The sequence below is a fragment of the Heterodontus francisci genome, chromosome 37 (assembly GCF_036365525.1).
Source record: "Heterodontus francisci isolate sHetFra1 chromosome 37, sHetFra1.hap1, whole genome shotgun sequence".
Lineage (NCBI taxonomy): Eukaryota > Metazoa > Chordata > Chondrichthyes > Heterodontiformes > Heterodontidae > Heterodontus > Heterodontus francisci.
In genome coordinates, this window is record NC_090407.1 from 24,201,632 (window position 1) to 24,345,810 (window position 144,179).

The 144,179-nt window shown below is 43.1% G+C and overlaps 3 protein-coding genes and 1 long non-coding RNA gene across 8 annotated transcripts; 2 read left to right on the plus strand and 2 right to left on the minus strand.

Moving 5' to 3' along the window:
• Positions 1 to 17,636: 17,636 nt before the first annotated feature.
• Positions 17,637 to 18,413, minus strand: fndc10 (fibronectin type III domain containing 10). The gene has a single exon (XM_068016787.1). It carries the CDS (start codon positions 18,411 to 18,413, stop codon positions 17,637 to 17,639), a length of 777 nt encoding a protein of 258 aa, XP_067872888.1.
• A 15,849-nt stretch (positions 18,414 to 34,262) lies between these two features.
• LOC137352160 (Golgi integral membrane protein 4-like) lies at positions 34,263 to 88,770 on the minus strand. Of its 5 annotated transcripts, none has more exons than XM_068017320.1 (14): positions 88,380 to 88,770; positions 71,626 to 71,700; positions 66,981 to 67,030; positions 62,760 to 62,813; positions 58,096 to 58,246; positions 57,202 to 57,284; positions 54,513 to 54,674; positions 52,622 to 52,858; positions 48,511 to 48,677; positions 47,019 to 47,242; positions 44,020 to 44,114; positions 41,354 to 41,509; positions 40,399 to 40,470; positions 34,263 to 35,945 (listed from the first exon to the last, which is right to left on the minus strand). In XM_068017320.1, the coding sequence occupies exons 1-14, from the start codon at positions 88,564 to 88,566 to the stop codon at positions 35,826 to 35,828; spliced, it is 1,833 nt and encodes a 610-aa protein (XP_067873421.1). In that variant the 5' UTR covers positions 88,567 to 88,770; the 3' UTR covers positions 34,263 to 35,825. The 5 variants fall into 5 exon arrangements, with proteins under 5 accessions (XP_067873421.1, XP_067873420.1, XP_067873419.1 ...); XM_068017319.1 differs by having other exon boundaries at positions 52,622 to 52,861; XM_068017318.1 differs by having other exon boundaries at positions 52,622 to 52,867.
• A 29,332-nt stretch (positions 88,771 to 118,102) lies between these two features.
• On the plus strand, positions 118,103 to 119,050 carry LOC137352018 (olfactory receptor class A-like protein 4). Its single transcript, XM_068016994.1, has one exon. The coding sequence runs from the start codon at positions 118,103 to 118,105 to the stop codon at positions 119,048 to 119,050; it is 948 nt and encodes a 315-aa protein (XP_067873095.1).
• Positions 119,051 to 135,130: 16,080 nt separating this feature from the next.
• On the plus strand, positions 135,131 to 138,182 carry LOC137351935 (uncharacterized). The gene is made up of 3 exons (XR_010969601.1): positions 135,131 to 135,206; positions 136,008 to 136,063; positions 138,108 to 138,182. It is a non-coding gene; the product is annotated as an uncharacterized lncRNA (long non-coding RNA).
• Positions 138,183 to 144,179: the final 5,997 nt, after the last annotated feature.

Genomic DNA, 144,179 nt, shown 5'->3' on the forward strand with positions numbered 1-144,179 from the left:
TATCTGATCCCTGCTGGGCAGTGGTTAACTTCAGAGTGCTCCTGGGTTAGCGAAGATAAAAATGAGCCAAGATTCCCTCTTTGCTCAAAAGTGACAACAGGATTGGGATACCTGTGATACCTTCCATAGTTGAATTGCCTGCAAGAACTCAGTGCCTAGGCTCATGCATGAAGAAAGGCTACTTGGGGAAGTTCCTGGAAATTCGTCTGAACACCAGCAAGAATCAGAGACTTCAAGAAAGTCATGAGTGTTGGGGGAGGAGCTGAAGAAAATCTCCTGGGCGACATTAAGCATCCAATTGACAAATCTCAGAAAGTGTTGAGTTCACAAATGCACAAAAAAAATCTGTTTAAATTAAATCACTGTGTTAAGTTCTTGCTATTTCGGTGCCATCCAGTGTCATTTCAGGCCTTGTGTTAAGTAATACCAGTTTTATCTATACTGAATGGAGCATTTTTCTGACCTATGACATAGTAAAATATGTTTGGCTCTGGATTGGGTTAAACTTTGGATAAAAGCTGAAAATTTGATAATTCTTTGCAGCCTGAACCTTTCAGCGATCTTGTCAGCAATTCAATCAGAGCAATGGCAATAGTGAGATATTTTCCAAGATAATATTTCACCCAGAAGTGTTTGCAGTCCTGGCACTGTTGTTTTGAGGTGAATTTAGCAAAAACAACAACATTGCAGTAGCAGGATTTATATTTGCATTCGGAGTTCCTGATAAATTGGAATAGTTCAGGTCCGCATCTCTGAATTTCTTTGAGTGTTATCAGACGTGGAAAAAATAAATTGACTTTCTAAAGAGCATCCATAGCTGTTAAAGCAGCTTTTTACTCTTTCACAAGAACCAATAACAGCCACAAACAAACTGAATGAATGATGTCAACACATCCTATTGCCCAGGAGCCTTGGCACAAAAGCATTTTCAAGAGACGCTTTAGTGTTGTGTGTCTCACCGTGAAAATAATCCACAGCTTTACCACCGAATATTCTGTAATCCTTCTCTCAGACACAGTTATGACTCCCAGCAAATCTTCTCCTTACACTGGAGCTCAGCATTGTTCCTGGGCTGAATACAGTAGATTTTTATAATCTTAGGATGTGAGTTATATTTAGACACATATACAAATATATGCGCATCATCCTAAGAATTAGGAACCTCTTATTTAGTCTTATCTATTACAAAGAATTTCACCCTGAAAACTCACCCTGACTGATGCTTATCTGGACTACCACAATCCAGTAATATAATTAAATGGAACTATGTGTAGCTAAATGTTTCCCCAACTGAAACGAACATCCCATAAGTGGTCTCGTTGCTATGGAAACAGGGAAGCGCAAAAGCCAGGTTGCAGTTGGCAAACGTATCTGTGTGGATTTCAGCATATGTACAGCATAGTATTGAAATAGAAATGCATAATTCAGTGCTTTGAGATTCAACGCGATACATACATTCTTCCCAGGTCACCTGATATCATGTTGCAATGCCCATTAGGCAGAGTGTTTGTGGTTTAATTTAGGCCAGGTCTGCCAGTGTAGGGGTTTCTCATGAACAGGTCCACTTTATTCCGTTAATGAAAATCAGGTCACCCTTTAAAACTCCTGATCGGCTGGGAAGACAAAACCCTCAAAAACAGCAGTCCCATGACTGAACTATTATTAAGTTTTACAATGAGATGCAACAGGCTATATGGTATCTGACCTCAGTTTCTTCTACCAATTACAGCAGCTGCTGCACTAAAGCTAGCCAGAAGACTCAGGAAAGAGGGTAGAAGTTTTATGAAACATTTTTTTGAAAGCATATTTTGCTGTTTTTCTGCCCTCATCTTCTGCAGTTGCTAACTTGGGCTTGGATCAGATTCATGCTGGAGTACAATTCTCCTGGGCCTAACTCAGCTGGGGTATGGCTCTCCAGGTGCCACCATGTGCTTGGGTACAACTCCCTGGGCACTGACCCATGCTGGAGTACCGCTCCCTTGGCACTGACATCCTAGGGTATGACTCAATGGGAGCTGAGTGGCTAAGGTACAGTTCGCCTGGCACTGACACATGCTGGAGTATGATTCCATGGAGGCTGGCTGGCTGGGGTAAATCTCACCTGGCTCTGACTTGTTCTGGAGTACAGATCACTGTGCTTAGGTAGCTCCCTTGATGCTGTTGTGCCAGAGTGTATCTCTCTCTGCTTGCTGACGCATGCTGGGGTTCAGATCACCTGACCCTGACTCTTTACGGGGTTCAGCTCCCCTACAACTGACTGATGCTGTGGTACTGCTCTGCTGGTGTTGACTTACACTACACTACAGCTCCACACATAATACCAACAATCCATTGCCATGTGCACTTTCCAACAGGAACCCTGGGTAACTCGTTTGCCTTACTATCCCAGGAGATCTGAAGCCAAATGTAGCACTGGCCCAGGATTTTCTCTATCCATAAGGCTCAGTTCCATATGAGCAAAGCACTAACCAGTGACCATCAGGATAGTCAAATATATTATAAAAATATTTGTTTGATGTGTTACTATTGGCCAATGAACATTAAGAGAGAGTTGACTGACACTGTAGAGGGTTATGTACCACCGGAGTGAGACTACGTGTAGATGCCCTGCTTCCAGCCTCCATAATTTGCCATGAACCAGCCACTATCAGGTTGACAAGAGCAGCCTGATAATAGTTCTTCTGCATCCTGGGATATATCTGGACCTCGATTAACCCCTCCCTGTATCAGCACAGCTGAGATTGGAAACTCTATGGAGTCAGGAATTGAAGCTGATCCTTGTGATCTACAGTGCTGAACACTTACCACACTGCCTTGTAGCAATGTGTGAGTCCTTAGACAATGTACTTTCATATGAAGGATTCTGACTCCATTCTCCAACAGCTCCCAAAATGCAAATCTTCTGTGAAAACTTATTGTTAGAATTAAACATGAAGGAAATATTAACTCCAACATTATCCTCCCAAATATGTGACTTTCAACACATCGCTATGGTCAGTCCAACCGTCTAATATCCACGAAGACATGAATCAATCCCCAGAGGCTGCCCCTATTAACTCTCCTCACTGTTGGCAGAAAATTCTGCAAAAGCATTTAATTGTGATATTAATAAAACCTCATGTATATTTCATTAAACACAGGATCAAACCTGATCTAACACTGTCAGCGATTTTTTTGCAACCTTGTCAGAATAATTCAAATATGAAGCACATTGTAACATCCTAACTTTATGACAGGCAATTCTAGGCAAAATCCTTATCTGTACTAAGAATGGAAAGCTGGAATTCTCTCCCTGAAAACAGCTATTGAGTCCAGGTCAATTGAAAATGAAAATACTGAGATTCGTAGGTTTTTGTTATGCAAGGATATTAAGGGTTATGAAACTAAGGCAAGTAGATGGAGTTAACATACAGCTCAACCATGATCTAATTAAATGATGGAACAGGCTCAAAGAGCTGAATGGCTTTCTCCTGTTCCTATATTCCTATTGTATCCAAAACAATTCCCATTAATTCTATTGTAAAAAATCCCAATGTGCTTGTTGTCAGGCAAACCCCCCACCTGCCAAGACTGAGGCACATATGATTTTACCACATGAACATTAAAACTTAAAATTGCATGCCCCTGGCTGGAAGGATATTTGCATAGTACCAGACGGTGGTGAAACAAAGGAACCAGTCCCCGCTCCAACACACAGAAGAGACCTGGTCAAACCAGACGGTCATGTGACCACCTGCTGGCCAACTAGGGGAGTGTTAAACTGTAAAAACAGAATTTGAACTCAGAATGCTGTGTGCTCCTGGAACTGAAGCAAGAATTACCTCCTCTCCTGTCTGCTCTCATCTCGCTCTCACCAGCTTCGGACTCCATTGAAGACACATAAACTCAAAGAGAGAAAAGTCTCCTACGTAAACAAGCTTTAAGAAGAATACTGGGCCTCAACGAAACGCAAGACCATATCTTCAATCAAGGACTACAATGAGCTCGAAGCACAGTAACAAGATATTGCCTCAAACTGTTCCACTTTATCTTCTCTTCTCCTTTCTGTTCCTATCTGCATGTGTATATCGTGTGTGCATGTTTGCCTGGGCGGGTTGTATATCCGTAGGCGTGAACCGTATTAGAGTTTAAGTAAGTTTAATACATTTTACTTTTCTTCTTTAAACCAAAGAAAGCCTGTTTGTGCTCATTTCTTTGCCTTATAATTGGAAAGCTGTGAACAAGAATTCACAAAGGGGGAGCTCAAAACACTGTGTGTTTAAAATTAAACCCAGTTACAATAAGACCAGGTAAAGACAGCAAAAGACCCCTAGACACATTTCTCACCTGGTCATAACATTGTGCATTTCCTGTTCACTCCCACTGTATGGAATCCCATTGTACCTAAGCAATTCTCACCTGTGCAGGAATAGGCTGCCAAGGAGCCCATGACAAAGTGTTAGCCTGCCCACTGTTCATATCAAATGAGGCTAATAATGTTTTGCGGACAGTAAATCATCAAACAATCTCATGCCAGGCCTTCAGCTGGTACATAGAAGAGGTATTAGAATAGGGCAGAAAAAAAAGCTCATGTGTTCACTGTGCATGTGCATAGTGACATATGAACATATGAATATGACAGGCAGGAACAGACCATCTGGTCTATCCAGCCTGTCCCACACAATCTTGATGCCTGAAGCATTGTGATTAAACACCCCTTATCCAACTGCAGCCATGGAATCTCCTGGAAGAGGCAAAAAAAAATTAGAAAAACAAAGCCAGTGAGAAAAAAAACTCTGAAAAATTCCTCTTTGACCCTCTTAGGTGATTGAACCTAGTTCAGGAGTCCACATTGACCAAGCTTACATGAAGGAGAAAACAGTAATTTCCTCCTTTACAACAGTGACTACACTTCAAAATTGGCTGGAAAGTGCTTTGTGACATCCTAAGCTTGTGAAAAGGCTTCATATAAATGAAAGTTCATTCTTTAAGCTTATATTATCTGGTATTTCAGCAAACATTTATAAGCTGTGATCATCGCCCCAGGATCGGATCCACTGCTATTGGACCCACCCCCCCATAATCAGACCCCCCACCCCCCCCCCCCCCCCCTCCACAATCACTGACCCAGCATCTCTGCCCCCAATCTCTCCAAACCCCTGAGATCACCAACGCTCCACATCATACTGTACCCACACCTCTCTCATGATCTCTAGGCAAAGCAGCACGAAACATACCTTCGCCTGGGCTGTGGCATCTTCTCCAGCCCAACAGGGAGCTAAACCCTGGCTGGGCTCTGGGCAGAGAACCTATTAAAAGAAATACACCACTGCTGAGTTAAAATTCCACGGTGTTTGGGACCGACTAGGACCCCATCCTCAACCCTGTTTGGAATTCCCACCACAGTAAATATCGAGGCCAGTGAGATTATTTGGAAACTTTGAAGTGACTTATTCAAACTTAATAGTTACTGTGGAAAGTACAAAAAGGAAGAAAAAGATTTCTATGTAAGAATATTACTTATAACTATTACACAAAGCACTAGCTAAACCTAACAAGTATTGCAGAATATTCTGCTGTATTGCTGCTACTATTTACTTGTTCTTTAATTGTTCAACAAATTTGATTGGCAGTTTAAACCTGTCAAAGTCTAGTGTAATGTTATTTTGGCCCCTTCCAAAGACAAGGAAGATTATGTGAGATCACATGATTAAGTTAGTGCCTGAAATAAACTGGAGAGTTCTCTCTGTAATATTTGGACACTGTACAAATTTCCCTGGATATCTGAGTAAGTAAAAATACTCACTAGGACACAGATAACAAGGATTTAGATATAAGTGTAGTCTGAAATAAGGTAAATGAACACAAAATTATAACTGGAATTTATTTTATATATAACCCCTGCTGTACCATACCTGAAAGTCTATGAAGGGGCAATGCAGGTGAGATGAGAATAATTGCCCTTGACATCAAGGCAGCATTTGACCAAGTGTGGCATCAAGGTGCCGTCACAAAATTGAAGACAATGGGAATCAGGGGAAAACTCTCCACTGGCTGGAGTCATACGTAGCATAAAGGAAGATGGTTGTCAATGTTGGAGGCCAATCATTTCAGCCCCAGACATCACTGCAGGAGTTCCTCAGGGCAGTGTCCGATGCCCAACCATCTTCAGCTGTTTCATCAATGACCTTCCCTCCATCATAAGGTCAGAAGTAGGGATGTTCGCTAATGATTGCACAGTGTTCAGTCCCATTCATAACTCCAGATACTGAAACAGTCCATGCCCACTTGCAGCAAGACCTGGATAACATTCAGTCTTGGGCAGATAAGTGGCAAGTAACATTCGTGTTACACAAATGCAATGACCATCTCAAACAAGAGAGAATCTAACCATTGCCCCTTGACATTCAAAGACATTACCAACACTGAATCTCTCACCATCAACATCCTGGGGGTTACCATGGACTAGCCACATAAATACTGTGGCTACAAGAGCAGTTCAGAGGCTTGGAATTCTGCAGTGAGTGACTCATCACCCGACTCTCCAAAGCCTGTCCGTAATCTACAAGGCCCAAGTCATGGAATGTGTGATGGAATATTCTCCACTTGTCTGGATGAACGCAGCTCCAACAACAGCCAAGAAGCTCGACACCATCAATATAAAGCAGCTCACTTGATTGGTACCCCAGCTACCACCTTAAACATTCACTCCCTCCACCACTGCCACACAGTGGCAGCAGTGTGTACCATCTATGAGATGCACTGCAGCAACTCACCAAGGCTCCTCCGACAGCAACTTCCAAACGTCCGATCTCTACCACCTAGAACAAGAGCAGCAGGCACATGGAACACCACCACTTGCAAGTTACCCTCCAAGTTACACACCATCCTGACTTGGGACTATATCTCTGTTCCTTTACTGTCACTAGGTCAAAATCCTGGAACTCCATCCCTAACAGCACTGTGGGTGTACCTACCCAACAAGGACTGCAGCGGTTCAAGAAGGCGGCTCACCACCACCTTCTCAAGGGCAATTAGGGATGGGCGCTAAATGCTGGCCTTGCCAGCGATGCCCACATCCCATAAACAGATTTTAAAAAAGACATTGCATTACTCTGTATGTCATCTGAGCTGTACCTAATCTGGAAGTGCTATCTAGATTAATATAGAGGGAAGTTGTACTCTGCTTCTAAACTGTACTGTACCTGACCTGCAAGTTCTTAGTGTGCAAATGGTGTCAAAATCTTTGGTTTTCTCATTTTTGAATGCTTAATTTGTCCCACAGAACATTAATGAAAAATGTTGAAACGAATTGGGACTTAAATTGGTCGCAAACCCAATGCCATCAAATAGAATTCATTGATTCATTAATCTGTTGTAGCTACTGTTTAGTGAACTGCATTTGAGGTCTGACTGGCACCAGGTGTTCAGGCTTCAGCATACTGTGCAAAATTATTGGTCAGGTTCCCATCACTAACAGCTGCATACAGGTCAGTTAGTGTGTGAATGAAATTTCAATGACAGGTGCTCGAAAACCAAAAGGATAATTGCCAGGAAATTCAGTATTTAAATAGATCCTTGAGTGATCTCAATATCAGTAATTAAGGGTACTCCATCATTCAATGGGCTGTTATCTACACAGATACATTTTGATGAGCAGAGACAAATTATTCATGGCAGCCTATTCATAGCACAACTACTGCACTCTCCTAGATGATCGAGAGATCACACTTGGCCCCAGCTGGCAGGCTTGGATCCATGTCAGCATTCAGGACTCGTATTTTATGAATGCATTTTTTAGGATGTGTATCTCTCCCCTCTCTGACCTACACATGATTAGCATTCCATTCTGCAGCCTTACCAGTAGCTGAAAGAATGAGATGTACCTCAGTGCCTCAGAAAGCCAGATTTTAATTGAATCCAGGGGGAGTTCGGAATCCTTTCAAAGAAATTGCATGAAGAGAACAGAATTATTATATAGGAGATTGTGACTGACTAGATTATAGTCAAGTGTTATCACTGCTCATGCAATTATTGCAATTATAAATCCTTCTTCTGATTGATGGGGGTGATGTAAAAGTCGGGTCAGAGGCCAAACACTTAACGTCATTTGGATGAGTCATTAGACTGAGGCCCGTCTGCTCTCTTAGGTGGACATAAAGGGTTCCAAGGCCCTTATTTTGAAGAAGAGATGGGGAGTTCTCCTCAGTGTGCTGGCCAAAATTTATCCTTCATTCAACATCACTAATGAACAGATTATCTGGTCACATTGTTGTTGTGGGAGCTCGCTGTGCACAAATAGGCTGCCACGTTCCCTACATTACAACAGTGACTACACTTCAAAAGTATTTAATTGGCCGTAAGAGTGCTTTGGTACATCCTGAGGTCATGGAAGGTGCTATATCAATGAAAGTCTTTCTTTTTCATTGATCAAGCATTTCAAAAAACTTTAAATTAATTTTAAATCAACTCTCTATTTTCTTCACATTTATTGAGCATTTGTTAAAACCTATAGAAGAAAATAATCAAAATGGACAGAATTCAATGAGATAATTGAACCCTGACAAGCAGTTCCCATCATCTGTTATTGAGGCAGTAGAGCAAGGAACTCAAGGAGACCTTGGGTAATTGATTGCTGAGTTATCATCACCGTCAGGAAGAATGAGAGTTAATAGGGACGTGTAACAGAGGATGAATCAGAGAATTAGAGGCTGTGGTGGGGTGTAATTTGGGCCAGAATGATGCACAGAGATCTAATAGTTATACCAGCTGCCAGTGGAAGACAGGAAGCAGGTTAGTTGCCTCCCGACTGTCTGCGTCATCTCCACACTTGCCTCTCCTCCTGAATCTTATTTCACTGACAATTATCCATTTCAATCAGCAAAATTATCTGCTTGCAATGTTCTTTGCAGTTATTGCATTTATAAATCTGTCTTCTGATTGATTGGGCTGATGTAAAATTAGGACCAGAATCGAAACACTGAACATACTGAGCAGCAGAAACTCCAGGGAGTTGCCTAGCACTTGGAGGGAAGTGAGAACTGGGTTCTCACTCCCAGCGAGTCCTTAAACTGTTGAGGCTGTCAGAGATTCAGTCGGTAAGTATACTGCTCCCTGTGGCACCAAACGAACAACTTAACAACTCAAACTCTGGAGAGAACAGAAGAACGGGTGTAAAGACAGCAGTTTTGATGTGGGAACCAATCTGGAAGAAAGGGGCAGGTTGATAATGTTGACAAGTATGGGACTGAAGAGCAGCATTGGGTCTTCAGGAGCTGGGATAGGAGGGGCTCATGGATGGTGGGTTTCAACCACAAGATACATTTATTTCAGATTTCAAGCATCTGAAGCATTTTGCTTTTACATTTAGTGGCATCAGGCTTGTCAGATAGAGAAGAAACCTTTGAATAAGTAGGAGTATAGGGACTCAAATAGGAAGAGCATGGATGAGGGCTGAGAAAGGGAGGATAAGGTGCTAGACGGGGTGGTGGTGGGGGGGGGGGGGGGGTACAATCAGAAGAGACGGCCTAGCAGATTACCTTTATTTTGGACATGGAACAGTTCATGAGCTCCTCGGAGGTGGTGCCTGAGGTAACAGAAACAATGGGAGGGATTGGTGAGAAGTGGTCATTTGAGGGGACAGTTTGTGGTGAACAGGGGCTTGGAGCTCTCCTGTTTTCTAGGATTTGAAGAAACATAAGAAATAGGAGTAGGCCATATGGTCCTTTGAATCTGCTCCACCATTTAATAAGATCATGGGCTGATCCCTGACTTCAACTCCACTTTCCCTGTCCGATCCCATATCCCTCGATCCCTTTACAATCCAAAAATCTATCAATCTCAGCCTTGAATAAACTCAACCTCTGAGCATCCACAGCCCTCTGGGATAGAGAATTCCAAAGATTCACAATCTGCTGAATGAAGAAATTTCTCCTCATCTCAGTTTAAAATGCCCTTATCCTGAAACTATTACCCCTTGTTCTAGACTCCCCAGGAGAAACAGCATCTCAGCAGCAACCTTGTCAAGCCCTCTCAGAATCTTATATGTTTTAATGAGATCTTCTTCTAGATGGCAGAGAGTGTAGGCCCATTCTATTCAATCTTTCCTCATGGTCGCCACACTATAGGAAGGATGTGATTGCACTGGAGGGGTGCAGAGGAGATTCACCAGAATGTTGCCTGGGCTGGAGCATTTCAGCTGAGAAGAGAGACTGGATAGGCTAGGGTTATTTCCTTAGAGCAGAGAAGGCTGAGGGAAGACCTGATTGAGTTGTACAAAATTATGAGGGGCATAGATAGAGTAGATGGGAAGAAACTTTTTCCCTTATTGAAGGTGTCAATAACCAGGGGGCATAGATTTAAGGTAAGGGGCAGGAGGCTTAGAGGGGATTTGAGGAAAAATGTTTTCACCCAGAGGGTATTTGGAATCTGGAACACACTGCCTGAAGGGGTGGTAGAGGCAGGAACCCTCACAACATTTAAGAAGTATCTAGATGAGCACTAGAAACGCCGTAGCATAAAAGGCTATGGGCCAAGTGCTGGAAAATGGAATTAGAATAGATAGGTGCTTGATGGCCGGCAGGGACACTATGGACCGAAGGACCTGTTTCTGTGCTGTATAGCTCTATGACTCTAGGACAGCCCTCTCAACCCAAGAATCAATCCAGTGAACCTTTGTTGCACCCCAACTAAGGTGAGTATTTCCTTCTTTAGGTACGGAGACTAAAACTGTACAGAGTACTCCAGGTGTGGTCTCACCAAAGCCCAGTACAATCGCAGTAGGCTTCCTTACTCTTGTACTCCAACCCCCTTGCAATAAAGCCCAAAGTACAAATTGCCTTCCTAATTACTTGCTGTATCTGCATGTTAACTTTCTCTGTTTCCGGTACAAGGACAGCCAAATCCCTCTAAGCACCAACATTTAATACTTTCTCACCTTTTAAAAGATATTCTGCTTTTCTATTCTTGCTACCAATGTGAATAACCTCGTGTTTACCCCCATTATACTTCTACTGCCACTTCTTGCCCATTCACTTAGCCTATCGGAATCCCTTTGCAGACTTTGTGTCCTACTGACAGCTTACTTTCCCACATAGCTTTGTATCATCAGCAAACTTGGATACATTGCATGCAATCCCTGCGTCTATGTCATTCCTATAGATTATAAATAGCTGAGCCCCCCAGTACAGATCCTTGTGGCACCCCATTAGTAACAGCCTGCCCACCTGAAAATGACCCATTTATTCCTACTCTCTGTGTTCTGTCCTTTAATCAATCCTCTATCCATACTAATATATTACCTCCAACTGCATGAGTCCTTATTTTGTGCAACAACCTTTCATGTGGCAGCTTATCAAATGCCTTTTGAAAATCTAAATATACATCAAAGGGTTCCCTTTTATCTACCCAGCTCGTTGCATCCTCAGAAAATTCTGTTAGATTCCTCAACCATGATTTCATTTTATAATATGATCTAGCGTGGTACAGGGGCTTGGCTTATGGAAAAGGAACAACAGCAAAGATTAAGCTGATCATACCATATTTACCAATGTCAGTCACTCGTGCATTGTGTTCTCAAACTACAAGATGCTGATTTGAGGTCATAGAGGTTCCTGTGCAATGTTGAGATGATGAGCTGCTGCACACTGCGGGCAACGACTGCATATCATTGGCTAATTTGATCTTTACCTGCTGCATTAAGCAGTTTTGTGCTGTGACATGTCTGGTTTTTTAAAAAATATGCCACAACGTATTTCTAATTTGGTCTACTATGTGATGGAAAATTGCATTCTCTCTCAGTTTGTCTGTCCGGATAATTTCTGCTGCTCACTTGCTTGCAGTGATAGTTTTGACAGAAGAATGCATTATTCATGTAAAATGTAGTCTGTAAAATAATTCAGTGTTAGAATTTTGTTTATTTTCTAAGTTCATTCTAGCAAATATGTGAACAATCTCCATCTGCAGAAGGAAAGCTGTTGCGTCCATTACATTTGCTTCACTGGAAAAACATTCTGTTTCCCTCCAGCGATATCATTCAGCAACAAATGGAACTTGATGACAAACTATCAGCTTCCTTACAAAATACAATTTCTTAGAGGGATGAGCGGGTCTGCTCCATTTTCAGATCCCTCACTCAATCTATCTGCCCTCACTTCACCATCTTGCTTTTGCCTTAATGTAAAATGGTCCATGACTGATGCAACCTGTTACAGTGGCACACTCACAGATCAAAACACGGGAGGCATTAGACTCAATCTACAAAGAATGCAACAACTACATCACAAAGCATCATAATCGAAGGAGAAAGGAGCATTCATTCAGTATGCAGGTTTTTAAAATATTAGAGCAAAGAGCCATTTTTTTATTAAATATAAACCATCAACTTAGCTCAGGCAGAATAATTGCCCACCCTGCAGAACTCTATTTTCTATTGGGATGTGAATAGTGACTTAAAGGATATGGATAGGCTTCACAAAGACCCTTGTAACAATGCGTGGACAATATTAAAATTCTACAGGAATTTAACTGAGTTTAGCACCTTCCCTTCCCTTTTTTTGTCCACAGATAATGCTACAAATCATTAGCATTCTTTTTAATGTTGCATTAAGTCACACCTTTATCCTGTTTTGATCTGTTTACACTCTGATGCTTACTCTCACATACACACTCAAATTCATTCATTTGGCCAATTCTAGCGCATCCATCCAAGAAAGACCTCCCCTCTCCCCCCATCACAGCATCCAACTATTTATTAATAATTTCATATGTTTTTGTCGGCACTGCTCTACCCAGAAGTCTATCCATATATTAGCCAGTTTGTATTTGAAGGATTCTCTGATGTCAGTCCTAAATTTGCCTTTTGCTAATTTGAACCTGAGTCCATGTATGGCCGTCACAATTTGGCTTGAAGTACTGTTTCAGATTTGTCTTTCTTAGCTCTTTTACCATTTTAAGTACTACTAATGAAGTCCCTTCTGTTAAGCTGTTAAGGTTAAGAAGAAAGAATCATAGAATGGTTACAGCACAGAAGGAGGCCATTTGGCCCTTCATGTCGATGCTGGCTTTCTGTAAGAGCTACTCAGCTAATCCCTCTCCCTTGCCTTTACCCCAGAGCGCTGCAATATTTTTCTCTTCAGATAATTGTCCAATTCCCTTTTGAAAGCAACAATTGAATCTGCCTCTACCACACTAATAGGCAGTACACTCCTGATCCTAACCACTCACTGCGTAAAAATTGTTTTTCCTCATGTCATCGTTGATTCATTTGCCAATCACTTTAAATAAGTGTCTTCTAGTTCTCGACCCTTCTGACAATGGGAACAGTTTCTCCCTATCTGCTCTGTCCAGACCCTTCATTATTTTGAATACCATTATCAAATCTCCTCTCAACCTTCTCTATGGAGAACAGCCCCAGTTTCCCCAATCTATCCATTTAACAATCTATCCATGGGACGAAATTAATCATCACATGGACAAATGCGGATCAATTAAGGAAAGCCAGCATGGATCCATCAAGCAAAAATCATGTTCAACCAATTGGCTGGAGCTTTCTGAAGAGGTAACAGAGAGGGTTGATAAGGGCAATGCTGTTGATATGGTGAACCTGGAACTCCAAGAAGCATTTGATACAGTACTGCACAGCAGACTTATGAACAAAGTTATAGCTCATGGAATAAAAGGGAGAACAGCAACATGGATACGAAACCGCTGACAGGAAACAGAAGGTAGTGAACAATGGATGCCCCCTGAGGCTGGAGGAAAGGCTTTAGTTATAAAGAGAGAGACAAGAAAAACTGAGACTGAAACAGAGAATGGTAAGAGCAGATCTGATACAGGCGGTCAAAATTGTGAAGGATTTGGTAAGGTTACTAGGGAAAAACTATTTTGTGTGGTGAGTCAGTAACTGGAGGACATAAATCACTGAAAGCATGAAGATTAGGTGTTTTTTGGCAGTGGGTTGTTAGGATACAAATGTCCTACCAGAAACAGCAGTGGAAGCAGAACCCATAATCACTTTTTAAAAAGAAGTGGACCAATCTTTGAAAAATAAAAATCATAAGAAATAGTAACAGGAGTAGCCATTTGGCCCTTGGAACCACCATCACTAAGATCACAGCTGATCTCCTACCTCAACCACCTTCCCGCAATATCCCCATACGCCTTGATTCCCATAGTATCCAAAAAGCTGTTGATCTCTATCTAGAATATACTCAAAAATGGAGCATCCGCGGCTCTCTAGGGTGGAGAATTCCAAAGATCCACAACCTTCTGAGTGAAGAAATTACTCCTCATTTTGTCCTACATGGCTGACCTCTTAATTCTAAAGGGCATGGAGATAGGGAAAGGAAATGGGTCTAGTAGACAGTGAGGTCAGGGCACAATGGACCATTGTGCTCTTTCTCCATTGCAACATTCTCTAATTCTGCATGAACTGTATTTTAACCAGATTTTTCATGGGACCAAACTCAAAGGGTTCACGCTGCAGGGGCTGGAGTGCATCATCGATGTAGAGAATTGCATTTTAATTTGAGTTCTGTTTTATTTATCTGTTTTTAATAACGTTATTTATGTAAAATGTATATAAAGGGGGCCTGAGGAATAAAGACCCCCTTGACAAAAATCAAAGGGGGTTAGTTACAGCTACAGTGTCACCAAAAGTAGGGGGGGGGGGTGCAATCTGACTAGAGCACAGTGTAATTTGGTTATGTATCCTTCCAAATCTCTCCTATTTAGATATATTCTATTGGCTTCACTGATTGCAACTCCCTAGTGATTGGTCACGCTCAGTGCCAAGTCTATCAATCCCTAGATCGCTTTCAACTTCACCACAAGCTAATTTCACACCATCACGTGTTTTATATACACTTTTTTTCCCCTTCCTTACACTTATCCATATTGAATTTCATTTGCTACTGGTTGCCTCTTCATGATTATGAACTCATTTTATAAACCCCCAGCTGCTTCCTCAGAGCCAACACCCGCTCCCCCACCAGTGTGATCAGTTTCTGCAAATCTGAGCATTGGAGCTTCTGAAAATTTCATGGAAATTAGACACATTCAGATCAACCATTTATTACCAGGGGAACACACCACAAACGGTAACGTGACCTGAGCGCCCTGGACTCCTGCAGTTAAACGCTTCTTTTAGTGAATTTGCCAACAATTATCAATACATTAATTGGCTGTTTAAATCTTTAGTGTTTCTGGGGTATTTGGTACTGTGACTGTGGGATCATGAGTTAAACCAGACCAGTCTGAATGTGGTTACTCCTTTTGTATTGAGGAAATCTGGAGCACATTCCGCGCATTGTAAAATGCTAATTATTACAAAAAATACTGTAGAGTAATTGTTTAAAGTGAATTACAGCCTTTTTAAAAATCAGCAATTTTAAGGACTGCTGTTTTTTTTTTTTGCCCATCACTGTCTCCGCAGGGATTAAATCGTCTCAATTAGGGAGAATGGAAAAATAATTTCCATTAGAATGACTTTTTAAAATTATTTCACAGCTGAAAGTTGATGTTGAAGTTAATTGTGTTGTAACAACAGGGATCTTTATGAGCTTAAAAGTTCCAGTGTAATCGTTTAGAAGATTGATGTTCTGGCAATGAGCCAGTTCCCAACGATTTCTAACGCACCTCCCGCCCTCCACTAACTGTGAGAGAGATAAAAAGGGTCAAACCGGGGTTTCTGAATTATTTGAACATGTTTAACAACATCCGAATCTAGAAATATATCTTCCGATATTAGAAACACTCTCTAGTCTGCTTATCGGTATCGCTCATCTCTGCTTACAAGTGAAAGGTGAGGATCTCATCACGCAATTCCGCCCTAACCTCCACCCCCTGACTGCCCAATATTTAATTCCAGTTTTGTTTTCTTCTTCTTTGTTTTCTGCTTCTATATTTCTGATCGGCTTATTCTGCCCGCAGTGTAACAGGGAATCTCTGCCTCCTCTTTCCCCTAGGAAGCTGCAGTCGGGGGAAAATATATATCGAAGTGGAAAGAGCATAATTTACTCGGAACAGTAAAGAGCAGCAACAAGGTTACGGATCCTGTGTAGATCTACATGAAAGTAAATGAAATTCTGGGATCTTTAACCAGCCAGACTTCAACCTGAATCTGGGGTCGGCCTGCAAGTTGATATACAGTCACGGGAAACTTTTACTTAAAATAACAACAAACAACAACTTATATTTATATAGCGCCTTTAATAAAACGTCACTAGGCGCTTTACAGCAGCATTATAAAACAAAGTAGGACACCGGGCCACAAATGCAGATAGAGTGGAAGAGATTCGGGAGGTTCCTCGGGGTTGGCTTAACATTTCGTTCAGATTTGCTTCAGGGTTTTGCCCTGTACAGACAAAATAAAATGAGATTTCATACACAAGGTTTCGTGAACAAAACCCCAATCTCAGACTCTACACCTGTTTGACAGTGACCCTTTTACTCTATCTCACAGTTAATGGAGATTTTGAAGAATTTAATCAATCTCAGTTATAAACAGGAAATAACAGCATCAGTATCACATCTAAACACCCCCAGCCCGTTTGCCCGCAATGTTTCTTTCGTTGTTACTCTATATCTCTGTCAATGCGCTCTCATTCTCTGTCTCTCACATTTTGCTGTCTCTCTCCCTCTGTGTCCAACTCTCCAGTGTTCGCCTTTATATCTACTCAGTCTGTGTCTGACTTTCTCCTTACTGTCACTCTCCCTATTTTTTTTTCTCTCTCTCTCTCTGTACTGTCTGTCTCTGTCTTTTCAGTTTGTTCTCCCTCTTTGTCTCTCGTGTTTCCAACTCTTTCCTCTCTGATTCTCATTCATCCCTCGTCGCCCGCAGATTGCGGAAGAGTTGCAGGATGTGAGTTGCGCTACAACGTGCTCACACCGCTTGTCCTCTCTAACCTTGTCCCTCCAGCCTCACAGTTACTGTCCAGAAATCCCAAATGATGAGGGGACGGTCTGACCGAATTTGTGTAAATGAGAAGTGGCCATCCTGAGACTCTCTAACGCTCAGTTCAAAAAATAGTAAACACAGCTTGATCCCGGATACAAAGCGCGTACAGTAAATGTTTGGATTTTATTTCCCACAACCAGTAAATACATGGACATTTTCCGCTCTCAAATATCCGAAATAAAACTTTAAAAAATACACAATTAAACTGAAAATAAATTTTGATCCGAACAGGAGATAAACGGTCTCTTGTTTGTGCTTCTTGTGTCAGAGCAAGTTCCTGCAGTGGGTCCGCTCTCCGGCCAGTAACTGTTTAAAAGACACTGAGGGCGATTCACATTGATGTTGATAACCAGCCGGGAAAACAGGAAGGAGGTAACACTTGCTGACCCCGGGCACCAATGTTGAGTATTCAGGCCAATTGCCAACTCAAGCTCGACTCGCCTGAGTCTGTTCTGACCCCTCCAATAGTCTCGGTAAGGATATTTAACCAGGCTTTGCAGTCAATCCCTGTTGGGAAGAAAACAAGACTATTCGTCCATGGGGGGCCGGTTGCTGCTTTCTCTCTCTCCTCCCCTCACCCCAACTCCAGTACTGGGGGGTTGAATCTGTTGCAGGGGGTAGCCTCTCATTGCTGGGACCCTTTGAGCCTGATTCCAGATGAACTCCCCCCCCCCCCCTCTTCCTCCTGCTCCCCCATTTTTTACGTGGTTACTCTGTGGTCATCGTGTCCCCGCTTGGAAGAGGACCTGGGAAAGGCAGGGTGCATGATGTTCTCGGTAATGTAGGCCACCAAGAGGCAGATGATCACCAGCATCACGCAGATGGAGCCCCCCACGGCCGTCATGGCGATGACAATGTCCTGCATGCCGGCCGGCTCTGCCCGGAACTGCAGGCACTCCTCGTCCCGTTGGCTGCGGTTGCCGTACAGGGTGTGCAGGCAGATGCGGTAATCCACGCTGTCGTGGACGCTGCTGAGCAGGTAGTCCCGGCACGCCACCCCGAGCTGGACGCTGTCGCACTGGAACTGAGTGTAGAGGCCGCTCCAGGTACAGTTGATGTGGAAGCCCCGGAGGTGGTGCAGGGTGCGGGGCCGCCACTGCAGGAACACGCTGCTGTTCGCCATCACATTGGCCACCAGCGAGCGGCTGGAGCGGTAAACCCGGCAGCGGGCCGCGCCGCAGCTGAAGCCGCTGTCCGTGGTCCTGAAACAGATCCGCCCGGCGCCTCTGCCCTTCAGCAACACTTTGTAGGCGCAGGTGCCGTCCTCCAGGCCGCTCCCTGCCTCCTCGGCATCGGGGCTGCTGCCGTTCCGCAGCGCCCCCGCTCTCCCAGCCTCCTCCTCCTCGCTCCCTTCTCCGGCGATCCCGGGGCTGCTGGAATTCCAGGAGCCGCCGATCAGCCAGTTCCCCCGCTGCAGTCTGCACTCGCACCACAAGCAGAGGAACAGCAGCAGCACCGGCACCCCGAGCGGCCGCATTCTGACTGAGTGTCAGCTCCAGCAACTGTCCCTCCTCCCTCTCACATCCTCACCTCCAGCTCCAGGCTCCGCCACTGTCCCCTCCGGAGCCGCCGCCGCTTCCCCTGTGGCTGCTGCTGGCCTCAAATGCTGGAGACAGCCTCTCCTAGTGATGTCACTGGCTTGACTTTCAGTCCATCTTGTGCCCTTGGGCTGGACAGAGTCAAGAGGAGCCCCGCGCCGGGAAAGGGGGGGGGGGGGAGTGGGGGGTGGTGCTCAACTCCCCAAATACCAGGAGAACACAGACCCTGGCAATCCAGCTTCGCGTCTGTGGACAGCTTTGGGGTTGATTGTTTCCCTAATTACAGAAGCAACGAGTTTTTCCAGGAATGCTGCGATGAGAAAGACAATGTCTACATAGTAATGCAATGGAATTTGAAAGTGACTGTCGTTCCTAAAGCACATCGACTGCTTTCCAAAGTCTCAGCCTCTTAAACAGCGTCTGCAGTGGATTCCTAACCAGGTACCAGTCTCTTGGAAATGTTGGATTATCAAGTCGACATCTGTTGCCTTAATTTTAGAAAATCGCAGTCTGGACTGGTTCAAACCCCAGGTTCCAGTGGTGACATCCACTGCACCACCCAGTCCCAGTGAACCACTCACTCCCACTGCACTGCCAGGTCCCAGTGACCAGCCAAGTCCCAGTGCACAGCTCAGTCCCACAGCAACTCCCAATAGCTCTGGCCTTCTAGACCACCAGTCGCACTGTACCACCCTGTCTTTCTGATCTATTGCACTGCCCTGTCCCGTTGCAGCACCCAATCCCTCTGTCCCACCTATTCCATCTGCATCATCTGGTCCCACTGTTCCTTTCAGTCCCATTGCACCATCCAATCCAGAAACTGAACTGGAGCAGCCATGTAAGTACCATGGCTACAAGAGCAGGTCAGAGGCTAGGAATTCTGCAGTGAGTAACTCACCTCCTGACTCCCCAAAGCCTGTCCACCATCTACAAGGCACAAGTCTGGAGTGTGATGGAATGCTCTCCACTTGCCTGGATGGGTGCAGCTCCAACAACACTCAAGAAGCTCAACACCATCCAGGACAAAGCAGCCTGCTTGATTGGCACCCCATCCACAAACATTCACTCCCTCCACCACTGATGCACAATGGCAGCTGTGTGCACCATATACAAGATGCACTGCAGCTAAGCACCAAGGCTCCTTAGACAGCACCTTCCAAGCCCTTGACCTCCTCCACCTAGAAGGACAAGGGCAGCAGATGCACAGGAACACCACCACCTGCAAGTTCCCCTCCAAGTCACACACCATCCTGACTTGGAACTATATCGCCATTCCTTCACTGTCGCTAGGTCAAAATCCTGGAATTCCCTTCCTAACAGCACTGTGGGTGTATCTCCCCACATGGACTGCAGCGGTTCAAGAAGGCAGCTCACCACCACCTTCTCAAGGTCAAGTAGGGATGGGCAATAAATGCAGTCCAGCCAGCGATGCCCACATCCCATGAACAAATAAAAAAAACCCACTGCACCACCCACTACCAGTGCACCATCCCATCCTACTACACCAGCCAGTTCCAATGTGCCACTTAATCTCTCTGACCAGCTGCTTCCGGCTCTGTTTTCTTTTCCTCCCTTTTCTTCCCCTCCTTTTATGAAGGTGCTGGCTCCTTGCCATCATCGGGTTCATCACAGCTGAGCCTGACCTTAACATCATCAGATGACCATGTACAGACCTACGCACACATTTCACTCTGGAGGGAGGAGCGATTTTGATGATTTTTCTCCTTTTTGTCTCAGCAATGCTAAAGCCATTTAGAGTCATAGAGTTATACAGCACAGAAACAGGCCATTTGGCCCATCAAGCTCCTATCTACTCTACTCCCATTTTCCAGCACTTGGCCCATAGCCTTGTATGCTATAGCGTTTCAAGTGCTCATCTAAATATTTCTTAAATGTTGTGAGGGTTCCTGCCTCTACCACCCCTTCAGGCAGTGTGTTCCAGATTCCAACCACCCTCTGGGTGAATTTTTTTTCCCCTCAAATCCCCTCTAAACCTCCTGCCCTTTACCTTAAATCTATGGCCCCTGGTTATTGACACCTCCGCTAAGGGAAAAAGCTTCCTCCTATCTACCCTATCTATGCCCCTCATAATTTTGTATACCTCAAAAAGTTCCCCCCTCAGCCTTCTCTGCTCTAAGGAAAACAACCCAGCCTATCCACTCTCTTTATAGCTGAAATGCTCCAGCCCAGGCAACATCCTGGTGAATCTCCTCTGCACCCTCTCCACATATCCTTCCTATAGTGCGGTGACTGGAACTGAACACAGTACCCCAGCTGTGGCCTAACTAGCGTTTTATACAGCTCCATGATAACCTCCCTGCTCTTATATTCTATGCCTCGGCTAATAAAGACAAGTATCCCATGTGCCTTCCTAACTACCTCATCTACCCGTGCTGCTGCCTTTAGTGATCTATGGACAAGTACACCAAGATCCCTCTGACCCTTTGTACTCCCTTGGGTCTTACCATCCATTGTATATTCCCTTGCCTTGTCAGTCCTCCCAAAATGCATTCACAGGCCCAAATAATGCTCTGACTGAGATCAGAAAAAGAATTCTTATTTAGATCCCAAACCAAATACTATAGAAACAGAACATATGTCAAGCAACAGCTGTTTACAAAAAAAAACCTCTCATAGCCCTGAACACTCATCTTTAACAGTAATCACCATTTTTCTTCATGACATCACTAAACTACATTTCCCCATCTCTCACACAGAGACAAATACATAGAGAAAAAGAGAGACACCCACAGAGACATACACCTAGAAAGATATGTGAACGCTCACACACCCCAATATATTTTCGCTTTTCATTCATTCAAGAATGTGGGCATCGTGAGCAAGGCCAACATTTATTGCTCATGCTTAATTCCCCTTGAGAAGGTGGTGGTGAGCTATCTTCTTGAACCACTGCAGCCTGTGTAATGAGGGGACTCCCACAGTGCTATTAGGTAGGGGGTTCCAGGATTTTGGCTCAGCGTTGATGAAGGAAAGGCAATATATTTGGCAGTATATCATCCTATACTTTCAGAAGTCAGGATGGTGTGTGACGGTACTTGTAGCTGGTCATGTTTCTAAGCCCTTGCTTCCCTTGTCCTTCTAAGGTGGTAGAGATCACAGGTTTAGAAAATGCTGTCAAAGAAACCTTATCAGGGGGAGGAAGGTTGAGGGGGGAGGGTTTAGTTAAGAATCTCCAGCCATCGTGCATGTGGGGCAGGCTTGATGGACCAACTGATCTTTTCCTGCCCATCAATTTTGTATCTTTGTATATATAGAATATACATGGAGAGATACGTAAAGAATGCATATGCATAGACAGATACACACATGCAGATAGACACACATGGAGAGACATACAGACACAAAAACACATGTAGAGAAAGCACGCCACAACGGTATAAAGATAAACATGTGCACGCACGCACACATACAGCTGGGAGATATGACACGCGTGGTACCTGGATACATGGTTGCTTGCTATATCAGGAAACTCTGGTCTGAGAAAAGTCATTTTGCAACAAGTCTAAGATGATAAATGTTCCATTGCTTTCAATTAATACCTGAACCAAAAGGAACTTTTTTGGAGGTTCAGTAAACCTTGAACAATGCTAACGTTTCTTGCACTATTACCCGCTGTAGCTCTCCCGGGATCCAAAGTCCTATTTTCCTACTTCATTTTTTACTTTTGGAAATCTATAGAGGACATGGCTATTTACTATACTGTATAAAGCACTTGTATTACACACTCACTCTTTCCCATATTTTCTGAAATCTTTACAGGATATGGCCATTCATTGTACACTGTTGTATAAAACCTTGGTATTGTACTGACTCCATTGCAGCTTCTCTGACTTTTCTTGGCTGATTTGGTTTACAAACAAATTTTTTATTTTCTAGCAGCTCTTGCTCATGCTCCTTAGAAATTCAGTAATGCACATACCAGCTCATGGAGATTCCAATTTCCTTTTTTTTTGTTAAATTCTTCAATTACTTCAATGATCAATTCCTAGAGTCTGTCCTATACAATCTTCTGAATCCACATGTCTCGATATTATACATATCAATATTCAACCTTAGTATTACAAATGACAATATTCCAAACCCAGAAAGTACAATCTCAGTATTACAAACTCATTTAGAAATCCCTTCTGAAAACAGATTTATCCTATCAGTTTTCCTCATTGTGCAACCTAGAGAGTTTCAATTTCTGTAGTAAGAGCCACTACATGACTGATCTTTTGCCCTGAGGGCTGAATTATACTCAGCAGAAAGTACTATGCTTTTACATAGAAAAATTGTCTTCCATCCTCTCCTGAAGGTGCAGACTCCTTGTTTTAACTATAACAGAGCATCTCAAATGACCCTGCTTGTGTTCTCACTGGACATGTCATTTACAGTAGGATTCATTGCTCATGATCAGGAATGGGAACGCTAAATGATTTTCCAGCTGTTTAACAGAGAAACACTGAAGCCAATTGCTGCCCCATGTGAGATTAGTTAACTTCACAGACAGGGGATCAAATCTGGGATCTTCCTGGTCTGTCTGGTTTGGTGTTGCACTCGATTTTTATTTATCCACTGAGCCCCAGGGAGAATTCAGCATATTGGAAGCAGAAACAGGATCAGATGTAGTCATGGGTGGGATAAAACTTGCCAAAGGAAAACTGAAAGAGAACCAAGAGTGTTTGCTCCTCATTGCTGATGATGTATAATCAGTGTGATGCAGCAATACACAAGGTGAATGGGATACTGGGTTGCATAACCAAATCAGGGAGTTCAAATCCCAAAAGGTGCTTCTGAACCTGGGCAGGGTCCTAGTCAGGCTGCATCTGAAGTACTGAGTATAGTTCTGGGAAGCCTGTACCTGGAGTACTGGGTATAATTTTGGGAAGCCTGTACCTGGGGTACTGGGTACAGCTCTGGGAAACCTGTACCTGGGGTACTGGGTACAGCTCTGGGAAACCTGTACCTGGGGTACTGGGTACAGCTCTGGGAAACCTGTACCTGGGGTACTGGGTACAGCTCTGGGAAACCTGTACCTGGGGTACTGGGTATAATTTTGGGAAGCCTGTACCTGGGGTACTGGGTACAGCTCTGGGAAACCTGTACCTGGGGTACTGGGTACAGCTCTGGGAAACCTGTACCTGGGGTATTGGGTACAGCTCTGAGAAACCTGTACCTGGGGTATTGGGTACAGCTCTGAGAAACCTGTACCTGGGGTACTGGGTACAGCTCTGGGAAACCTGTACCTGGGGTATTGGGTACAGCTCTGGGAAACCTGTACCTGGGGTACTGGGTACAGCTCTGGGAAACCTGTACCTGGGGTACTGGGTACAGCTTTGGGAAACCTGTACCTGGGGTATTGGGTACAGCTCTGAGAAACCTGTACCTGGGGTACTGGGTACATCTCTGGGAAACCTGTACCTGGGGTATTGGGTACAGCTCTGGGAAACCTGTACCTGGGGTATTGGGTACAGCTCTGGGAAACCTGTACCTGGGGTATTGGGTACAGCTCTGAGAAACCTGTACCTGGGGTACTGGGTACATCTCTGGGAAACCTGTACCTGGGGTATTGGGTACAGCTCTGGGAAACCTGTACCTGGGGTACTGGGTACAGCTCTGGGAAGTTGGTGCCTGGGTATTGGGTACAGCTCTGGTTGCTGTGTCACAAGGAGGCTGCCCAAATCCTATAGAAGTGCAGTAGAGGAAAACAATCAGGCTGATCCCTGGACGAGATGGATCAGCAATGAGGAATTACTACATAAGTTATGGGTTTTCAAGCAAAAAGAGACATGGCAGATGGGACTTTATAGAGGTATATATGGCACCTAATGGGATAGAGAAAATAAATCCAACACAATACTTCCAGATATAGCAAATTAGAACAGGAGGGCTCAGGAAGGGCAAGTTTAGTACAGATGATATCAGGAAGTATCTATACAGAGATGACTAAACAGCTGAAAAAGATTAGCAGGAGTGGTGATTTAGATCAGGACACTGGAGCTACTTGGACAGCTGGATGCTGTAATGGGAAAATGGTTAGGTTGGCTCTGGGAGAATAAAATAAAATGGGCTAAAGAATCCTGCTCATCCAAACCAACCTTGTGATCTAGTGAAGTGGAATTGATTTCTTCAAAAAGATGTCTAAAAAATCTGTTTATGACTTAATGGTATAATGCAGGCAAACATCCACTTTACACATGTCGATGTCACAGACTCTAATATCGGAAACCTGAATATTACAAACCTGGACATTACAAATCATTGGAACACAAGCATAAATATTACAAACCCAGTACTAGAAATCTCAATATTACAAATGCCAATATTCCAGACCTCAATATTACAATCCCCGATAATATAAACCTCAAGACAACAAATCCTGATAGAAACATCTCCTAAAAATCAGACGGCCTTCTGGTCCTTGCCAACCTTCTGTGTGCTTTGCTTACATTATCTATCTCTAATCAAACTCTCAGGACCAGAAGAAAGCTCCCAAGATGGGAACTTGTACACCACATCTAACTCCTGCCAGAGGATCTGAACTGTTTTGTAAGGGCTTTGTGGTTCACATACTAAGTACATTGAAAACAATCTGTGCGAGTTTAGAAAGTGGGCAAAGGTCCAACTCTCCCAGCACATTTTAAAACCAGGCTCCGCACTGCACTGATGATTAAATATAAAACGCACCCTGTGGGAGGATGCCATTCATTGGGGGTCTCCCATTATCCCAGCACCACCAACCCCTGCCATTCCCCACACCACCCCCGAACCCACCCAGTCAAGTTAGGACACAACTCTGGAGTCATAACATCATTGTGAGGTGGAAACCTATAACTGCAGCATAAGTAGGTGAGAATTAAAAATAAATAAAAACTGCTGAACGAGTTTGTAATAAGACAGTTCGAATGCAGTGAGACAATTTAATAACGACAATAGTTTTGTTCATAATTTAAACCCAAGCTGCTCAAGTCTTTCTGTATAACGCTTGACGCAAGAGCCTGCACAGTCCTGACAGTTTGTGGTTTTTACAAAAACTCTGACATTTAGTGATCGGCTGAATTATAAACATCACATTTATCACAACAAAGCTGTCAGCCGTACTCCAGCTGACACAACAGAACCAGTGAAAACTCCAACTGTTGTGACAGATAAACTCAACCAAGCACAGCGCTGAGAATTCAGCTTCTGCGGCAGATTTAAAAACAAAAAGTGAAAGACTGCAGTTGCTGGAAATCTGAAATGAAAACAGAAAATGCTGAAAACACTCAACAGATCAGGCAGCATCCGTGGAGAGAGAAACAATAGTTAAAGGTTTCAGGTCGATGACCTTTCATCAGAACCTCTCCCTTCGAAAGGTGCTGCTGTACGGTCACTGGTGGAAGGGGGACATAATGGCCGGGATTTAACCATAGATCAGAGGTGAGCTGGCAAGATGGATACAGAACTGGCTCAGTCACAGTAGACAGAGGGTAACAGTGGATGGGTGTTTTTCTGAATGGAGGGATGTGACTAGTGGTGTTCCGCAGGGATCAGTGCTGGAACCTTTGCTGTTTGTAGTATATATAAATGATTTGGAGGAAAATGTAGCTGGTCTGATTAGTAAGTTTGCGGATGACACAAAGGTTGGTGAAGTTGCGGATATTGATGAGGATTGTCAGAGGATACAGCAGGATATAGATTGGTTGGAGGCTTGGGCGGAGAAATGGCAGATGGAGTTTAATCCGGACAAATGTGAGGTAATGCATTTTGGAAGGTCTAATGCAGGTGGGAGGTATACAGTAAATGGCAGAACCCTTAGGAGTATTGACAGGCAGAGAGATCTGGGCGTACAGGTCCACAGGTCACTTAAAGTGGCAACGCAGGTGGATAAGGTAGTCAAGAAGGCATACGGCATGCTTGCCTTCATTGGTCGGGGCATAGAGTATAAAAATTGGCAAGTCATGTTGCAGCTGTACAGAACCTTAGGCCACACTTAGAATATTGCATGCAATTCTGGTCGCCACACTACCAGAAGGACGTGGAGGCTTTGGAGAGGGTACAGAGGAGGTTTACCAGGATGTTGCCTGGTCTGGAGGGCATTAGCTATGAGGAGAGGTTGGAAAAACTCGGATTGTTTTCACTGGAACGACGGAGGTGGAGGGGCGACATGATAGAGGTTTACAAAGTTATGAGCGGCATGGACAGAGTGGATAGTCAGAAGCTTTTTCCCAGGGTGAAAGAGTCAGTTACTAGGGGGCATAGGTTTAAGGTGCGAGGGGCAAAGTTTAGAGGGGATGTGCAAGGCAAGTTCTTTACACAGAGGGTGGTGAGTGCCTGGAACTTGCTGCCAGGGGGAGGTGGTGGAAGCAGATACGATAGCGACGTTTAAGAGACATCTTGACAAATATATGAATAGGAAGGGAATAGAGGGATATGGGCCCCGGAAGTGCAGAAGGTGTTAGTTTCGGCAGGCTTGGAGGGCCGAATGGCCTGTTCCTGTGCTGCACTGTTCTTTGTTCTTTGTTCATAGGTGGACAGGAGCCGACCACGGACTGAAAAGTCGGTGGCGCACTCGCTTCCATCTCGCCTGGGGAACCTACCCGTATTTTGCGTGTCCCCGGGCTTCAACTGTTTTGAGGCGGGACTTCCACCCACTTGAGGTAGGAAGTTCCGCAAAATGGAGCTGCCAGCCAATCAGCGGGCTGGCAGCTCCTAGACCCATCAGCGCTACCAGGAGCGGTGGCCACTGCTGGGACTACAGCCCAAGTAAAGATGCCAGGGAGCCTGGAAGTCAGCTAAGCTTTGGTTGCCTCGCCGGGGGTAATCAGTCGGACACCGGTGAGGCAAGGGTGGTTGGCTGGGGTGTGTTGGGTGTTGGGGTAGCGGGCATGGCCCTCCTTCGGGCACAGGGTGCTCGATCATGAGGGACCGCCCCCCCCACCCCAGGACTTTCAAGAGCCACCTGCTTTTGGCAGGCGGCTTCTATCAGATCTAGGATGCCCGCGTGCCACGCATAAAATCCGCATAGATGCGGGCAAAGGCCGTTCACTGGCCATTAAGTGGTCACTTAAGAACCTTGATTGGCCTGAGGCGGGCGCATTTTTCGCCGCCCTACGTAAAGAGGCGGCAGAGGTGGGAGCAGGTTGGGAAGGGCTCCCGGATCCTCTCACTCCATTTTACACCCCCCCCCCCCCCCGTCGCCCCAGCCAACATCCTGCTCTTTGGAGTGGCGTAAAATTCAGCCCAATGAGTCAAAACAGGTGACATGACTGAGGCCAAGCAGAGTTTTTGCTGGACAGCAGCTTCTACATGTATTAAACTGGGCTTACAAAATGTTCTGGGGCTCTCGGCCATTTGAATCCAGAGTCAAATGAAGCAAAACGTGCAGCAACAAGAGTGCAAGGTATTTAATTACACTGTGGAAAGTGGAAACTCCCTGTAGGCACATAGCCGATTGATACATTGGCCCTCATTGTGCTGTGATAATAATGGCGAAACCATCGGTTTACACTGTCAATACTCAACTGAAACTGACAGTAAGTTCAGGAGTCCGCACATGTGCAGAATAATGCAGAAATCCAGAAGTAGCTGTCAGCGAGTCTGCGCTCCTCCATTGGGTCTCCTTTAGAGGTTCCCAACGACTGAAATCTCCATTGCAATCATGAATTAATGAGATCTTCCACTTCCACACGATTAATCTTGCCGTAAAACCTGGGAAAAGGTTACATCCTGTTGAATGAGGTGTAACTGGATTTGTGCCAACTTCAGAACTACTGCTAAACACCTGCACTAGCCCTGAAAAGCTAATTTCATACTTAAGGAATGTCAGATTTCTCCACAATGATTAAAATTGCACATATTTTTGAAAACATTATAAAAAACTCTTTAAAAGTCTGTATCTTTATTTTAGCTTCTATTTCAATACAATTATACATTTATTTTGCTATCTGAAAATTTAAATTAAAAGAAGGATTTTAAGTGTTTTTAATTTCCTCGTTTGCTGTATGTGAATACTTCAACTTGATTGGCTGTCTACCTGCTCGGTGACATCACTGCTGCTGCACACCAAGACACACCCTTGATTTTGTGCCAGATTTAATCTGCCATCAGGATAGGGGGAAACCACATCACAGAGATCACTAGATCTTTGTGGGCAGCTTTCTTTGAAGTCAATGGAGAGCATCCTTGCTTTGCTGCTGACAGCAAAATCCAAGCCATTGTGTTCAGCAGCAGGATCCTGTGCATTAAGACAGGAGGAACTGAACAACAGAGCCTGTTCCATATAAGAACTAACTGTTTAGCATCTGCTTCAGTTTCAGCTCCTCTGAAGATCAACAGCTCAGAATTGTTCAGTGCCCCGACTCTCCATAAGACGTTTATAGGACAGCAATCACGGGGCTGACTGACAAAGAAACCCGCTTGCTGGAGTTGGGCTGGTTTTAGGCCTCTGGGCAAAAGCATTTCTCGTGTCAATACACTCTCTCCTGCTGGAAAACTGATCCCATCCTCTTTAGCTGAGTGGTAAATATTGGAGAATTCCACATTTTAACCATCTTTAATTCTTATGTTAAATTTGTGCCCTTCTGTCAACTAATGCAAACAATCTCACCACTTTTTACCTTATAACAACTTTCACAAACTTGAGAAACTCAAACTGGTTAACTTTCATAGCTCTAGGGGAAAAAGCTCAAACTGTCAAATCTTTCTTCATAATTGCAGCCCCTCATACTGCTGGTAACATCCAAGTGAATCTCTTGTAATCTTTTCCATTGTTTTATATTCCCCTTATAAAAGGGTGCCCAAAAGTAGGCAGAACACTGTAATTCAATTATAGCCTAAAACTTTTAAATGACTCCTTTGTTTTTGTGTGCAATGACTGTAGTTCAGGATTGTCCAACATGCTCTCCACATGTGGCGAATCGGCCTCAGACATGTAACAAATTGATGCTGTTCATTTTTAGGGCCACAGCACACTGAGTTGTGTTAAAGTTGTAGCGGTGGGTATGAGTGTGGGTGTCACTCACTACACTGCTATTTGTTGCCCATCCCCTAATTGAGCAAGAAAGAATCATCCATGTTCTGTTAGACAGGAGTCACATATCAGTCAGACCGCAACTATGTTTATCATAATATAGTTCAGTTGTCAGGTTTCGAGTGAACTGAAAGCTGAAGTGCCACTTGCTCAATGAAACAAGAAAAATAGTCCACCGCCTGTTACTTTCTCTGTCCCTGTTGTCTTTGGGTGCCTCTAAAATGACAAAACATTTAGAACTTGTTATGAAAGTGATTCTATATTTTTTGTTAAGTAAATGTTTTTGAGGACTTATATTTAAATTGTGGAGATGGATTCATTGGAAGGCTGAAGATTTCATAGAAACTGGATTTTGCTTTGTTGTTGACACTTCATTGAAAGGACACCGAGATGTTATTTAAAAACAGCCTTGCTGGAAGTCATGTGCTTTAAGCAATAAACAGAAACCTTGGTGACCTGGGGAAGATATTTACAGAGAAATGACAGGTCAAGATTTATAGGGGCCAGGAGGCTTGACTCTTGAGATATTGTTTTTGGTTTCACTTTGGACAGTGTGTTGGGGTGTGAACTGTTTTGAAAAGAGTTGGAGAAAACCAGCTAAGAGAGCAGCCACCATCAGCTCACCCTCTTCCATCTCTTTGAGAACTCCCTGAGAATCGAGTGTAAGAAATAGAAAAACTGATGCTGCATTTCTCCTGAAAAGCCTGCCAGAAACCCCTGATGCCGCATTTCTCCTAGAAAGCCTGACAAACTGATCCTCAATGCCCCCGGAAAAGAACTGCTCGAGAAAGAACACAAGAACGCAAGAAATAGGAGCAGAAGTAGACCATATGGCCCATTGAGCCTGCTCCACCATTCAATATGATCATGGCTGATCTTGGGCTTTAATTCCACTTTCCTGCTGGCTCCCCATAACCCTCGATTCCCTGCGAGACCAAAACTCTATCTATCCCAGCCTTAAATGTATTCAACGATGGAGCATCCACAACCCTCTGGAGTAAAGAATTTCAAAGATTCACAACCCTTTGAGTGAAGCAATTTCTCCTAATCTCAGTCCTGAATGATCAGCCCCTTATCCTGAGACTGTGCCCTGCGTTCTAGATTCCCCGACCAGTGGAAACAATCTCTCAGCTTTTACCCTGTCAAGCCCTTTCAGAATCTTGCAATTAGATCGTCTCTCGTTCTTCTAAACTCCAGAGAATATAGGCCCAATTTATTTAGCCTCTCATCATATGACAAACTCCTCATCTCAGGGACCAACTTAGTAAATCTTCACTGCACCGGTTCCAATGCAAATATACTCTTTCTCAAAGCCCAGTGACAGCCGTCTATGTGTATTTGGGACACCAGACCAAAAAGGGACAACTGACTTCTTTCCATATCTTCTCTTTCTTCTTCAAGAATTAGCAAGTATTTGGCCAGAGTGTTCTTTTCTGTCTTTCTTTTGTAACAGACCTCTGCAGAGAGAATTTCAGTTTTTTTTTCCAGTGTGAGAGAATTTCTGTCTGGGGAATTTAAAAGGGGAACATTCATAGTTCAGTCTATATGTTAATACTTTGCTTTGTTACTAGTTAAGTCTTGTTTTACAATAAACTGATAATTTTGTTGCTCATTAAAGAAACCTGGTTGGTGTATTTTATTCTGGGATAAGGAGTAGAGTATATGAATAACTTCATCAGTAACTGGGTAAACATTTAAAAAAGTATATGTTGTGACCTGTGGAGAAGTGGAACTAGAAAAGACAGTACACTCTTCCCACCTCAGTTGTAACAATCTACAGGACTGCTCTGTGAAGCACAATGAAAGCAGGGCCGGCCTTTGGAAGGAAAGCAGTCTGATTGCTTTCGAAATTTTCTTGAGGAATTTCGTGAAACGGGGGATGCTAACTTAAGAATTTTGTTTTGTTTAGAAAAAAAAACTACCAACCAGCAGCTAAACAGTTGTGGTGCGTGAGTGACAGGCAGTGCTGCACAGTTGCCAATGTGTGTTGAAATGTGCAATCTTGGCAAGCTGGGGCAGTGTAGCAACATCCAAATATGTTCAGCCTTCATCTGAATAGATTGTTTGAAATGAGTGATTGAGAGGAATAGGCGCTATTAGCATAAAAGGAGAGATTACAGGAGGTTGACCATGAGCCAAAAGTCTAGTAAGTGGCTGGATGCTGTGTTGAAAATGGCAGGTGATAGCGCATAAGCAAAGCAAGAGTCAGAGCACAGAAGCCAAGATGTAGAGATTTATCTATTCTCTTCCCTCCCAAGTCTCCTAATATATCAACTCTAATAAAATATAGTCCACTCTTGAAGAAATTAGTTTTTTTTAAATAAACTGGAGCACACCATCAGAAACCAAACACAGTTAATAGATTGTCACCACCCTTTGAGAATGTATACAGCAGGCTTGCTTTGCAGAATACTTGAATCACAAAACCCTTTTGAAGTTGTTCGCCTGGCTCTGGCAGTGAGCGTATAGGTCTTGTTTGCTGATGGTTTAAAGCCTCAAAACTATTTTCAAAAGAATGCGCATTTGTTTCATCAACATTGCATTTATTTCGTATTACATGGTGAATATGGTGACCTGATCACTACAAGTTTGGCAAGCATCGAAATCCTATTGGACAACACTGCTCTAGATAGAAAAACAAGGATTTAATTCACCTTTTGTTTTTGTGGCTTTATCTATTTGCACTCCAAATTGTTATGACCTGTACATCAGAACACCAAGCTGGACCCGTACTCCATTTAAAATCATACAATTTAAGGTATATTTCCACACCCCATTCATGCATGAAAATGTTCTTTATATTTTTCAATATCTCTACCTATCAAAGAACAAAGAACAGTACAGCACAGGAACAGGCCGTTCGGCCCTCCAAGCCTGCGCCGATCTTGATGCCTGCCTAAACTAAAACCTTCTGCACTTCCGTGGACCGTATCCCTCTATTCCCATCCTATTCATGTATTTGTCAAGATGCCTCTTAAACGTCGCTATTGTACGTGCTTCCACCACCTCCCCCGGCAGCAAGTTCCAGGCACTCACCACCCTCTGTGTAAAGAACTTGCCTCGCACATCCCCTCTAAACTTTGCCCCTCTCACCTTAAACCTATCATTCTGCAGTCTTCAACAGTCCACTACAATTTTTACTATGTTCCCAATTCAGCAAGTTTCAGGATTGCGTTTAATTCTGAAATGCAGTTCAGTTATATATTTAATAACTAACTCACAGACGCTGGTGGAATACCACTTAACTTTTTTAATCCTTTTTAGCCATCCCTTTTAAATTTGGTATTATCCTTACGACAAGACTCTTATGTGAAACCTTATTAAATACTTTCTGAAAATCCATACAAAATCACATCCACTGCATTTCCTCAATTTATCCTCCCAACATAATTCTTTGAAGGTGTAACAGAGATGGTCAAGTAAGACTTAACTTATAGAAATCCATACTGACTAGCTCCGATTAACTTATTTCTCTAATTATAGACTCGAGAAGTTTACTAACAACTGAAATAAGAAAACTGGCCTATAATTTCCTGGCTTTTTGAAGATGTCCTCCAGTCTTCAGGCAGAATTCTTCCTTTCCACCACTTTCTTCCCTCGGGATCTTCCGATGTAAACCTGTAGGTCCTGATGATTTGTCTACTTCAAATTTAAGTAACTTCTTTAGCACTCTCTCTTGGACTAATAATCTCCATTAACTGTTCTAGACCAACTTCAGTTAGTTCTACAATCTCTATTTTCACCTTCTCCATGAAAACTGAGGCAAGGACCAGGATTTTATTCTGGCAGCGGGGGTCTTGACACTTGGAAAAAGTGATGGTGAGATTCCCGCATCACCTCTTCTCTAGAAGGCCCGCCAAATCTAGTGCCAAGCAGGCACTTGTGGACAGCGGTGGGCCTTTCAGAGGATCAAGGACCCCATTGCTGGAAGTCCTGTCCTTGGAGAGCTGCCGGCCAATCAGAGGCAGGCAGCTGCAGTGCCACCGCAAAGGCAGTGGCTGCTGCTGGAGGAGCACCTGCCAGAGGCCAGGGAGCATCGCTGGAGCCAGGCCACAGGTAGGTCAGGGCGGGACAGGTCTCATGGGGGAAGGGATCAGTAGCATGGGCAGGTGAGTGACGCTCAGTGGGTCCCACCCTTCCCGATGCCTGCTCCCTCATTCAGGCACCGTGCCTTTTAATGAGGGGACCCCCTCCATCTCACCCACAGCCGGGAAGTAGTCTGCACGGTTTTTTGTGCCGTGCTTCCCATGCGGTAACAGAACCGCCCACTGCATGGCTAATTATGGCTGTGGCGGGAAGGCCATTCACAGACTTCCCACCCTGGACAAAATTTTGGTGGCGGCGGGAATCCGCCCCTCCCCCCACACCCAACTATACCACCCGATTTTATGCTCTCCTCGTCTAGAGCATAAAATTGCCCTAAAACGTCTTTATTTCGCATCTCTGCCATTCCCTCCATTTCCTTCACAAGCTTGCCTCCTTTAACTATTCCATTAATGCATATGTCTTTTTGAAAAGGGTTTTCAAATCATCCATTCTGTTTTTGCTGAATTTTTTCCTCATACCCCTTTAGCCTTTTAATTTTCCTTTATATTGTGCTTTTTTTTCTTTAACATTGCCCTGGCTTTGACATTCTTGCTTTGGGAAGAGGAGAAACATATCAGAATTTTATTAACTAGTGATGTATTGGTAAGATAATTGGAAAGCATAGTTACAATGTCTCACACACTTATAATCTCACATACGCACACACAATAATTGCCAACAGACTGTACACTGTCATCAGTGACATTTAATTTCAAGTGTAAAAAAACCTCAATATTTGGACTTTGAGCACAGAAATTACAGAGCATAAAATGTCTGAGATTATAAACACTGTGGTATTGGAGGATCTGCAAAATCGTGTTGCTGTGAGACAGAGTCTGCTCCACAAGGACTGCAAAAGGCACCTAGATTTGGTCACAAAATTTGAATTTTGAGCAGAATGATGGATACCATGTGTCTGATGCACACACATACACGATAGAGTGCAACGTGTCGCTCATTAATGGTCTGATACCGACCCTGGTATCACAGCTACTGGCCAATGTCTGAGAATTTGAAGCATTTTTGAAAAGGTTCCTTTCCAAACATTACTGAGGAAGAACGAACTATTAAAATATTCGGTTAGAACTCCATGATAAAAACAGGATCAATCACTGCCTCACTTACTGTACTCTCCATGGACTCAAAAGATGGGTAAATGTACCCAACTGCACAAAGTGAATGGATAGAATCTCTTGCTCCTGCCCAGATCCCGGACTCCTCAATCCAGCTCCACCAGCTGACTATGTGACATCCTCCTGCAACATGTGAACTGGCATAATGAGAGAAAGTGGTGATTTTATGCTGTCGACTGACTTAGGAAAGAGACAGAAATCACTCGGCAGCTGCAGAGGGGTTCTATGGTTAAGGTTTAAATTAAGAAACCCAGATGGATGCCAAGGCCTCTCAGTAGGAGAGATGGTGATGTAATTGAAGAACCAGTAATTAGATGACACTAAGTTTGAGTTTAAAAGCTTGTAGATTCTGCAATGAAAGAAAGACCAAGGGAAGATGATTTCCTGGGTTTGAGTCTATGCCTGTGCAGTGAAGTTTAATGACATCAATACTGTAAAAAGGAAATGAACAAATTCTGCAGGTCATTTTGTATTGCTGTACCACAGACAGTCTCTCTCCACCGACTCTGTGGGATCAAACCTTCTCCAGATTCCATGGGATCAATTGCACAGAAACATGTGGGAGTCACATAAAACTTCCAGGGAATGATATCATAAAAAGAAGCTAATATGCAATTTGCTGGGCTAGAGAGAACTGGAGAGTTAATGGACTATACATTCATCACTTTAGTGTTCTCATTATTTGGCTGAACTGTCTGTTTATTTGTCGTTTCTAGTTCACTCAAGGTGATGCCATTAATGAGACATTCTTCAAATGCCATTCGACTAAGGAGTCTCGAATTGAATATTCACCACAGTCCATCACCCTTACATAAATAATTTGATCAGGCAAAGCAAAGCATCTCCTGTCATGAATACTTCCATCAAATGTCATCACTAGACAAAGTCACTGTGGTCAGGGTGGCTGTAAGAAGATTAAATGTAGTTTGGGAAAAATTAAAGTTTAGATATCAGAGGTCAGCCTCAGTCTTGCATTTCATGATTTAAAAAAAAATCCATCGAGACAGGATCCAACTCCCGCCAACAGCTTCATTCTTAAATTCATCTCCCCAACTCCTCACTTTTGGAACAAGAAACTGCCCCAGGTTCACACCTCTGAGTTCCGTCCCTGTCTGGATTCAGTAATCTTCTTCTTTATTGCCTTCATCATCTACGATTCCAGCAACACCTTCATTGGCATCTTGATGAATGAAGCCAGGATCTTCATGGTCATCGTCTATCTCCCCTCCATTGTCCTCCTGTCCCAAGAAGCACACAAGATAAAATGGAACAAATGCAAATGGAAGGGTGCCACCTCAAGCCCATCTAACAATAGCACTATAAATGTCAAAACCTGAATGAAGTGAGGACCTCTATACAGCTGATCTTCTCACAGACTGTATATTTACACACAAATGCCTTTGATAGTCAGAGAATTCCATCTGTAAGTTTTACTCCTGTCCATGTCATACCAGCCCACATACATCATGGCGGACTTTAAAATCAAAATGAGATTCCCCATGGGGCCACATAAGTTTACAATACAGAAGCAGGCCATTCATCCCATCGTATCTGTGTTACTCTTTGTTAAAGCAATCTAAAATGAATTTCATTACACCAACTATGCTCTCCCTACAAGTCTGTATCTTGCTCTGCTTCAAATACCCACTTTTGCCTTAAAAGATGTGATGGTCTATACCTCAACGACTGCATCGAAAAACATTCCATTCTCCCAACTGCTCTCTGCAAAAAGAAGTTTCTCCTGGCCTCTTTTTGTGACAATTTTAAGTTGATGGCCCCTCATCACTGACTTTCCAATGACAGGAAAAAGTCTTTCCTTATTCAGGTTATTAAAATCCTTCTTCATTTTAGAAAGCTTGATTGAATTTATTCCTAGCCTTCTATTCTCCAGTGAGATCAGTCCTAATTATCTCAAGTCTCTCCTAACAATTTTAATTTATCATACCTGATAACACCCTGTTGAATCTACATTGTATGCTCTCTATGGCTTCTAACCTACTCTCACTTTCAGGGAATTATCTATGTAAACTCCTAGGCTTCACTGTTTACCTACATCTTTCAGTGTCTTTCTCCTGAGTATATATTGAAAATCCTTATTTTTCTTTCTAAAATATTTCACCTCATTTCTCCAGATTAAATTACCACCTGCCTGACCATTCTGCCAACAGTCCTTGCTGTTTGTTAAATCCCCTCAACTTTTGTGTCATTAGCAATTTTCAATATTGCATTCTCCATACTTAAATCCAAATTATCTACACACAGAGAGCAAAGTGGACCCATGCCAGCACTGTTTGCTGGCGTACACCACTGTCAACCCTCCTTCATTCCAAACAACACTCATTAACAAAATCTTTGTTTTCTGTTAGTCAGCAAAACCATCCATGCTGCTGCATTTCCTCACGCCACACACACAAATTTTTCTAATGAGCCTCAAGTGAGATACTTAATCAAATGCCTTATGCCGATCAATATACTGCATTCCTTTATCTACCAGTTATGTCTTCAAAATGGCCTTCAATAAGCCGGAACTATCTCTGCTTGATAATCCCATGCAGTTCTAAATGCCCACTAAATTAATCTCATAATTAAGATTTTGCCGAGAACTGATGTTGCACCAGCAGGTCTGCGATTCCTCAGTTTATCCACTCACTTTATCTCATCTCTACTGCTTGGGCAACCTGTAATACAAATTAAAAATTGTCCATTTCCTTGTCTAACTTTTTAAACTCACTCTTAAATTCCCTAAACGTCCTTTAGGGAATGAAATCTGCTGCCCATACTTAGTCTGGTCTATATGTGACTCCAGACCCACAGCAATGTGATTGACTCTTAGCTGCCCTCTGAACTAACCTAGCAAGCCACTCAGTTGCATCAAAAACACTGCAACGGAAAGCTGTAACATGGCACAGTGGGAGTAACTTCACCACAGGGACTGCAGCGGTTCAAGAAGGCACCTCATTACCACCTTCTCAAGGGCAATTAGGGATGGGCAACAAATGTTGGCCGTGCCAGTGATGCTCACGACCTTGAATGAATAAAAACGGAAAAAACTGGTGCAAAATATTTAAGATTTCACCATATCTTCATTTTCCACAATGAGAACAGTCCTATGCTCTCAAAATATTCTTCTACTTTTTACAGGCTTATAAAAGGCCCCACTATTTCCTTTTAAATCACCTGCTAGCTTTTTTTTTTAATACTCATCTTTTCATCTCTCCACCACATTTTCTATATTCCTCATTTTCTTTCGTATGCTTAGCTGTGGTTTTATCAGGTGCTTCCCTTTCGAGTTTCAGTTTAGCTTTAATTTGTCTATTTATCGAAACAATTGTATCCTTTGATATAACCTTATAAGAACCCATCATTTTCTGAACCCCAACCCCCATCACATATTTGAAGATTCTTCATTGATGATCTGTCATCCTGTTGGCTAATTTTTCTGCCCTGTTGATTTGGGCTAAATCCCATAACTCACTGAAGTTTGCCTCTTGCCAATCCAGCACCCTGCTCTTGGATTTTAAAATATTTTTTCTTGGGTTTTGGGCAATGCTGGCAAGGCTGCATTTATTCCCCATCTCGGAGAGGATCATGGCAGACCTTCCTCTGGAATCGTTTCAGTTCTTGCAATGATAGCACTTCCAGGATGGCATTAGGTTGGGAATTTCAGGATACTGACCCAGTGACAATGAAAGAATGGTGATACATGTCCAAGTCAGGATGATGTGAAACTTGGAGAGGAACTGGGAGGTGATGCTGTTCCTTCACTATCTTTTTCTATTTTTACGCTGTAACTAATTATATTGTTGTCACTATTTTCCCCAATTGTTCGCCTACTCTGACATCTGTAACTTCATTTCATTTCCTAGGACTACCTCAAGCATAATAAACTGGGAGGCAGTCTTGGATGCATTCTAAACAGTGTCGCCCACTTGGATCACATGCATTACCTTTATCTGGGGCTACCCTGGGATAGTTAAAAAAAAAAATGTCATGCAATATTATTGCCCTGTTGTTCTTGCATATATCTCTGAACAGATTCCCCTCCTCCACCCCCAATCCCACCTCCCTCTAGCTCATCTCCACTGCTTGGGCAGCCTGTAATGCATATGGAAAATTGTACCATTTTCTTGCTCCCTATTAAATACCACAACTGATGCCACTTGTGCTAACATTCTGTATTCTAATAACCCTATGTGCAAAAAAAAAAATCCTTCTAATCCACTACCCCCACTTATGGTTTTAGCACTAAACCTGGGGTTTATGCCCCCTTGTACCAGACTCATTGACTAGTGGAAATAATCTTTTACTATTACCCTCTCAAACCCTTTCAAAATTTGGAACATTTCAGTTTTATTCCTCCTTAATCTTCTCTGCTCCAGTAAATAAAGCGCTGTTTTCAAGTCTGTTATGATAACTTTATTCTTTCAACTTTGGTAACATCTTAATGAATCTACCTTATACCTTTTCTGTGGCTCCAACATCCTTTCTATAATGGAGGATTCAAAACTATACACAAGGACCTTCAGTATCATCATCTCAGTCCTGTATTCAATGCCCATTTGTCCTTTTAATATTCAGTTTTCTCTTCTTTCTCAATTCTGCTTTTAAGGATCTGTCACAACTGTACCCCTGGATCTCCTTGTTCATGCACTCCCACTGACAATTGTATAATTCCCTGTCTTTTTCCTAAAACATATTACTTCACATTTTTCTACCTTGAACTGCATTGGCCATATGTTTGCCCACTCCCTCCTGTAATCTCCAGCATTATTCCTTTTAGGTTACCATGGACCACTGTCTCATTAGCAAATTTTGATATTATTCCCTATTAGGGTTTGTCCAGCCTATTTATATACATGAACAGCAGCACACATTGCTGGGACAAATTATCTCATCAACCATCCATTTCAATCCATTTCCTACTTTTCTTTAGCCATCCCTCTATTCAAATGGTTTGAAGTGGATGGTTGATGAGATGGTTTGTCCCAGCAATGTGTGCTGTTCCTCAATCATCACAACTCATTATTGTTTTAACATTTCATTCAAACAGGACTGAGGGATTTGGAGAGTCTGTGTTATTTTCCCTCCTAGTTTGAAAACTGGAATTAATTAACTGGATTTTAAAAATTTCAGAACTCATCAATACACAGAGTCAGTCTCCATCAAATAAAAGCAGTCAAGAATTTTCCAAACTCTGATTCAGAAAGAATATACAAGAAAGTACAAAGCATTAATTTATAAAGTACTTGTTAATAAAAGGTGCAAACTGGATTTGAGATGGAACGTACTAGGGTTAATGTGGGCGAGTATTTAAATTAAAAGAGTTTCCTCCCAGATCTGCTAAAAAATATACCCTTCTTTTCAGGAGATTCCTCTCATATACTGGGCTTTGAAGCATGAGAATGAAGCTCTGCAGAGACCTGGACAAAGCAATCTCAAACACGAGGAATTCTTTATAAAGAATTCTGAATAATTATAATCTCTAATCTTTATTGATACATATTTGTTTAAACAGAGTTCTGATGGCACGATCATGGGGTCTGACTATTGCTAGAGTGGCTCATGGTTATTGCTAGGAACCCAGACGAAGGATACTTCAGTTCCCGCTGAAAGCCAAGCAGAGAAAATCCTCTGTCAATTGACGGCACTCAGCTCAGTCTGAAAAATGATAAAGCCTCTGGTAGTGCTTACATTCTCTGCCTCCTGATCTTCCTGATACTCGTCCACAGCCTCATCTTCTTCCTTACTTGCAGCATCAACGCCCTGAAGGTAGAAAAGGGAGAGAGGAAATTATATTTTGTTTCTCAGGTTCTTCTCTCTTGGCTCCACAGCCACTAAACCGAAGAGAATTTGCGGCCATGAACATACCAGCAGGAGCATAAACCGTTACTCGGATGCCTGCACTTGCCACTCACTGCGCCAAATGCTGAGCTAAGTTGCAGAGAGTTGTACCACAGATACCACATAACAAGGGCTGGGTTAATTGGATCCCATCTATGAGGAGGCGGTAAATGGGGGCAGAGGGCGAGAGGGGCAGTGGGAGAGCAGGAAGGAGGAAAACACATACACAAGCAAAGAGAAAAGGGTGTAAACACACATCAGTTACTCATTTTTCCAGTGATCTGAGGAAGAAAATTTGTTTCAGTATAGTATATTTGCCACAGTCTCCAAGGTTCCCCCAGAGAGCCTTTCAGAACGAACAAACAGACCCTGAACCAGTCGTGAAAACAACTAATGAATGACTGCGATATCTCAGATCAGACGATATAATTGAAGAAGACATCAGCATTTCATGCAGCTGTCTCTAGTGTAATTGCCCAGACCCGCTACGTAAGGCTCAGCATGCAGCTGTGTGCTGATGCCTTTTACCTGCTCCTTTCCCTCCCGCACATTGCAAAATCTCCATCCTCACCATATTACATTAGCGCAATGGAGACTGGAGCTCCCTCTGGGCAGAATCAGGCAGTTTTGTATAAATCCAGCCACTTTACAAAAGGCTACTGGAAGCATGGCAACACTGGCCCAAATGTGGACATTGAGAAAAATGACATTATGTATTAAATTTTCTTTTGTTAGAAATTAAATGATGGGCAGAATGTTGATCACTGATACTTTTTAAACAAATCTGCTTCAGACATCCACCTACCTTTAGACCGGATTTAATGAGAAGCTGCTGCTCCTTCATTCCGTGGAGCCCTGCGACCTTCCCTGCAAAACCTGGTCTCTCAAGCTCAGCTTCTTCAAACTCATCTTCTCCCTGGTTATTGGGATCCTCAGCCGGGTCCTGATTGCCATCTGGGATCTGAAGAGACAACTGATTAAATTCTGTGCCTGGGCCTGACCACCGAGAGCAGCAAAAACGACGAGAGCCTTGTGCCGTGAAGTCTCCCGATGGTCAAGTCTCTCTGAAGTATTTTAATAGCTTTCACAATCATCACAGCCCTGATTGCACACTTGGCTGACTTTCCTGGACGTGAAAGTCTGAGACATATCTCTTTCTTCCTGATGCCTCTGTAGAGTGAGGTATACAGATGCAAATTGTCGTTGTGTAACAACCTTGAGGAGCTGGAATGTAGGAATGAGCAGCTGTGGGTCAGGAGAGGAGTTGGGTGTGTAAGGCGAGTCTCAGAGGCGACGAGAGAAAGAGACCGAAGAAGTGAATTGCTACTGCACTCTGACTGTACCACAGATACCACATAACAAGGGTCTGGCGTTTTTCTGGCAGAAGTTGAACCCTCTCACCAGCTCCTGGATGTGGGTCCTCGTCACATGGCAACTGAGGCTTGTGACTGGTTCAGCTGATTCCCTGAACATCCAATAATGGAGGGGGCTCATCACCAGCACCTCATGTGACACCACCACAAACTGCATCTATATCATGCCTTTAAAAGTAGTAAAATGTCTCAAGGCACTACATAAAATTTGCCACCAAACCACACACGGAGATATTGGGACAGGTGACCAAAAGCAAAGATGTAAGTTTCAAAGAGCATCTTAAAAGGAGGAGAGAGAAGTAGACAGGCTTAGGGAGCGAATTCCACTGCTTCGGGCCGAGGGAGCTGAAGGCAAGGCCCCAAGATGTGGAGCGATTAAAATTGATGAAATCAATCCGAACTGAGACATAAACAAAAGAGAGTCGTGGTGGACACGGTCGCAGCAGCAGAGAGCAGCTTTTCAACATGAAAACAATCGAACAGCTTGGCATCATAACCACTAGACAGTGTAGCATTTTTGGGGTCTTTTCTGCCCCATTCATTCTATGTACTGCTGTTTCTGTAATTCAGACTTCTCTCATCGGCAAGTTTCACTCACTATGCGTCTCAATAGGATCTTCACTGCCTCTTTTATATGAGTGGGTTTTCAATAGTGAGTTGAGGAGAGCAAACAGAAAACAGTTCTATTAATTGGTTTATCCTCTGTCTCTCACACACCTTCAAAAAGTGGCAGATCTAAAGAACAAACCTTGTTTCAGCTTTTAACAAGAGAATTTAGTGAATAATACATGAACAAGTGAATATATAACAGTAATACAACACAAATATCATTTTACAGTAATTGTACTTAGCAGTTCCTCCAATAAACAACAAATGGTCCCAATCTATAATCCTATTATTTTGTAGTTACTCTTTATACCCGCAGTATATAGTCCTTATCTCTGTAACCTCCTCCAGCCCTGCAACCCTCTGAAATCTCTGTGCCCCTCCAATTCTGGCCTCTTGCACATCTCTGATTTTAATTGCTCCAGCATTGGCAGCTCTGCCTTCAGCTAGCTAGGCCCCAAGCTCTGGAATTCCCTGCCTAAACTTCTCTTTCCTCTTTTAAGATGCACCTTAAAACCTACCTCTTTGACCAAGCTTTTGGTCACCTGCCCTAATATCTGCTTATGTGGCTCGGTCTCAAATTCTGGTTGATTTCGGCACCTGTGAAGCACTTTGGGACTTTTCACTACACTAAAGGCGCTAGATAAATACAAGTTGTTGTTGTTATTCATTTACCACTGAAGTCTTTCTAACTGCAGGAGTTAAACTGGCCAAGCCTATTTCTAGTTCTAACTGGCCTGATACAAAGCTCATTAAATATCCCTTTAAACAGTTTCTGTGGCTTTCTGCATTTGCTAAGTCAAGCTACACTCAAAAATCAACTGCCAGCCATACACTTTGCGGTAAAAGATTATATGGTATTCATTTATCTGAACGTGATTTGGCTTCTCCCTCCAGCCTTGCTGTTAGAAAACCGGATTGAACTGCCCTTGCAAGATTTACGTCAAATTTAGGCAGGGGCAGATTTCAACTGCAGCGGGTTTTTAAAAGCTTTGTTAAACCTCGTGACTAAAGTAAACTTTCATGAAGCGAAAACAAGACGAAAAGTACTTTCCTTTTGCCACAGAGAGTTACTGGCTGCCAGACATTCATGGTTTAGAGAATAGGAATCTCTCAAAAGATCATTGCTATTGCATATACAACTAATACAGCAACAACTTGCATTTACATACAGCCATTAATGTAGCAAAATGATAAAATACTCTACCAGGGGCCCCAAGGCCTTTTCATGGGCAGGTTTTTGTCTGACTGCTATTTGAGAAATCAGTTTTGTTGTGTTGTGAAAATTTGCAGAAAGATTTTACTTGCTGTCCAGTTTTAGTCTCCAGATCGTTTTGCTTCAAAATACAGAGAATTTCAGTCCCAAGGTCAAGCACAATAAATCCCAAAATATTTAGCCCACTTCACTTCATTTTTGAGGGAGGGGGGCGGAAAACAGGGGTTGGACTAGATTTTTTACACAATGTATTCCTTGCATGGTCAGGGTACCCACCAGTGGTTCTTGTACAATCAGCTCACTCCTGGTTGACATGGCGTGCAGTAACAGCTTCTCAGCATCATTTGTACCCACTTCATCCAACTCATTGTCTAAAAACAAACCAAACCAGAAATGGCCAGACTGCAAAACAACCAAAGACCAGTAGGTGGCAACACAAGTGCATCCTAATGACGCAGGGGGACCGAGAGTGGTAGAGAGAGAGAGAGAGAGAGCGCACGATCGCCGAGGGGGGGTGGGGGGAGAAGAGGAGTGAGACCAGGGGGAATGTGAGACGGGGAAGGGGGAGTGATGGGATAAGAGGGGGAGAAGAGGTGTTGGCCAAGGGGGGGGGGGGGGGGGAGAAAAAGAGGGGGAGTGAGGGGTTAAGGGGGGGTAAGTGTGACAGGGAGAAGAGGGGGAGCAAGACAGAGGAAGAAAGGAGCGAGATGGGAGAAGAGGATGAATGTGACAGGAGGAAGGAAGGGGGAACAAGATGAGGGGGGAAAGAGGGGGAACAGCGAGACAGCAAGAGGGAGCAAGAACAGAGTCAGAACAAAACAGAGATGAGAGATGACAGACTGTTAGAGATGAATATAAAAGTGAACTCAGTATGAAGACATTCATACAGCTTTTCCAGTAAATCAATTATCAGCTTGTAACCGTCCCGTCATTAAACAGGATACAGCTGTAGCCTATGCAGGAAGTGACTGAGATCCTGAATTAGTTTAATTACCCTCATTGCCCTAGTTCTCTTAAATGTATCTTTTAAAAAAATTATACATCCCTGGGTCGAACAAAATGCAGGAGTGGAATCGTTATATCAGTGACGGTCAACAGGAAGTCAGTAACTATGAAAGAAGGAAAGTATGGGTACATGGCACCTGAGCCATGGAGCAGATCGCTAACCTGTCTCTATTCACCAGGATCCTTCTCAGCCTCACACTCACCCATTGTTTGCAGCAGAAACAGGCACAAGACCACGAGGCAACCCGAGATCAAAAACTGTTAATGACAGAGCACAGGGGGAAAAAGGACACAGTGACACAGAGCATGGGGGGGGGCGCGGGTGGACGATGGAGGGAAAAGGGGCATGGTGGAAACTGAGCAGGGTGGGGGGGGGGTGGGGGTAAGCGTGGTGAGTAAGGGGCATGGTGACAACAAGCATGGGGTGGGAGTGGCCACGGTGACACTGTGCATAGAGGGGTGGGAGGGGGACGGTGACACCAAGCACGGGGGTAAAGGGAAGTTGGTCATTTGTAGCAGGTCTTACACCTGCAGTTTAAAGGTGGAGAGAGAACAAAGAGGAAGAGTGGTTTTGATTCGGAATTCTAGACTTTAGGATCTAGCTGGCTGTATCATCAATTGTGGCACAAAGGGTAGGTGGAACACAAAATATTCTGGAAGTCATTGGTTTGGACTCCTTCAGCTGGGAGGGCGGGGGGGAAGAAAGAGTTTGAGGGGGTTTTGAGTGCGAGGGAGGACTGGACAAGACGACTGAAGTTGGGAGAGACAAGAAATTTAAAGGGGGGAAAAAAAATGAAGATTAAATTGACTCTCTGGCTGCCCACTCAGGCAGTCATAAAGATCCCCTCGCACTAGTTGAAGAGGAGCAGATGAGTTCTCCCCTGGTGTCCTGGTCAAAACCACCAAAAACAGATCATCCGGTCCCTTACTTCATTGCTGTTTGTGGGATCTTGCTTTGTGTGCAAATTCATTGCCCCATTTTCTACATTACAACAGTGACTGCATTTCAAATGCATTTCATTATCTGTGAAATGTTTTGGGACATTCTTTGGTTGGGAAAGGTGCTACATAAAAACAAGTTCTTTCTCAATGTTTACATAGACTTGACATAGAATTTACTGCCCAGAAACAGCCCATCAGGCTCAACTGGTCTAGGTCAGTGTTTACGCTCGGCACAAACCTCCACCCACCTGACCAACATATCCTTCTATTCCTTCATGTGTTTATCGAGCTTCCCTTAAACGTATCGGTTCCAACCACCCAAATGGAAACATCTTCTCTACGTCTCCTTTATCAAATCCTTTCAGAATCATAAAGAAATCAATCAGGTGACCCCTCAGCCTCCTCTTTGCTCAGGAAACGAGCACCAGCCTTCAACAGTCACAGTGAGGTTTACATACGCAAACTCCATTAGAAACAGGGAATGGATGATCGAATTGTTCCAAGAAAGGTAACAGCATGAAGTCAGACATCAGGTGCAAACAGATGCAAGATTTGAAATGTATAAAAGTTAGATAGATGCACCTGAAGCTATTGGTTGCTTTTACAGACAGTATTCAGCTCAAAATACACAAGCCACTAGCTTGCGGAAGTTGTGACTTATCCAACTCAGATGTCAGAGAGTTGACCCTCCACCGATTTTCCCTTTGAGCTGTGCGGGTGAGCAGCTGCATGGCAATCGGCAATGTGCCATGCAGGGAATAAACAAGCCGGGCACAAGTAAAATTCCCTTTACGATGCGCGTAAGCGCGGCTGTGGGTCAATGTCAAAGGGACTGCGCAGTACGGCAAGCAAACAGAAGTTAGAAGGAACATTTCCCTCCACCTGCAGACCTCAGCCCTGCGCCTGGGGAAGATATCGCCAAGGGGCAGTTTATAGATTGGAAAGGGGAGGGGACCAAAGACAGATCTCTGGGGGACAGTGTGGGGACAGAAAGAGTAGCTTTTACTGGGGATGCGCTGGTTTACGTTTGAATAGGCAGGAATAGAAGCCCATGATGGCAGTCCCAATGTCAAACATCTCCAGTTATGTAGGAGAGGGGAGGGAGAGAGAAGGGGACATGGGAAGAGGGAGAGAGATAAACTGGAACAGGAAGGAAGAGAGAGTGAGTGGAAGAGATGGAGCAAGAGAAAGCACATGACAGACACACAAACACCGACATTTCAAGTAACAGCTGCAAGGATCACATATTTTACTGCTAGGCTATTGTTAAATTGTTGTTACGGTGAATATTGCATTGAGATAAATAATCAGCACCCATGGTCATTTACCTGTCCTTTCATCCTCCCCCTCAGGCTCTTCTCTTGCTTCACTCACACGGTCTAAATGCCAGTTGGCATTTTGATGTCTGGGACTCCAGTGTCTCCTAGTGATCTGAATAGGAGGTGTCTGAATCGCTTGATGATTCTGCACAAGGGGGATTTGAAGCAGCTCCATTTGACTGTGCAGTTTAAAGTCAGTGCCCCTGTTCAGATCATTAGTAATCTCATCCCACCTATCAGCAAAACAAAAAAGGTGAATAAAATGACATGGCAACCCAATTAAATAACGTCTCAGGTTAACAGAAGTCGTTTACTTATCGGTTTACTCTCTTCCAGGAACCGGTTTAAGATTAGCACATTGTAAAGGAGGAATTTATATTCATTTTAAATAGATATTTTTTAAATCCCCTCCAGCAATTAATTTTCTTCCCTCCCTCCTGAAGGTACTGACTCGTGCTGGGTAGAAACCAATCCTGTGGTACTATATCCAAGTGCTCATTATTTACGTGTGAGTCCAGACAGCAAATGTCAAAGTTATTCAACTCTGGGGGCTTCACAGCCAAGCCCAAGCCTGTCCTCACCTAATGTGTACATGCACCATAAAATAGAATAAAAGCTGACTGGGAAAGTTGGTGCTGCCAGTGAATCAGTGTCCATGGGACCCATTCCCCAGTGAATCAGTGTCCATGGGACCCATACCCCAGTGAATCAGTGTCCATGGGACCCATACCCCAGTGAATCAGTGTCCATGGGACCCATACCCCAGTGAATCAGTGTCCATGGGACCCATACCCCAGTGAATCAGTGTCCATGGGACCCATACCCCAGTGAATCAGTGTCCATGGGACCCATACCCCAGTGAATCAGTGTCCATTGGACCCATTCCCCAGTGAATCAGTGTTCATGGGACCCATTCCCCAGTGAATCAGTGTCCATGGGACCCATTCCCCAGTGAATCAGTGTCCATGGGACCCATACCCCAGTGAATCAGTGTCCATGGGACCCATACCCCAGTGAATCAGTGTCCATTGGACCCATTCCCCAGTGAATCAGTGTCCATGGGACCCATTCCCCAGTGAATCAGTGTCCATTGGACCCATTCCCCAGTGAATCAGTGTCCATTGGACCCATTCCCCAGTGAATCAGTGTCCATGGGACCCATTCCCCAGTGAATCAGTGTCCATGGGACCCATTCCCCAGTGAATCAATGTCCATTGAACCAATACCCCAGTGAATCAGTGTCCATTGAACCAATACCCCAGTGAATCAGTGTCCATTGAACCCAGTGAGAGTCAGTGTCCATGGGACCTGTAACTCAATGCGAGTCAGCACCAGTGGAACCCATACCATAAAATGGAGCCAGCACCTTCAGAAGAGATGGGGAGAATACTGGATACAAGTTATGAATTATTCACTGCCTATCCCTCTAACCTACGAGACCAATCAAATCAGAATATTTCACATTCTCACTAGAGGCAGTAACAGGTCTCTATGTACATACCTCTTCACTTTTGTCTGATGGTTGATTGTACGACTGTCTGATTTCTTCTCACTGGTTATGAGAGTCTCTTGTTTCCCAGCAACTGTCTCTCCCTCCAGCAGTATGTGGTCTTGCTCAACAGTGACACCATGTGTTTGATCCACCCCATCAGCCTTCACCTTCGTATCCTGCATCAATGAAGAAAAACACAGGACCCTCATAAATAGATCTCCGGCGACTTCCTGCTGCCCAGCATCAGTGAATATTGACAACGTTTGAGCGCATTCCCCCAGATTACTGCAGCTCACTGAGAGTGGAAAGGCCTTACACAGTCTCGCACCCTCCCCTTGCTCCTTCCCTCCCAAAAGCTTTGTGACACATGAATTAACAAAAAGTGCAAAAATAATACAGATGCCGAAAACCCAAGACAAAAACAGAAAGTTGTCGAAACACCTTCGTCAATAGTCAGTCAGACAGTCAGCATCGTTGGAGACAAACAGGTAAGTTAACATTTGATGTTGAGGATCTCCACCTCAAATACTGACTTGTCTGTTCTCTCTGCAGATGCTGACTGACCTCCATAACTGAAGGCGGTTCAATGTGAGGACTGTCACACGATATATAATAGTAGAGAAAAAATACTCAAGCTATAGCATGCACTCATAGATAAGGCAGTTTGCGTACAGGATGACTCTCTTCCTTTCCAGCCAAACTATGAGTGCTTTTCGCTACAGTTTTCAATGACACAAGCAGCCTAACCTTCGAACTGCAGGGATTCTAAAATCCCACACACAGCCTAGTCACCACATTCCCATTCCATCTGTCATCACCTTCAAAGATAGGGCCAAAGTAAATAGATCACTGGGGACCTCCCAGTGAGCCAGAAGCTCCTTCTCCCCAAGATCAGGAAATAATGATGACTTTTACCTGCATTCTACCAGAGATACTGTGCTCAAACAGTAGAATGACTCTCCCTCCCCCAGAACCAGCTCAGAGGGGGAGATTGGCACTACTTACATTAGAGACAGTTTAGGGAAGGTTCACTCGGCTGATTCCTGGGATGGAGGGGTTGTCTTATGAGGAAAGGTTGAGCAAGTTGGGCCTAGACTCAGAGTCATAGAGTTATACAGCACCGAAACAGGCCCTTCGGCCCACCATGTCTGCGCCATCCATCAAGCACCTATCTATTCTAACCCCATTTTCCAGCAGTTGACCCGTAGCCTTGTATGCTTTGGCATTTCAAGTGCTCATCTAAATACTTCTTAAATGTTGTGAGGGTTCCTGCCTCGAACAACTCCTAAGGCAGTGCGTTCCAGATTCCAACCACCCTGTGTGAAAAAATGTTTGCTCAAATCCCCTCCAAACCTCCTGCCCCTTCCCTTAAATCTAGGCCCCCTGGTTATTGACCCCTCCGCTCAGGGAAAAAATTTCTTCCTATCTAACCTAGCAATGCTCCTCATAATTTTGTAGGCCACAAACAGGTCCCCCCTCAGCCTTCTCTGCTCTAGGAAAACAACCCTAGCCTATCCAGTCTCTCTTCTTCATTGGAGTTTAGAAGAATGAGGGGTGATCTTATTGAAACATACAAGATTCTGAGGGGGCTTGACAGGGTAGATGCTGTGAGGAGGTTTATCCTCCTGGGGGAAATCTAGAACTAGGGGACAAAGTTTCAGAATAAGAGGTTGCCCATTTAAGACGGTGATGAAGAGGAAAGTCTTCGCTCAGAGGGTCGTGAATCTTTTGAATTCTATACCCCAGACAGCAATGGAGGCTGGGTCATTGAATATATCCAAGGCTGAGGGAGACAGATTTTTGAACTACAAGGGAGTGGAGGGTTATGGGGGGGGCAGCAGGAAAGTGGAGTTGAGGTCAAGATCAGATCAGCCATAATCTTATTGAATGGCGAAGCTGGCTTGAGGGGCTGTGTGGTCTACTCCTCTTATTTCTTATGTCCTCATTGAGATGAGAATCCAATACACACCAGTACTTATGGCTGGGAGTTCACACTGTACAGGAGCAATCCCCAGGACACTGCTCCTTCTCGCTTTCCTTTGCCTCACCTTTACTTTTAACATGTTTAAAAGGAGGAAACGTGGGGACAACTAACAATAATTTTTTGGTGCTGAGCCCGCTGACTGGGTGATGAAGTCCATGATTTGTGAGACCAGTGGAAGAGCGTGTGCAGACTGTTGTCTGAACAGACAACTTGTTGAATTATGTTAGGTGCACAGACTTTGGTTTCAAAGCTTGTTTTTTTTTTTTGAGACAGTCCCAAACCTAAAAGTGAAACTAAAAACTTCAGGGTTCTGGGGAGAACCAGATACTGGGGAGGCGGTGGCGTAGTGGTAATGTCACTGGACTAGTAATCCAGAGCCCAAGCTAATGCTCTGGGGACATGGGTTCGAATTCCACCACAGCAGATGATGAAATTTGAATTCAATTAATAAATCTGGAATTAAAAGCTAGTGGTGATCATGAAACCATTGTTAATTGTTATAAAAACCTATCTGGTTCACTAATGTCCTTTAGGAAAGGAAATCTGCTGTTCTTATCTGGTCTGGCCTACATGTGACTCCACCCACAGCAATGTGGTTGACTCTTAAATACCCTCTGAAATGGCCTCAAGGAGAATTAGGGAGTAAATACTGGCCTAGCCAGTGACGCGCACATCCCACAAACGAATTTAAAAAAGTCATTTGACTAGAGCTATCCAAGCTCAGATTATACGAGTGCAGAGTTCACACAGGCTGCAAGCAGTGTGCTTGGTAGACAAGTTGCCGAGACTGAAACCCGATTCTGGGAGACTGCGATTAACAAATACGAGTTACAGCAGCTGCTTTTGGTGACTTAAAGAAATGCTGATGGAACCACACCATCAAGACTGTCTGGAGCAGGGCCGAGGAGGTGTGAGAGGTGACAAGACCGAAACGCTGAAGGGAAGACTGCAACACTCGCTATCGATAAGAAGGCCTTAAAATGGTGACTTCATCTTGGACTCTATGACAGCAGCTGAGTGGACTGCCCAGTAAATCTACGAGATTTATCTTTGTTGTATCGGATAGTTCACGTAATCTGTAAACTATCTGTAATTTATCTGTTATTTAATGTTTATTTTATGTTGATTTTGGTTTGGTTGCTAGAGTAAAGGTTATAAAAGTGAAATCTTGCCATGTGCTTTTTTTAAAAATTGGAACTTTTTGGTAAATTTGGTTCTTTGTTTGTTGGTCTCCACAGGGATCATAACAATTGTATCGGACTCAACAGAGTGTCACATTGTGAGTGCAGTCAGCAAGCTGCACCTAGAGCGTAGTGAAGGGGACCAGACCATAGAGCCAATTGCAATCGTGAGTCACAAGTACACCAACAAAAGCATCAGCTCTAAATTTCTATTTCATCCATTCACTTTCATTCCAGGCCAAATTTATACACGGGAAACAAAAACAGAAAATGCTAGAAATATTCAACAGGCAGACAGCATAGAGAGAGAAACAGAGTTAATGTTTCAGGTCGATGACTTTTTGTCAGAATGGGAAAAAGTTGGAGATGCAAGAGGTGTTAACCAAATACAGAGGCAGGGAAAGGGGACTAGGGGAGGAAAGAACAAAAGGGAAGGTCTGTGATACGGTGGAATGCTGGAGTGATTTAATGACGGAAGGGCTGATGGGACAAGTCCAGGGGCAAGGACAGAGTGGGAGTGGGCCGAGAATTTGTCTTCAGCTTCCTGCACTGTTCGAACGAAGCTCAGCGGAAGCTGGAGGAACTGCACCTCAATCTTTCAATCAGGCACTTTAAGAGCTTCCAGATCAACAATGAGTTCAACAATCCCATCCCACTGTATCCCCTAGGATATGTCGTTACTAAGACCCACTTAACCCCCTGCCCACCAACCCATGCGATCCCTCTGTACAAAGTTCCATTGCAAAATTACTGGCCTTTAAATCCCCAAAAGAACAGCATCAGATTCGCACTCCGATTTACAAACCAGCTGCCATTGCACCCACTATCTCAGTTTTTACACCTCCCCCATCAACCCCAGTGATATTTACCGCAGCCCACCCCCCCCCTCCCCCCACCAAACTGAGATGCTCAACTCCTACTCAACAATAAGCTAACACGAGGATTGAGGTCTCACCTGGCTATCAGGCTGCAGGCTATTCACGGTTCTAGTGAATCGGAGCACGCGGTTTGGACCCTCAGCGTGTGGGCGTACTGGATTGATCGCATCCCAGACCGGCACACCCCTGTGTGCGGAGCGTTCCTGCAGAGGCTCTTTAGGCTGGTCCTTGGCCAGAGCTTCCTTCACACCTAGTTCTCCATTATGCTGGGGAGTCAGAGGCCGCTCTCCCACATCCATCAACCCGTCCAGTGGCTGCTGTCCCTTAATGGAAAGGAAGCCAATGACTTGCACTCTTTCTCCAGCCACAAAACCTCAGCTCCACAGTAATTCAGAGAGTTTACAGTAAAATGGGAACAAATGGGACGTGGTTTAATTCAATGGAATTCTATACATGGCTCCAAATTCTGCTGGATTATGGCATTTGGTGCAACCCAGGAGTCATTTTGCCTCAAATTGACAGTGACTCTTGTTTCCAAGTCAGAAGGTTGTGGGTTCATGTCCTGCTAAAGGATTTGACCATTTACTCAGACAGAGAGGACCTGCCGAGGATTCAGAAGCAGGCACAAGGAGGCGAGACCCACATGTCAACATCTCCCACTGGGTTAAAAGCAGACAAGCAACATTGTCCCTGATAAACAGAACTCACACCATCCCAGACAGACCACATAGGTACTCTCACCTCTGGCAACACAAGGAAGTCTTGATTTGAAATCTATCCCAGTCAAAAACTGGGAGCTGAGTGAACAGAACTTAAAGAAATGATCCAGTCAGTAAACTAGTCAGCTTAGCAAAGAAAACAGCTTAGATGAGCTGAATTTGGAACAGAATCTAACTGTCCACAAGAGCAAACAGCGATGTTTTCCGCTTTTTCACCAATCATATTTAAGGGAAAATCTTTCCGAGATCAAAAAAAGCAAATTAGGTCCTCGCATCACCCTCAAATGTCAGCTTGGTTCAGTTGGTAACACTCTCACCGATGGGTTCAAGCCCACTCCAGCACTTGAACAGCTAATCTTGGCTGACACTTCAGTGCAGTCTTGAGGGCGTGCTGCACTGTCAGATGTGCCACCTTCAGATGGTGTTAAGACAAGGTCCCATCTGTCTGTTCTGATGGATGTTAAGGCAATAACTGGGACATGATAGCAGGTTGTTATGCTGGAAGGAGAAGACTGAATGAGCCCACAGGCCTTCTATATCCAAACTCATCTTACTCAACCTGGAGACCAGACATCAGGAGACAGAATCCTGTTGGAAAAACTCTCCAGCACTGGATACCACAACACTGTTCCCCAGTAACTCCCAGCCAGCAAGCACATTTCAGAACATTTGGAGGGAAAAAGAACTGGATCAGACACGCAGGGCAGAGGGTCACGTGTTCGGCCTTTGCCTAAAGGCTTCGATGACTCCTCATTGCAAAATTCACGAGTACGGTCTGGAGTAATGTCCTCACCCTCTCTGTGCCTGTAAAGGGGCGGGGAAGGGGGATGCCAGACCTTGGTTTCACTGCCTGGACACAGGCCTGCGACCCTACTCAACTCAGCCTTGCACTGCCTTGGATACTTCTCCAGAGGAGTATTGCGATTCGGGGCCAGTCACATCCATCATGGTAATCACCAAGCTGGCCAAACCTCTGGGAAAATGAGAACTTATTTCAAAACAAAACAGCAATGTGTGTGATTCTCCCTTCAAATCATTCCCATTAACTACTGTACTGACATTACCCAAAATACTTGCAACAGTGCAAATCCCAACTTTCTACCCTGAGGAATTGAAACAGGATCAAAGTGCTGGCAATAGCAGGACCCCTCAGGGCTTCAAACTGTCTTTAACATTTATGTCACTCAGCAACTAATCAGTAAATCTGAAGTGAAAATTTACGAGAAACTTTGTCTTAAATTAGCTGTACCTTCCGTTCAGTGACCTGTGACTGGCTGCTGCCAGGACCCCGGGGATGCTCTTGTTGTGCCTGATTTGGTTCTTGTAGTATGCCTGGATTCAGTCCAGGATTTTTGAAACTTGGCATTGCATGAAGAGCTTCCTTCAGCTGCCTGAACTCTTCCACCTGAGCCTGCAGAGCGAGTCAGAAATAAAAGCAGAACTCCAGTTGAACAGTTGGTATCTGCCGAGGATTGTGCAACAAGGGGGTTCGGCCAATAAGGGCACACAGCAAGAGCAAGGCCAGTCTTCTCCACTGGATTTAACACAGATCACAATATGTAACTACGCACAGTGAATAAGTGCAGGGACAAAGAGACTGCCGTCCTATCCCTGGATCCAGGTCGGGTTACCTGATCAGCACAGATCAAACAAGTCCAGCATCAGAAAGGGACAGCATTGCACAATGACCCTTTACTACACTACGGCCCTAACGCTCCACCCTAACCTAGCACCACAATCCTGCACCGTAATCCCAACCCTAATCTAGCACTACAATCCTGCACCGTAATCCCAACCCTAATCTAGCACTACAACCCTGCACTGTAATGTCAACCCTGCACAATAACCCAGCACTGCAACTGCAACCCTGCACCGTAACCGCAACTCTGCACCACAACCCTGGACCCGAATTCCAACCTGCACAGTAACGCAGCACCATAACTGCAACACTGCTTGTTTGGAATTTCCCATTAATGGGCCTCAGTTCTTCTATAGCCCGTCAGTCCCCTTTTTTTTCAACATTTGATCAGATCGCCCCTTAATCTCTTCATCACCAAGAAATATAAACACGAGGTTGCCCAGTTCCCCATCAGGTCTCAGTCTCCCCAGCCCCAGGTTCATTCTGGTGAAGTGTTGGTGCAGCGTACTGGTGGAAGATGCCTGTAAAGCTCACCCCTCCCTCCGCTGATATAACAAGCTCTACATAGAGGGGCCGTTCGACTGACAGCAGGAAGGTTAAAATACAGATTTATAGCCTGGCATCAAACGTTCGCGTTGGGAGAGCGCATCCAAGATGTCAGAACATTTGCTGCCAGCCGTCGCAGAACCTCATCCGAAGCCCAGGGTGCAGCAAAGTGAGCCTGCACAATGTATCGGCAACATCAGCTAAAAGTAGCTCAGGCTCAGCCCTAACAGAAAGGACCCCGAGGCAAAGCTATACCGACTGGACAGTGTGACGAATGGAAAAGAGCAACCTATTCATTCATTTTCGGCAGAATATCAGAGAGATGTTACCCTCTGTTAGCAACAGAACTGCAATGTGCTTATAACCTTCCCGCAAACCAGACTTACACACCTGTTAATCACCCGCTTCCATCAATACCTAGCTCACAAGTGCCATATCCCTGAATTGTAGGTGCTGTGTTTGACTCGCCCATCACTAGCTCCCACTCTGTCCTGACACCTCCACATCATTCACAAACCAAAGGGACCTAACCCTTCAGTACAGACTCCTCACTGCAGCTGGGAAAACATATGCTTGCTCCACATTACCGTTACAAGATCCCAGCAGCAACATTACTGAATCACTTTCCTCATTGAAGTCGTATCTGACAGCATCGAAAAGCAGCCATCAGCAGCAGCTGACCTGCCTGCTGGGTGTAAGGGGCCCCGCACTGACCCTACTCTTGGGTGTAAGGGACATACACAAAAGGGACAATAGGGCAGTCTCAACACATTGCCTCAAGAACCTGCACAATCACCACTGGAAATTAGATTGAAAGACATCAAACAGACCATCAATACAGGAGAACAGGAGGTTTTAAAAATCATTCTCAGAATATGGGCAAGGCCAGCATATATTGGCCATCATTTGGTGCCCGAGAGGTGGTGATGGGTCACCTTCCCGAACTGCTGCATTTGTTTCCCCAATGTAGCAGTTTCGGACTGGAGTCACATATTAGGGCCGATGAGTTAACAACAACAGACTTCGCTCCTTAAAAAAGGACACCAATGGACCATTTGGGAATTTACGACAATCGTTCATGATCAGAATGCCTTCAGGAAGCAGTCTGCCACACTGATTGAATTCTTGGAGGAAGTGGCCCACAGGGTGGATGATGGGAGTGGCCATATGGCACACCAGTGAAGAGGAGCGATCATATGGGATCACTAATGGCACCTTCACAAGGTTCAGTGTAGAGACTGTTCCTGGTCATCATCCTCACAAACAATTGGAATGCAGGCATTAAAGGAATTTGGTCAGGACACAAAAATGTGCAGAGGAGTTAGTAATTCAATAAGTCACAGGTTAATTTAGCAAGAGGTTTCCAAAGCGGGGTGAGAGGGCGACACCAGATGCAACAGCTTGGAAATTCTGCAGACCTGCTCCCACTTTGCCAGACTTTCAGTGAAGCGATAATGGAAATGTGGAAGTGGATCCGAGGATTTTCCCCGGCAGCGAGCCGATGATAGGATTTGATCTCATAATAAGTGTAAGGGAGCACAACAGTGAAAGTGGCAAAACTGCTCGAGTATTCTGGGCTGCAGCTATATCAACTCGAACAGTAATTACACAAAATTATGGTTTCCTAGCAACAGTGGGGTCATGTATATGGATCTCCAAAAAGGAACTCACCAAAACAAAGTTTGGGAAACTCAGAGTTGGGGAAATAGATTTGTACAGAGGAAGTAAAGCTGCTTGATTCACTGGACTGTACCTGTGCCTCGGCGAGCTGCTGGTGCATGTCCTGGTGGGCCCTCCGCAGTTGCTTGCTTTCATGTTTCAGCTTAAAGATGCTATCTGGAAGGAGAGGAAACTCAAATCTATCAATTAAAAACTGGAGCAAGAAAACAAACACAGCAAAGGGAGAGATGGCCCAAGGTAACAGTCTGAGCCCAATGACAGAAATTACACAGAGCGGGGGGGGGGTGGGTGGGGGTGCGGGTTGGGTTGGGTTAGGTGGGTGGAGAGAGAGAGAGAAAAAGTCATCTGTTTTCCTTCACATTCTGGCTTAACAAAGTAAAGCAATTGATAAAACCCAACGGTTTCTGCACTGGTCATCATTCTGATAGTTCTATTTGTAAACAGTAAGCATGCCACTTCCACCAAGCTCCATACAGCAGAACTAGTCCTCAATGCTGCCCGATATCTCTTTGTCTTCATCCGAAATCAAAAACACACAAAGTCTGCATAGCCAAATTTCCCTTCTTTTGAAGCTTTTCTGTGCCTTGTAACGGCTCTGGAAAAGATTCTTCCTATTATTCTATCAGATATAATGTTGCCAGCTCCTTAGGATCAATGTAGGGGTTGAGTTCCCAGAACTTGCAATGGATCACAGAAAAGAGCTCAAAAGGTGAAAATGTCCTCTTCCAGCAAGGTGAACTTGTATAGGAGGCTGCTGTTCCTAATTCCTGTACAAGTTATATATCCTGCCCATGATCTGTTTAGTGTCGAAAATACCCTCTGTATGACTGAGACAGCATAGAGAGAAAGTGAAAGAGAAATCACACCCACTGCAAATATATTATAGTAAGTTATCCCGCAGATGAGTATACAGCGCCAAAGACAAAAGGTCCCGAGAGCAGTGATAAATCTGATGTTTTTCACATACCTTGTAAGGTGCTGATCTCCAGCTCTTTCTGCTGATGAAGTTGCAGATAGTGCTGATTGTGGCTTTCCGCTACTTTCCGGTGTTCCAGTTGTAGGCTGTTGTGCTGAAGCTGCAGATCCCGAAGCTGTTTCCTTATTTCATCGTGCTGGTTCTGTAAAAGCAGCAATCAGGGTCAGTGCCGGGATCAGTGCAAACGTTTCACTTTTTAAAAATTCAAGGGGTAAACATCAGCCCCCCTCGATTTCCACCCCCACCCCCCACGTTAATACAATAACTTTAACACAGCATTGCTCAGGGAGCAGAAATATCGGACAAGAAATGAATGGGCCAGAAGAGGCCTGAGCTCCAGAAGGTGCCAAGTTAGCTGATCGCACTGGTCAGGACATTAATGATTGGCCTCGGTTAGGGAGGAGGGGGAAAAAGAAAAACTGATCAGGCAGTGTCCACACTCCGGAGTAATTTTTCAGTGACCCTTGCTGGACACTGGGTGCAGGTGGATATTTGTTGAGGACAGGATCAGACTGGCCTGCAATGCTCAAACAGTCCAGCACCCACTGTCTAGACTTGCACATCATGAGTGGCCATTTGGATGAGGTAGCGTTGTAGGGAGAAAGACGGGGGGGGGGGAGGGGGGGGAAGAGGGGGAATGTGGGGGGAAAACAGAAAAAAAAAGAACAAGATTGCAAGAAAGCAAAAAAATAGACATAGGAGGGGGTGAGTGCAGGAGAGCAGAAACGCGAGAGAGCACAACCAAGCAATAGGGAAAATAGAGGCAGAGAGTCATTCACAGCACAGGAGGCCATTCGGCCCATTCGAGTCCATGCTGGCTCTCCACAGAGCTATGCAGTCAATCCCACTCCCCGGCTCACACCCCTTAGCCCAAACCAAGAGCGAGAAGACGAGTGAGATTCTGCCATTCAAAATACTGAAAATAGGGTTTTCTGATGGAAGCATGAAGCTGTGCTGACAGGTTATCATGAGTTATCTCTCAGAATCGCCCCTGTTCCAGCAGGTAACAAGGAACAAATCACCCGCAGTCTTAATAGTAAAATATTAACATTACAATAGAAAGTACCTTGTAAAGAATCAGGCCCAGGCAATTGCTGCATGATTGACTGATGCCCACAAGAGAACCTCTCCCTCAGCACATAAGAACATAAGAAATAGGAGCAGGAGTAGGCCATTCAGCCCCTCAAGTCTGCCCCGCCATTCGATAAGATCATGGCTGATCTGTCCCAGTCCTCAACTCCTCTTTCGGGCCTGCTCTGCCTAACCCTCGATTCGCCGAGATTTCAAAAAATCTATCTACCTCCTCCTTAAATACATTTAGTGACCTAGCCTCCACAACTCTCTGAGGCAGAGAATTCCAGAGATTCACCACCCTCAGAGAAGAAATTCCTTCGCATCTCACTTTTAAATGTGTGACCCCTTCTTCTTCTTCTTCTTTGGCCTCCTTGTCTCGAGAGACAATGGGTAAGCGCCTAGAGGTGGTCACCCTTATTCTGTAACTATGTCCCCTAGTTTGAGATTCCCCCACCAGTGGAAACATATTCTCAACATCTACCCTGTCAAGCCCCCTTAAAATCTTATATGTTTCTATAAGATTACCTCTCATTCTTCAAAACTCCAATGAATAAAGGCCTAACCTGTTTAGCCTTTCTTGATAAGACAACCCCTTCATCCCAGGAATCAGCCTAGTGAACCTTTTCTGAACTGCCTCCAATGCTAGTATATCCTTCCTTAAATATGGGGACCAAAACTGTACACAGTACTCCAGGTGTGGCCTCACCAACACCCTGTGCAGTTGTAATAAGACTTCCCTATTTTTAAACTCTAACCCCCTAGCAATAAAGGCCAAAATTCCATTCGACTTCCTAATTACTTGCTGCACATGCATGCTAACCTTTTGTGTTTCCTGTACAAGAACACCCAGATCCCTCTGTACTGCAGTATTTTGTAGTCTTTCTCCATCTAAATAATAATCTGCCTTTTTATTCTTCCTACCAAAGTGGATTACCTCACATTTTCCCACATTGAATACCATCTGCTAAATTTTTGCCCACTCACATAACCTATCTGTATCTCTTTGCAGATTCTTTGTGTCCTCATCACAACATGCCTTCCCACCTATTTTTGTATCGTCAACAAATTTGGTTACTCGACACTCTGTCCTTTCCTCTAAGTCATTAATGTCGATAGTAAATAGCTGAGGCCCTAGGATTGATCCTTGTGGCACCCCACTAGTTACGGCTTTCCAACCTGAAAAAGACCCATTGATCCCGACTCTCTGCCTTCTGTGTGTTAGCCAATCCTCAATCCATGCCAACACATTACCCCCAATACCCTGAGCTCCTATTTTGTGCAATAACCTTTTATGTGGCACCTTATCAAACGCCTTCTGAAAATCCAAATACACAACATCTACTGGTTCCCCTTTATCCATTCTGCTTGTTATATCCTCAAAGAACTCTAACAAATTTGTCAAACATGATTTCCCTTTCATAAAACCATGTTGACTTTGTTTGATTGCATTATGCTTTTCTAAATGTCCTGCTATTTCTTTCTTAATAATGGACTCTAGCATTTTCCCAATGACAGATGTTAAGCTAACTGGTCTATAGTTTCCTGCTTTCTGTCTCCCTCCTTTCTTGAATAGGGGCGTCACATTAGCGGTTTTCCAATCCGCTGGTACCCTACCAGAATCCAGTGAGTTTTGGTATATTATGACCAATGCCTCTACTATCTCTGCAGCCACTTCTTTTAAAACCCTTGGATGCAAGCCATCAGGTCCTGGCAACTTGTCTGTCTTTAGTCCCATTAGTTTGTCCAGAACCTTTTCCCTCGTGATAGAGATTGTTACAAGTTCCTCCCTCCCATTTACACCTTACTCATCTATTATTGTTGGGATGTTTATAGTGCCCTCCACCATGAAGACTCTTGCAAAATATTGGTTTAAATTATCTGCCATTTCCCTGTTCCCTGTGATTAATTCCCCATTCTCATCCTCTAAGGGGCCCACACTTACTTTAGCTACTCTCTTCCTTTTAATATACCTATAGAAGCTCTTACTGTTCATTTTTATATTTCTTGCCAATTTACTCTCAATCAATTTTCTCCCCCTTTACTAGTTTTTTAGTCATCTGCTGCCCGTTTCTAAAAGCTTCCCAATTCTCTGGCTACCACTCGTTTTCGCCACATTGTACGCTTTTGCTATTGATTTGATACTCTCCTTAACTTCCTTTGTTATCCACGGGTGGTTCATCGTTCTCTTTGAGTCCTTTCCTCTGACTGGAATAAATGTTTGTTGAGTGTTATGAAATATCTGCTTAAAAGTCTGCCACTGCTCATCTACTGACTTCCTACCTATTTTCCCAGTCCGCTTTAGACAACTCTTTCTTCATACCTCTGTAATTGCCCTTGTTTAAGTTGAAGACACTGGTTTGAGACCCGCGTTGCTCACCCTCAAACTGAATTTGAAATTCTACCATGTTATGATCGCTTCTCCCTAAAGGATCCTTAACTATGAGATCTCTTATTAATCCTTTATTCATACATATTCATTACACAATACCAAATCTAAAATAGCCTGTTCCCTGGTAGGTTCTGCAACATATTGCTCTAAGTAACAATCCCTGATGTACTCTACAAATTCGTCTTCCGTGTTGCCCTTGCCAATTTGATTTGTCCAGTCTATATGCAGATTAAAATCACCCATGATAATTGCAGTGCCCTTCTTACACGCCTCCAATATTTCCTGATTAATATCTTGTCCTACAGAAAGGCAACTCTTCGGGAGCCTATAGACCACTCCCACCCACGATTTCTTTCCACCCAAACTGATTCTACATCACGATCTATTACACCTATACCATTACTCACAACTGCACTGATCCCTTCCTTTAATAGCAAAGCTACCCACCTCCTTTTCCTTTCTGTCTATTCTTCCGGAATGTTGCATATCCTTGAACATTTAGATTCCAATCCTGGTCATCCTGCAACCATGTCTCAGTGAGAGCTATCAAATCATATTCATTTGTTTCTATCTGTGCCGTCAGCTCATCTATTTTGTTACAAATGCTACGTGCATTCAGATAAAGAGCCTTAAGCTCTGACTTTTTACCATTTTTACCTACTCTGGTTCTAATTTCTGCTGTACTCTTGTGCTTGTATTCTCTGTCCCTTCCTGTCACTCTTTGATTAATGTCTGCCCCTTCACTACCCTGCACCTCTGCTCTCTCGTTACTTTTCGACTTTTTAAACTTCCCTTCAATTGAACCCTCTCCCCCACTATTTAGTTTAAAGCCTTATCTACAACCCTAGTTATATGATTTGCCAGGACACTGGTCCCAGCATCCCATCCCAACGGAACAGCTCTCTCTTTCCCCAGTACTGGTGCCAGTGCCCCATGAATCGGAACCCATTTCTCCCACACCAATCTTTCAGCCACACATTTACCTCTCTAGTCTTATTTACCCTATGCCAAATAGCACGTGGCTCAGGTAGTAATCCGGAATCACTGAACCTTCCCTTCCCAAGCCCCGAAGAGACTCAGTGGAACCGATCCTGTCCTTGGCTCGGTCAAATCATCCCAAATCCAACAGGGTTTGTCCTCCATGAGGAGATGCAGATTTGTTGATGGTTCCAGTAACTGCACTACGACTCACCTTCAGTATTTTATGCTGGGAACTTAGGGCACCGTACCGGTTCATAGCATCTTGCTGCAAGAGAATCAAACAAACATGTTTAGCCACTTTGTGCTAAGGCACAGCAAAATAACAGACCTGCTCTGCACACCACACAATACACCTCCCGTAGAACCACATGTCACATGGGACAGTACATAGCTTGTAGTCACGCATAGTCTCAGCCTGTTTCTCTCCCCTGCCCACACGGAGCCTCAACCCAATCCAGATCTTTCTTGCAGCCTCACATCGCATGCAGTATTTTGAGGTACAATGCAGTGTGCAGTAACACACCAGGGCAAAGTCTCTTAAGTTGACAGTGTAATGATCACTAATTCAGCTATTGTGCCATCACTCAAACCTACCACCACCTTCTCAAGGGCAATTAGGGATGGGCAATAAATAATGGCCTAGCCACATCCAACAAATGAATTTAAAAAAATTTTTTTCCCCAAAATCTGCCCTGAAAGGAATTTTATTTTAAAGCTCTGTCAGTCTCGCTGAACTGTATCCTTAAACCGATTGGTTGAAATCTGAAGCTAATTCTCAGGACATTCAGTATCAGAATTCAGTCTCAGTCACACTCCTGTCTGAAGTTTGAGCCCAACTATGGGTTTTAGCACAATGTCTCGGTTGATACTACAGTATAGAACTGAGAGAATACTGCATTGTCAGAGGAGCCGTCTTTCATAGGGACAAAAGTAGACCATTCAGTCCCTCAGGCTTGTTCCGCCATTCATGGCTGATCTGTATTTTAACTCCATCTACCCACCTTGGTTCCATAATTCTTAATACCCTTTCCTAACAAATATCTATCAATCTCAGTTTTACAATTTTCAATTGACCCTCAGCCTCAACAACTTTTTTAAGGGAGGGAGTTCCAGAGTTCCACTCCCCACTACGTGAAGAAGTGCTTTCTGATATCAACCCTCAATGGCCTGGCTCGAATTTTAAGCTTATGCCACCTTGTCCTGGACTTTTCCAGCAGGGAAATAGGATAGATAAAGAGAAACGATCAAATTATTTAGTTATCTTAAACACCTCAAATGTATCACCCCCTCAATCATCTGTACTCAAGGGAACTTTAGGAATGATATGAAGGCATTAAAGAGAGGGTGCAGAAAAGATTCACGAGAATGGTTCCAGGGATGAGGAACTTCAGTTACGTGGATAGATTGGAGAAGCTGGAGTTATTTTCCGAGAGGAGAAGGTTGAGAGGAGATTTGATTCAAAATCATGAGGGGTCTGGACAGAGTAAATCGAGAGAAACTGTTCCCATTGATGGAAGAATTGAGAACGAGAGGGTAAAAATTTAAGGAAATTGCCAAAAGAAGCAATGGCAACATGAGGAAAAACTTCTTCATGCAACAAGTGGTTGGGATCTGGAATGAGATGTGTGGCGGAGGCAGGTTCAATCGAGGCAAGAGAGAATTGGATTGTTATCAGAAGAATGTGCAGGGCTACAGGGAGAAGGCAGGGGTGTGGCACTAGGTAAATTGCTCCTTCGGAGAGCCAGCGCAGACATGACGGGCTGAATGGCCCTCTTCTGTGCTGTAACAATTCTGTGATTCTGAGAATTCTGTGAATACAAGCCTAGTGTATGAAACCTGTCCTCATAATTTAACCCTTTTAGCCCAGGTAAGGCAAGATGTTGAACTGGCTCCATCTGTCCGGTCAGGTGTAGCACTAGTTTCCTGGCCAACATTCCTCCCTCAAACACCACCAAAACAGATAAACCAGCTGCACTTCCTTGCTGTTGATGCAATCTTGCAAAATGTTTGCCGACTTAACAGTTGTTGCATGTCACTGTCCCTCAGTATATGTGAAGCACTTTGGGATGTTTTCTGAGACACATAAAACATTGTATAAATAGATCTGAATTTTCAATAGTATCCTACTCTGCACTGACAGATTACAGTATTGCCAGACCCCTTCAGCCACTGTCACTCTCCATATACTCTACCCACAGTCAGAACACCTAAAACACACAGGGCTCACCATCACCTCCTCGTGGGCAATTAGGGACAAAGAAGAACAAAGAACAAAGAACAGTACAGCACAGGAACAGGCCATTCGGCCCTCCAAGCCTGCGCCGATCTTGATGCCTACCTAAACTAAAACCTTCTGCACTTCCGGGGCCCATATCCCTCTATTCCCATCCTATTCACATATTTGTCAAGATGCCTCTTAAACGTCGCTATCGTACCTGCTTCCACCACCTCCCCCGGCAGCAAGTTCCAGACACTCACCACCCTCTGTGTAAAGAACTTGCCTCGCACATCCTCACACAGGCAACAAATGCTGGCCTTCCCAGCAATGCTCACATTCCATGAAAGAATCAAATAAAATAAAACTTACTGATTGGAAACTCTTAAAGTTCACTTTTAACATTAAGCGAATATATTAAAAGAATCTAGCAGCCCAGGATCGAGCCTCACTGCAGCCAGTGCATCTCGCAATCAAAACACATCTAGCAGCAATGGGTGTTGAAGTGAACACCTTCCATTGAAGCTACTGCTCCAACTGCAATCCCAAACTAGTCTCACCTCCTCTGCCCCAACCCCATCCTAAGTGCAACTCTATATCCAACCCTGAGCCCTGATCCCATCCTAGTCTTTAATCCCAACCCCCTTCTCCAGCCTCACCAACCATGTTTGGCCAAAAATGTCTCAACAGCCAATCATAAAGAGCTAATGGCAGCACAGGGGGAGAACCCTACGACCTCAGGACACATATGAGGATGTGTGAAGAGAGAGAGAGAGAAAAGAACAGGGATTGGATCCGAGAGGTTTCTGGTTACTGGCTGTCGGTTCGATCCCTTGGGTTACTGGTAAACTCATGATGGGAATGCTTTAATCTGTGTCAGGATAAAACATGAGCGCACAGGGATTAAGACAATAAACACTATAGCTTTGTGCTCCTCTGCTTCTGCACAAAATGCACACTCAACATTAGCAGACAAACTGGACGGCCGAGCACAGGAAGATCATGCGGCATAGAATCCAGACTGCCCAAGGAACTAGTGCCATGCTCCAAACCTGATCCTTTACTGTCAGATCAATAATCTGGACTCTAAGAGGCTGCCAATGAGCCCATCATCAATACGTTATGACACTGGTTAGTGGTTCCCCTTCAACCAACCGCAAGATAATCTGTTAGAATCCCAGGACATTTCCTCCAAAGGCCTGGATTTATTTCTGCTGCAGGGACTCGTATTGAACAGCAGCCAAGTGTTTTTTTAAAAAATGCTACTGCTTTGAACTGATAGTTCAGACACTGCATGCAGCCTCTCAAAAATGCAATTTACTTCAGTGTCAAACAAAGCCCAGTCAGCGACCAGTTGGCCAAAACAGAGGGGAGATTGAAAAGTTCTGGACTGGTTGAAGATTCATCCAGTTCGAGGGGATGCAGCTGTTCCTTACACCACTTGGTCTGTTGTGCAGAGGCAATGTGCTCACAGCCACACCCCCAACATTCTGCCACAAGCCAAGAGGCCTCATATCCGGTCAATGAGAAACACTGATGGAATAAACAAGGCTCAACCAGCAGGAGCTGAAAGAGCCAAAATGGGCCCAACCGGCGATACCCCAGATTCTTACAGCAGTTTGGCTGGAACTCAATCACTGATTAAATACACATGCAGGTCCCTCCTTGCCCTTCCCATTATAAATTCCCTGGTGTTTTACATTGCATCATTAAGGAAGGAGTTGGGACTGAACAACAAACATCAGTCAGAGGACAATATAGTGAGTAACTCAAACTCTTGATGTATGAGAAAGAAAATTCAGCTCGCCAACACCAACACACACCAGGCTCACAAACTGATTAATAAAAAAAATCAACATTCTAATGTCTGAAATCAGAATGGGCGTATTTCAGGACCGTACAGGAGCAGTGCCCCATCCTGCATATCACACCTCAATGTCCTTCATTTTATTAACAGAACTCACCAATTATGCCAACAGGCTATTTATTGAGAGTCTGATGTCACAGTACATCGATGTCCCTTCATATCAGCAAGGGCACAATGCAGAACATCACTGAGGACAGAAAGAGTAGGAGAGATGAGGTAAATCAGGGTGTGGTAGCCAGGCTTGCATTTTAAAAGCCTTTAAATTGTAGGAGACTGAGGATAGTGAAGATTGCAGTTTTGAGGCAAGGAGCTCCACATTTCAAGAATTACAGAATAAAGTCATCACTGACCTTCTCTTTGTTCAAAGATTCCTGAGCTTCCAATTTATAGACTAGAAAATCTGCAGAGAGGGAAGAGAAAATGAGGATGAATTTACATTCAACCTGTAACAGGAAGATCCTTTTAATATTTCAAACATTATGCAAAGAGTGATCAATATTCTTACACCATCACTACACTGCAGAACTGTTGATGGGGCTGGGGTGGGGGGGGGGGAGGGGGGAGATGTAAATCGACAGTCACACAGGAAGCTGTCATTCTATACAAAATTGCTGGCCCTCAGACTGCACCTCACTACATTTCACTACAATCACATTACAACTTGCATTTATATGGCGCCTTTAAAATAGTAAAGTGACCCACGGCTCTTCATAGGAGCAATATCAAACTAAAGAGTTGACACCGAGCCAAAGAATGAAACATTAAGACAGGTTTCCAAATGCTTGGTCAAAGATAGATTTTGAGGAGTGACTTAAAGGAGGAGAGAGAAGTAGAGAGGCAGACAGGGATTTCAAGAGGCTAGGAGCCAACCAGTTACCAATGGTGGGGTATCTCTTTAAAATGGTACCACTGGTTTGGCAGATAGAGCCTATAATTAACTTGAGTGTAATTAGTGTTTAGAGAAGGTACACAGCTTGGTTGGTGGGCTGGGAGTGAAGTCACAAGGAAGTGACTGTATAGAACGAGCGTGTGAGGCAGACAAGAAAGAAGAAACATGGGCTTATGATTGGTTGTAGACTGTAGACTGGAGACAGTCCAACTGGCTATTAGATAAACTTTACAGCCCATTGGGCCCAACACATCTACGCACACATGCCCCTCCTCCCACCCTACTTCATCTAACCCCATCAACATATTCTTCTGTTCCTTTCTCCCACGTGTTTATCTAGCTTCCCCTTAAATGTATCTGTTATTCATCTTAATCACTCCCTGTGGTAAGGAGTTACATATTGTCACCAGTCTCCAGGTAAAAAAGCTCCTCCTGACATCCATATTGGATTAGTGACTATTCTATATTTATGGCCTCTAATTAGAAGTATTTACATTTCACTGCACTACCAGTTGTGAGGCAGGAACCTTACAAACACATTTCCCATTTGCCTTTCAGATGCCAATGGCCTTGCTGTGTATTCCCAGAACTTCCTGTTACAAAGAGCAAAGCTAACAGATTTGCAGACTAAAATACAAAGTGTCCGTTACACTCAGACCAGCAGCATCAACAGGATTTCCTTTTTAAATAAATAAGAAAATGTTTGTTTCTTTATTATACATTGCATTGCGTGCAAAATGGGACTGCCAGGAAGCATGGAGGAGGATTATTTAACCCATTAACTCGAACACAGAAAGCAACCAGGAGGAAACGTAAGATGTTAACAACTCCCCCCACAACCTCTGCCCTGCCCTGCAACCCCCACCCACCCCACAACTGTCCCATACCACCAACACAATGGAGTTTAAACTTTTATATTGTTATGAAGGTGCCTCTGCGTTTTGTCAAATATATTTTTTGAGGATTCATTTTTGAAAGACTGATGTTAAACTTCGGGGGTTTCACAGGGGGTCATGTAAAGGCCACTTGGCTTTGAAAAAGAGTCCCTGGCAATGTTTTTTTAAAAGGGGCACCAAGAGGTCTTTTGAGGAAATCGAGCCTTTCCAGGAAACCACCTGACTTCCAGCAACAACAAGCCTTTCTGGGAAACCACCCGACTTCCAGCTCAATAAATAACAGAGAACATCCAAGGAGAGAAGAGAATTCCCAAGGAAGAAGACCACAACCCAGCTCAGCTTTCCAGCACCTCTCTAAAAGAACCTGCGAAGTCCACTGTGTGAGCTCATCTTGTCTCCTGTCTTTGAAGAAAAGCCTGCTAAATTAATTCTCACGCCACCTGAAAAGAACTGTCCTAAGAGATTCCAGTGACCTGTCTACGTGTACTCGGAGGCCAGACTGTATGCCAGTTTTGGAATACAACTTATCTCATCTGCTGTTTCTTCAAGAATGAGCAAGTATTCAACCCAAGTATTTTTTTTGACTGTAACAGAGCTCGAAACAAAAATCTCTTATTTTTTCCGTTAACTGGTGTATGTGTGAGTGTGAGGGGACTAAGATAAAAGGGAACTTTAATATTTCAATCTGTGTGTTTATGCTTTACTTCATTACTGGTTAAGACTTGTTTTATAATAAACTGATAATTTTGTTGTTTATTAAAAAAACCTGGTTGGTGTATTTTATTCTGGGATAAAAATAGAGTCTATGAGTCACTGTTTCGGTAAGTGGGAAAAAATTTAAATATATGTTGTGACCTGTGGAGAAGTGGAACTAGAATACACCGTGCACTCCTCCCACCTCAGTTGTACTTTCCTCAAACACTAACACAGCCCGGGGATGCCAAGCATAGGAAAAGAAATAGCTTGCATCTATACAGAGACGTTCACAATCGCTGGACATCCCAAAGAAATATTTTTGAAGTGTAGTCAGTCAGGAAACGCTTCAGCTCATTTACACACAGTGAGGTCCCACAAACAGCAATGAGATTAATGATCAGATGATATGTTTTTCAGTGATGTTGACTGAAGGATAAATATTGGTCAGAACATCACAAGAACTCCATTACTGTTCTTCAAATACTGCCACGGAATCGTTTATGTCCACCCACAGAGCCTTGATTTCATGTCTCATCCAAAAGACGGCACCTCCGACATTGTAGCACTCCCTCAGTGAAACGTCCGGATTATGTGCTTGAGTGTCTGGAGTGGGGCTTAAATCCAGAACTTTTTGACTCTAAAGGCAAGAGTGCTGGACTGAGCCACAGCTGACACATACTGTCAGAGATTCCCATGCAAATACTGACACTGTCCCAGGGATTCCCTACAAATATTAATACATTCCCAAGAGCCCAGGTTCTGACAGACAGAGTCAGCTACTCAAAGGGAAATTATGAGGGAGGGGGACCAGGAAACAGAGGGCTGCATCTGATTGACAGGATGTGACAGGTGGTGTTCCCCAGGGGTCTGAACAGGACCTTCAGTTTCACACCATGTTTATCAATGTCTCAAATGAAGTGAGTTGTACATTCAAATTTGTAGATGACACTAGATTAGGAGTTCCAGTAAATTGTGTCGATGGGAGCAGGACATAGACAGATTAACTGAGTGGGAAAGATGGTCTCAGATGAACTTCAAGGGAGGGAAGTATTGGAGGAAACCATTCAGTAAAAAAATTGTTTAAAAAAATTTTTTTTTTTTTTTTAAGATCTCCTTGCAAGATGTGTTTCAGATTCCAAATTGTTCCTATTTCTGAAGCTGCTGCACCACGTCAGCCCTGCCAGTGAAGCCTGAAATAAAAAAAAGAGCCGAGCCAAACTAAAGTCAAAATACATCAAACCCAGGGCAGTTATGTGGCCTTTTTAAAAAATAAAGTCTTTTGACTCTCTCTCACTGCCGAATGTCACACACGATGAAATATGATCGCATTTACCGGCGTGGGCAGGTGTGATTTATTTAAATTCCAGGCCACCCTTTTTGCTGTGGTAACAGCATTTAATTTAAGTGCCCACCAGATGGTGTCACACTGCGGTGTGGCTTAATTCAATGGAACTCCAGCCTCTCTAATAATCTATAAACCTGCTAAATGTTTGTTACTATGCAGGAATACAGGCTCATTCTTGTCTGTTCCCTACAGTCAAACACACGCCACCCAGATGCAGACATAACAAATATCTCTGGTTCCATGTTACAATCCTATAATTTGACAGCTATTCTTACAATGTTGACGAAAGGACATTTGCGATGAAACCTAACTGCACCGCAGGAACCCCAGAAACTTCCTTCGAGCACAACCAGTCAACAGATACAATGGTGGACTGGCTTTTTCTCCAGCAAAGCTGCTCATAATACCCACTGTGCTGAAGGAACTAATTCCCAATGAGGCACAGTTACCAGGTACAGTCTCACATGGGGGTACAGGATTCAAGGGCCCTGCCTCTCGATGGGGGTACAGCCCACCGGGCCCTGCCTCTCGACGGGGGTATAGTTGTCTGGGCCTTGGCCCTTGGTGGGATACGCACCCCAGGCCCCGCCTTTCGATTGGGTACTGATCTAGAGCTGTTGACTTGCACCGAGTACGGTTCCCTGGGTACTGAGTTGCTCTAGGTATGGTTCTCTTTCCTCTTATGGGAGTGTGAGCAGGACATTCCACCATGTGCGCATCACATAAAGGTCAGTTCTGGCCCTGCCCCAAGCACTTGCAGCAGGAGTCATAGGATAACAACAGGAGAGGGAAGTTTGGCTGATTTTCTCTTACTGCTGGCCTTAAGATTAAACCCAATTTTGTCTTTGCTGCTGCCCCAGTTTAGGGTCAGCTAACTCAGCATAGACCAGGAGTGGAACCAGGCACCTTCCTGCTCTTTAGGGCTCAGTAGCGCAAGGGGTAAGAGAGCTACCTGGCATAATTAGGCCGCCCACATTATTCAAAAAAACTAAAAAGGTGAGGCTGTCAGTTTTTGACGTTATACAGGATGCATGTTAAATATGTAATTGCAGAATTAATAACCGAAAATACTGGAGGGAGGGGCTGTTAACAAGCGAGAAAGGCTACCCCGGGGAAAAGACATTATCTGGGGAGAAACAATAAACTTGACGGAGTGTGCAGTATCTAACCTTCTTTTGTCTTTTTGTGCTCCCCTCGTTCCTTCTGTAAGGAGCGCTCGAGCCTGGACCGATGCTCGTACACCACTGTAAAAAGAAACAGATGTTACAGATCATTCCACACAATCCTCAATTTCCTGTCGCTTCTGTGAACTCTGCATGCAGCAGTGGGATGTTTGTCACCTCTCCAACTGCAGCTGCTGCTGAGAACTTCATCCAGCACATCCTCTCATTTCAATTCAAGTTTCGGTTGCTCCTGTGGACTGCTTCAAATGAGGGGAGGAGGGAGAGGGTGTGAGAAAGTAAGAGAGAGAGGAGGGGAGGGGAGGGGACAGCGGGGAGGGGACAGAGTGTGTCTTTGGAGGTTGTGATATAGAGTCAGAAGTGGGAAAGGAAGGAGTGTGTGAAATGAATGGAGAAAGAGAAAGTTGAGAGAGCAGCATAGTCTATCTCGACAATATCACCTTAGCAGGGAGCAGAGTGGCTCCCACTTCACACTCAGCCCTGAGACAAGGCTCAGTCACTGGTTACACCACGAGGATGCAACCCACAATCCCTGCTTTGGAGGTTGAGCGATTTTCACTCTGCTGAGTGTTAATGCTGAAAGTTTCAGTGGAGTCTGGAAAACAGTTCGGCATCACCAGAAAATACCTGAACGGCGATGCACACATTTTACTGTGTGAATAGGCAGCTGAGAGCAGTGCACTGAGGGAATGAGCCACACATTTACTGTGGAGTTGTGCAGTGGGCTTCGCTGTTGGTGCAGGGAGGGAGAATAATTTACAGTGTTCTGAGAATATTAGTCAGAGTATTTTGAGAACAGGATGAAGCCACTACGGCCAACACATCACAGATCAACCCTACCTCCTCCCTCCTTTCCACACTCCTCCATCCTTCCCGTCAAGACTCTGTTGCCCCTATCCTAACTCATAAGTCCCGCTCACCCATTGTCCCTCTGCTTGTTGACCTACATTGGCTCCCAATCTGGCAACGTCTTAGACTTTAAAATTCGCATCCTTGTGTTCAAGTCCCTCTGTGGCCTTGCTCCTCCCTATCTCTGTAACCTCCTTCAGCCTTATACAGCTCCAAGATCTCTACACTGCTCCAATTCTGGCCTCTTAAAACCATAGAAAAGTTACAGCTCAGAAAGAGGCCCTTCAGCCCATCGCGTCTACTCCGGCTGAAAAACTAGCCACCCATTCTAATCCCACCTGCCAGCGCCTGGTCCATAGCCTTGCAGGTTACACCACTTCAGGCACAGGTCCAGGTACCTTGCACATCCCCGATTTTAACCATTCCGCCATAGGTGGCCGTGCCTCCGAAACTCTGGAATTCCCTCCCGAAACCTCTCCACCTCCCGCTCCTCAAAAGCTACCTCTTCGACCAAGTTTTTGGTCGCCTGGCCAAATATCTCCTTATGTGGCTCGGTGCCAAGTTTTATCTGATGATGTTCCTGTGGAGAACCTTGGGATGATTATACTCTGTTATATGAACACAAGTTGTTATTTAACCCGACATCCCACAGCATTCACGAAATGGTCCTGTGTACGATCTGTTTGGGGCTCACAATGCACTAAAAACATTAACACAAAGTTCCTTCCCTTGCCTGCTCGAGGCCAAGGGTGAGTGACCTGCTCACAGTTCTGTCAGCGCTGTAGATCCTGGATTGTTACTAACAGGGTGCAACCAGTTCATGAATAGGTGAAAGGCCTTCATAAAAAGTGTTCGGCCTCTCATTAAACAGTAGATTTATCGCTTGGCACCAATTACCTGGTCAATGAGGTGAACAGGTTTACTTGGTAAGTCAGACAGCAAAACCCAGCTGGTGGTGGACACAAGATGCTCAGCCTCTTCTCACTGTGGCCCCTCCCTGCTCCATTCGAGGTATCCCTGTGCTATGACCTTTAGATCGTTGTGCTCCTCCCCACCTCCAATTCTTGGCACGTGACAGCCCCTTCCCATCAATCAAAACTAGGATCAGGTTTGTTACATGTCTTATTCTCTTTTCTCCCTCCAGGTTTCCTGCTCGTTGAATCGGTTCTGACCTTAGATTCAACATTTCAACTAAAATTCCACAAATCATTGACCTCCCACCACAGTGACCGGACAGAACTGGCCCAGATGCAAGTTAACCGGTCCCCAATAGCCAGAGCACAAACACTGGCATCAGTTTGAAGAGATGTCACATTAAATACAGCCAACTCCTTGTGTTGAACCAGCACAGAGCCAGATAGAAAAGGGCTAAAAAGGCACCTGAGCAGCTCACCCTCGAGTTTCTCAATCTTGTCTCTTTTTGGATGTGTGTTAGAGCAGGAGGAAGTAAAACGGCTTACACTCGGTCATTCTCTTCCGTCCGTCAGCGAGGTGACATCTGGACGCAGATGTTGGACGACTGGACATTTCAATGGCCACAGGGAAAACCCCAAAAGGATGGAGAAAACGGGAACAGGACAGTTTCACCCAGTGCATCATGAATATGCTGGCCAGGTTAGACTCTGAGAATAGCTCTCCCTACAGGCCTCATCTGATCTATCCAACAGTAACAATACAGAATGTTAATTGTTTCATTGGGCGTTTAGTTAAAAGAAATTTCCACAAATCAGCATCAGCATAAATCTTAGTTTAATTTGAAAAGAACAGAAATCTATCCACAGTCAACAGCAGAGCTTGGGCAGGGTTTTTGCATTTTTGTGTCATAAGACCTGAATAGTGGAATTGTCAATAGATGACAGGAGGCAAAAATAGACTGGACAATCAAATTGCTCATTAAAGGAAAAGTAAGTTCTACTGACATTCATTTTGAAGTAAAACATTTCGGGCTCAGAGTTCAAAGCGAGGAGAGAAAAAGAGAGAGAGTGGGGTAAGTAAGCAAGCAAAGGAGTGGGAAAGCGAGCACATGGGAGGGAAATTAACAGAACGTACATATAAACATAGGTACATACAAATTAGGAGCAGGAGTAGACTATTCAGCCCCTCGAGCATGCTCTATTTGATAAGATCTTGGCTGATCTGATTGTCGCCTCAACTCTACTTTCCTGCCTACCCCCTATACCCTTTGACTCCCTTGTCAATCAAGAATCTATCTAACTCAGCCTTTGAAATATTCAATCACCCTATACAAACTATACTATGCAAACATACAAAACAAAGTCAGAAAGGCAGAGACAAGGAGGGCCACTTTCTGCAGTGAAACACATGACACACGAGAACTAGCTTTCTCCAACTTTGTTAAAGTTTAGTTTAGTTTTAGTTTAGAGATACAGCACTGAAACAGGTCCTTCGGCCCACCATTTATACTAATCCTACACTAATTCCATATTCCTACCATATCCCCACCTGTCCCCATATTTCCCTACCACCTACCTATACTAGGGGTAATTGTTAATGGCCAATTTACCCATCAACCTGCAAGTCTTTGGCATGTGGGAGGAAACCGGAGCACCCAGAGGAAACCCACGCAGACACAGGGAGAACTTGCAAACTCCACACAGGCAGTACCCAGAATTGAACCCGGGTCGCTGGAGCTGTGAGGCTGCGGTGCTAACCACTGCGCTGCCCTTACTTCAGTGAATGCCCAGGCTCATAACCAGAATGCATTCACTCGTGCCAGAGGTCAGGTTTGATGCAGGCATGTTTTAGAACAAGGGTTTCTGTCTGAAAAATGCAGGGAAAGGGGTCAAGGCCAAACTGCACCAAATTTGGAAAGAGGTAGCGAGGTCAGTCTGGAAGTAGATATAAAAATATCACGACCAATGGGAATCAAATAAAAGCCAGAAACACTGGAAATACACAGCAGATCCACCAACATCTGATAGCAAAGAGACATGTTGCATTCTTACTCAGAGTCCAGACACAAAGTGTACCTGCGATTTCTTAAATTAGTACATGGAGAGCTTAGATTTTAAAAGCGAGCAGACTGCAGGAGGAAGGGAAGGCTGAGGTAGATCAAAGAGTTCCATATAAGTCCTCTGTGACAGTGAGGAGGGAGAAAGAGATATTTGGAGCTTGGTAGAGAGAAAATGTTCAGAGGATTACTGAGCATTGTAACAGTTAAAAAGAGAGGTCGTGATGGAGTGAGGATCATTCTATCAGACTGTGGGGTTAAACTGGTATAGAACCAGAATCTGACAATGACTGATTCATGTCACAAATCATTTAATACAGCTCTGCGTTTGCAGCAGACCTGGTGTTTGAGCAGGTTCTGAAAAAGTGCAAAATTAAAAGCAGTCAAAGAACAAAGAACAGTACAGCACAGGAACAGGCCATTCGGCCCTCCAAGCCTGCGCCGATCTAGATGCCTGTCTAAACTAAAACCTTCTGCACTTCCAGGGTCCGTATCCCTCTATTCCCATCATATTCATGTATTTGTTAAGATGTCTCTTAAACGTCGCTATCGTACCTGCTTCCACCACCTCCCCCTGGCAGCAAGTTCCAGGCACGCCCTCTGTGTAAAGAACTTGCCTCGCACATCCCCTCTAAACTTTGCCCCTCACACCTTAAACCTATGTCCCCTAGTAACTGACTCTTCCACCCTGGGAAAAAGCTTCTGACTATCCACTCTGTCCATGCCACTCATAACTTTGTAAACCTCTATCATGTCGCCCCTCCACCTCCGTCATTCCAGTGAAAACAATCCGAGTTTATCCAACCTCTCCTCATAGCTAATGCACTCCAGACCAGGCAACATCCTGGTAAACCCCTTCTGTACCCTCTCCAAAGCCTCCACGTCCTTCTGGTAGTGTGGCGACCAGAATTGCACGCAATATTCTAAGTGTGGCCTAAGGTTCTGTACAGCTGCAGCATGACTTGCCAATTTTTATACTCTATGCCCCAACCGATGAAGGCAAGCATGCCATATGCCTTCTTGACCACCTTATCCACCTGCGTTGCCACTTTCAGTGACCTGTGGACCTGTACGTCCAGATCTCTCTGCCTGTCAATACTCCTAAGGGTTCTGCCATGTACTGTATACTTCCCACCTGTATTAGATCTTCCAAAATACATTACCTCACATTTGTCCAAATTAAACTCCATCTGCCATTTCTCCGCCCAAGTCTCCAAACGATCTATATCCTGCTGTATCCTCTGACAATCCTCATCACTATCCGCAACTCCACCAACCTTTGTGTCGTCCGCAAACTTACTAATCAGACCAGCTACATTTTCCTCCAAATCATTTATATATACTACAAACAGCAAAGGTCTCAGCACTGATCCCTGCGGAACACCACTAGTCACATCCCTCCATTCATAAAAGCACCCTTCCACTGCTACCCTCTGTCTTCTATGACCAAGCCAGTTCTGTATCCATCTTGCCAGCTCACCTCTGATCCCATGTGACTTCACCTTTTGTACCAGTCTGCCATGAGGGACCTTGTCAAAGGCTTTACTGAAGCCCATATAGACAACATCCACTGCCCTTCCTTCATCAATCATCTTCGTCACTTCCTCAAAAAACTCAATCAAGTTAGTGAGACATGAGTCGCTGAAGTCTGTGTTTTTTTTAAAGCAGAACCCAACCTCCCACCCTCTCAGTACTTGTGTGTCCCTTGATGTGGAGATTATAATTAACACTTCCAAATAATTTTCAATAAGAAGCAAAGCGGATTTCAGAACTGCAGTCTTGAGTCCACCTTCTGCCCCATCCTGTCCACATCTGGTACTGGCTAAGTCTTCAGTCCAGCGTAGTACCTGACAGATTTGTTTACAATGGCGGTGTTATCATTCCACTGTGCTCTGTTTAAGCCAAACTCTGACATAATGACAGAGTGGGAAGACCTCAGTATCGGAATTACCTGGCTCAAAAAGTGTACTGTAAGGAGCTGCTGCCTCTCCAATTCTCCTTCAATATACCCTGTGTGACACTGGCACAGAGCAGCCTCTCCAGGACTGGAGGAGGGCAGGCAAGGGGATTGACACAGAAACTGTGGACGGTGGCAGGAGGATATCAGCTATTGCGTGTGGTGTCAAACTTACTTCCTCCATCTGATTATCCAGATTCCCATTCTCAACCCACAAGTAATTTAACTTAAATAAACTTGTAGTTACATTTGCTGTGCCCTGGATCATATCTGTTATGAACTAGGATGACCAATTTCATGATCTTTAGCCCAACCCAAAACTGCCTTAAATCAGCTGCAATGCATCCGGAGAGTTTTATTAGACTGTCGCAGAGAGGCACTTTTCAAATGAACATGTAAATTTGTGCTGATTCCCCAGCGAAAGTGCCAGAGTTGCCCTGCAGGAACGCTGTTGTGCTGCTCCACTCTTCTCTAAACAGCAGCACCAACAGCTGAAAAACACGTTTGGAGACTGTTACAGAGCATCTGGCTCCTTGCTATTGCATAAAACACAGCACTTTTCCAATTGGTCTGCCAGCCTGGAACCCACTTCAAACCGAGTTCATTCCTTCCCATTCTTGGCAAGACAATCAGCCGCTCCAGAGGTTTTTCCAAGCTTTATGAATAAGGCAGAAACTAAGCATCAAATTGGGCTCATAGGGTCTGCTACTGTAAGGATTCAGCAGCACACCAATCCAGAACAAAAGCCACACTGGCAGGCACAATGACAGGACATGCTGACAGGCAGGACTGATATTCTCAATAATAAAAGAGGTAATGTGTCCATTCCATCACTGGCCATGTGGACCAATAAACTATGGGTCTTCATTTTCACAATATGTTTCTTGGTCCCCAGATCAGACCCATCATTCTGGGACAGAGTCAAAACTGCACACCTTTATCAGCTCTCAACTATTTCTCCAAGCAGTTGGGGTGTCGCCAGTCTGCCTACACCAGCAAGCCAAGGACCTTGCAGGCATCTCCCAATCCTACTCACCAATCTGTGCCTTCATGGTCAGGCATGTTGGTACAAGGCTGCTTGACCAGAGTCCAACATGACTCATCCATCAAACTGGTTCTAGAAGGGGGTAGAATAAATTAGGCCATTTAAATTCCATACAACACCCACTCCAAAACCCCACATCCAGAGCCATGAATGAGAGGAATTCCAATGGTCATGGAAGAGATATTATGCTGCACCGCTACAGTAGGCAAACTGAAACAGAACGAGTGGTAGTGCCTGAAGGCTGGGTGGAGAGGTGCACGGCCTGATATGGTACTGAATATACTAAAATTTCCAGGTTCAATCCTCCAATCATGCGCACATAGTTATTTCTGATGAGGTAGGAGGGGGTGGGGAGTATGCCTACAATTTAACTCCATACCCTGGGCTAGGAGGGGAAAATCGACCAGGGTTTCCACTCATGTTGATGATATTTACGGAACTGTACCTTTCAGCCTTATAAAGAACAGCTTTATGATTTGATTACGCACATCCCAATGAATAAACATCCCAACACAATGGAAAAGGTAGAATACTGGGAAAAGGAGCAGAAGCAAGCAGATCAAAGTGAGGAGGTAATTTGATAGAAACCCTATTTAGTATTTTTAAATTAGTGAAAGGAGTGGACCAGTCGATATTTATAGGTGCAGAGAGAGAGCGGGAAAGATGGGGAAGGGAGGGATAGTTATGGGTAGATCTACGAGTATATAAAAAGGAAGAGAGTAGCTAAAGTAAGTGTGGGGCCCTTAGAGGATGAGAATGGGGAATTAATCACAGGGAACAGGGAAATGCCAGATAATTTAAACCAATATTTTGCATCGGTCTTCAAGGTGGAGGACACTATAAACATCCCAACAATAATGGATGAGCAAGGTGCAAATGGAAGGGAGGAACTTGTAACAATCTCTAACATGAGGGAAAAGGTTCTGGACAAACTAATGGGACTAAAGACAGACAAGTCGCCAGGACCTGATGGTTTGCATCCAAGGGTTTTAAAAGAAGTGGCTGCAGAGATCGTGGAGGCATTGGTCATAATATACCAAAACTCACTGGATTCTGGTAGGGTACCAGCGGATTGGAAAACCGTAAATGTGACGCCCCTATTCAAGAAAGGAGGGAGACAGAAAGCAAGAAACTATAGACCAGTTAGCTTAACATCTGTCATTGGGAAAATGCTAGAGTCCATTATTAAGGAAGAAATAGCAGGAAATTAAAAAAAACAATGCAATCAAACAAAGTCAACATGGTTTTATGAAAGGGAAATCATGTTTGACAAATTTGTTAGAGTTCTTTGAGGATATAACAAGCAGAGTGGATAAAGGGGAATCAGTAGATGTTGTGAATTTGGATTTTCAGAAGGCGTTTGATAAGGTGCCACATAAAAGGTTATTGCACAAAATAAGAGCTCAGGGTATTGGGGTAATGTGTTGGCATGGATTGAGGATTGGCTAACACACAGAAGGCAGAGAGTCAGGATCAATGGGTCTTTTTCAGGTTGGAAAGCCGTAACTAGTGGGGTGCCACAAGGATCGATCCTAGGGCCTCAACTATTTACTATCGACATTAATGACTTAGAGGAAGGGACAGAGTGTAGAGTAACCAAATTTGCTGACGATACAAAAATAGGTGGGAAGGCATGTTGTGATGAGAACACAAAGAATCTGCAAAGGGATAGAGATAGGTTGCGCAAGTGGGCAAAAACTTGGCAGATGGTGTTCAATGTGGGAAAGTGTGAGGTAATCCACTTTGGTAGGAAGAATAAAACGGCAGATTATTATTTAGATGGAGAAAGACTACAAAATACTGCAGTGCAGAGGGATCTGGGTGTTCTTGTGCAGGAAACACAATATGTTAGCATGCAGGTGCAGCAAGTAATTAGAAAGGCAAATGGAATTTTGATCTTTATTACGAAGGGGTTAGAGTTTAAAAATAGGGAAGTCCTGTTACAACTGTACAGGGTATTAGTGAGGCCACACCTGGAGTACTGTGTACAGTTTTGGTCCCTGTATTTAAAGAAGGATATACTAGCATTGGAGGCAGTTCAGAAATGGTTCACTAGGCGGATTCCGGGACGAAGGGGTTGTCTTATCAAGAACGGCTAAACAGGTTAGGCCTTTATTCATCGGAGTTTAGAAGAATGATCTGGTGATCTGATTGAAATATATAAGATTTTAAGGGGGTTTGACAGGGTAGATGTTGAGATGTTGTTTCCACTGCAGGAGGAATCTCGAACTAGGGGACATAGTTACAGAATAAGGGGCCACACATTTAAAAGTGAGATGCGAAGGAATTTCTTCTCTCAGAGGGTGGTGAATCTCTGGAATTCATTACCTCAGTAGGTTGTGGAGGCTAGGTCACTAAATGTATTTAAGGAGGAGGTAGATAAGATTTTTAAAATCTCGGGGAGTTGAGGGTTATGCGGAACAGACCCGAAAGAGGAGTCGAGGCCTGGGACAGATCAGCCATGATCTTGGCTCGAGGGGCTGAATGGCCTACTCCTGCTCCTAATTTTTGTGTTCTTGTGTTGTACAGTCTGAGGGTAGCACTATCACCTCCGAGTCAGAATGGGAGAGTACTGTGGGTTCAAGTCCCACCCGAGAGACTTAAGCATGATATCTAGGCTTTCACGGTCAAAGGTGACATCTTTCGGATGAGATGTTAAACTGAGGCTGGTCTGCCCTCTCAGGTGGGTTTAAAAGTTCCCATGACACTATTTAGAACATAGAACATAGAACATTACAGCGCAGTACAGGCCCTTCGGCCCTCGATGTTGCACCGACCTGTGAAACCATCTGACCTACACTATTCCATTTTCATCCATATGTCTATCCAATGACCACTTAAATGCCCTTAAAGTTGGCGAGTCTACTACTGTTGCAGGCAGGGCGTTCCACGCCCCTACTACTCTGAGTAAAGAAACTACCTCTGACATCTGTCCTATATCTATCACCCCTCAACTTAAAGCTATGTCCCCTCGTGTTTGCCATCACCATCCGAGGAAAAAGACTCTCACTATCCACCCTATCTAACCCTCTGATTATCTTATATGTCTCTATTAAGTCACCTCTCCTCCTCCTTCTCTCTAACAAAAACAACCTCAAGTCCCTCAGCCTTTCCTCGTAAGACCTTCCCTCCATTCCAGGCAACATCCTAGTAAATCTCCTCTGCACCCTTTCCAAAGCTTCCACATCCTTCCTATAATGCGGTGACCAGAACTGCACGCAATACTCCAGGTGCGGCCGCACCAGAGTTTTGTACAGCTGCAGCATGACATCGTGGCTCCGAAACTCGATCCCCCTACTAATAAAAACTAACACACCATATGTCTTCTTAACAGCCCTATTAACCTGGGTGGCAACTTTCAGGGATTTATGTACCTGGACACCAAGATCTCTCTGCTCATCTACACTACCAAGAATCTTCCCATTAGCCCAGTACTCTGCATTCCTGTTACTCCTTCCAAAGTGAATCACCTCACACTTTTCCGCATTAAACTCCATTTGCCATCTCTCAGCCCAGCTCTGCAGCCTATCTATGTCCCTCTGTACTCTACAACACCCTTCGACACTATCCACAACTCCACCGACCTTCGTGTCATCCGCAAAGTTACTAACCCACCCTTCTACACCCTCATCCAGGTCATTTATAAAAATTACAAACAGCAGTGGCCCCAAAACAGATCCTTGCGGTACACCACTAGTAACTAAACTCCAGGATGAACATTTGCCATCAACCACCACCCTCTGTCTTCTTTCAGCTAGCCAATTTCTGATCCAAAGTACTAAATCACCTTCAACCCCATACTTCCGTATTTTCTGCAATAGCCTACCGTGGGGAACCTTATCAAACGCCTTGCTGAAATCCATATACACCACATCCACTGCTTTACCCTCATCCACCTGTTTGGTCACCTTCTCAAAAAACTCAATAAGGTTTGTGAGGCACGACCTACCCTTCACAAAACCGTGCTGACTATTGCTAATGAACTTATTCTTTTCAAGATGATTATAAATCCTATCTCTTATAACCTTTTCCAACATTTTACCCACAACCGAAGTAAGGCTCACAGGTCTATAATTACCAGGGCTGTCTCTACTCCCCTTCTTGAACAAGGGGACAACATTTGCTATCCTCCAGTCTTCCGGCACTATTCCTGTCGACAATGACGACATAAAGATCAAGGACAAAGGCTCTGCAATCTCCTCCCTGGCTTCCCAGAGAATCCTAGGATAAATCCCATCTGGCCCAGGGGACTTATCTATTTTCACACTTTCCAAAATTGCTAACACCTCCTCCTTGTGACCCTCAATCCCATCTAGCCTAGTAGTCTGTATCTCAGTATTCTCCTCGACAACATTTTCTTTCTCTACTGTAAATACTGACGAAAAATATTCATTTAACGCTTCCCCTATCTCCTCTGATTCCACACACAACTTCCCACTACTATCCTTGATTGGCCCTAATCTAACTCTAGTCATTCTTTTATTCCTGATATACCTATAGAAAGCCTTAGGGTTTTCCTTGATCCTATCCGCCAATGACTCCTCCTGTCCTCTCCTCGCTCTTCTTAGCTCTCCCTTTAGATCCTTCCTGGCTAGCTTGTAACTCTCAAGCGCCCTAACTGAGCCTTCACGTCTCATCCTAACATAAGCCTTCTTCTTCCTCTTGACAAGCGCTTCAACTTCTTTAGTAAACCACGGCTCCCTCAAAGAGCACAGGAGTTTACCCAGGTGTCCTATCCAATATTTATCCCTCAACGAACATGACAAACAGATCCTCTGGTTATTACCTCATTGCTGTTTGTGGGAGCTTGTTGTGCCATATTTCCTATATTCTACAGTAACTACATTTCAAGAGTGTTTTGTTGGTTGTAAACCACTTTTGTGATGTCCTGAGGTCATGAAGGGTGTTATATAAACACAAACATTTCTTGTGGAATTTGAAAAAGGAAACAGAGTCTGAAAGAGAAGAGGCAGGTCAATGATTCCAGTGTTGTGATGGAGGTTCCACACAAAATATTAACCAAACTTTTGCTTTCAGATGCCGATGGGAGTTGCTTGCAATTTCTTGGTTCAGTGCTGGAGAAAATGAAAAATTGTCTGAACTATCCCAATGGCCAATCATTGCATCACCAGAAGAGTAAAAGGCAACTTGATTGAAACAAAAAAGATCCTGAGGGGTCTTGACAGTGTGGATGTGGAAAGGATATTTCCCCTTGTGGGAGAATCTAGAACTAGAGTTCACTATTTAAAAATGAGGGGTCACTCGTTTAAAACAGAGATGAGGAGAAACTTTTTCTCTCTGAGGGTCGTGAATCTTTGGAACACTGTTCCTCAAAAGGCAGTGGAAGCAGAGTCTTTAAATTTTTTAAGGCAGAGGTAGATAGATTCTTGATAAGTAAGGGGGTGAAAGGTATGTGGAGTCGAGGTTACAATCTGCTCAGCCATGATCCTATTGAATGGAGCAGCAGGCTCGAGGGGCCGAGTGGCCTACTCCTGCTCCTAATTCGTATGTTCATAATAGACCCCACTGAGCTGAGCCAAACGACAATGGTGAATTGTGTACATTATATTAAAAAGTTAACATGATCCAGTTTCTTGCTGTTCTACTCTGCCTTTTTGAGCTTATAAATAACAATTCATAAGTTCAGTCCAATGTTTGTTATTTAAATCCATTTATTTTAACACTTGTTAAAGTATCAGACAAAGACTGCCAAATGAACGTGTTAAAATATTTGTCAATTTATCACCAAAGATAATTTGAAGGCTCTAGTTTCAAAATGAATCACTGATGCTACAAACATACTGTAGAATGTATCTGCTCATTATAAGTCAGCTTTACCACCATCATCACTGTGACCTCATCTTATTTGCTTTCTTGTGCTTCTGAAACCACATCTGATGCATTTCTGTGAATCCCACGAGGGAAGAGATGGTTCATTCAAGTTTGCAACTAGAAACTTCTCATTCTTGAGGGGAGGAACAATGCTCTAGCATAATTTCTCTTGACAGAATTTTCTTTCTTTTCCTTTTTTGCTTCACAAAATAATTATTCTTACCCATCATTAATATGGACATCTTTAAAATTAAAAGTGAATTAATGAGCTCACTGGCAAATGCTACATAGTTTCCTCTGAAAACAAATTAAACAAAGGCTCTGCTTTCTGTGGAGGGATGAGTGTCAAGGGTGAGATGGACCTAAACCATTAAATCAGATGCCAGGTTTGAGGAACAGATGGAGATAAATCAATTTATCATTCAGAATTGTCCATCTATATAGTTTAGGTTGAAACATTTGGTGCAGACTTGGTGTCAGCTGTGGCTTCGTGGGTAGCATTGAGTCAGAAGGTCGTGGGTTCAACCTAACACAGACTGGAGCACAAGATCTAGGCTGACACTCCAGTGCAGTACTAAGGGAGTGCCGCGTTGTTGGAGGTGCCGTCTTTCGATTGAGACTTTAAATCGAGGGCCCTTCCATGCACGCTCAGGTGGCTGTAAAGGATCCTATGGCACTATTCTTCTCGGTGTCCTGCTCAGTATTTATCCCTCAACCAACATCATTCGTACTGATGGTTACCTCATTGTTATTTGTGAGATATTGCTGTGCACAAATTGGCTGCCGCGTTTCCCTGCATTATAACAGTAACCAATTTCAGAAGCACATCATTAGCTGTAAAGAGCATTGGGGCGTTGAGATTGTGAAAGGCATTATATAAAAGTCCTTTCTTTTGTGCCAATTATTCAGACACTAGTACAACTTCCCAAGCACAAAAGCACAGGAGGCCAGCACCAGGGTACTCATGCAGCCCAGTTAGGTCAATTCACTTGAAAGTAAGACTCCTCTAAACAAGGCTGTCCAGAACTTCCACAAAATTCTTCTTTACCCTCAACAAACAATGTAGAGAGGGATGAATACAAGACAGTACTAATAATACTCAACTGCAGGACTCCTCAACAAGCTGTCCCTCAATCCTGGATAAACCCAATTTTACCCACTCACTATGAGGCACTGTGACCTCAACGTTCTCACCACAAGGACAACAACCAAGCACTCAAAAATCCTGCAAACTACAGAACAATGTATAATCACCATAGAGTCATAGAGTTGTACAGCATAGAAACAGGCCCACCCGCACCCCACCCAACCCCAACCATCACCCAGACTCTGAAAAAAGGTCACTCTTCAATCCCATACATACTGAACAGTGACCAGATCTCCAACATTTCACTGGACCCCATGGCGAAAGACTAAATCCACCATGAAAGGGCAGACATGCAATCTGTTCCTTACTTGTTTTTTTCAGTAGAAAGTTGATTATCTTTGTCTCACAATAGAACCATGTACAATATTCCAGCCTTCTGCCTGACTCTTTGACAGCCATATTTTCCATTAAAGATGCTTCACCTTACTCATCTGCACCTGCTGCCTCCCAGAATTTAGGTTTCCATGATGGGCTTGGTTAACTTGTCTTTTCCCAAGCAGTTGCTGATGAACCTGTTGTTTATTTCCAATGGTTGCAGGGTTTGTGTTTTTACACTAGCTATTTCCTTGGGTTCAGCGTCACCAGTCACTTCCGCATGTGGCCCTCATGCCCCTTTTAATCCAGTGTTCAACATTTTCTGTCTAATATCAAATTAAACAATACAATGATCCAAGGATCATAACTGAGAACCCTTACTCCACACACCAGCTACTGGAATATATCACATACCGCCTCACGAAACCTCCTCTCTTTATGGAAGACGGACTAAATAAATATTCCACCCCGACTAAACACAGGTTGCAAACCAATTTACATACATAAAAATGCATGAAATAACATTATGTAGTTGAACAGAGAATGTCCGTTTCCCTATATAAAAATGAAAAAACAAAGTGACTTCTCTCTAAACACGGTTCAAAAGCTAAACTGCTCAGGCTTTACAATACTGACAGGTTTTTGTTGCTGGTTGCAAAACCCACACATCTATAGAACAGAGAAATTGACGCCCATTTAAATCTGTGAGATGATGTCTCTGCCCAGCTAGCTGTAATTACAGTGGACTCTCGCCAACTCTCGCAGGTCCCTTTCTTCAAGGAACTCAAGAAAAGCTGTCGCAACCCTATAATGAAATCTAATGTTTTACATGGTGTCAGGGGGCTCCCAAGAGTCTGCCTGGTTATGTCCCCCCTCCCCTGCTATTGAAATAGAACAACACCTTAGACCACCAGGTATGGTAAGGAACCATCTCTCACAATGGAAGAAGTGGCAAATTACAACCCTCCACCTTATGACAGACCTTCCCTTTTGTTCTTCCTTCCAACCCAGCTTTCCCTGCCTCTGCACCTGCACAAAATCTATTACTTTTTACAGTTCTGACAACAGGTCATTGACCTGAAATGTAAACTCCATTTCTCTCCACATGATGACGTGTTTTATGTCGAAGTAAGCTGGCTCATTATTCAAAGTTGCCAAGCATTACATTTTATGATGCAAAAAACATTGTTTCCAGATTGTTTCATGCAGGGGTGAAAACAAACCTGTGGAAAATTTGTCCAAAACTTAGATTTTTACTCAAAACTCAATCTGCTATCTGGTTGAAACCAAGAATAGCATTTACTAAAAAGGGGGCAATACTGGCTTACATCTCCTCAATAGTGCATCACCTGTTTACATTGTTTGGTTTGAACTTTGAAGTCTCCTTCCCAGGAAGAGGGCTCTGCCTATGTCTGGCTTTACACACACACATACACAAATAGCTCCCGAGCTCCTCTCTTATTGCTTACCGAGCTAAACATTTTAAACCTGGACTCTCGAAGTCCAGTTTGACAGCGCACGGGAACTATATTCCTTGCAGGGTTAAACTGCAGTAGGGTGAGCCTGCCTTCTCGAAGAATCTCATACAGCTTCTCTCCAGGTCACGTTCAGTCCAGATTTAAACGTCCCAGTAACGCACTAAAGTTGCGTTAAACAGAACGAACGAGGTCTTAAGAAGAAGTTCAGATCCGCTTCTTACACGAATCGACAAAGGATCAACAAATATACTAATCAAAGTTAGCAGGTCCAACAAAGGACAAACATTGCCAGCATCAAGTGAGACTCTGCAGATCAGAAACATTCTGCTTTTCATAGACAGAACCCTCTTTCCTTACCCAAAACGAGTTCTGCCTTTTCATCGGGGCTTCCAACTAACAAGATTGTTGAACGGGCTACATCAGCAATTTCAAAATTCTGAATAATTCCACAAAAAGTTAAACATGCTTCAGTAGAAACTATCTGGCTACTGGTCTTTAATGCTGAAATGATGCAGGCCCTCCCTAAGGGCCGAATATAGCTGAGCACATCTCCAACTCTTCTGGTGACACCAGCCGGCGGTGGGGGCTGGAATTGAACAGTTTAAGTTGGCGAATCAAACATATTTTCTGACCCCCCAGCTCTATTTAATTTCCCCTCCTCCCCTCCCTTACTCAAAAGTGTTAAGTGAATCTAAATCTCGAGGGAGGAATGATCTGATTCAGCTCTTCGTCTTCGCGAATTAATATATATAGTTTCTCGGTCAATGGTTCCGCTCAGAGCACTACAGATTTTGCAACTGGGGGATAGACCTGTGGCTTTGAGTTGATGCGAAGTGAGTTTTTACAGGAACTTTTCGCAGTAAAAGGCAACAATTTCAAAAATGTAAACATACCAAATCAGCAGTATTTACAATGCTCCCCGGAAAAGAAGGGCAGTAAATGACCTATTGTGTAAAAACTAACTTTTCACCAAACAAATAACGAGAAGTGAATAAGGTTAGCTTTGTGAGGATGAAAACAAAGTTATGCTGGTCCAACATGTTACAATCACCGGATGCCTCTTACCCAGCCCTCCACCATGCGTTTCATTCTGCTGCGTCTGGGGTGTTTTAAACTCGTGTAGAAAGCAGCTTATCTATCCGACCCACCTTGTAACTGAGCTGAGACCGATTCCTGCTGTTGCTTGTATTTCTGGGCCAACATTTCGGCGCCTCTCACGTTCTCCTTCAGGAGGGTGTAGGTGTAGAACCCGAACCCAAAACAAAGTACAACTAGGACACAGAATCCCGTCTGCAGGAGTCCCTTCAGTTTCCTGGAACACATCCCATTCCCCATAGTGGAAGAATTCGCCCACCCCGATCACTCTAAGGAACCACCATTGGTCTGGTGGGCATAAGGAGACGGGAGGTCCCTGTCCCTCTCGGTCTTCCGACACTTCGCCTCCAGCTGGACTCTGGAATAACGATAAACAAACGTGCACCGCAAACTCGATGGAGCAATCCCCTGCGATTCAGCTCCGATATGCATTAACTTGATACATTTAGGAAGTAACGAAATTGACAGTGAAACTGACCAATAGACTACCCCGCCACTGCTGTCGTGCACACGCCGCAGCCAATCAGCTCAGGGGCTGGGGGCAGGATTTGTAAAGATAAACGGGGCCTATTCTCCCTTTTCTTTAATTCCGAGGATTTGTTATGTTAATGTTCACTGCTGGGGAAGCAGGGTTCGCACCGGGCGATTAAAATCACCATACATGGCTAGTTCCATCCTCCGTCTCCAACAACGTCCTGTTCACATTGAAACTTTGGACTCCAGTATAGTCAGCGCCCTCCAGCACTAGAAGACCACACATACATTCCTGACTCGTCTTAACCTTTGAATTGATACAAGAGGCTTCTTCATATTAATCTGCCCCCCAAACTGATCCTCAGGGTCAGAGGGCTGAATAATGAGGAAAGACTGGATAATCGTGGGCTTTTCAACCTTCAAAACTTAAGTCTGAGAGGAGTCCTTAAAGGAGTGGCAAACAGTGTTTAAACGCTAAATCCCAAGCTCCACACTAAATATTGACAGATGTTAAGATACCCAATTCTTGTATGTGTATATATATATATATACATACATAAGAATAGAGTTTGGCTTCTAGAAAATAGGAGCAGGAGTAAGCCATTCATTATGATCATGGCTGATCATGCAACTCAGTAACCTGTTCCCGCTTTCGCCCCATATCCTTTGATCCCTTTAAACCCAAGAGCTATATCTAACTCCTTGAAAATGTAAACTTAATCTCATGATTAAGTTTATTTTTCAATTTTTACTTATAGATAACATGTAGATTTGTACTGTGGCTAGAATTACTGCTGTCTATTCTCTGCTGAGTTGCAGGATGATTCGTGCCTGTTGACTTTTTGTCACCACATTGTGATTCAAGATAGCCTTGAGATAAGGAAATGGTCTGTGAAGCTAGGATGAATAGTTACAGATTGGCCAGCTAGAAGTTTTGTAGGAACTACCTCATTCCTAGGGGTATTGCTAACAATAATCATCAGATTATGAATCATCAAGGACAATGCATGACTAGAGGTCTATAAAATCTTGAGCTTTCCTTCACAAATTGTAGAGAATGTCATGGTCAAAAGAATTGACGTAGGTTACATCTCCACCCATAGGGGTAATATTGTATCTTTCTCACTATGTCTGCTGCTTAGAGACATTGTGTGTGTTAAAGACCTGTTGAACACAATAAAAGAATTATGCTACAAACCATATTTGGTGTCAGGTTTGAATTCTCCTTCACAGTAGATCAGGGCGGCAGGCACATGGTGAAACTGGTGCAAGACAAATTTAGGACTGATGTTAGGAAATTCTTTGCACAAAGGGTGATCAACATGGAGAATAGGTTCTGGATAGGGTAGTGGAGCCAAAACTTGAGAATCAATGAAAACTAGATGTGCCAATGGTGGAGTTTTAGGGGGTGCGGTGGGGTGCAGGGTGGTTGGTGAGGAAACTGTAGGATATTTCTGGAGGGACAAGCTAAAATGTGCTGAATGGCCTTTCTCATATGTAATGATCAGTTGAATAAAGACAGGGTTAATACTTCAGAATGTGATATCCCTAATTTGGCATTTATTGACAATCTCACTTAGAAAGGCCTCAGAATAGCTAATATGGGGAAGTGAAAAATGTCATTGTGGTGCAGGCACGATGTTTTGAGGTTAGGGCTGAGGCATATTGTTGGGGTAGAATGTAGGGAGCACAAGTCTGCATTTGAACCTGCTATACCTGACCTGGGAGTGCCTTTTGCTGACATTATGTGCCTGAAATTGGATGAGGTCCATTCTCCCCTTTCCTGGATTAGTCCAACAACAGCAGAGTGGTTAGCACCGCAGCCTCACAGCTCCAGTAACCCGGGTTTGGTTCTGGGTACTGCATGTGGGGAGTTTGCAAGTTCCCCCTGTGACTGTGTGGGTTTCTGCCCAGTGCTCTGGTTTCCTCCCACAGCCAAAGACTTGCAGGTTGTTAGGTAAATTGGCCATTGTAAATTACCCCTAGTGTAGGTAGGTGGTAGGGAATATGGGATTAATGTAGGATTAGTATAAATGGGTGGTTGTTGGTTGGCACAGACTCGGTGGGCCGAAGGGCCTGTTTCAGTGCTGTATCTTTCTATGACTCTATATTAGGAAATAAAACACTACTGGTGTGGTATTCATCCTGCATATGCAAATTTAGGTTGCCATTTATTTGGGACATGTTTATTTCTTGACACTTCCATAGAGAAAAAAAAAAGGTCCATAGTAAAATTATTGAATTCACAAAAAGGTTAGATTGGAGTTTAGAAAACAAAAATCAAAGCATTAGGTAAAAGTAACAAAGGTCTTGGTAAGGGTGCGTGCTATTATGCATTTTTGTGCTTCAACATTTTTTTTTCCAGCTTCGGTGGGTAATTTCTGAATTAAAGCTATGACAAGCATTGAAGCACATTACATGCCCAAGGTGACCTAAAATGAGCCAGTGGGGTTAGTCTACCGATTGAAGACACTTAAGCTGTTCTCTGTTCCCCCATTGTTAATACATGCGTATCTGCACCATTCAGTATCTGAATCTCACCATTATTTTATTTTCCATTTGCCCTGACAGTTGGCAGGTGAGTAGGCAACATCTGTGTGTGAAGCCCCAGCATCAAACTGGACTTTTGTTTAATTTATACATGTGGATCAAGTGGAGAGTATTAGATTCCACATGATGATCTGGGAGTAAAGCAAGTTTATTTTAAGAAACAACAGGGGAGCTATCAAGAGCATCAGAAATGCAGTTAACACAAAATGTATTTACAATTTCAGGCATGTGACTTAATGCAATTGGCACAAAGAACCGATCGGTCAGTAACTGATTGACAAACGGTTTAATCATCGGGCAAGGTTTCCAGCATATTTTAATGAGGCTTTTAGTTTCCATAAATGTTATAGGGAGACTTCATTCATTTATTTACATACATAAATAAGTAAGCATGTCAAAGCTATGTTCATAAAATCTTTCATAATACACTTGTGAAAAATCTACAATACATTAAAAATCCAAAGAATTCTTATAAATGCAAATATCAGCAATAATAATGGAAATTTCCTATGTAAATGTGTCAGGATGTAGCTGCTCAGTTTGACATCTCAGCTCATCACTCCATATGCCATAGAAACATTTTTAAATCCATGGTCTAGAATTCTTTGAAGGTTAGTTTAATAAAGGGTTTCCCATTTTCTGGATGAAATTGGTTACAAAACTTGCATTTCATATAAAGTCTAATAAACATATTTCCTCCTGTCTGCACAAGTATTCTTCTGCATTTTGTTCCTTTGGATCTGCAATCCAAATCTTGCACCTTGCAGCTTAAGTATGGGATGGTTTCATGCCTGTGACAGAATCCTCTCAATGGCCATCTCCAGATAACCTCAGACGTCATTCAAACTATAAAAACAAGCCACTTTAGTCAGTGATGGGGGTTATTATCCTGAAGACACATTGGAGGACATCAATGGGCAGGGCCATCAGGCTATTAAGTAGCCTCAGTGGAACAGTGCAACCTGGTTGACTGGAAATTCACACTAATAGTACAATATTGCATGACATTACACAGACTGTTTATGTGCAGGCACTGGGTTATGATGGTTGTGTAGAACAGATTGTCTTTCTAGTAAATCTGTTAGAAAGCAGAAGCCCCCATTCTCAACTCTGGGATGTTCTATCAGTTGCCTCAAAAGTCAGTCTGTGAGAGGTCAGGATAACATCCCATTCTACTGTAGCACCACATCCAAAGTGTCATCCTGTACAGTATCCTCCAGAAACTGGTTTCCCAAAAACTTTTGTAACATCATTTTTGTGAACAGAAAATATAAATATTTCTTTGATTAAAGAATTACATCTTTTAAGCAGTAAACCTTTGCATAAATGTGATGAATTTTGTATATATTGATAGTCATACATGTATAACTAGTAACTAATGTTTGTAATTAATCACATTTTACAAAGCAGTGTGGTAAAGTTAATTGACTTTACAATGATGCATCTGGAAATACAAGAATTCTTTTTTAAACCTGTGAATCTTTGTATGCGATTTTCAACAAAATGTTTTATTTTAGTTCCTTCAGTGTCCGGTGCCTTTTTTAAAAGCCACATCCACAACAGTCTACATTTTCAAATAAATTGAAAGCCTCAAGTATGTTGCTTCCTGTTCTGTATGATACAACTCACAATTTTGGAAAACACCCTGCTTGTTTGCTGGCTAAGTAAGTTCATAGAACAGGAAGGTCCCAGATTTTATCCCTAGTCCACAGAGAGTTGGCTGATCTCAGTCCATGCAGTAATTTATTTATTTTATTTAGAGATACAGCACTGAAACAGGCCCTTCAACCCACTGAGTCTGTGCCGACCATCAACCACCCATTTATAATAATCCTACATTAACCCCATATTCACTACCACATCCCCACCTTCCCTCAATTCCCCTACCAATACTAGGGGCAAATTATAATGGCCAATTTACCAATCAACCTGCAAGTCTTTGGCTGTGGGAGGAAACCAGAGCACCCAGCAAAAACCCACAGTCAGAGAACTTGCAAACTCCACACAGGCAGTACCCAGAATTGAACCCAGGTTGCTGGAGCTGTGAGGCTATGGTGCTAACCACTGCGCCACTGCTGCCCCAAATTGCAACACTATAATTGGCTTCAATGCCACTGGGCTAAGAAAAAAGAAACGCATTTATATAGTGTCTTTCACAGCCTCAATGCCCCAAAGTGCCCTACAGCTAATTAGGTACTTTTGTTGTGTAGTCACTGTTGTAACGCGGGGAACCTGGTAGCCAATTTTTACACTGCAAGATGAAATAAAGGGGTAAATATTGGCCAGATGAGCTTTACTGCTCATCTTCAAATAGTGCCATGAGAACTTCTACATCCACCTGAGGGGGCAGACAGGTTTAATGTCTCATCCAAAAGATAGCACCTCTAGCAGTGCAGCAGTCCCTCAGTCCTGCACTATGTGTGAACCTCAATTATGTACTTAAGTCTCTGCAGTGGGGCTTAAACACACAACCTTCTGACCCAAGAGGCAAGAGTGTTACCCACTGAGTCACAACAGACACCGGAGAAAAAAAAAGGGGTCAAAATCAACCTGGGTCCCCCACTGCAGGTTATTATCTCATAATTCCTTTCAGATATAGCATATTTGCATTAGAATTCAGGCACCATCTGGATCTGAATGGCTCAGCCCCAGACTGGGCAATGCATTTGCTCACTCAGGCATCAGGGGAGTTAGTCCCATCAGTTTGAGAAATAATTGAGCTCCAGAGGACAATGCAAACCAAGTGAAAGTAATCCAGGACAAACACCATGTCTAATCAGGAGCTCATGTGAGTAAATATTAACCAAGTCAAACGGAAAAACCTCCTGGAGGCAGTAGTCCAATTCACTGTTCAGAGTGCTCATTAGAGGCCAATCAGCAGGAGATGGTTTGGATTGAACCAGTTCTACAGCAGAATCCTAGTGCTAGTTACATACCCTGTCAGAGAAGCTCTACTGCAGAGGACAGCATGATGTATAGCAGCAGATGGCTGGACACATGACTGGAAGCAAGATTCCAAGCCTGCAGTGTGGGGAATCCTGTCAGTTTTTCACAGTCACATCATTAATGTGCAAGTAGGATTTTCCTTTTCTCAGTTGTGGGTGAAGTAATGCTGCAAAAGTGAATCCTTGTATCAGCTTCTCTCCCACTTATCTCTTCTTTGTAGTCACTGTTTTGAGGGTTCCCAATATTGTCACCTTGGATTCCTTAAATTGAATTTTGTTTGCCTGGTGTCACTGGCCATTAACCTGGCTTATTTCCATTTTCTTGGACCCATAATTCCATGACTATCCATTACAGAAATCAAAGTAACTCCCACTAAAAGTATATCTCCTGCTCCAAGTTTTGCTTTCCTTTGCCAAGTTGTCCATTTATAGACAGAGCATGATTAGTGTAGCCTTTACTGTAATCTATTGTGCCTTGGGAAATAAATATCTCTAACTTGAAGAAAAATTCTGGCAAGATATTTGTTCAATCCTTTAGTGGAAATCTGTGTCGTGATAATTAACACGGAACACAAAAGTCCGAGTGTATCAGGCCTGTGTCCTCAGTACCTTGCTCTACGGCAGCGAGGCCTGGACAACGTATGCCAGCCAAGAGCGACGTCTCAATTCATTCCATCTTCGCTGCCTTCGGAGAATACTTGTCATCAGGTGGCAGGACTATATCTCCAACACAGAAGTCCTTGAAGCGGCCAACACCCCCAGCTTATACACACTACTGAGTCAGCGGCGCTTGAGATGGCTTGGCCATGTGAGCCGTATGGAAGATGGCAGGATCCCCAAAGACACATTGTACAGCGAGCTCGCCACTGGTATCAGACCCACCGGCTGTCCATGTCTCCGCTATAAAGACGTCTGCAAACGCGACATGAAATCGTGTGACATTGATCACAAGTCGTGGGAGTCAGTTGCCAGCATTCGCCAGAGCTGGCGGGCAGCCATAAAGACAGGGCTAAATTGTGGCGAGTCGAAGAGACTTAGTAGTTGGCAGGAAAAAAGACAGAGGCGCAAGGGGAGAGCCAACTGTGCAACAGCCCCGACAAACAAATTTCTCTGCAGCACCTGTGGAAGAGCCTGTCACTCCAGAATTGGCCTTTATAGCCACTCCAGGCACTGCTTCACAAACCACTGACCACCTCCAGGCGCGTATTCATTGTCTCTCAAGATAAGGAGGCCCAAAAGATAATTAATTACTCAAACGAATAGAATTAGCAAAAAAGGACCTGGAAAAGAAAGTCTTACATTTATCTAGCACATCCCAAATAAAGGCCTGCTCAGGTCAGGGAAAAAAACCCAACCCAAACACAACAGAACCACATCGGACCAGAGCCAGACCAGGCCAGAGTCCTTCCATTTTTTCCCACACCCGACCCGACCCTTGAATGTTCAGTTTACCTTCATTCCGAATCCGAATCAGTTTTTCAGTTTGTGCAGATAAGTAACAAAAACTAATTGGACTTGAAAGGTGGTTAAAAAAAAAGATTAGAGCCACAAAGTCAGTGATTGTTTGGTCACGGGTTAAACAGAAACCCATGGAGTTGTGCCACACTACCAGTATCTGTATTACTTTAAATAAACACAGCAATTGCTGAAGGCTCAGAAAATATTATACATTACCCAGACTCGTGCTTTACAGGTCAAAATGCTTGCAGCAAGTTTATCCAGTGAGCAGCTGAGATGCAGAGACTATCTGGCCGTGTAGCACAACCTGTCTGGGCACAACTCCATGGGTTTCTGTTTAACATGGGACCAATCATGGACTTTGTGGCTCTAATCTTCATCTTTTTAAAACAACCTTTCAAGTCCAATTAATACTGTATGTGTCCGACCTGGACCCAGCCCAACCCGACCAGAGCCCAAAAGCTAGACCTGGAAGAGCAACCTGACCCAAACCAGACATGTCGTTGGGTCCCACCGGGTTCGGGTCGGGTACCAGGCCTTTAATCCCAAAGCACTTTACAGCAAATGAAGTCCTATCAAAGTCTGCTTGCTGTTGTAATGTAGGAAACACAGCAAGGTCCCACAATCAGCAATGTGATAATGACCATATAATCTATTTTTTTTTATATAATGACAGTTGAGGGATAAATTTTGGCCAAGCCACCATGGAAAACTTCCTGCTCTTCAAATAGTACCATATAATCTTTAATCCGAAAGACAGCAACCTCTAAATAAAGCACTGGGGTGTCAGCCTAAATTTTATATTCATCTCTCTGGAGTGGGACTTGAACTCAACCAACTGACTCAGAGGCAAGTCTGGTTGTAGACCGTGTCATGTTCAATGTCTGGACAATGATTTTTTAACAATTCATTCCTGGGATATGGGAGTCACTGGCCTGGCCAACATTTATTGCCCATCCCCAATTGCCCGAGAGAAGGTGGTGGTGAGCTGCCTTCTTGAACTGCTGCAGTCCATGTGGGGTAGATACATCCACAGTGATGGAGTTAAAAAGCTAATAAAATGCTAGGATATATAATCAGAACAACTCAAGACAACAGAAATAACACTGCCTTTTTATTGCTGATTAAGCATATTAAAGCACAGTTGGATACTGATGTGAGAGTTAGTAGACCAGAGAAAATGGGCTTTCCTGGTCAAGTTAGGGTACTGGAAGAAAGGGTTTAGCTAGGCAGAGTTATGGTCATAGAGGAACAAGTTTTGATAGGAATTAAGGTACTTAAGGAATGAGTTTCGACAGGAGAATAAGGGTATGAGAAGGACAAGCTTTGACAGGGGAATGAGGATACTAGATGGTTGACCTTCAGTGGAAGTTAGGGTACTAGAGGGATGAGCTTCAATGAGAGTTAGGGTACTAGAGGAGAGCTTTGACAGGAGTGTAAGGGTACTAGAAGGACAAGAAAGAGAGAGGAAAAAAATAAAATACAGGAGTAAACTAGCAAAATATATCAAAACAGATTGCAAGAGCTTTTCCAAGCATGTAAAAAGAGAGATTAGAGCCCTTAGAGGCAGATGTAGAAGAAATTATAATGGGGATTAAAGAAATTACAGAGATATTAAACAAATATTTTGTGTCAGTCTCCACAGTAGAAAACAAAACAAACATATTGAAAAGTATGGGAAATCAAGGGTCTAATGAGTGTGGAACTTAAAACAATTAGTATACACTCTGGAGAATTAATGGGACTAAACTCCAACAAATCCCCAGGATATGACAGCCTATACCCTAGGGTTTTGAAAGTAGTGGCAGCAGAGATAATGGATGCATTGGTTTTGATCTTCTAGAGTTCCCTAGATTCTAGAACAGTCCCAATGGATTGGAAAGTAGATGTTCAAGGAAGGAAGGAGAGTGAAATGAGGGAATTGTAGGCCAATTAGCCTGTCATCAGTTATAGGGAAGATGCTAGAATCTATTATGGACTTGGAAAATCACAATATGATTAGAAGGAATGATGGAGTTAAGTCATTGTGGCACAGAAGTAGGCCATTCGGACCATCAAGTCCATGCTGGCTCTCTGTAGAGCAATCCAATCAGTGCCATTCCCCCACTCTATCCCTGAAGTCCTGCAGATTTATTTCCCTCAAGTGCCCATCCAATTTCCTTTTGAAATCATTCATCGTCTCTGCTTCCACCACCCTCATAGGCAGCAAGTTCCAGGTAATCGCCACATAAAACAATTTCTTCCTCACATTCTCCATGTCTCATCCAAACCCTTAAATCTGTGTCCCCTGGACCTTGTACCATCAGCTAATGGGAACAGCTTTTCTTTGTCCACCTTATCTAAACCTGTAATAATCATGCACACCTCTAGCAAATCTCCCCTCAATCTCCTCTGCACCAAGGAGAACAACCCCAGCTTCTCCAACCTACCCTTTAGCTAAAATCCCTCATCTCTGGAGCCATTCTGGTAAATATCCTCTATCCTCTCAAGGACCCTCACATCCTTCTTAAAGTGTCAAGACCAGAACTGAACACAATACTCTAGTTGTGGCCTAACCAGAGCTTTATAAAACATCAGCATAACATAAAAGCAAAATACTGCAGATGCTGGAAATCTGAAATAAAAACAAGTTGTTATCAGCATAACATCCCTGCTTTTGTACTCAATGCCTCTATTTATGAAACCCAAGATCCTATATGCTTTGCTAATTACTCTCGGTATGTCCTGTCAGCTTCAAAGACCCATGCACATGAACCCTCAGGTCCCTCTGTCCATGTACTCTTTAGAACTGTGCCATTTAGTATATGTTGCCTCTCCCTATCCCTTCTACCAAACTGCATCACTTCACACTTCTCTATTAAAATAAGCCCTGTTTCAGTTGATTGGTATCATCCTCACTGTCTGCCACACCTCCAAGTCTGGAATCATTGGCAAATTTTGAAATTTTACTCTATTCCAATATCCAAGTCATTTTATATACATCTAAAAAATCACTGGTCCTAGCACTGAACCTTGGGGAACATCTACCATCCTCCAGTCTGAAAAATAACCATTTACCACAACACACAGTTTTCTGTCCTTAAACCAATTTTTCATCCAAGCTGACACTGACCCTCCTACTCAAAGCCTCAATTTTGTTAACCAGCCTTTTATGTGGTACTTTGTGAAACACTTTCTTAAAATCCATACATGGAGCATCCATTGCTTTCCCTTCAACCACCTTCTGTTACTTTTTCAAAAAAAAACAATTAAAATTAGTCAAGCATGATATGCCTTTTACAGATCCATGCTGGCTCTCCTGAATTAACTCAGACCTCTCCAAGTGCTCATTGATTTTTTCCCTTGATTGTTTCTAAAACCTTACCCACCACTGATGTTAAACTGACTAACCTGAAGTTTCTAGGAGGTAGTTGGACCGAGAACATACTGGTCAAGGAAGTCTCCTGATCACATTTCTGAAATTCCTCCCCCTCTTTGCCCTTTACTCCATTATCATAATCGATATTTGGGTAATTAAAAGTTCTCAATATCACTATAGTTCTTGCACATCTTATTTCCTTGCTGATTTGCTCCTCTATTGCTCTCACTATTTGGAGGTCTATAGAATACCCCTTGTAGTGTGATCATAGCCCTTTTGCTTCTCAACTCTAACCAAATGGATTCTTTGTTCCCACAAGGACATCCTCCTTTTTCAACACCCTTTCTTGAATAAAGTGTCACATTTGCCACTGTCCAATCCTCTGGCACCTCCCCTGTATCTAAGGAATATTGGAAAATTATGGCAAGCCCTTCCACTATCTCCACTTTCACTTCCTTTGACAACCTGGGATGCAAGTCATCTGGACCAGGTGACTTATTCACTAAGCATAGCCAGTTTTTCTAATACAGCCTGCCTATCAATTTTCATCCCATCCATTACCTCTAACATCTCTGCTTCTACCGATATCTTGACATCATCCTCTTCCTTAGTAAACACCAACACAAAGTACTGTCATGGAAGTGTAGGTTTTTTCTGTTTAAAACAGTGTGCCTTTAAAAACTAAAGGGGGGGGGGGGCAAAGTGTGCCAGCTGCACCTATTTCCTAGGCCACAGCAGGAGAGAGAGAGAAGGTTACATGTACTGTAACTTTTAACAGTGGGTAAAGACTGGCTTTAACTGAAGACAAATGAAGTGTGCTGTACACTGAAAAGCTATCTGTTTCTCAGCAGAAAAATCTACATTGAGCTCAGACTGTTTGCCTAAAGAGGAATAAACCCCTGCAAAGAACATTTTCATTGTTGGAGGTAGTAAATTCCTTTTTACTTCGAATCTCTAAGAAGTTTGCACACAGAAGTGATTCTCTCTAGTGCCTATTTGCATTTGCTGGAATTCTCAGTAAAGTTTTGCCAAAAGACTGAATTTTAAAATCCAAGTAGACCCATTCCTGTGCTTCTCATTGAAAGAACTGTGATGCCTGCTGCAGCTGAAATACTTTGAATGCCTATTAAAAACTTTCATCAAATTCACCTGAAGACTGAGTGGCATCTGATTTATCTGGGACACCTCAACCAGGAAAAGTATCTTACCAGGACTTACAACCCAGATACTTATTTTATTCCTAAGAAACCCCTTTAAAAAAAAAAACAGGTTAACCACTTTTTTTGAATGTGCGTGCATGGAGGGGGAGGGGGGGGGTGGGGGGTGGGGGGGTTGCTTAGGTTAAATAAGTTAAAAGGTCTTTAGACATAAATTTCTTAAATGTTGAGATTTAGTTTACTAATAAATAGTTAATTTGTTGTTGTCTAAAGATACCTGGTTTGGTGTATTTTATTCTGGGGGTTAATAAAGTATTTAATTTGGCAGTTTTCCCAGTTAGGTGGGAAAATTTTAATATGCTGTGACCTGTGGAGTATTGGGACTGAATTGACAGTGCATTGCTCCCACCTCAGTCATAACAGTATTCATTAAATATACTAGCCTTGTCCTGCACCTAAGCATATATCACCCTCTTCATCCTTAATAGGTCCCACCCCAGCTCTTACTATTTACATGCTGGTGCAAGATTTTTGGCTTTCCTTTCATATTAACTATCATTCTATTCTCATTCTCTCTGCCAGTTTTATTTTCCTTTTCATTTCCCCTCTTAAACTTATTGTATTTGGCCTGTTTCTCACTGAAGAAAACACCTGACATGTATCACATACCCTTTTTTTGTTTCATCATATTCTGTATCTATCATCCAAGGAGCCCTGGCTTTGGTTCCCTTATCTTTCACCCTCGTTAGAATGTACCTAACTTTTACCTGAAATTTCTCCTCCTTAAAGAGTACCCATTGTTGCGTAACAGTTTTTCCAGTCAATATTTGGTTCCATTTTACCTTGGCTGGATCCCTTCATTCCATTGAAGTTAGCCCTCTTCCAATTTAGAAGTTCTACTTTAGATTGTTCCTTGCTCCTCTCCATTACTACCCTTATGATATGATCACTTTTACCAAAGTGTTGCTTCCATGACACTTGGTCCACTTGGCCCAACTCATTCCCCAGCACCAGATCCAGCAATGCCTTCTTCCTAGTTGGACCAGTAACATACTGGTCAAGGAAGTTCTCCTGAATACATTTCAGAAATTCCTCCCCTTCCTTACTCTTTAATATTATCCCAATCAATATTTCAGTAATTAAAGTCCCCCAATATCACCACTCTAATTCTTGCACATGTGATTTTCCTGGTGATTTGCTCCTGTATCTTACTATTTGGAAGTCTATAGAATACCCCCAGTAGCATGATTATATCCCTTTTGCTTCTCAACTGTAACCAAATGGATTCGGTCTTTGCCCCACAAGGACATCCTCCCTTTCCAACAGTACAATGTCTTCCCTAATCAGTACTGCCATCCCACCTCCCAGTTTTCCATCCCTATCTTTTCTGAACACTGTATCCTTGAATATTAAGTGTGCAGTCCTCACCATTTTTAAACCATGTTTCCATTATTACTGCTCTATCATATTCCCACAGCTAATTGTGCTTGTAGCTAACCAACCTTATTCATCATACTTTGTGCATTTACATACATGCACTGTAAATCTGTCTTTTTATTGCTCATGGTCCTTCTTATTCTGCTCCTATCCAATATGGTACTACTTCCATCTCTAGTACTATCCAACACTCACTCCTTTATGCACCTTATTCCTCTTTTCTACTTCTATATACTGGTGCCCATCCCCCTACAAATTTAGTTTAACCCCTTCCCAATCAATCACACTAGTGAATCTCCCCGCGAGCACATTTGTCCCAGTCCTGTTGAGGTGCAACCCTTACCTTTTGAATAGGTGCCTCTTGGGGCATTGGACCAGTTCTGGGCCAAGAATCTAAAGCCACCTCCTGCCACTTTCCTCAAGCCATAAATTGATGCTCCCTATCTTCCCATTTCTACTATTGTGAGCGCATGGCATGGAGTGTAATTCAGAGATTATTACCTACGAGATCCTACTTTTTAATTTCCTTCCTAGCTCCTGAAAATCTGACCAGAGGACTTCAATACTTACTCTCTTTATGCTATTGGTAGCAATGTGTACTACAACTTCTGGACTACTCCCTTCCCCCTGCAGAATATTATGCACCCTCTCAGTAATGTCCTTTATCCTGGCACCAGAGAGGCAACCCAGCTTGCAGGACCCATGATGACAGTTACAGAAATGCCTGTCTGTCCCCCTAACTATGGAATCTATGGAGTTGCCAACATTTTATTGAGAGAGAGTTACTTCCAATAAAGGAAAAATATCATGAGCCACCCTCCCACTCACTCTGGCCCCCTCCACTACCCCTACATGCTCTGCCCCACTCACTCCTCCACCTTGCTCACTCCACCCTCCACTCACTCCCCTCTTCCTTGCCACGCACACCACCCCCCCCCCACCCATCCCATTGTGACATCAGTACATGGTGACTTCAGTACGTGATGATGTCAGTGCACAGTGATGCCAGGATGCATGCACAGATTATTGATGTCAAGATGACATGGGCGAGATACTCAAAGGCCGATGTGAGCTACCAGTAGCTCGTAATCAATGAGTCAGCAACCCCTGTCCTATAACAACTGCATTTCTACTCTTTGTTGTTCCCTCCTGCACTGTCCAGACCATGGCACCAATGAACAAAGGGCTGCACTCCTTCAAATTGTTGTCACTCCCAGCAGTCTCAAAAGCAGTGTACTGGGTTGAGAGTGGCACACACCCCAAAGACTCCTGCACCTCCTGCCTCTTCCTACTCTTTTGGATAGCCACCCATCTACTATCCTGAACTCTCACTGCTTGTGGGGCGACCACATCCTGGAACATACGATCCAGAAAACCCTCATCCTCCCGGATGCTCCGCAGTGACTCCAGCTGCCCCTCAAGCTCAGAAATCCTGTGCTTGAGCTCAACAGCTGGAGACACTTCCTGCACACATGGTCCCCCAAGACACATGAAGTGTCTTGAAGTTCCCACATGACACAGGAATTGCAAGCAGATGATCTCAGCTGGCCATCCATGATCTAAATAACCTCTATTCCCTCTTTTAGAATGTATTTAGTCCCTTGTTAAAACTATTAGCTTGAATTTTTTTCCTCTAGACCTGTTCTGTGCTAATATTCTTATCAATTACTGTTATTCTTACCCACATTAAATATTTTAATTTCCCAGCTCCTAGTTTAAACAATCGCCCTCGTTTAGAGAAAGTAAAAAAGGGAAATACAAACCAATCACTTACTTGCTTTCCTGTACCATCATACTTTAATTTTTACCTCTTTCTGGCTCTCAGCTCCCACTCTTTTTCAATCTACAATTACAGCTGGAAATTCCTTCCCCTGGCATTTGTTAGAGAAATCTCCAAGCCTGTTTGTGAAGATACTGAGACTAGGATGCCTTTGTGTAGATTGTTCATTGCTTGTCACAGAGCTTACTTCTGCTCACCAAATAACATCAACAACCAGTACTGGCTGGCTCTTCTTTATATATCCTCACTTGAATACAATTAACTAATTAACACCCAACACCGGTTCACCCTACTACCTTGAACTACCAGGTATTTATTCTCAATTAATAGAACTTCAGACCTGAACAGATACCCCCCTTTTTCTTTAAACTAAATACACATACATATATATATGAAAAATAAATAAAAAAACAAATAATGACAGATTTTTATTTACATTATTTATCATTAACTTTCAACAGCACCAGCCTTTAACATGCTGTATATTCCCCTCTTTAAAAAAAAAACTAGTTTAGAGAAAAAGCCATCTTATCGCTAAAAAAAAACTCTCCGCGTTTTCCTAACTTATCATAACACAAACCGGCCCTCTTCAAGGACATCCATCAATTTTTTCAAACAAGCACCTCTCTTAGTAAAACAATCCGATGGCTGTTGACATGCGTCAATCCATTTTATTTTGGAAATTTCCTTTCTTCCAACATTTTTTTTATACTTACGAGATCAATCTTTAACCTCTTTTCTGTGACACTTTTTGTCGAATGGACATTACCCCAAAGAGAATCGTTATCAATATAGCATTCTATAGGAAAACTCTTCTCCGATTGCCCGTTATACAAGAGTTCCTTTTAAATTCTCAATAAATACATACCCATATCTATCACTTCTACCAGTGCAGGTGTCTCAGCAGCTAAGGTGCTTTTAATTGTCCTTTTTATTTTCTTTGCTTCCCAGGCTAACAGACAACATTTATAATTTCTTTCCACCAAAAATATAATGAACCCTGCTGCGCTTGAATAACCATCGGGAAGATTAACGTGTGAGGCATCAATTTCATTTTTCTGGGTCACCCAGTGCTGGAAACCTGAGTGTACATTTATCAAAACGCAATCTCATCAATGTCTTATTTGCTTTCAGCACTTCCCCAACAGGAGCATGTTTCAGCATGGTACTCAATTCTGATACACCATAGCAAGAATCTAACCATCTCCCCATGACATTCAATGGCATTAACACTGCTGAATCCCCCACTATCAACATCCTAGGGCCTACCATTGACCAGAAACTGAACTGCAGTAGCCATATAAATACCGTGGCTACAAGAGCAGGTCAGAGGCTAGGAATCCTGAGGCGAGTAACTCACCTCCTGACTCCCCAAAGCCTGTCCACCATCTACAAGGCACAAGTCAGGAGTGTGATGGAATACTCTCCACTTGCCTGGATGGGTGCAGCTCCAACAACACTCAAGAAGCTCGACACCATCCAGGACAAAGCAGCCTGCTTGATTGGCATCCCATCTACAAACATTCACTCCCTCCACCGCCGACGCACAGTGGCAGCAGTGTGTACCATCTACATGATGCACTGCAGCAATGCACCAAGGCTCCTTAGACAGCACCTTCCAAACCTGCGACCTCTACCAACTGGAAGGACAAGTAGCAAATGCATGGGAACACCACCACCTGCAAGTTCCCCTCCAAGTCACACACCATCCTGACTTGGAACTATATCGCCGTTCCTTCACTGTCGCTGGGTCAAAATCCTGGAACTCCCTTCCTAACAGCACTGTGGGTATACCTACCCCAAATGGACTGCAGCGGTTCAAGAAGGCAGCTCACCACCACCTTCTCAAGGGCAATTAGGGATGGGCAATAAATGCTGGCCTGGCCAGTGTTGCCCACAGCCCATGGATGAATAAAAAAAAACTGGCCTAGTTTGTGTGCACAACCAATTCATCTGCCTGATTAAGCTCCTTAACTGGTCTACTTCTTCCTTGATTGCAGAGTCTTCCTTTTGTGAGGATTTGGCCCGATTTATTGGAATCCTACTAACATTCTCTAGGTAAGACTGTTGATTTAGGGTTATCCCCAACTTAGTCTATTCATTCCAATATATTTAAAAGTTCCAGAAGCCCGACTTCCAATTTTAAATTCCTGCAGAACTTTACAACAAATTTCTCAAATGACTCAGATCCCCCCACAGAAAATCGTCCACATGACTGCTAGATTTTCTTCATAATACCAATAAAACATTGCTGGATCCACCTTTAGTTGAATACAACCAGCTTTTAGTAGGACGGACCTAAGTGAAAAATACCACACCCTGGATGCATCGTTTAGCCCATAAACACACTTGTTTAGCTTCCATAATTTCCCTTCTATATCTCCAGCTTCTTTTGGTGGCTTTAAAAATACTTGCCTTTGAAATTCCTCCTCATGCAAAAATGATGCTTTGATGTCAATAGACTTACATTCCCGTGAGTGTGTCGCTAAAAGGGCTAGGAAAATCCTCAAACTTGCTTTTCCTGCTGTTGGGGAATCCACTCTTAACTTCCTGGTAGCCTAGTCGTTTCTCAAATCCCTGAGCTACAAGTCTGGCCTTCGCTTTATACGTACCATCGGGAAGTACTTTCTCTGTACAGATCCATCTATGGGACAAAGCTGGTTGTCCTCTATCTGGCACCACTGTGTATGCACCAAAATCTCTCCAACTGTCAAGCTCTATTTGCTTGGTATCATTCATCAATTTACCATCTAACTTGTTAGTAGCCACTAGAGCTTCTCTATTGTAAGGGCTCTTACTTCTTGTGGTACTCCTCGCCTGCACTCTGCTCTAGTGAAATCACATCCCCACTAGATTTCCTATCTCTTTCTGGACTGCTACAACTCGACCTGTCCCTCCTATAACTAACTATAACTGTCCCTCCTTTCAAAAGTTCGTGACCTTTTCCTTGGACTATGATCATCCTCAGGCCCACTGTCTGAACTTATACTACATTTTCTGGCCTTCCACAATTTCACTTCCTTCTTCCAATCTATAGGTCTGCTATCCTATCCCTTGTCTTGCACATTCATCCAATGTTTGTATTTCCCTGTGGCCTTTCCTGCCCTTCCTATAATGGTGGCTTCCCTCCAATCACTAGTCCCTTCTGTCATATATGTCGCTCTGGTCCCAACTTTCGGTAGTTGGCCTTTGGGATAAATGGCCTTATCTAGATCTTCACGATCACTCAGTCCACTCTTAGTCAGCCCGTTATCGGCCACAATCTGTTGCTGACAAAGGTCCGACAGAGGTGCATGCGAAGTACGTGGTGCATCATCAGTGTCCATCATTTGTTCAGATTCTGTCAATGTATAATCAGTGCCAATAAGCCATGAGGAATGTACTCTAACGGTTTGGTTGCCTTGTTGCAAAATCACCATTTTGCCATCAGTGCCTATAACTTTTCCTGTGCCTCTCCATTCTTTCTGCCCTTCTCTTTTGAATACACTATATCCCCGGTATCAAAATTATTCTCTGATGGCCTAATCCAATATCTCAAAGCTCTCCTGATTTTTTTCTGAAACCTCCGCTTTAGTAAATGCTCTTCTTCCTGCATTCAGCTGTTCTGCAAAAATTGAACTAATTGTAATCCACTCTAAAGCTGGGGGATGATCCCACATTATCGAAAGTATTTTTGGATTCCTGCCATAAACTAATTGATATGGGCTGTAGCCCCCAACCATTTGAAGTGTGGTTTTCACATGTACTGCCCACGCCAGAGCAGTAGTCAATTTACAATTTGACTGGTCTGTTAAATTTTTCAGACTATTTCGTCAATCACGACATGATTTCTCTCACAAATCCCATTACTAAAAGGACTTTCTGCTGCTGTGTGCATTGCTACAATATTCATATTTTCACACATACTCCTGAACTCGTCATTAGCAAATTCTCCTCCATTGTCAGTTAGAAACCTAGCCAGTGCTCCCAGTCCTGTTCCTATCCACCTTTCCATTATCTTGTCCACTATTTCTCCTTTGTCTTTACTATAAATTACCGTCGACAGACTGAATCTAATCACCACGTCAATAAAGTGTAGAATAAAAATGTTTTTTTCTTTATCCCATACCTTCAAGTCCATCGCTACAGTTTCATTAAAGTCCCTTGCTAATGGGAGACTCATTATGGGTCGGATGGTGTCCTCCTGTATTTTTTTTATAGATATCACATTTTTCACTGATATCTTCGATAAGTTTAGTGTAGTCATCATCTATTACCCTTGCATCTTTTAACAGAACCTATGACAAGATGGATGTGTAAACTGTCGATGTAGTTTTGAAATAATTTGCCTTTCCTCCTTTAAATCCCTACCCCCGAATGCCATTAATAGCTCTTTAACATCCTGCTTAGAGATGTTGGTATCGCTAAAGGAATACAATACTATCCCGACTGTGTAAACCGCAAAGATACAGGTTTCCCAAAGACAATTGCCTTATCAGGTTCCATATCTAATTTCATCTGAGCCTTTTTCATAGACGGTTTACTTAACAGCAAAGGTATATCACTGGATACTACATCCGTACTAATAAAATGGTTTACCCCTGCTATTTTACATGGAATTATCACTCCTTTTAGTGATTTCAACATGTTGTCATCCCCAAACCTGAAACAGGTAGAACTGTCATATTCTTTGACCTTATTTCGGTCTTCCTTACTTAAAGAATCCAAGTCACACCTTAACCAGTCCACTCCACATATGTGGATGTACACCCACTGTCTAGTACTGTGCAATTGAACAAATCTGTGACTAGGACACTCATTACCGGACTGAAGCTTCTCATGACCAGTACAATTCCTTGTGATTGATCAGTAGTGTCATCCTCGCTTTCTGAACCTTCCACATCATGTGTCATCCTGGTATTCCTTCTTGGACAATGCAACGCATGGTGATACTTTGAGTCACATCAGAAACACATGTTGACCACCCCTGGGTTATTCCTGGGGTTCATCCTTCTGCCATAATTACCCAATTCCTGCCATCTGTTACAGCTGCCAAAAGGGTCTCTATCCTCATTAGTTTTGTGTGTGTTTTGCCTTTCGTACTAACATCTGGGCCCCATAAGTGAACGGCCTCGAAATGCTGCTAGCATTATATCCTCTGACTTCGGTGTCACCGCTAAAGAGCCCATCTGCACCACAAAAGCAGCCAGAAAGGAATGTTTTCCCAAACTCTAATTCGGCTGATGCCGATGGATACACGACGCACCCACGTTAGCATGCTTACGCGATACACACATGCACATGGAGACAGAAAAGAGCTGAAGAAAAATAAAGTGGAAAAGTTTGAGGCAATATCTGAAGAAGTTATTGTTATGGTTCTTTGAGCTCACTGTAGTGTCCTTGATTGCATGTAGATATTGCTTTTCGTTGGGGCCCTGTATTCTTCTTAAACCTTGTTCATTGTAGGAGACTTTTCTCTCTTGGGGTTCATGTGTCTTCAGTGGATTCAGAGGTTTGTGAGAAAGAGACGGGAGCAGACAGGAGAGATCTTCTCAGTCCAGGAGCAAACAGACACTCTTGAGTTCAAACTGTTTGTACAATTCAGAAAAACCCAGGTTGCCAAGCAGGTTACTCATGTGACTAACTGGTCTGGCCACGTCTTAGATTGTATCACCTTAGCAGTCTCTGGAATGCTCCTCTTACACACAATACCTGGTGATCAAGGTCCATTGTGGGTTGAATGTGTCAGGGAATGGTCCTTTGTCCTTCCAAGCACCATCTATTAATATGCAAATGTATTTTCCAGCAACGGCTGATCTGTTTAACAAGTCCTTTCTTCACTCCAGTAACCGTTTAAAATCAATGTTTATGACAAAATTAATGTGCCTCATTCTGGGCAGGTGAGGGCCTAGCATGACAATATATACACACTTGAATACAATTAACTAATTAACACCCAAAACCTGTTCACCCTATACCTTGAACTACCAGGTATTTATCATCCATTAACAGAACTTCAGACCCTAACAGCATTTAGTTGTCCACAGCATAGAGGAGATCACACCTGGGGTGGAGAATATTAGACTGGAGGAAGTGCATGTAAATTGTTGTCTCACATGGAAGGAATTGTGACTGAAGGGATGTTGCAAATCCTGTGACAGTAAAATGAATGTCAGAGGATGGTCAGCTAGAATCTGAAGTAGTGGTTGATTGAACAAGTGAATCCCAAAGTGAACAATTACTCCTGAAGTTGAAAAGGGAAGATGTGTTTACTGATGGGATCCTGCTGAAGCAGTGATAGAAATAACAAAAATGATTTGACAAATGGGGAAGCTATTGGGGGTGAAAGGTGAAGACAAGGGAGATCCAGTCACATTGCGAGAGGAGGGGAAAACAAGACAGCAGAGTCGTGGGGAACGGGCCAGGCATTGTCAAAGGCCCTGCTCCCACACAACCAAAGGGAAACCTTGATTAAGGAAAAGGAGCTTTTCAGAAGCTCCAGTGTGAAAATTGTGCTCATCAAAGCAAATACAATGGTGATGGAAAAACAGAAAGAAAGGGGTGGTCTCTTTATAGGAAGCATCTGGGAAGATGTGCAATCCAGATATTTGTGGGCTTATGAAAGGTGTAAGTGGAAAGCATATCAGAGATTAACAGAGAGAAATCCAGAATGAGAAAGGAAAGGTTAGAGCAGAACCATTTGAAGGTGAGTAATGCATTGAAATCCTTGTCTGGGAAATTATGGTTTGTTGTTTAGTATTGGGGGTCACAATCCAGAGGGTTCAATTTGAAACATAACCTTGTCTTTTTGTAGATGCTGACAAATCTGTTGTGTATTTCCATCATTGACAGTTGTTTTTATTTGTTCACAGGCTTGTTTACTGCCATGAATCAGCAGGGCTGTGGAATTGTTGTGCAAAAGTGCTTCTGTTGATGGACTGATGTTGCTTCCTTTGAGGGGGTCTGGTGAATATCCACACTAAGCTGCGTTTGTCTCTGTACATTTAATTCATAGAATGAGACTAAACACATGTGACAGATTTATTGAGTGAATTAAAAATGAAAAGAACAGTTGTAGTGTTCCAGCTTTGTTACACAGACAGTGATATAAAAATTGCAGGACTGTGTCATTGTGCGGGGATTCTGTCCAAGGCAAGGTATGGGTTAATGTCAAAGTAGAATATTTTAATTCAGGATCATGAAGAAAGCTTTAAAATAATAAGGTTTTGGCCTACCCATGACTTTTATCATAAGTCAGATTTCCCCTTTTCGCAGCATAAGGAGAGAAAACCTTTTGGAAGTGAAAGATTATATAGTTGTGAACTGATCTATGTTGGTGCATTTTCATGCTTGTCAGGAAGAGGGATGTTAATGTTGGGAATTGCAATATGAACATTTTTGGCACCTCGTGTTAGCTTCAACTGCTCCCAGATCACACACAACACAGACTGGATCCAAACTATCATTCCAATTAAACTTCATGAGCATTTGCCTTATGCATCTGTACATTACACTTAAACTTGCTATGCCAGTGATATATGTACAGCATACAATAGGAAATCCTATTACACATATTTTTGATATTGTGCTGGGGCATTCAGGGCATTTTACTGACCTCTAAATTTGGTGAGCTTCTTCCAACTGAAAAGAGTTTATTGAGTAGTTAGATAGTTTCATTGGTTGTGAGATATGACATTTTACTGGATCACTTTATACAACTTGGCTTGTCATAATCTAACACTTTGCATGTAGCTCCAGTTCCGTACTGAGGGAGTGCTGCACTGTCAGAGGTGCCATCCTTTGGATGAGATGTTAAACCGAGGCACTGTCACCCTCACAGGTGGGCATTTCCATGGCATTATTCCAAAGAAGAGCAAGGGAGTTCTCCTGGCTACTATTTATCCCCTAATCAACATCATTAAAACAAATTATCTGGTCACTATCACACTGCTGTTTGTGGGACCTTGCTGTGTCCAAATTGGCTACTGTATTTCCTACCTTACAACCTTGACAACAATTTAAGGTAATTTATTGTCTGTGAAGTGCTTTGGAAGTCCTGAGGTCTTGAAAGACATAATTGCAAGCCTCTCTTTATGCTGTTGTTCTGACCTCTTACATAAATATTCCTAATTTTATAGAATGTTTTTTAAGGCATTGTGGCAATCCTTTAGTAATTTTGCATTTTCTATTAGGATTTACTAGGACAGTAAATCATTCAGGAATTTTGGCATGGCTACCACAGAAAGGAAGCCAAGAAAACCTTGCACCAATATTGCAAATAGTCATCAAACTCTGTAGAAGAGACCCAGAGCAAATCAATAATCTGAATGGGCAGCAGTCTTTGGAGAAGGAATTTGGCCATCTCCAGGAAGGGAAATGTCATATTTGGAATTTGTCATGCAGGTTCCCACCTGCCAAGAATGAGGCACATTAATTTTGCCACATGGACATTAAGTTTCAACTTGTTGCTGGGAAGAAGAAAAGGCTTGTTACAAGGAATTGCCAGGCCCCTGGCTGGAAAGACATTTTTGCATCTTAGCAGACAGTGTTGGAACAAAGGAGCTATCCCCTGCTACAGTAAGACCAGGTGAAGGCAGAAAGAGAACCCTAGACTGCTTTCTCAACTGGTTGTAACAAATTTTTAACTATTTTCCCCAGAAAGGATTTGGAAAAGAATCACATATAAATGCTGTGTTTAAAAGCAAAGTATATGCAGACAAGTAAAAAAAAAAGATGAAAGATGGCTCAAATGCACTAAAAGTGTCCGTAGCCTATCTCAGTAATTAATTAACACCTTACACCTACTGTGTTGCGAAGGCTGTGGTCCGAGGCACATGGCAGGGGTTGTTTGGCATGAGCCTTCTCCTCTGGTTGTGAATATAAGGAGATAAAAGATAAGGACAAAAACACTAAGTCACTTTTTTAAACAGAAAGCTAGGAAGGGTAGACTTTTGCGAGACTCAGATGGTTAGAATGCTGAAAAGAGTTAGCTTATTTTACTTGAGTAAAACAAAATGACCCACTAACATGGGGAAAGATAGCGCATTCATTATTTTGTATTACTATGCAAAGACACGTAGTACTGATTGAATTAAGTGAGTCTGATTGTGACTTTTACTCTGTGTGTTCACTTTCCGTCTGTGAAATAAAGCAGCTTAAGCATTCATATCTGACCTAGGAGGAGAAATCTGGCAATTTCTAGGTTGAGTCTGGCCTCTTCTTGGGGAGTGAGGCCTGAATAAGTGACAATTCTTTCAGGTTCTTCAGTATAATGTTCTGCACCTGGATCATACTCTCACTTTATAAGAATTCAGGCTACTACTTTGATGTTTGAACCAAATTTGTCTATAAATGTGGAATAGATTAATCTAGACAGTGAAGATCTAGAGTCCACCCAGAGTGCTACATTTACCCACTAAGCCAAGAGGAGCACTTTGGATGAAAGTTTTTGCGCCAGCTTCAGAGCAGTGGGACAGTGGACCTATTTGTTTTGTGCTGTTTGCTGTGTCAGTAATTCTAACACATTAACTAATTAGTCTGTCATGTATGCCTTGCTGCAGTATAGAAGGGAATCCCTCATGGGCATTAAGCTATTTGAACTTAATTCTGAAATGTTTATCCACAAAATGCTCTCAACCTCCATCACAGCTAGACTGAACTTGGATTTCTGTAGTTTTAACCACAACCATTTTTGTGAAGAGAAAAATACACAGGTGAGAGTCGTGTATAGTTTATAGAATGGGCTTAAATGCAACATTTCTGACAGGACTGCAGTAAAAGTTATTAATGAGCAAATGAGCTGTGCAATGTTTTAGGTTTTTTTGACAAGACACCTCTAAAGTATTGTTAAACAAAGGGCAGACATTCAGTGAGGTAAGAACATTGGTTAAAAACTCTCAGCAGAAAGATTTCTGAAACGACAAGCTAGAAATTACTGTTGATATGACTGGATGAATGCATTTGTAGGCTGTTGCTTTGCTATTTTACAAAGGCTTATTTTAAATAGTTTTTAATGCCTTTGTGAAATTAGCAGAAAGAGAAACCCAGGCAAGTATGTTGAGCATTTCTCCCTAAACTCACCAGTGACTTCTGACCTTAGAAAATTTACTGACGAGTGATGAAGTAAAATCTCGACCATGAGGTAAGGTGTCTGTTTATTTTTTTTAATTCATTCATGGGATGTGGGCGACGCTGGCCAGGCCAGCATTTATTGCCCATCCCTAATTGCCCTTGAGAAGGTGGTGGTGAGCTGACTTCTTGAACCGCTGCAGTCCATTTGGGGTAGGTATACCCACAGTGCTGTTAGGAAGGGAGTTCCAGGATTTTGACCCAGCGACAGTGAAGGAATGGCGATATAGTTCCAAGTCAGGATGGTGTGTGACTTGGAGGGGAACTTGCAGGTGGTGGTGTTCCCATGTATTTGCTGCCCTTGTCCTTCTAGTTGGTAGAGGTCGCGGGTTTGGAAGGTGCTGTCTAAGGAGCCTTGGTGCATTGCTGCAGTGCATCTTGTAGATGGTACACACTGCTGACACTGTGCGTCGGTAGTGAAGGGAGTGAATGTTTGTAGATGGGATGCCAATCAAGCAGGCTGCTTTGTCCTGGATGGTGTCGAGCTTCTTGAGTGTTGTTGGAGCTACACCCATCCAAGCAAGTGGAGAGTATTCCATCACACTCCTGACTTGTGCCGTGTAGATTGTGGACAGGCTTTGGGGAGTCAGGAGGTGAGTTACTCGCCTCAGGATTCCTAGCCTCTGACCTGCTCTTGTAGCCACGGAATTTATATGGCTACTCCAGTTCAGTTTCTGGTCAATGGTAACCCCTAGAATGTTGATAGTGGGGGATTCAGCGATGGTAATACTGTTGAATGTCAAGGGGAGATGGTTAGATTCTCTCTTGTTGGAGATGGTCATTGCCTGGCACTTGTATTGCTTCCTTTATGTGATTAAATGTCTTTTGCTTAGATGGATTCAATGGAAGTCACCCATTCTTCATTACTGTTCATGAAGGTTTCTGAAGGATCCTGTTAAGGAAAGTAATAACTGAAAAATATCTCCCTCCCTGAGCTAACTTCACATATTGTTCGATCTAGGATTCTGAAACCTGGAAACTCCCATGTTTGCTTTCAGGCATCCATTGCTGGATTGAAGGAATCTAGTGGAGAAAAAAGTGTCAGCATAGACATCCTCAGTGTATTTGGTAAATGTATTGAGATACAGTGCTTATTCTAGTTAGCACTGCACTCTGGTATAGTGACAGGCTATACATTGGACAGGCACTTTTTATTCATTCTCGGGATGTGGGTGTTGCTGGCAAGGCCAACACTTATTGCTCATCTATAATTCCCCTTGAAAAGATGTTGGTGAGCCACCTTCTTTAATACAATTGGCTTAATAGGCCATTTCAGAGGGCAGTTAAGAGTCAACTACATTGCTGTGAGTCTGGAGACACACATAAACCAGACCAGGTAAGGACAGCAGATTTCCTTCCCTAAAGGACATTAGTAAACCAGATGGGTTTTTATGACAACCCAGTAGCTTCACGGTCACCATTGCTGCTATTAGCTTTTTACTCCAGATTTATTTAATTAATTGAATTTAAATTGCCTAACTGTTTTGTGGAATTTAAACTCATGTCTCTGGATCATTCATCAAGGCCTCTGGATTACTAGTCCAGTAACATAACCAGTATGCTACCCCACCCTATTGTAGAATTGCAAATACCGCAGAAGGGATCGACAGTATCATGGAATCACAAAGACTTGGCCCAAGGATATGGACCATGGAGTAATTTCACAAGAGTATAGATTATTCTAAAGGGGAACAAATGGGAGAAGGAGCGGTTATGTATGTTAAAGATGCCCTGATGGTACTTATGATGGACAGCTCATGTTCAGGTTCAGAATGCTTGGGAACTTTTTGGGATACACTGAACAAGAAAAATGGAATAAAAACACTTGTTATAAGTATTTATTATAGAAATCTGTTAGATGAATCTTATACAGGGAGTCTATTATATGAGTACATTAAAGAACTCTATTACAGGGAGTCTGTCATATGAGTATGTTATCATTTACAAGTCTGTAGTACCCTAACAGTATACACCAATCTGTCATTCTTTGTTCCTTCCTTATTCTTCCAATGTCAGCCTTCCTGTAATTAAAATTCTTAGTTGTACTCTTTATTTCGATCGTAACTCTTACTTCAAGCTTTAATATGTTGTAGCCATTGTTAGAGAGTTTTTTTCTGACTCTGAATGTGTCCACCATTCCCTAACCATTCATAAAAAACAAGCCTTTTACTCTTATATAATAAAAGCAAAATACTGCAGATGCTGGAAATCTGAAATAAAAACAAGAAATGCTGGAAATACTCAGAAGGTCTGGCAGCATCTGTGCAGAGAGGAACAGAGTTAACATTTCAGGTCAGAGACCCTTCTTCAGAACTGACAAATATTAGAAATGTAAAAGGTTTTAAGCAGGTAAAGCAGGGGTGGGGCAAGAGATAATAAAGGTGAAGGTGTTGATAGGACAGGGTCACAGAGAACAACTGACCAGAAGGTCATGGAACAAAGGCGAACGGTATGTTAATGGTATGCTGAAAGACAAAGCGTTAGTAAAGAGAGGGTGTGAATGACTGTAAGGCACAGAGCACTCCAAGCACAAACATAAAAAAACACATTTAAAAAACCAAAACGGTGGGTAAACACAGTGGAAACAAACTAAACAAACTGAAAAACCTAAAATAAAATAACCAAATAAAAAAGGAAAAAGAAAAAATAACTAAACATAAGAAGGGGGGACCCGTCATGCTCTGAAATTATTGAATTCAATGTTCAGTCCGACAGGCTGTAGTGTGCCTAATCGGTAAATGAGGTGCTGTTCCTTGAGCCTTTTACTCTTCCTTTGCAGCAACTATAATTACTTAGTTACATAACAGTCCATAATCGTATCCATAAAAAGGTCTAGTTCCATGATGATGCACTTGCAGCCGGGAACAAGAGACACGGATTGGAGAGTCAGGGCTGCAATCAGGCTGCATTTCATGCCCCTCTAGGACTGTTCCCCCCAATGGGAGCTCTTGATCACAGCATTACCCCCATAGCAATTCACTTTAATTTATGTTTGCTATATTCATTCCTCCTTTTGTGGTTGGTTAGGTGTTGGCATCTTTCCATCTATGAAAGATGATCAGAAGAAGACATTCAATTCTGGAATATTTTAGGATGGGTTCAATTGACACCTCTTAACTTTGAAGATTTGTCCTATGTCCTTGTCAGACAGTTTGAACACACAAAGGCCAAGCTTTTTTCTTTGGTGGCCATTTTGTATGCATTGTTCACTTTTTAAAATAAGGGTTCATTTTTTAAAAGACAAAGTTAGTTTTTATAACTCCAGAGTTTAATCTATTTATTGTTGTATCATTGCACTTCTGATGTGCATGACAAGGTTCCCTGGGATGATACCAGTTGAGAGATTAGTTATTGAAGAAAGGCTCAAAACATTGGGGCATGGTGAAGGTTAAGGGAGCACTGATAGAGGTTTTGAAAACTATGTAATGTTTTAAGAGGGTAAACAGTGAAAGATGATTTCCACAGTTTGAAGAATCAGTAAGAAGGGGATATCAACTCAGGATTATCAGATTTTGTTTCCCATCTAGCCTCCTATGTGCTGGATACTGTTGTGGTACTGGATATTGATTGAGGACCTGATAGAGATGTAGGACTCTTGATTCAGTACGTTGGATAAGTATTAAGGAGAAGGTCTTCTCAATGAGAAGATAATGAATAACTGGAAAAGGTGATTCAGCAGTTGCATCTTCAGTCTGCTCTGATTCATCAACTTACTGCTGTTCATTGCTTGCCTCCCCAGGTGCTGCATGGTGATGCCATGTTATACTATGAAACTGTGTATCAAACAGTTTCATGTTAACTTGACCAGAATGTGTGCCACATGTACCTCATCTCTGCCCATATTTACACTCTTATATCCCATTTGCACACATTTATCGGACAATAGATGAAAATCAGAGCAATATAACACTTTTAACATAGCAAAGCACACATGCCAATGTGTTGCTTTGAGCAGGAGAAGGGGGTGTTGGGGAAGTTGGCAGAATTGGGATCAAAGAGAAAGGTGATATGGTAGTTTTTGAAGGAGGAAGAGAGGCAATGATGTGAACGAGTTTAGCAATGGAGGGTGCATTGGGATATGTTAGCTGAAGACTGTGGTGTCAAAGATGAATTGAAAGGAGAGGGGCTAGAAGAAGTAAGAATGTGTGCAGACATTGAGTGGGTTGAGGACATGCAGGAATTTGTAAACAAGGTCCTGGGTTTTAAAACCAATGTATTTGAAATGGAGAGCCAGTGGAGTTTTAGTCAGGGTAAGCATGATAAGGTGAGTAGGTCTTAGTATGGATAGGAAATGGGTATCAGATACCTTTAGAACTTACTAATTACAGAACAATAATAAAGAATTAACCCAAAAACCCCTCAAAAATGGATTTGAAAGTTAATCAGCTTTCTTTTTAGTATTTAAATTTCAAGGGCTTCATGAGTTGTTTTCTCGAAGACTATTATATTGATTATTTTGCAATGCCTGTCTTATTTCAGTAATCCTCAGTAGATGCAGTGCTGATGTAACATGGCGGAACATCCTGTGCAAGTTTTCGTATATGGTTTGCTTGTATCCTGCGGGATTTTTGGAAACGCTCTGGTTATCTGGATTGCTGCTGACTCCACCCGAGAAAACCGTTATCTCGCCTCATCCGACCTCATTCTGATGAACATTGCAGCAGCAAACTTGATGATTTCCCTGACCAGGAACACCTTGCTTCTGACGTTTGACGCTGGACTGTCTGTCTCTTTCTCCGATGAGGGCTGCAAATTGATGATGTTCATCTGGACCTGGCTGAGGTCAGCAAGTATCTGGGTCACCCTCAGTCTAAGCCTGTTCCACTTTATGACAATCAGAACAAGCCGGAGCATGTTAGAAAGGTTAAATGAGAGGAGGAGGGTTGTGTGGGCCCTGGTGGTGGAGTGGGCTTTGAGCCTGGTCTACTCAAGCTTTGCCCTGCCATACTCATCCAATTCAAAGAATAACAGTACCAATAACATAATGGTGATCAGTAGCACTATCAGACCTTTACTCGGCTGCGTGTGGACATTTCCAAATGAAATTAGTGGTCTCACATACGCAATGGTCTCTGTCGTGATACATGAAGCAATCCCAGTTAGTTTAATGATATTCGCAAACACTGCCACCTTATTATTTCTCTACAAGCACTACAGGAAAACCCAGGATGTCCAATTCTCCAATAGCCACGTCAATACTGAATGGAGAGCAGCCAAGACCATCCTATACCTGATTTTGCTATTCATTTTCTCTTGGGGCACCCATGTATTTTCAGTGAATTATTATAATTTTAAGGGTAGTCCCTCGACACGCTACATGCTAATTATCGCCAGGTTCTCTGCCTCAGGATTTGTGGGTTTCTACCCACTGGTGGTGGCGACTGGACACAGCAAATTAAGAAAGAAAATAAGATACTTCCTGAAGTGTGGGGGGCTGAATTTCACACAACAGAAGTGACTATCCTGTCTGCAGTGATAAATGGCTACCTAGAGTGTGTGGATTTCTTGTTAAACCTTTCAAAAGTGTGCCATTTACAGGAATAGCCTGTAAGTGATTAGAGCTGTGGGATTTCTTTGTTGATGGCTTACGTTTTATTTCATGTATGATGCAATATCAACACATGCCCTCAGAAGTTTATGAAAATTATGGTCTGAACCACTAGGCCCCATCCTTCAATTACCTAAGGCACTAAGGACATAGGAACAGGAATAGGCCATTCAGCCCCTCAAGCCTGTTCTGCCTTTCAAATAGATCATGGCTGATCTGTAGTTCAACCTGATTGCTCCACATTCCTTCTAAACCTAACGTAACAAAAATCAAATAATCTCAGTCTTGAAAGCTGCAACTGATCCAGCATCCACAGACGTTTGGGGGAGAGAGTTCCAGTTTTCTGCTATGCTCTCTAAATGGTCTGCCTCTACCCAATCAAATCCTTGAATCACTTTAAATACCTTGATCAGATCACCCCTCAATCTTCAGCATTCACAGAATACGAGTCAAGTTTATGCAACCTCTCCTCATAATTTAACCCTTTTAGGTCCACTATCGTTCTGGTGAATCTGTTCTGCAAGGCCTCCAAGGCTAGTATATCCTTCATGTGATGCGGTGCCCAGAACTGAACGCAGTACTCCAGATGGGGTCTGACCAAGACTTTATACAACTGAAGTATAACCTCCTCTTCTTTGTATTCCAGCCACCTTGAAAGAAAGGCTAACATTCCATTAACCTTTTGGATTGCTTTTAATAACGTGCGTACATAGATACCCAGATCTCTTAGTTTCTCAACAGCTCTTAGTTCCTCAATATTTAGAAAATACTCTGATTTGTCTATCTTGAATCTAAATTGGACAACCTCACACTTCCTCATATTGAACTTCATTTGCCTCAGTTTTATCCACTCAGTTAATCTATTTCCTTTTGTAACTTCCTGCTCCTATCTGTACTATTTACCGTGCCTCGCAACTTAGTGTCATCTGCAAACTCTGATGTAAAATTCTCTATTCCTTCATCCAAGTCGTTGATAAATATGGTGAAAGGCTGTGACCCCAACTGAGCTCCACAGACCTGAGTCAGCTGATAATCTTAAGGTGGAACGCACAACATCGGCTTGAGAGTAAATGGATGGCAGTGGATTAACCACCACTTATATATCCTGCCCAATTTTCCATTCCATTGAAGTCAAATGGAGAATAGGATAGGGTGTATCCGCTATTGCACATTTTGCACCCTGCTAAAGTTAAAAGAACAATAAAGTCTTAGAATCTTAGAGTGTTTGAATTATTAAATTGTATGCGAATTTAAAAAAATTTGTTCATGGGATGTGAGTGATGCTGGCAAGGCCAGCATTGATTGCCCATCCCTAATTACCCTTGAGATGATGGTGGTGAGCCGTCTTCTTGAACCACTGCAGTCTTTTTGGTGTAGGTACACCCTTAGTGCTATTAGGGAGGGAGTTCTAGGATTTTGACCCAGCAACAATGAAGGAATATCGATATAGTTCCAAGTCAGGATGCTGTGTGCCTTGGAGGGGAATTTGCAGATGGTGGTGTTCCCTTGCATCTACTGCCCTTGTTCTTCTAGGTGGCAGAGGTTGCAGGTTTGGAAGGTGCTGACGAAGGAGCTTTGGCGAGTTGCTGCAGTGCATCTTGTATATAGCACACACTGCTGCCACTGTGCGCCGGTGGTGGTGAATGAGGTGTTGATTAAGCGGACTGCTTTGTCCTGCATGGTGACGAGCTTCTTGAGTGTTGTTGGAGCTACACTCATCCAGGCAAGTGGAGAGTATTCCATCACACACCTGACGTGCCTTCTAGATGGTGGACAGGCTTTGGGGAGTCAGGAAGTGAGTTACTCACCACAGAATTCCTAGCCTCTGACCTGCTCTTGTAGCCACAGTATTTACATGGCTGGTCCAGTTAAGTTTCTGGTCAATGGTGACCCCCTAGGATGTCGATGGGGGGAATTCAGCGATGGTAATGTTGTTGAACATCAAGGGGAGATGCTTAGATTCTCTCCTGTTGTATGTTTCATTGTAAGTTTCAGCACAGAAACACATCAGCAATGATTTCTTTCCCCCAGGTGAACCACCTAATCTAATCCCCCTCACTCCCCATATTCCTGTTTTTCAAGTAACTATCTAATTCCCTTTTAAAAGTTTTTCTGGACACCCCTTCAACAATGATTTGTGGAAGAGAATTCCCTATCCTAACAACATTCTGTGTAAAGAATGTTTTTTCTAACCTCCCTTTTAATTCTTTTTGTGATAATCTGAAATGTGTGTCCTTTTACTGCAATCTCATAGTCTATCACTCGTCACTATATTACAACTGTTCATAATTTTGAAGACCTCTATCAGCTCACTTTTTAATTTTCCCATTAGGTGCGCTGGTAGGGATGCTACAAAATGGCTTCAGTATCCACAGGTTAGAATAAAATAAAAGTGAGGTTCTTTCTCCAATCACTGTCCATTCATTTTCATTGTAAACTGCATGTGTGGATATCATGTGAGGACAAGATGAGGTTCAGCTGTTATGCCCCCATAGTGAACAGCTGCCACTCGGAGTGAAGGGGATTAGATTAGGTGGTTCACCTGGGGGAAAGAAATCATTGCTGATGCGTTTCTGTGCTGAAACTTACAATGAAACATACAACAGGAGAGAATCTAAGCATCTCCCCTTGATGTTCAACAGCATTACCATTGCTGAACTCCCCCCATCAACATCTTAGGGGGTCACCATATAGGATGTCCACTTGGACAAGATACCAGTGGGTGGTTGGCACCTGGGAAACGCATTCTAGTATGAGTTAATACCTCCAGGTGAAACAAAGTGAAGAGGAGGCTGAACAAAGAGAAATAGGCTAAATAAAGGTGACTATTGTTTAACTGCAATGTGCATACCACTGTATACAGTGCCTTGTGGTTATCACTGAGTACAGTGCTGTGTGTAGATTGCTGTCTACATCTCATGGTGTAGTGTTCAAAAACAGGAAGAGGCCTACAAAATGATGCTGCATGACACCCGGACCTGAACCCTTAAACAACTCATGTGATATTCCTTCGTATAGAGGAAAGGTTAATCAGCACACAAAGGAACGTCATTCAAATCCATTAACTGACCGTGGATTTATCGCTCCAGCAGTCAGTTCTGTGTACTGGCTAAGTGTCGAATCTAAAACAACTTACATTTGTAAAATAGTGAATATCAGCATGTGGAATTAGAGTCAGTGGCTGCTGGACACTTCATATTTGTCACAAAGCTTGATCTGGGAGAGGCATCCTCTCCGTTTAGATATGTGTGTATTGAGAAGCCGCTGTGAACCATGGCTGATTACCTGTTGATTTGTGTTTCTACATGATATACAGAATAAAGAATATTTTATTCATTTGGAATCATAGGTTATTTTGGTGCTTTGGTACATGGTTGACATCTATTGAAAATGTCAGTTTCAACTTCTCTAGCTATTAAATGTGCATCCCTTGTGGCTCTCAGAGACTCTCTCTTTGACTTGCTTTCACCTTGGTGAACAAACTAAAATGATGGACAGATTGAAATAGCGTTTAATATCAGGCAATGCAATTAAATCGTTGAAGAAAATGCTACCATTGAGCATTGCTGTTGTGCCATGGTAACAGTGGGTGTGTAAATGTGATTCTGAAAAGCTACAAAAATATCTTCAAACCAATCACTCATCACAATGTATGAAGGATACAGATGGTTAGGGCTGTGATTAAGTAACACAACATCAACTCATTGGGCTAGACTTTGTGGTCAGTGGCAAAGTAATGGCGCTCATCACTGATGTCAAGAAAGCTGTCCACAAAAATCAAGTGATCTCTGTTACGTGGATTTCCCCTTTCCCAACATCAGTTTGAATCTGGCGCCAATTCAAGGGGATCTCAAGGTGTCCAGCAGTGGTGATGCCATCAAGAAGGGTAAGCAGCCAATCACATTGAAGTATTCTCACAGACAGCAAACCAGGAAGTAAAAACTACTGAATCCTTTCACTTTTAATTTTACATTTTACACAGAGTGAAATGAATGATTGGGACATACAGTTGGGATTAAGGATGAAGCTACAATACAATAAACAAAGTTTTTAAAAAGTTATTATTTTAAAGTTATGGGAAACATTATATGCCTCTCTTGCCTCCCTGGCCAAGTATTCTGCAATGCTCTTCACCCTCTACGTAAACTTAAACTCTCTGTGCACCTTCGTGTTTCTAAGATTGAACCCATGTCTCCTGGTGCTAGAGTTTGTTGCAATCTGAAATCTTGGAATCCCTGAAGGATCTTAAACCTTGAATAATATTTCCCCTGAGTAAACAATCACATGACGTTCATCCTCTCCTAATAACTTCACTTCTCCTTATAACTTAGATGGCTTGAATTATGTATCAGTTTAATTGTCCTTATCTGCACTGCCTCCAATGCCTGGATATCCTTGCTGCAGAACTATGCAGGGTACTCCAGGTGTGGTCATTGTGACTTGTACAGACACATTAAATGGGCTAGATTTTAAGGAACCCTCGATGTTGGGATCTGTGGCTGGGGGGGGGGAGCGCTGAAGATGGCCCCCGATGAGGCCCGCCATGGACCTCAATGCCAGCAGGGCCCGGCCTGATATTACCGCCAGCAGCGAGGCCTTGAGGTGACCACCCCCCCCCCCCCACCCCCGCTCACTGCTCGGCGACGGGACCACAATTTAAATAAATTAAAATACCTGAATTAATTACTCTCCCCGCCTCCTGTTCTCCTGCCGCAATCTTCACCCAGGCGGCCGGCACTGACGCACCTTCGGATCCCCGTCAGGGGAAACGAGGCGGAACACTTTTGGGTGGGGTGGGGGGGGGGGCAGGAAATAAGTTTATCAGTGCAGTGGGGGAACGGGGTCAAATTCGCGTCATGGGTGTAGGAGATGGTAGGAAGGGTTGTAGGTGAAAGTTGTGCAGTTTGGGAAAGGTCAGATGGTAAAGGTTAAGTGTTTTGGGGGGGTGGGGGAAGAGCAAATAATTAATTTAATTGCTATTGGGGGGTGGGAGAGGGGCAAAAGAGATGAATTTATTTCTTTCAATTCCATTTAACTTTAAATATTTAAATTTCCCAGTCAGGCCGACTGCCCTTTAAGAATGGTATCACGCCAGCGCACAGGCAGCTGATGCCGTTGCCAGGGATGGATAGACCGCCCCCTCCACGTGATTGGGAGGGAGGCCCGCCCCGGCTGTTTACATGAGCTGCCACACTTGGAATCGTGGCGGCTCTTTGGCGTGTGGCCCACATGGGCGGGCCGCCATTTTTCTCGCCTGCCACCGATTTCAGCAGCGGGCTTATAAAATTCAGCCCGTTATCACCTCTTGGGATTTGTCCCTATTTAACATTCCAAGATCAATTTAGTTATCCTTGCTAGCTCCACACATTGCACTGTTGGTTTCAAATTTATTTTGCCCACCCAACCGCCTTCTTAAAACAATTGTGAGGATGGATTATTAAGCCACTCCAGAAGGCACTAAGAGTCAATCCTGTAGTGTAGGACTGAAGTCGCATGTCAGCCATATTCTGTAAAGGTGCCAGATTCCCATCCCTCAACCAGCTGGGCTCTTAGAACAGTTTGGCAGTTTAATGGTCATTTTCTGGTGTTAGCCCATAAATTACTAGATTTATTGAATTTAGTTTCACAACTTGAAAATGGTGAGATACAAACTGATGGGGATTGCTTTTAATTCCCCTCCCCCCAACCACCTGGCAGGAATGGTGCAAGGGAGGGTTAAAATTGTCCACTTACTGGCCCTTTGGCCACACTGCTCCCACCTGGCAACATTTTATCTTCACCAACTCTGAAGTCGGCCGAGGCTCCTGTTGCAGGCCGGTGAGGGCCTCATTTAAATGTAAATGTCATGGTCTGATGACGGTAATCCTTGCTGAGAACTGATTTTAACAAAATTCAAGAGGCCCAAACTCAATATGAGGAGAGTCCGAAGAGCGCCAGTAGAGGCCAAGGTACGTTAATAAAAAAGTACTTTAACGTGCGATCCTTGTGAGCCAGAGGGAGCAGAAGTATTCCTCCTTGGCTCCTCAAGGAATTACTGGGTCCCTCTGCAAGCCAAATGTTGCCTCTCCCTCCCCTGTCCACCATCAGCTCAGCAACAGGCCCCACGCCCCTGCTTCAACACTTATGTCATGCCAGGGACCATTCCCTTGGATCTCTGCTGGCATTGGGCACACCTGCCCTTTGGCCCTGACATAATTCCTGCTGGCTTTTGGTTGGAGTAAGATCTTAAAAACTTAAATGACTGATTAAAAAAAGTCTGGCAGTTAAAAATGTCCTGGCCTTACTTTCTTTATGACTTCCACTTTGGGCCCCTCCACGCACCAATCCCTCCCTGAGTCAAAATCGACCCCATGATCTTGACACTCTAATGGTTGCCAGACAAATAGAGGCAGTGGAAGAGTTGAGAAAGGTGATGGAAGTAGAGCTGAGTATCATCAGCTTACATGTAGAAGATAACCCAATATCTGTGGTTAATGTGGCCCAGAGGCAACATTGAGATGAAGAACAGGGTGATAGATCCTTCGGATACTCCAGAGATGGCAGTGTTTGTACTGGAGGAGAAGCCGTTGCTCGAATTCACTTGTTGTAGTGAGATGCTAAGATTGAACCAAGCAAGGGTAGTCCCATGATTGGGAAACATTAACCTCTTTTTCCTTTATAATTGCAGACCGATCTGCTGTGTATTTCTGGTATTTTCTGTTTATTCATCTGTCTGTGATTGTGAGTCAGTGATTGTATGTGAGTGACTGAATGTGTGTGAGTGTGTGCATGCATGAAAGATGCGGGGAGAATACAAATATGCAAGATCGCTTTAACTTAAATAGTACTCCCCACATGACAACACACTTGAGCCAAATTTCATTACATTATTTTAATTAAAGATAATACACATGCATAGAACATCAGAGATTTGCTGCCTGGACCATGCTTGGTATCAACACCTCATCATAATTGGTTTGGGATGGAACGACTTGAAGTGAAAGTATTCAGTCTGTGAGTGACAGTCGTATTGCTCACATCACCAACAGTTTTGTTAATTGGATCGGAGCTCATCGCTGCTTCACAATAGTGCCAATCACTCAAAGGAATAAAACTTCAGACTTCTTATTCTTCAGTTGAAAAATGGATTTACACCCTCTTGAACAGTCTGAACCACACATGCGGGGGTGTGGGGGGTGGGGGGTGGGGAAGAGAGAGAGAGATAATTCCCAGTACTTGAAGAGAAGGAAAACAATTTTATGTTGAAGGATGAAAAATTTAATCTAGATTGATGTGAGAACCATTTACTAAAAACATAGATAACTACTGTCAAATGCCTGAGGAAATGTTATGCTTATCTATTGAAGCAGGCTGAGGGCTGTTCTATTTATTTTGGTGTTCTCTTGTTGGAGGTCAGGCTTGCAACAAATGAGAAGATGGTACAGCCCACACTTCACATCAATTTTTTCATAAGTCATAACATTACGGCACAGAAGGAGGCCATTTGGCCCAACAAGTCCATGCCAGTTCTCTGTAAAGCAACCCAATCAGTTCCATTCCCCTGCTCTATCCCCAAAGCCCGGCAAGTTTATTTCCCTTAAGTGCCCATCCAATTTCCTTTTGAAATCATTGATTGTCTCTGCTTCCACCACCCTCATAGACAGCGAGGCCCAGGTCATTACCACTCCCTGCATAAAAAAGTTTTTCCTCGCATTCCTCCTGCATCTCTTGCCCAAAACCTTAAATCTATATACCCTAATCCTTGTACCATCAGCTAATGGGATCAGCTTTTCTTTGTCTACCCTATCTAAACCTGTCATAATCTTGTACACCTCCATCAGATCTCCTCTCAATCTCCTTTGCACCAAGAAGAACAACCCCAGCTTTTCCAACCTAACCTTGTAGCTAAAATCCCTTAGCCCTGGCACCATTCTGGTAAATCTTCTCTGCACCCTCTCAAGAACCCTCACAGCCTTCCTAAAGTGTGGTGACCAGAACTGGAGGCAATACTCTAGTTGTGGCCTAACCAGAGTTTTATAAAGGTTCAGCATAACTTCCCTGTTTTTGTACTTAAACCTCTAATTATGAAGCCCAAGATCTCATATGCTTTGCCAATTCACTCTCTCAATTTGTCCTGCCAACTTCAAAGATCTATGCATGTGAATTCCAGATCCCTATGTCCTTACACACTCTTTAGAACTGTGACATTAAGTCTATATTGTCTCTCCTTATCACTTCTGACAAAATGTATCACCTCACACTTCTCTGTGTTAATTCCATCTGCCACTTGTCTGCCCATTCTGCTAGCCTATCTATATCCTGTTGCAGTCGATTGGTATCACCCTCACTGTTTGCCACATCTCCAAATTTAGTATCATTGGCAAATTTTGAAATTTTACTCTGTATTCCAATATCCAAGTCGTTTAGTACTCCCAGCTTTGACCCTTGGGGAACACCACTCTCCACCATCCTCCAGTCTGAAAAACAACCATTTACCACGACTCGCTGTTTACTGTCCTCAAGTCAATTATTTATGCAAGATGACACTGACCCTTCTATTCCGTGAGCCTCAGTTTTGGTAACCAGCCTTTTATGTGGCACTTTGGCAAATGCTTTCTCAAAATCCATATAGAAAACCTTCACTAAATTCCCTTCACCAACCTTCTCTGTTACTTCATCAAAAAAATTCAATTAAATTAGCCAAGCACCTTTTTCCAAATTCATGCTGGCTTTCCCTATTGAACTCAAACCTCTCCAAGTGCCTGTTAATTTTTTCCCTGATTGTTTCTAAAACTTTATTCACCACTAATGTTAAACTGACCAGCCTGTAGTTACTAGGAATGAATAACGGTGTCACATTTGCCACTGTCCAATCCATTGGCACCTCCATTGTATCTAGGGAGGATTGGAAGATTATGGCAAACCCTTCCACTATCTCCACCCCCCATTTCCATTAGCAACCTGGGATGCAAGCCATCCGGACCAGGTGACTTATCCATTCTAAGTATAGTCAACCTTTCCAGTACCTCCTGCCTATCAGTTTTCAGCTCATCCATTACCTCTATCATCTCCGCTTCAACCGATATTTTGTCAGCATCCTCTTCCTTAGTAAACACCGATACAAAGTATTTATTAGCTATTCTATCCTTGCCCTCCACCTCTAAGCATATATCACCCTCTTTGTCCCTAATAGGACCCATCCCACCTCTTACTACCCACATACTATTTACATGCTGGTAAAAGATTTTGGGGTTCCCTTTTATGTTAACTGTTTACAACTTAACCCTCTTGATGAATGCACTTTGTAACTCTTGGCAAACAACCTGCATTTACACAACACTTCCTTGTAGAAAAACAATATTGGTATCTGGTATGACCCAAAGCAAGCTTCAAACCCCACATCCGATTTATCAACAAAACTGCATACGTCCATCTCCAAAATATCAGTCGCCTCTACTAAAACCTTTATCTGTACTCTCAAGAATTGATGGCCGAGAAATTGAGCACATGAGGGGACACAGAGACCGATCCCTGCACCTGCATGGCGAGACCCAAGGTGCTCCCTACATGGTGCTTCAGTCCTCATTTACTTCAAGCCAGTGAGTTGATGAGCAACAGGCAACTGGCAGGCAAGGTGCGATTAAAAATTGGGCCGCTGATGGCATCGGAGCAGCCTTCAGGTAAGTGAGGAAGGGCGGGTGGTTGGGAAAGGGGAGCAATCAGGAAGGAGAAGTGACCAGGTTGGGAGGTAACGACAGCGATCGGCAGCAGGGAGAAAGAGTAACCATGGTTACATTTTACACAGAGGATGGTGAGTGCCTGGAATTTGCTGCCGGGGGAGGTGGTGGAAGCAAGTACGATAGCGACGTTTAAGAGGCATCTTGACAAATACATGAATAGGATGGGAATAGAGGGATATGGTCCCCGGAAGTGCAGAAGGTTTTAGTTTAGGCAGGCATCAAGATCGGCCCAGGCTTGGAGGGCCGAATGGCCTGTTCCTGTGCTGTACTGTTCTTAGTTCTTTGATAAGCAACAGCGGAGTAACTGGTGATCAGTGGCAGTGGGAGGGTGTAACAATAGCAATCAATGGCGAGTTAATTGCAGTGGGGCAGGTTAACAGTGACGATCAGCAACAGGGTAACAATGTTAACCAGTGGCAAGGCAAGGGGTAACAACGGCAAATAACAGCAGTGGGGGGACGGGGTAATGGTGGCGATCTAGCTGCAGGGTGATGACGGAGATCAACGGCAGGGGTAAGCGAGCGATCTAGTGGTGGAGAGTGCTAGCACTCCCACATTTAGAATAGTATGCTTTAAAAACTTACTGAGTTTGGTGAGGCTTAACAGGCAGTCTCTTTAAAGACCTCCTGTTAGGCCGCATGCAGAACTTGTTCAGGCTGCCTCATGGCAAATCAATTTTACAGTGAGGGCCTCAAAAAGGCATTAAGCCCTATTTGCATCTGCAAGCAGCCCAACGCCTCTTTCTGGTGTGGGGACTGCTTGCTGATTATTTTCTCATTTACCAGTATGGCAGCCAGTGCACTAGTTGCCTCATCTGACATACTGCAGGCTTAAGAGAGCACTTAGTGCCCACAAATGGATGCTGTGCAGCCAAATTTCTCAACTGATTTCTCCAATGTTACCGCCTTGCTGGACATCCATTCACCACCTTGAGTGAACTGCAACATGTTCAAAACGCAGCTTCCTGTATCCTCTCCTGCACTCAGTCCTGTTTGTCCATTGCCTCAGTCATCACTTATTGACACTGTCTACCAATGCGTTACATTTAAAATCTTTGTCCGCATCTTCAAATTTCTCTTTCATCTTTCTTCACCCATCTTTGCAAATGTCAACAGCGACTTATTCCCTCATACATGCTTCAGGATTCCAAGTTTGGATTTTTTTTTCTCCCCCTGTGAAGTACCTGGGAATATTTGCCATATTGAAGGAGCTATATCAATGCATCAAGTTGTAAAATAAACTGGTAATGTCCGTGTTACATAGTACACAAAGTGTAACTGGAAGGAAATGAAATTGCTATAACTGTCTGCAGTCAGTGACAAGAATGGCACTGTGTCCTAGTTGAGGCAAATAACATAGTCGCATTTAAGGGAAAGTTAGATTAGTAATGGTGGAGAAAGGAATAAAAGTATATACTGATACATTTAGATGAACTAGGATGGAAGGAGGCTCATGTGGAGCTAAAAACACCAGCATAGGCCAGCTGAGCCAAGTAGCCTGTTTCTGTTCTGTAAATTCTATGTAATTCTATGTAAGCACCCATGTGAATGAGCCTGGGCACTGTCACAATTTAATTTCATAATATGAGCAGCATCTTACTCAGGCAGTACTGCATACAGAGATAGGCATGCATTGTACCAGTGGGTGTTTAGCATCAGGTGTATGCTAACCCTGGAGTTTATCACTATTATCTGCCTGTCCTTCCTTAGAATATCATCTTTTATTGATTTTTAAAAATAGAATTACGCAATTATATAGAATTTTACAGTACAGTAATTTGGCCCAATAGGGATGTGTGTTTATGCTCCACATGATCCTCCTTTCACTTTACTTCACCTCACCTAATCAACATATCCTTCTATCTATTTTTCCCACATGTGTTTATCTAGCGTCCCCTTAAATCGCCTCAACTATTATATGTGCTAGTGTGTCCCACATTCTTGCCCCTCTCTGGGTAAAGAAGTTACCTGAATTCCTCATTGGATTTATTAGTAACTATCTTATATTTACAAACTTTAATTTTGGTCTCCTACACAAGCAGAAACATCAGGCTGCATTTTATGGAGCGAGCAGGGCTCCCAGTGTCGAGCCAAGAAGGTGGTAGGAATCCTACCTCGGTCACTCGGAAGCCCCCCCCAACCCCAGCTCTATTTAACGGCGTCCAGACAATTAACAGCCCGTGCCAGGATCCCGTCCCTTCAAAGAAAGTGATTCCACCTCCAAGAGCTGCCGGCCAATCAGAGGACTGGCAGCTCAGTAGTATCGATAGCGCCACCAGGACCAGTGGGGAGTACTGCAGGAGGCTTTAGAACCAGGCCCAGTGTAGGAGATCCAGACCCAGTAATTGAGGCGGGGTCACCAGAGCCAGACCAGCAGGCCCTAGCGATGGGGTGGGTAGGGAGGGTGGGCGTTGAGTACAGAGGGAGGTGGGTACAGGGCACAGATTGCCCATGGAGGAGGGCCCCACCCCCCCAAGCCTGCAGGGAGGTCGCCTTGTTTTACTGGGACCCACCCTGCCGCTGGCTTAATTCCAGCGGTGGCGGGAAGAGGCCCTTAAATGGCTGATAATAGACTGCTTAAGGGCCTAAATCGGCCTCTGGGCGGGAAGGCCATTGTTGGTCTATCCTGCCCCCCCACTAAATAGTGCAACAGGAAGGTGACAAGCCCTCCGCCTCCCGTTGGAATTCTATTGGCTCCCTCGCCTCCTAGCCTGTCTCCAGGGGGTGCCCATTAAACCTAGCACCATCTTCTCTACATCTACCTTCTCGAGTCCCTTCATAATTTTAAAGACCTTTGTCAGGTCATCTCTCAGTCTTTTCTTTGCTAGAAGAGAGAGCCCAACTGTTCATCCTTTAAAACAAATGGTAAAAACAAATGAAAAAACTAAATGATTGTGTTTCCTTGATGGTTCAATGGGTATTTGGAACTGCAGAGATTTAGAAACTGCACTCTGTGCTGTGTTCACTGATCTCACCTGGGGCAGTGGTAGGACCATTACAGTTAATCTCAGCACCTTCAGGACAAGCAGGGAATGATTAAATAAACAAAGTGTGATACATGAGGTATAAGGCAATCAAAACCCATGTATACTGAATTATGACACTCTTTAAGCTCAGTTTCACTCGCATAGCTTTTAGTCAGCAAGAAACAAGTGCAAACAAGCAGCTGGCTAAAAAATGGTGATTCTTTTTTCCATCACAAGGAAATAATTAATTCACTGAGAGCCCTCGTAGCCTAATCACTGATACCCAAGGGGGCTGGCAGGAAGGAAGTGATGAGACTACAACTCATGGGTTTGCTGATTTCAAGTGTTTTTAACTGGAACACACAAGAGTAGCATCTGCCTGGGATTTAGATACCCAGGAGACCACCTGCATTCAGATTGCTTATCTTTCAACTCTTGAAATACACACATGGACACATAAAAAGTGGTTAGATGCACACAGCCACAAACACACAACACATGGACAGACAACTTAAATATATATGTGAGAACAATATCACAGCATCTGTGACTCACATGACAAAGACACGCTCTTTCCAGCTGTTTATGAAGACCTCCAAAAGGAGATTAGGAAGCAGGTTTAGCAGCAGGACTTCTAGAGTGGTAGTCTCCAGATTACACCACCATTCCGTGCCTGCCCTACCATTTCCCGAACCAGCCACATGCTAGAATAGGGAATAATAGAAAGGATATGGTGCTCAACACATGTCAAAAGGGATGGCATCAGGAAGAGTTTCCATTTTATGGGACATTGACACCAGTTCTAAGATGGGAGCTATTCAACAACGATGAGCTACATCTGAACAGAAAGGCAGCTAACAAACTTAAAGAATAGGTAAAAAGGGAAAATATTTACTTAAATTAGGAAAGAAGAAAGGGGGCAGGGAAAATAAAAGTGATCATAAATGTAAATAGAGAATGTGGAAATAGATACGGTAGAAAAAGAAAATTTGGCAAAAGGGATAGCATGTAAAAATAAAGAGAGCAGAGGAAGATAAAGAAAATCAAATTGGCCAGTTATAAGCAGGGAAAAGACTCAAGATAAAGGCATGAGATGTTAGCTCGGACAAAAAATTCAAGAGAAAAGGAGTAGCATTAAATAAAATGCAAAGGAAAAGAGATAAAATGTATGTACGACAATGCTTTGAGAGTGAGGAGTAAGTTAGGGAATTGAAAGCAATTATGTCACAGGAAGACTACATGACAACATTACAACATTTCAAAAAGTACTTTATTGGTTGTAAAGTGTTTCGGATCATCCTGAAGTAATGAAAGGCATAAGCAAGTCTTTCTTCAAGATATAGCTTTACAAGCGCTAACGAGTTATAATATTTTAGAATTTTTTAGGATGGACAGAATAAGTAAGAAAGGAAGAGGAGTGGTAGTATAGGTGAAGGAGGGAATACATTCTGTAGAGAGAACGGATATATACAAAAAAGAGGTTCAGATAAAGTCAATATGGTTAGGGCCCTCCTAAAAGTGGGAGAGGAATGGAAAGGAAAATCTGTAAACAGATTAGGGAGATGAATCAGAATAGCAAAGTTTTGATCTAGGAGATTTAAATTATTTACTGATTGATTAGAGTGGGAAAGGTGTAAACAGAGAAAAGGGAATGGAATTCCTAAAATGTGTGCAGGGCTTCTTCTTACAAGCAGAAAGGTGTTGCTAGACCAAGAAATACATAAAGTAATAAAGTAGATGAGGTAAATGTGATGAGCATTGCAGGAAAAGTGACCATAGTATGATAGAGTTTAAGCTCCAAATAAAAAGGGAAGAAGTTGGAATAAACATGAAGAAGCCAGATTGGAATAGGTCAGATTTTATAAAAATGAGGAGTCAGCTAGCTAAGACGAGATGGAAAAAGAAAATGGCACATGGGCTTATTGGTCAACAATGGGATATTTTTATGACTTATCAATGTGTAGAATAAATATATACCTCATCCACATGTAGTAATGTACTCCAAATGGAATGCCTTCGCAATCTCCATTTATCTCATCTGATTGTGAGATAAATCTAGCACATGGACTGACTTCAAATAACATGGTACATAAAAGAATGGAATAGTTTACAAAATCAAAGAAATGTGTAACAGATGCACAAGAGGAATCTCCAGTGCATGTGTCCCTTCTGTAAACACCTATTTCACTGCAAGATGCATTAAAATCATAATTCTTATATATTTTGTTTTATACAGACTGAAAATATTTGACTTGGTGATATGCATCTTTTTTTCTGAAGTCTGAGTCTGGTTGAGCTGTAAACTATATTCTGGATATATAACAGACAAACAAGACAATTGGCCATTTCTAAAAGTGCATCTCACCATTTTTTTTCTGTTACATCTGATTTTACTGCCTTCCTAAAGACAGAATATTGGAACAACACAAATTATCATTGACTCCACAGGCAACTTGAGGGGCATATTGCACAGTGCAATATGTTTTAAGGCCGATTCCCCCAAAGGACAAGGAATATTCTGCTATCATGCCACTCCATTTCGAAACTCATCCAAGAGCTGGTCAAGGCGCAAGTGTTAACATAATTCTGGAGTTACAAGAGTGTGTTACAACAGAGAAAAGAGAAAAGCTCAAATGTGCATTCATGAGACAGATATAGAGGAATATCCATCAAGAGAATCACTGAGACTAGCAGACCTGGAAACAACTCCAAAAGAGAGAAGGTAATAACCAAGGAGAAAATCACTAAGAGAGGGAGAGAATGTGCAACAACTTCGTGAGAAAATAATAATCAGGAAGAGAACTACCGAGACAGGCAAAGATTGGATAACAAGAGCAATAGAAAGAGAAACAGAAATGCATTCACATCACAACATTGCATTTTTAAATCAAATTAAGAACTAGAAACAAAACAAATTTGAGCATGAGGTAGCAGTGAGTTGCTAGATGTTTCTTGTGCAGTCACTCATGCATTACACTCCCAGTAGACAGACCACAGGTAGTATTAAATCACCCTAACCGGAATACTCCAGGTGCATAATATGAATATTTCAATTAATAGAAGCAAAATATGATGAAATTAAATATCACTGAGAAAAATGTGGAAAAATATTAAGCTGAAAACATCCCAACAAAAAAATAGAAAGTTCTTTTACCTCATAATAATAAAGATGAGTTCAGCTAGTTAGTGAATAGAAGTGAAAACTCTTCATCAAGTGTTCATCCACCCATTAACCAATAGATTTGTAGCTAGGCAATGAGGTGAACAGGTTTACTTGGTCAGCAAAACAACATTTTAAAAATCAGACAGTAAATCCCAGCTGGAGTTAGACACAAGATATTCAGCCTCTGCTCACAGTGACCCATCCCCTGCTCCATTCAAGGTAAGTCCTACCTTTAGGTTATTGCACTCTTCTCTCCCCAAGTCTTGACACATGGGCACGGAATTTGCTGGGAAAATAACTGTGAGTTTAATGCACATGCTGTTATTAGTGTGTAAATAACCCAGCAATTTATGGCAAGGATGAGACACTCCATGAGTTGTAAATCACCACAAATTGCTGGACAATTTGAACTATTTCACCATTAGCCTCACAAAAACTTCTCTTACTTTTCCTTTCTCTCTTTTTTCTCACTCTCTCTGAATCCAATCTTTCTTTCCCTCTTTTTATTTCTCTTTCTATGCCTAATTTGACTCTAATTCACTGTATGTTCTTCTTTATTGTTCCTCTAGTTCTTTCTCTATCCTAAAATTTCATTGGTTAAGGAGATAGACTATTGGTCCTGTCATTCACCAAGGTCCTAGATGTCCCACTGATCTTGCCGTGCTGAAAACAAGCTGCATTTCCAGCAATTTGCAGCACAAAGACTTTTCGAACTGAAGGTTGAGATAAAAAATCTAACAAATGGGGCATGTAGGATATATCCAAGCAAACCCTGGCCAATGCAGCCCCTTCCTAAAATCTGAAACCTGGACCAGAGGTTGTTACATGATTCTTTCTCTTTGCTATTTGTTTCTTACATGTTTGTGTTATACTTTTCATACAAATCAATGTGTTCCTCAGGCACTGTGAATAGTCACTGCTTAATTGCAACCTCTTGATTCTTTGGCTTTCAGAGAGGTGTATTGTTTTGACATTTCATGGGTGCATTTTTGCAATTTATGTCTGTTTTGATCCCAACAGCCTAAGCCATGCCAATTCTTGCAATAAAACTCTGGATTTCCTGTGTACTCTGCGGGGTAAGGATTTGCTGCATTATGACTATCATGTACTCTGTTATGCATGCATGTTTTTTCTCCCCCTCCCTCCTCAGTGTTCTCCTGAGGACACTGATTCTTGTTGCAGTATGGGTTCCATGGGCACCACGCTCCCTCCCACGCCTCAAACAAGTGGTCATTCTTCATGTGTAAGTTTAGACATGAACCTTTAGTTACGAGGGTCCGGTGGAGGCACCAGTGCTAAGTTTGATTCTGTCCTCACCCGCTGTTTCAGCATGCCCATTTCCAGCCGGAGTCATGAGATAGTGATCAAGAACCTGAATACACACTGATATTTTATTCTCTTTAACCCAAGGCCAGTTGTGCCACCACAACTGATGCTCTGACTGGGATTAATTGGCAGAACAGACTGGGGATTGAACCAGGGCTACTGTGAGCTGCCAAATCACACAGCACATTCACCCTATAGATAATCAAAGGAGTTCGGTGTGCGCAGCCTTTAATTAGAAGTTTGTGTTCCAGTGATATTACTACATTTCCTGGAGTGAGATGACTAACAGTAAAGTTACTGCACTTATCTCACTTCTTGAAATTTAAAATGGAAAAGATATTTAAAATATCCAATAAGTAGAGTGGGGGTGCTTAGTTCTATTTCGGTCATGTTTTGAGTTTCATTGCAAAATCTTACTGAATCTGAAATTAAGTCTAATCAGGATTCCCTAGGCAAAACAACTGTAAAAATTGAGCTTTAATATCCCTCTCTTACTTTGTTTACGTGCATTTTTTGTGGGGTGATGGTGGAATGGGACTTTATAATCAGAGTGATATTTTGTCAAGTATTCCCTGTAGGAATTTTAAACAAATATGATTTTAAATTGCTTCAATGTAGGAGATTGAGAGGTGATCTAGTCAAGATGTTTAAAATGTTACAAGGATTGAATAGGATAGATACAGAGAAACTATTGCCTCTGGTGGGGGGAATCAAGAACAAGGGGTCGCAGTCTTAAAATTAGACCGTGACCATTGAAGCACGAAATCAGGAAGCATTTTTCACATGAAGCGTGGTAGAAGTTCAGAACTGTTCGCCCCACCTCCCCTACCCCCCAAAAAGGCTTAGACAACTGGAGTTTTCAAGATTGAGATCGACAGAATTTTGTTAGATATGGGCATGATAGGATTATAGAGCAAAAGCAGGTAAATGAAGCTGAGGTGCAGATAAGCCATTATCTAATTGAATGGTGGAACAGGCCCAAGGAGCTGAATGACCTCCTCCAGTTCCTAATGTTCCTATGTTACTAAATTAAAATAAAATTAAGGAGGAAAGTGAGAGTTCTGACAGGTTTCCCTCTCAAGAAATCAACCCTACATAAGGATAAAGAAATAGAAAGGTATCTTGATAGGGCAAGATTAAATAAAAAGAGTGGGAGGAGGCTCATGCGAAGCATAAACACTGGCAAAGACCTGGTGCACCAGAACGGCTTTTTTTGTGCTGTACGTTATATCTAATTTTATATAATGCTACAAGATATTGTCATGGGAGTGTTGTTTTTTTAAATAAAATTAAGGGGGTCTGTGTGCCTTTAAGACTGAGAGGTGTTTTTTCTCTCTGGGAACAGTGAGAGTGAGCTGCAAGCCCGTTCCTAGGCAACAGCAAGAGAGATGAGGCCACATGCCATATTGTATCAGTTTGACTGTGTGTAAAAACTATCTGGAACCAGTTTGCACTGGTAGACCACGTAAGATTCCTCTCCCTGAAGGAAGATTTTTCCGTCCCTCTAAATCCTACATTGGCCGACAGGCTGTGTTTTGCCTAAAGAGGAAAAAGACCGCTGGAAAGGAATCTTTGCATAGTTGGAGGTAGTACATTCCTTTTTACTCCCAGTCTCTGAGAAGTCTCTGCCTCAGGAGTTGCCTTTTGTGTTTCTGGGAGTTCTGGAATCTCAGGAAAGTTCCACTGTTAGACTGCTAATTCAAAATCCAAATAGAGCTGTTGCTATACTCTTTGTTGAAATATCTGTGTGATGCCTGCTGTAGCCAAACTGCCTTGAACGCCTATCTATTACAGACTGTTCATCAAATTCGCCTGGATACTTTGGGTGGCATCTGACTATTTGACTCCGGGACAACTCACCAAACCAGGAAAGTAATCCACCAGGACTTACAACTCAGTTATTTTATTATTCCTAAGAAACAGCTCTAATTTAAAACATCATTTTTAAAACCGGTTAACCATTGTTTTTTGAATGTATGTATGTGTGCATGAGGGTTAGGAGGAATAAAAAGTTGTAAAGTCTTTTCAGACACAGATTTATCTCAATATTGTTTAAGATTTAGTTTATTACTAAATAGTTGATTTGTTGTTGTTTAAGGAAACCTAGTTTGGTGTGTTTTATTCTGCAGGTTAATAAAGTGTTTCATTTGGCTAATTTCCAGTAGGTTGGAAACTTTATTAATATGCTATGACCCGTGGAGTGGTGGGACTGAATTAGCAGTGCATTACTCCCATCTGGGATCGTAACTGGGGAGTCATCCAGGATCCCGTCTTGGTCGTAACAGATTAATTGTGGGCACGATTGTCAGGATCATTTCCAAAGCTAATCATGTTATTTGTGACGGGAGTAATAATTTGAAAGAGAAAAAATAATAAAAAAGGTTTCTTGTATAATAGGGTAAAGGCTGTACCATTGGAATGGCATTAGCAGTTGTAGCAGTTTTTCTGGGAAAGGAGAATGTGTCCCTCAGTGACTTGAAAACTTTAACTAAGGGTAAATTAAAAGAATTGGCAGCACAATTGGGGTTAGAATTGAAATCAGGTGCTAAAAAAGCAGAGATAACTGACGCTATAGTCCAACATTTAAAATTAGAAGAAGATAGTAAGTCAGAGAGTGATGCCGTTGAATTGGCTAAGATCCAGTTAGAAATGGCAAAACTCGAGGCTGAGAAAGAATTAAGAAAACTTGAAATTCAGAGATAAAGTGAAAGAGAAGAGAGGGAATTTAGATTAATAGAGATGGAACTAAGGCAAAGGGGTAGTCTTGAATCCAGGGCAGGTTCTGGTCAGGAGGAGTCTAAATTCAGCCCAGGACTTAGCGAAAAGATGTTTAAATTTATACAAGCTCTTCCTAAGTTTGAGGAAAGGGACGTAGAGGCATTTTTCATATCTTTTGAAAAAATAGCCAAACAAATGAAGTAGCCAAAGGAAAGCTGGACACTGCTTGTGCAAAGCAGATTGATGGGCAGAGTTCATGAAGTTTATGCCATGCTTCCTGAAGAGGCTTCTGCAGATTATGAAATGGCAAAAAAGGCAATTCTCGCTGCGTATGAGTTAGTCCATGAAGCTTACCATCAGAAGTTTCGGAACTTACAGAGATTGGCTGGGCAGACATATGTAAAATTTGAGAGGGTGAAGCAAATTAATTTTGACCATTGGATACAGGCATTAAGGATGGAAACCACATATGAGAACTTTAGAGAATTGATTCTCTTGGAAGAGTTTAAAAATTCAATTCCTTCAGTTGTGAGAACTCATGTAGATAACCTAAATGTTTTAAAAGCCAGGCAAGCAGTGGAAATTGCTGATGATTTTGAGCTTGTGAATAAGGCAAAACCTTTTGTCCGTCACCCCCACAAACCCAAGAAGGATAGAAAGTGGGAGAGTGAACGGAAGGCAAGTAGCCGGGGACAAGAAGGAACAGCTGGTAATGCCCCAGGATCACCTCCTCAAGTCAGAAAGGAAGGTGCTGAGGGTAGAAGTGAGGTCCGCAAGCCGAAGTGTTATCATTGCCACAAGATGAGTCATCTTCATTCAGAGTGCTAGAAGTTGTGAGATAAACCCATGGGAATTGTTGGGGTACACAAAGCTAATGCAGAGAAAGAGACTCTGACGCATCATACAGCAGACCAGGCTGTAGCTTTAATGGCAGCGATAAAACCAGACACAAAAACTAAAGTAAGTATACAGGTTAAGAATAAGATACCCAGAAGTTACAATTAATTCTTGTCAAAGGGAAAAGTAACTCCATATCCTTTAAGTGAGGCAGGAAAACCTATCATTATACCTAGGGATACAGCAGCAACGCAAACACTTTTGCTGGGGAAAGGTAAAACGTTTCCACCAGAGAGCGCCCTGAATGCTAAAGTTTTAGTTAATAGAATTGGCGGGGAGTATATACCCGTACCTTAATTCAAAGTGCACCTAGAGTGTGACCTAATATCTGGGATGGTAACTGTAGGAGTTGTCCATAGTTTGCCAGTAAAGACAATTGATCTACTCTTAGGGAATGATTTGGCTGGATCAAAAATATCAGTTTCTCCTATGATTACAGAGAAACCAAGTGAAGTTAAAGAAACGGAACAATTACAGAAACAAGTTCCAGGAATATTTCCTGCGTGTGTAGTTACCCAAGCAATGGCTAAACAGATTCCATTGTCGGAGGTAAAATTGGCACCACAAACAGATAGCTGAGTATCTGAAATCTTATTTGTGGATTTAGATAATCCAAGTGAGATGTTTAACAAATCTTCTATAATTGCAGCACAGCAAGCTTATCCAGAGTTATACAGAATAGCAAAGTCAGCTCTGACCGAAGCTGAGGCGAAAGGAGTTCCAGAAGGCTATTATATTGAAGATGGGATTTTGAGGAGGAGACCTGCAGATGAAGACTGGACAGTTGTTGAACAGATAGTGGTACCACTTAAATATCACCAGGAATTATTAAGGTTAGCACATGACATTCTTTTTGCAGGACATAGGGGGATTCAGAATACAAAATCACGTAAAAGTCAACATTTTTACTGGCCAGGCCTTACAAAGGACATGAAGACGGTTTGTAGGACATGCCATACATGCAAAATGGTGGGAAAACCGCAGCCTACCATAAAACCGGCACCACTAGTTCCCATACCAGTGATTGAGGAACCATTTAGCAGGGTATTGGTAGACTGTGTAAACAAAAGGGGGACATCAATATATACTGACACGAACTTGTATTTATGTTCTCCTTGGATTAAAAACAGTGTGTGCCTTTAAATCTCTGTTTGAAAACAGTGTGCCTTTAAGACTAAGCAAAGAGTGCCAGCTGCACCTGTGCCTAGGCCACAGCAGGAGAGAAAGAGAGGTCACATGGTATAATGTTTTGATTTGACTGTGTGCAAAACCGGCAAAAAATAGTCTGAATCAGCCACTAGCGAGGTATGCTATTGAAAAAAAGAGCTGTCTATTCTCTCTCAGCAGAAATTCTACAAGGAGCTACAGGTCAAGTTAATTGCTTAAACAAAAGCCTTCTTTTTTGAAGAGACCATTTGCATTACTGAAGGTAGCAAAACTCCTTTTCTTTACTTCCAAGCCAGAATTTACTTGCTTCAAGATTGAATCTTTCTTGACTAATTGTATTTTCTGGAATTCGCCGGGAGTGCAGCCGAAGTGTTTTGAATGCCTATCTATTGAAGAACTATTTCATCAAATCCGCATGGAGACTTCAAGTAGCATTTGATTGTTTCCACATTGGAATACTTCATCCATCGGGAACGTAACCCACAAAGACTTACTTATTTATTTATTTTTAAGAAACAGCTAATTTTAAAAACACCACTTTTAAAACCAGTTAACTACTGCTATTTTTGAGTGTTTTGTGCGAATGGGGGAGTTAGATTAAAATAAGAAATTATAAGGTCTTTAGACATAGGTTTATCTTAATAGTGTTTAAGATTTAGTTTTAATAGTTAATTTGTTGTTGTCTAAAGGTACCTGGTTTGGTTTGTTTTATTCTGGGGTTTACTAGAGTGTCTAATTTGGCTGTTTTTCCAGTTGGGTGGGAAAAGTTTAATAATATGCTGTGACCTGTGGAGTGACGGGTCTGAGTTGACAGTGCGTTGCTCCTGCCTCAGTCGTAAAAATACTCACTATCATGGATATGACTACTCGATTTCCAGAGGCCATTCCTTTGAGGGCAATTACTTCTAAAGTAGTAGTAGAAAAGTTAACCCAATTCTATACGAGATATAGATTACCACTTGAAGTTCAATTGGATCAAGGTTCTAATTTCATGTCAAAAATATTTAAAGAAGTCCTGGGCAATTTGGGTATCAGACAGTTACAATCTTCAGCATATCACCCACAGACACAGGGAGCTTTACAGAGGTACCATCAAACTCTCAAAACAATGATTAGAGCATACTGTCACAAATATCTGCATGACTGGGCTAAAGGGCCAGTCTTTTATTTACCACCAGAGATTCAATGAATTAGTCTACAGGATTTAGTCCTTTCGAATTAGTTTATAGACATGAAGTAAGAGGTCCTCTAAAACTCATCAAAGACAGATTCTTAGAACAAAGGAATGAATCTTCAATACTAGACTATGGGTTGGATTTTACCTCAGGCAGGCGGGAATTCTTCACCGACATAAAAGTCGGTGGTGAGCCCGCTTCCGCCTAGCCCAGGGATCCGTCCCGCATTTTATGGATCCCCAGGCTTTAATTGTCCCGAGGTGGGACTTCCACCCATTTGATGGCGGAGGTCCAGCCTCAGTGAACTGCTGGCCAATCATGGGGCCAGCAGCTCTTAGTCTCAGCAGCGCCAGCAGAAGTGGTGGCCACTGCTGGGACTGCAGCCCAGCCGACCAGATGGAGCCAAGAGTGAAGGTAAGTGGGGCTTGCTTCAACAGGGAGATCGGTTCTTCCCTGGTGAGGCTGGAGTGGTCGTTTGGGGGGGGAGGGGGGCGTCTTGTATCCCGGGGGTGAGTTGGGAGGCGGGGGCAGCCCTCAATCGGGCACCCTGTACCTGACTGCCATGGCCCTTCCCCGAGCGTGTGGAAAGGCCGGCAGCTAACGCTGGGCGGCCTTTCACCTCCCCTGCATGCCCGCTTGCCATGGGTAAAATACCCATGGAGGTGGGCGAGGGCCCTTAAGTGGCCATTAAGTGGCCACTTAAGGGCCTTGATTGGCCTCAGGTGGGCGGGCCATTCCCCCCCACCCCCCTGCCCGACCACTGTAAAGTTGACCGGAGGCGGGAGCGGGGTGGGTAGGCCTCCCGGAGCATCCCGCTCAATTTTGCGCCGCCCCCCCATGCCACCATCCGACCCGCTGGGGCGGTGTAAAATTCATCCCTATGTATCTGTGCTCTGGGAAAGGCTCACAAAAGCTTGCGATGTGGTGCAGGAATACCTTAAAGCATCCTAAGTCAATATGAAAAAATGGACAGACGAAAATGCAAAGACCTGCACTTTTCAACCAGGGGATGAAGTATTAGTATCGTTACCGTTACAGGGTGAACCATTAAAACCACGGTTCAGTGACCCATATAGAGTGATCAAAAAAGTGGTTAAGGTAGATTACTTGATTGACACTACTGATCGCCGGAAGAAGAATCAGCTGTGTCATATCAATATGTTAAAGCAATATTATCGCAGGGAGGAGGATAAGCCAGTACAGGTGTGTCAGGTAATGGGGACTGTTGAGAAGGAAAAGGATAGTGAGGATGAGGCAGAAGAAGGCCTAGACAATTCTCATATTGAACCTCCAATTATCCAGTTAACTAATACAGAATGGCTAGGAAAATTGGACAAGATGCAAAACGAGGTGAAGACCTAACCAGGCTTTTCACAGCATTTAAGTGTCTGTAGGTATAAGCCAGGATGTACAACCTTAGCCACACATGATGTGGATATAGGGGAATCTGTACCTTTAAAACAACATCCTTACCACTTAAGTCCAGATAAATAGGCCCAAGTAAAAGCAGAAATCCAATACATTCTGGAAAACAACTTAATTAAACCTAGTCAAAGCAGCTGGAGTTCATCAAAAGTCTTGATGCCTAAACCTGATGGGTCAACCCGACTTTGCATAGACTACAGAAAAGTCAATGCAGTAACGAAGGCAGACTCCTTCCCAATTCCTTGCTTAGAAGACTGTATTGACAGAGTGGGCAATGCTAGGTTTCTTACGAAGATCTATTTGTTAAAGGGATACTGGCAAGTTCCTTTGACTCCTCGAGCTAGAAATATCAGCTTTTGTCACATCAGATGGTCTTTATCAGTGCCAAGTGATGCCATTCGGGCTAAAAAATGTCCCAGCAACTTTTCAAAGATGAATGAATCAGGTGGTAGCCAGTGTTCCCAACTGTGTGGTGTATCTTGAT

What these genes read in the sequence shown, in the direction of transcription:
- fndc10 (XM_068016787.1), bottom strand. Translation starts at nt 18,413, where the DNA reads ATGCGGCCGCTCGGGGTGCCGGTGCTGCTGCTGTTCCTCTGCTTGTGG.
- LOC137352018 (XM_068016994.1), top strand. Translation starts at nt 118,103, where the DNA reads ATGGCGGAACATCCTGTGCAAGTTTTCGTATATGGTTTGCTTGTATCC.
- LOC137352160 (XM_068017318.1), bottom strand. Translation starts at nt 88,566, where the DNA reads ATGGGGAATGGGATGTGTTCCAGGAAACTGAAGGGACTCCTGCAGACG. An exon ending in CACAGGTCACTGAACGGAAG is followed by an intron (nt 52,868 to 54,512) that starts GTACAGCTAATT and finishes CTTTCCATTAAG; the next exon opens with GGACAGCAGCCACTGGACGG. An exon ending in CATCAGACAAAAGTGAAGAG is followed by an intron (nt 47,243 to 48,510) that starts GTATGTACATAG and finishes TTTTGCTGATAG; the next exon opens with GTGGGATGAGATTACTAATG.